General features: G+C 46.8%; 2 protein-coding genes and 1 non-coding gene across 3 annotated transcripts; all 3 read left to right on the forward strand.

The window, feature by feature from the left end:
• Positions 1–5,280: 5,280 nt before the first annotated feature.
• BCL2A1 (BCL2 related protein A1) lies at positions 5,281–13,832 on the forward strand. The gene is made up of 2 exons (XM_004577901.3): positions 5,281–5,929; positions 13,550–13,832. Exons 1-2 carry the CDS (start codon positions 5,510–5,512, stop codon positions 13,658–13,660), a joined length of 531 nt encoding a protein of 176 aa, XP_004577958.2. The 5' UTR covers positions 5,281–5,509; the 3' UTR covers positions 13,661–13,832.
• A 7,094-nt stretch (positions 13,833–20,926) lies between these two features.
• On the forward strand, positions 20,927–21,033 carry LOC118759271 (U6 spliceosomal RNA). Its single transcript, XR_004996075.2, has one exon. It is a non-coding gene; the product is annotated as a U6 spliceosomal RNA (small nuclear RNA).
• A 10,997-nt stretch (positions 21,034–32,030) lies between these two features.
• Positions 32,031–76,829, forward strand: MTHFS (methenyltetrahydrofolate synthetase). The gene is made up of 3 exons (XM_004578299.3): positions 32,031–32,208; positions 35,747–36,008; positions 76,479–76,829. The coding sequence occupies exons 1-3, from the start codon at positions 32,092–32,094 to the stop codon at positions 76,718–76,720; spliced, it is 621 nt and encodes a 206-aa protein (XP_004578356.1). The 5' UTR covers positions 32,031–32,091; the 3' UTR covers positions 76,721–76,829.
• The last annotated feature ends 55,122 nt before the right edge of the window (positions 76,830–131,951 follow it).

Raw genomic sequence — 131,951 nt, forward strand, 5'->3', positions numbered from 1 at the left:
GGACCCTCGACTGTGGCTCCCCAGGATGTACCTCTTGATGCACTCCTAGGTGTCCTGACCAGTGCCATGCTGTCTGGGGACATGCTCCTCACCCCCTAGGCAACAGCCTGCATGTCAGCTCCTTCAGGACAGCCCTCTTTTTCCTTCTAGTCTGAACTCCCCATTTGGTACTGAGGCACTCAGCATCCTGCAGTGGGATTTCCTGTGGCTCAGGTGGACATTGCCTTCATGAAACAGATGCCTCATGTGTGGACCTCTGGAGCCCAGCACGAGGCCTGAACTGTGATGAGTCCTTATGAAGCTGGCCGAGCCGTGCGCTGTCAGGCCTTGGGACTTTGCTCTCTGCTGTGTCCCGAGGCCTGGACTTCTTGCCAAGCGGTACCCTGCAGAGCCTGGTTTCGTTTGTTATCACAGGGTACTTCTGCTTTTTCGATTTGTGAAGCTGTCATTTGCCACCCTATGCAAGGTGCTGGAAAGTCCAGGCCTTCTGCCCAAATGACTTAAAGGTCCTATTCAAATAGGCTTTTCTCTTGTATTTCCCCTAAGATGACATTTAGGAGAAAGAAAAGAAAACTTTGCTCAACACAACTTCACAGGAAGGCTCACGCAGTTTCAATCACAGGGGCAGCCTGACTAAAGTGGGACATTTGCAAAAGGCTTGACCCACATTACTGGCAATGACTCCACTGTGATAGAATCCAATCTACATTTAAAATGGGATCTGAATGTGTGCCAGTCAGAGTTGGGGCTCAATAGCATAGTTTTCCTCAGAGAGCTGCCCATCTGGAGTCCAGCAAAAAGCCACGACACAACTTGGGACCTGCAGCCACTCAGTCACCAGTCCTCACAGCAGCTCAGCCCAGCTGGCTGAGCTAAATCAGGGCGGGGCTGGAGTGGAGTGGACTGGACCTTGAAGATGGAGGAGTTTTGGAGACATGGAAAGGAAAGAGAAGTCTTTTCAGTTAGATGAGAACACATTGCCGGAGATGGGAAACGCCTGGCGGGGTCAGGGCCAACCTCATAGTAGACCCCTAGATTGTAGAGCGTGATCTCCCAATTAGGGAGGCTGAGTCTGAGAATGCAGACAAGGGCAGCAGGAAGCCCTTGGAGGCTCTTGACCTGGTGGTGCATGGAAGGAGTGGTGGAGATCACAGACCCAGAGAGGAGGGAAGGAGACCGTGCTCTGATCACACACCTGGGCACACTGGTGTGCAGAGAGGGCCAGGAAGGACAGGTGAGTGGACTGCAGGTTGTGCTCAGCTACTCCTTGGGATGTGGGGCTGTCTATAACCTTGCCTTCCTCCTACACTTTCCCCCTTTCCTCTCCATCCTGGCCCCACAATTGGCATGCAAGTCTTCCACCCCACTATCCAGGTTTCCTGACTCTTGGCTGCTTGTGCACCACTTGTCACCTTCCTTGGACCACGACTTGCCTTCTCCAGTACCCTCTTAAGTCTTGTTCCCAAACACCCCTGGGGTATTGTGGTGTGTGTGTAATTCTTGCTGGGTTTGTTCATGGGATTCACTGGCGATTAGTTCCTCCGGATAGAAATGAAGTTTCCACTGAGATCCTGGTTACGTGGGACTTCTGGCTTGTCTTGCCCAGAGTAAGGGGGTTGATTAATGGACTACTATTGTGTTTTCTTCTTTATTTTTAAAAGATGTATTTAATTTCTGAACAGCCAAGAGAGAGATCTCCCATCCACTGGCTCACTCCCCAAATGATGTCTGCAGTAGCCAGGACTAGGCTAGACTGAAGCCAGCAGCCTGGAATTACATCCAGTCTCTAATATGAGTAGCACAGACCGAAGTACTTGAGCCATCTTCCACTGGCTTCCCAAGTGTGTTATCCGGGGTGGAGGGAGCTGGATTGGAAGTGGAAACTCCAGGATTTGAACCAGTATTCCGCTATGAGACGCTGGTATTGTAAATAGTAGCTTAACCTACTGTGCCACAACACTGGACCCTTTTAATGTGTGTCATGAGCACCAAGGGTTGACCTCACAGAGCTAAGGGAGATAATGAAAAGGGGGATGTGTAGGTGGCTCCCTTTGGGATTTTTTTTTTGTGTGTGTGTGTGTGTGTGTGTGTTACCATTGAAGATCATTCTTCTTTACAAAGTGGTTGCCACAGCCAGGGCCCTACAACAGAGAAGTAGCTTTTTTTTTTTTTTAAAAGTCTGCAGTTGCTGGAGAGCAACCATGGCTTAGTTCCCCTTGAGCCCCAAGCCCTGCCAAAGCCACCAAAAGCCCAGGAAACTGCAGGTTCCGCCTTTGGAGAAAAGGGAAGCGACCACCCAACTGTCTGTCCTGCTGGTCACGCACTTGTTCTGGAGTTTGCATTCTGCAGTCCCCGTGTCCCCCAGGGTGACTTCAGCACTTTTTCCTCCTCTTTTGCATTGAAACTTAGCCTGGGTCGGCCATAGCTTTCTGTTCCTGCATCACAGCAGCGCACAGTCCCACTGCCTGGGAGGCACTCCAGAGGGATGGCACGGAGCAGAGTCCACTCATCTCCTCCTGAGTCCAGCCTCAATGTCAAGTTCATGAATGAAACTCATGATCCTTGCTAAAGCACCAAGGTTTTTGTTTTCTTGAGATTTACTCTACTTATTTGAAAGGCACAGTTAGAGAAAGAGATCTTCCATGTGCTGGTTCACTCCCCAGATGTTTGCAGTGTCCAGGGCTGGGCCAGGCTGAAGCCAGGAGTTTCATCTGGGTCTCCTTCAGATGGCAGCGGCCCAAACACTTGAACAATTTTCTGCTGTTTTCCCTGGTCATTAGTAGCATGGCAATGGGATGCAGCTATTACAGGCAGCTTAATCTGAAACACCACAACACAGACCCCTGGGTTTTTTGGGGGGAGAGGCTGCAGGAGATGGGGTTGTTTTATATGTGGAAGGGTGGCTTCTGGGATGGGGGTCGTGAAATATCGATATCTATAACCCTGGGGGCTGCGGGCCTAGATTGTAGTGGCACTGGGAAGGGGCCTTCACATCTGCCTGGTGGCTAATACTTGTCTCTGGCCCACACCTCCCTCTACCCCAACCCAGTCCTCTTGACTTTTATAAGAAAGTTTTTTTTTTTTTAAGAGAACTTTGTCTTCTTTGCTCTTACCTTTCCTTGAAAAGCAACTATCTGGAAGCTGCTAGAAATAAACCAAAGTGGCAGCAGGTATTTAGCCTAGTGGTTAAGATGCTGGTTGGGATGCCCACATCTCATGGGGGAAGAGTATGATTCTTGCACACTGGAATCTGATTTGGGGCTGATGTGCACCCTGGAGGGCACTGCTCCTGGCTCAGTGGTTGGGCTTATGCCATTCCCAGGGCAGCCCAAGTGTGAATTCCAGGCTCCTGTGCTTCACCCACCTGCTCAGGGCCCTTGCTGGCATTTGGTGAGTGAACCAGCAGATGGGAAAACTCTTTTCCACTCTCAAATAAGTAAATACACCAGTATATAAACATCAAAAGAAAACAAATGAAAGAGAGCCAGCATATTCATATTGGGAGCCAAGATAAGGAATTACAAAGCCCTACGTAGAACTGGATCCTGGGGGGACTTCCCCAGTGGAAGCCTGGAGGAGCAGCGCCTCCATCGGCATATCAGCCCCAGAGTCCAAAAGGCAGAGGCCACGGAGAGATTTCTAGATGTGAGAGAGGTTTATTGGGGGAAAATCTCTGGGAGACAAAGTGGGAAGGAGGATGGAGAGGAGCCAGCCCGCACCAGGATGGATCTGGTGAGGGAGAGAGAAGGGTGGGTGTCACTGGGTCTCTGTGGGAGGTCAGAGGAGGTGCTTAGGTACTGGTGGGGCAGCCCCTGGTATGCTGGGCTCAGGGCAGTCACAGGGACACTTTGCCTGGCAGCCAGGCCCCCATCACTCACTTCTCCTGCAGGTTGGCAGGTGTGCTCTCTTGGCTGCTGCAATCCTATCTCCCCTCCTCTCTCCCTGGGCCCTCAGCTGAAGAGCTCAGAAATGCAAGTCATAGGGGTGGCTGCTGCAGTGCCAGCTTCCCCCATCAGAGGGCTGAGTTGAGTTCCAGCTCTGCTTCTGATCCAGGTTCCTGCTACTGAACACGCTGGAAGGTAGCATGTGATGGCTCAAGTATTTGGGTCCCTGACACATAGGAGACCTGGACGGAGCTCCTGGCTGTAAGTTTCATCCTGGCCTAGTCAACCCTGGCTTTGGGAAATGAACCAGCAGATGGAAGATTTCTCTCTCTTCCTTTCTCTGCTGCTCTGCCTTCCAGATAAATAAAAATAATGAGTAAATGCATAAGAGATACAAGTTACATGACACTTCCCCCCCCATTTCAGCCATTTATTGATTCATGCAAAAAAAAAAATCAAAGCCCCCTTAACATGTGGATGGATTTTTAAAACAGATTTTTTTTTTTTTATTTCTGCAAGGACCATGGATTGGTCTCTTCTACAAAATTTCTGAGGTCTCCTTTGTGCCTTCCTGTAAGAGAGCCATAGGTGGAAACAGGATTTGGCTTGGGCTGAGCCTATGTCTTCTGACTCAGGATCCAGAGCTCTTTCTGCTCCCATAGTTACTGATTCACACACTGTATGATTTACTTGACTTGAGAATCTTAGTTTTGGCAGGCTTAACAGAGACTTTTTTTTTCTATGCATGAGAAATTCTGATGTGAATGAGACATGAAACCAAGAGGAAATTTTCTTCTCCTGTCTTCTTTCGTCCTCTGTCATTTTCGAAAATGTGCTCCTCACGCCACACTAGAGCTTTGTGCCCCCTCCCCAACCCAGCACTCACTACTCGGCTTTCATATCTCTGTGGCGATTGGTCTCTTTTAGTTTTCCTGTACACGGAACCATTTAATATGTGCCTTTGTCTGGTGACTTGGGCTGATGATTCTGAGGTTCATTCGTGTGGCAGCAGATGTCAGATCTTCACTTCCCTTCCTGGCTCAACAACTCTCCATGGTTTGTTTATACATTCATCTGTTGCTGAATATCTGAGATGTTGCTGACTTGAGGGTGTTGTGAGGGATGCTGGATGTTCATGTCTGAGTGTAAGAATTTGCTTGGGGACTCGCTCGCAGTTCCTTTTGAATATATACCTTATACCTATGAATGGAATTGCTGGGGCTTTTGGTAACTCTTCATTTAGCTTTTTAAGGAACTTGCAAGTCCCCCTGCCCCCCGCCTCCCACCCACACAGGAGTTGTATCCTCCACATTCCCACCAACAACATACAAGTATCTTAATTTCTGCTTATCTTTACAATTACCTTCAAGCCCTACTCACAGGATGAGGAAGTAGCTGTGGTTGAGACATTTTCCACTTTCATATTTAAACTTTTTCACCTACAGCCTACGCAGGCGAAGTGACTAAGAGGAAACAATGGATGCTCTGCTGTGATGCAAAGAGAAATTCCACCAACTTTCACATATTGTCATGTGTCACTGCCCTGTCAGGCTGTCAGTGTTTGCTGCTCGGGGCTCCAGAGGCTTCGTGGCTAGTTGTTGGCACTGCTCGGCCAGCTGGGGGAGATGAGTGACTGCGAGTTTGGATATGTGCACACACTGGCTGAGGACTACCTGCGGTGCGTCCTGAAGATACCACAGCCTGGACTGGGACCAGGCAAGACGTCCAGGGTGCTGCAGAATGTCGCCTTCTCAGTTCAGAAAGAAGTGGAGAAGACTCTGCAGCCGTACCTGGACAGTGTTGATGTTGTGTCTGTAGAGGCTGCCAGGACAATCTTTGACAAAGTGATGGAAAAGGAGTTTGAGGATGGCATCATCAACTGGGGCAGGATTGTGACCATATTCGCTTTCGAAGGGGTCCTCGTCAAGAAGCTTCTACAAAAGCAGATGATTCTGGATGCGGACACTTACAAGCCCATCCCTTATTTTGTGGCTGAGTTCATAACGAAGAACACAGGAGAGTGGATAAAGCAGAATGGAGGCTGGGTATGTGTGATGGAAAGTTTTCTTTGTTGTTGTTTACTGTGATCTTGGCTTTGGGAGCTGCCCTGCTAATAAAACCAGCACTACCATAAACTATCCATCTAAGGGCACTACTTTCTCTGGGTGATGGTTTTAAAATATTTTCATGTTTAAAATAGAAAGAAAAAAAAAACAAAAAACAAAACAAAACCTCCCTGTCTTAATTCCAATGAATCCTAGAACATCTTAGCTGCAAGATATTTGAGTTTCAGTTTTTATTCTTCACAGTATCAGTTGCAGCAGTGAGCCCTGGGGAGGAGCAGGGTATCTTTCTCTTGGTAGTCCTGTGTAGACGCTGTCATCTGGTGCTTAGCTTTTCCTGGGCTGGTCATGACAGTGTAGAACTAGTACAGACATAGCTGGTGTGATGTGCTGTTATAACTGGATATTCCTTCAACCTGCAAAAGACCGGTGCAGAGTTTTACTAGTTCAGTTGTTACAAAATGATTTTAGGAATTCCACTTCGATAACTTCTGGTCTGTTAAGACTCGTTGATAAGTAATGGATTTTATTACTGACAAGAGCCTCTATTTAAGAATTTTCCAGCAAAAATTTATTTTCTAATCAGGGCCTCCAAAGCTGAATCTGTTTAAGGGCCTATACTGGGACTCATTTTGGTAAGAAACCTTTCACAGATAGATATGCATGCTTTCTTTTATGTCTCAGTAGATTTAATATTTAATTACTTATCTTAAAAGATATATATGTGTGTCTATATATATTTCAAAGGCAAAATGTCAGAGAGATGGGTGGAGACAGAAAGAGGTCTTCCAGCTGCCCAAATGCCCTCAACAGCCAGGGCTGGTCAGGCCAAAGCCAAAAAGCCCAGAATTTAAGCTGGTCTCCCACATGGATAGCAGGGACTCAAATATTTGAGCTGTCATCTACTGTCTCAAAGATACAGTAACAGGAAGCCAGATCAGAGGTGGCGGCACTGGGACTTGAACCAGCAATTTGACATGGGATGCAGAGCTGCCAAGTGGCAGCTTGATCCACTGTATTGCAATGCCTGGCCTTAATATTTGTTTCTTAAAAGCACTTACTTTTCCATCTCACCAACCCCTAATCTGGGATTCATCTCTCCTGAGAGACAACTACTGTTAGCAATTATCTTCCAAACTCTGTCTGTCGACTCTATAGAAAGTAGAGTACTTCTTGGCAAAAACAAAAAACATTTTTTTCCGTAAATACAAATAGTACATGTTACTTATTCTGTCATTTTTTTTTCATTCAAGAGTATATAAAATATGAGGGGCATTCAAAAAGATGGTGTTAAAAGTAGCTTAGTTGGTACAAAAATTCTTTGATGTACATGTACATTTTTTGTCATGTGTTGCTCATGAACTGTCTTGGAGACCTGGGTTTTGCCACTTTCTTTGCCTCAGAAGGAACCCACCTGTCACTTCTATTTTCTGCAGACACGTTGGAGTCTACATTTAGTGTTTTTAGAATGCCCCATGCATTCTGTCATCTGCAAGTGCTAGGGATTTTCTGGTCATTTATAACTGATGGACATTTAGGTTATTTCCAGATTTTGTGCTCACAAACAGCACTGTGTTGAAGACCTTTACACAGTCTCTCTTCCCTTGCGTAGAGGTGTGTTATTCTTGGGTGGATGTTTGGTTAATAGAATTATTAGGTCATGGTCCGTGCATTTTATCATCTACAGGATCCTTGCCTTCCAGAGTGTCTTGCTTCCAAGGTTCATTTCCATCAGCAGCTTGTTAGAGCAGCCTATACTTCCCCTTATACCAGCTGATTAACATTAGGTTATACTTCACTGGGGCAGGTGTCCGGCACTGTGAGTAAAGATGCCACTCATGCTGGAGTAGCTGGGTTCAAGTGCTGAATCTGCTCTCTATTCCAGCTTTCTGTCCATGTGCATCCTGGAAAGCACTGGGGTGTGGCTTAAATAGTTGGGCTTGTGCCACCTATGCAGGAGACCTGGACCGAGTTCCTGGCTGCTGGCTTCAGCCTGGCCCAGTTACAGCTATGGTGGGCATTTGAGGAATAAACCAACAGATGAGAGATCTCTGTGCCCTGAGAGAAATATCTGTCTTTCTAACAAGTATGTCAAGTTTAAAAAGATTTAAAATATTTAGTTTCTTTAGTTTTAATTCCTGTTCCCTTGAGTATTAATAAGGTTAAATAGCTTTTCATGTTTCCTGATCATTTGGTGTATTCTTATTTAGGGGTTGCTGTCAGTCCTTTGCCCATTTTCCTGTTTATTTGTTTCTTGGTGATTTGTAGGGAAATTCTGAATATTCTGCAGTTTTATGTATGTGGCAGGTATATTCAAGCCTACACAGTATCTTTTAAAATCACAGGTTTCTTCAGTCATGACAATGTTTAAAAGTTTGATGCAATCATATTGACTCATCTTTGATGCCTTTTCTATTTGGTTCGAGGTCTTTCTGCACAGTAATAAGCTTGACCGCAGTCACTCCCTCTGCTCAGTCACTTTCTTCTTCCTAAACTCTTAACTCAGACCTGGGTGAAGCCTGTGAGATGCTTGGCTCTGCCTTCTCCTGGCTGGAGGTGGGAAGCCCTGCTGAGGGACTGGTGGGAATTTCAGCTGCTCCATACAGGTTTCCAGGGCAGGCAAATGTTCTCTAGCACAGAGGCCCACATAACAGATGAGGGCAAAACCACCAGTTGGAAAGCTCTGTGTGGGCTTGGATTGTGTCCCCAGTGCCTTGGAACACACAGGTGGTGAATGAAAATTATTTAATATTTCAACAATTTTGTAATCGGTGTTGTGAGCTTCTGGTCCTCATAATTATTGAGGAGTATAGTACGGTCTTAGGGAATTTCTAGAAGTGGACTTCTCTTTTGCAGATGCTCTAGGAGTATGTGTGACCAGCCTTCCTAGGAGAACACCTTTTTAAGATGTCATTTCTAAGCCACCTCACTGTGCCATTTCTGGTTCACAGGAGTTGATTGTGTTGATGACAGGTGGTGCTTTTCTGTGAATGCACATGTGCTGGCACAGCAATCTGATAGCTGCTTCTCAAAGTGATGGTGACAGATCTGCAAATGAATGCATTTCCTATGCGTGTGGTGGCAGGGAGATGCACAGTCACACACCTATGATGATAGGGTCAGGAGACCCACAGAGAGCAAGAGTGGAAGCAGTTCTGAGGAAACTCAACAAATCAGAAATCATCTATAATCAGAAATCAATCTATAATTAAATTATAAAAGTGCCAAGAGAATTTATGAAAAACTTTGCATCCATACATGGTATGTGAGTTGAGCACTGGCCTGCCCAGTGGAGATGCTGGTGAGGACGCCCATGTCCCAGATGGAAGTATCTGTCCTGACTCTAGCTCCCTGGTGAGGCAGACCCTGGGAGGTGGCAGACCCTGGTGAGGCAGACCCTGGGAGGTGGCAGACCCTGGTGAGGCAGACCCTGGTGAGGCAGACCCTGGGAGGTGGCAGACCCTGGTGAGGCAGACCCTGGTGAGGCAGACACTGGGAGGTGGCAGACCCTGGTGAGGCAGACCCTGGTGAGGCAAACCCTGGGAGGTGGCAGACCCTGGTGAGGCAGACCCTGGTGAGGCAAACCCTGGTGAGGCAGACCCTGGGAGGTGGCAGACCCTAGGAGGTGGCAGACCCTGGTGAGGAAGACCCTGGTGAGGCAGACCCTGGGGAGGCAGACCCTGGGAGGTGGCAGACCCTGGGAGGTGGCAGATCCTGGTGAGGCAGGCCTGGTGAGGCAGACCCTGGGAGGTGGCAGACCCTGGTGAGGCAGACCCTGGGAGGTGGCAGACCCTGGTGAGGCAGACCCCACCAACCACCTGCAAGAACGGGAATGAGTCCTCAGCTCCTGATTTCAGCCCATTGTTGCAGGCACTGGGGGAGAGAACAAGCAGATGGGAACTCTGCCTCATTGTCTCAAAAAATTGTATATATTTTTAGTTTTCTTAAAGGAAGGTGGCATGTAAACACACAGCATGAGAGCACTCACTCTGAACAAGATGGACCCCCCGAGTTCATTTCCGGGCTCCAGTGTTTGCTATTTGTGTGCTTTGAAGAAGTTACTTAACTTCCCCAGGTCTTGTTTTCTTAACTGTAAACCCTAGAGAGGATGGCAATTTATCTGCTGGAACTAGTATAAGAATCTAACCAGTTAATACAAATAAAGCACCTGGAATAGTTCCATCAAATGAACACACAATGCGGGTTTGTAGTTAAGGTTCCTATTAGTAAATATTGCCTGGTTTCCCCTGAGAGAGTCTCTTTAAATGTATTCTCCATGTTAGAGAATCAACTAGTTAGATATTAATCATCAAAGATGCTGTTTGAATGATGGCATTGCTTATCTCACTCTTTAGTCACTTTCTTGTTTTCATCTCATTCCTTTCTTCTCTCTCTTCCTCCCTTCCATTTACAGCTGTTCCCTCCTTTTTTAACCTTCCTTCATATTTACCATTCTCTCTGTCCCCTCTGCCAATTTGAAGTATGAATAGGATGGGCTCTTGCAAGTTTATGAGAATGAACATTTTACATAAATTTCTCATTGGGGAGCTAGAGGTTTTTTTTGTTTTGTTTTGAATGCCTTTGGCATGCATCGGAAAATGCTGGTGCCTAAAAGCTCTTCTGAAATGTGCTTGAGGTTAAACTCATCACAGACCCAGTGATTGTTCTCTGCTGAGCTAGTTGGGCTTACCTTTCAGCCCCTCCCCGTGCTACTGGAGCAGAAAGAATAGGTGGTCAACTCAGTGCACCACTTACTCCCTCAGGCTTAGCACTTACTGAGCCTGTGGCACAGAAAGCCCTCAACTCATATTTGTGAATGGAGTAATTGAATGAATTAACATTGAGACTGGAGATTTTCAACCCTGGTCTTCTATTCATTAGAGGCATGGCCTTGGCTAAGTCACTGAAATACCTTGATATTCAGATTCCTTCCATAAAGTGTATAGCAAGATGATGAAATATAATAATAATATACATGCATATATAAAAGAAATGAAGACAATAGTAGCACAGTTAGAAGGGTTAAGAGATGTTTCTTTTTTGAAGATTTATGTATTTATTCGAAAGGGAGAGTTACAGAGAGATCTTCTATCCACTGGTTCACTCCTCAGAAGACCACCAATAGCAGGGGCTGGGCCAGGCAGAATGTGGGAGCCTGGAACTCCATCTGCGTTTCCCACATGGGTGCAGGGGCCCAAGCACTTGTGCCATCTTCTGCAACTTTCTCAGGAGCATTAGCAGGGAACTGGAATGGAAGTGCAGCAGCCAGGACTCAAATCAGCACCCAAAAGGGATGCCCATGCTACAGGGCATGTCTTAACCCGCTGTGCCACACTGCTGACCCTGAGAAGGCATTTTTGTAGAAATGTTTTGCAAACTGGAAAATACTGTACAACCATGAGAGTTATATGGGAAATTCTAAGAAGTTTAAATATCTATTTCTTAAAACAATTTAAATCCAAAAAGAAAGCCCCTTTGAAAGTAGGAAAGTACAGTCAGAGTTGGTGTTTTCCCAGCAACTGTCATATTCAAAATTTTCCTTTCTCCTTGCTCGAAGTGATGGTCTAATTAGTTTGAGGTGGCACGTGTGGGTGTAGAGATATGCAGATGATGGGCTACAAGGAGAAGCCTGATTCAAATCAAGAAGAAATGCAGGCCCTGACCCATGTGACAGAGGAAAACACTGGGTCCTCTGAGTCTTGCATAAAAGCTCCCCAAGCTGGAACATCAGCCCTGACCCCTTGCCCTTGTCTATCAGCATGTCCTGTGGGCTACTTTTGACGTACAGTCTGTCCAGTGCCTCAGTACCTCTCCTCTCTCACCTGACTACACCTGTAGCCTTTGACAAGGCTCCCTGCCTCCATCCTTCGTCTGCTATGTATGACCTTTCCTCCAGATAACAGCCAGAGTGATATTTTATTGCATATTTATTTAGTTGTGTAAAAAGTTTTAATTATACTGACTTATTGGAGAGAGAAAAAGTGAGCTTCTATTAGCTTGTTCACTCCCCAGGTGTTCTCAAAAGCTGAGACTGGTCCAGGCAGTGCCAGGAGCTTGGAAATTGATCTGGGTCTCCCACATGGGTGGCAGGGACCCAAGTCCTTGAGCCATCACCTGCTGCCTCCTGGGGTACAGGTTGGCAGGAGACTGGAATTGTGAGTGGAGCTGAGACTGAAACCCAGGTACTCCCATACGGAATGCAGGCATCTCAAGTGGTATCTTAACCATGCACAGTCACCCCCAGAGCGACAGCTTACAAAGCTGGATTAGATCATGTCCTGGCCCAATCAAAGCACTCCAAGATGCCCCTTCTTTCAAACTCCTGACTGCTGTATTCTGGCCTCGACCGAGCTCTCTGATCTGACTTCTGTAAATCAGTCCTATGCTTTCCCAGCCCCAGCCTGTCAGGACAGGCCCGGCACACTCTGCCCTCACGGCCTTTGCACTTGTTACTGGTGCAGCCTTGACAGTCTCTTCTTCCCTTCAGGTCTCCATTCTTGTCCTCAGAGAAATTGTCCTTGATTGCCCCATCTCTCTCGGTCCGAGTAACAGTTTGCACAGCTGGACATCTGCTGATCTGTCTACTGGGTTCTGTGTTTACTAACAGTTGCTGTGATGGGAATGGGAGCTTAGTAAGAGCGGAGACTTTGTGCTTGGCTCATTGCTGTCCCCATTGCTTCAGATGGAACCTGGCTTGCGGTCAATACTCACTAAATGTTTCCTGAATGAGTAAATGAATGGACACTCTTAAGAGAAGGGAAATAGCAGCAGGTTTTTTGCCTATATTGTTAAAGAAAAATCCTGGAGTTGCGCTTTTCTTGGGATTATTGATATGATATATGTGTTTATATATTTTCTGCTGCTGCATCAGAGACCATAGACAGGGTCAACTATCCAGAGAAAAACTCACTTTATGGAGGCTGCAAGTCCAAGGTGAAGGCGAGTTATTCTTCAGAGAGTTTTTTCGTGATGTTATAGTGGTAGGTTCATCATATGATGAGAGGACAAAGAGGAGTGTGTGTGTGGGAGAGAGAGAGAGAGAAAGGGACTTAGCTTCTTTGTTTAATTATTAACCCACCCTCGCACTCACAGCTTCATCTGCTTCTGAGGGCAATGCCCCCATGGCCTGATTATCTCATAAGACCTTTACAAGGGCAGTAAAAGTTCAACAGGAGTGCTGGAGGGGACATGTAGTTCATGGTCATGCGGTGTAGCAGTCTATGCCTTAACTTTCTGAAATCATAGCAGCTAAAGTTAACAAACTGTCACCATTTCCAGCAAGAATCACACCTGAACATACCTATTTCCTACTGCATGCCGGGCAGGATGCTGAATTCAGAAGTACTTCATTGTGCTCTCCTGTGTGGGTGGCATGGACCTAAACACTTGAGCCATCATCTGCTGTCTAATATGGGACACAGGAGCAGGAAGTAGGAATTAGAAGCAGAGCTTGGACTTGAACCCAGGTGCTCTGGATATGGAATGCTGGCGTCTAGGTGGCATTGTCCCAATCACATGATTTTAAATGAAGTTTCTTTGCTTGTTGTTCTGGCGCACTTAGCCTCCACTCATTCTAAAACTGTCAAATTTATTCTTTTCCAGGAGAATGGATTTGCCAAGAAATTTGAACAGCCTAAATCCGGTTGGCTGATTCTTCTGGAAATTACAAGACAAATTGGCGCGATGGTATTACTCTTGAGGAAGTACTGCTGATCTGGGGGGACACCCTGTGCTGTGTCGTCTGCCCGAGCTCTCTGACCCTTGTGAGAGCTCTCGCTGGCATGAAGGCTTCCACTTCTAAACGAACAACTTTAGTGAAGCAACTTCAGTTGCTCTCATTAATGGGACGTTTATCCCCGGTGCAATACATACATACATAATTGTATTTATGCATAAGTTGTTTCTTAGCTTTCTCGATCTGTCCAGAAATTGTGCAAAAAAGTCTAAAGCTTGATACAGGAAGTAAGCACCAAACTACAGGCTGCTAACCGGGAAGGCAGCATCTCCAGGGTGTGGCTACGACCCCACAGTCGTTCAGTGTGTCACTGGGCTTAAGACTGCACAGCAAGGAAGGGCTACTGTAACGCACTCTGTGGGGAGCAGCAGGTCACAGCTCAAGGAGCTGGTTGTCTGCTGTACCCACAGGAGATCCCATATTGAATACTTGACTTCTGGCTTTGCTCTGGCCCAACCTTGGCTGATGGGGCTATCTGGGGAATGAACCAGTTCAGGGGAGCTGTCTTTGTGTTTATCTCACACTCCTTCAAAGAAAATGAGAACAAATAATTTTTAAAAAAAAAATTGTCCAGACGATCTTTTCTCCAAGGCAGTCATAAAACTGGAAAATATTATTTTAACTTCCTTTGACCTTTCTATGTAACAGTCAGACATAAAGAAATTCTCTGACTAGTAGGTTTGACTTCTGACTATGTGGTTTGACTTTAGGCCATAAGACCCCCACATCTCGTTGTGGGTTTAATGAATCTATTTTTTTTAAAATAAAGGCTTTTATGAACCTCAGCTCTGTCTCATGCTACAGGCAAAAATTAAAACAGTTCACAGATCTAAATGCCACAAGTATACAACCTCTAGAAGAAACTACAGAAGCAAATTTTCATAACCTTAGAATAGGGGAAAATTTCTTAAATGGAAGAACATAAAAAGGGGCCAACGTGGTGCAGCAGGTTGAGCTCCCCATAAAGCCTGAACCCACAGTGGAGTGCTGGTTTGAGTCATAACTGCCCAGCCAGCTCTCTGCTCATACACCTGCAAAAGCAGCAACAGAAGATGACACAAGTGCGTACGACTCTGCTACCCATGTGGGAGACCCAGATGGTGTTGCAGGCTCCTGGCTTCAGCCTGGCCCAGCTTATACATTTGGCCATTTGGGGAGTCAGCTAGCAGATGCAAGCTCTCTTCCCATACCCCCTCGAGAGAAAATAAATAAACCTTTTAAGAAAAATAAAAGAACATGAAAAGCCTGAACTAGAAAAAAAAAACTTGGTTATTTATGACTCATCAAAACTGTAAAAGCCAACTCTTGAAACCACACCATTAACAGTTCAATCGGAAGGGGAGGGGTGCAACATTGTGGTACATGGGGTCAAGCCACTTAAACTACTGGCATTGCACTGGAGTACCGCTTTTGGTCTCCCTTGCTTTGTTTCCCATCAAGCTCCCTCCTGATTCACCTGAGAAGGCAGCAGAAGATGGCCCCAATACCAGAGTCCTTGCCAACTACATGGGAGATTCAAATAGGCTCCTGAGCTCCTGACTTCTGCCTGGCCCAGCCCTGGCCGCTGTGGCCATCTGCAGAGTCAATCAGCACCTGGAACACTTGCTTCTCTGTCTCTCTACCTTTCTGATAACTAAAGTCTTAAATAAAAAAAAAAAAAAACCTCAAAGGAAGATCTTAGAATTATACTTCAATATAGCTAGGAAGCCAAAACCAAAAAGCAGTGGCCATAGACACAATGGGAGATAATATATACCACACTAATATGCAGGATTTGGATCCAGAATATCTGCAGTACTCTCCAAATTCAATGACAAGATGACTATTAACCTATTTGTTTATTTATTTATTAGGAAAGTGGTCTTTTTAAAAAAGATTTATTTATTTTTATTGCAAAGTCAGATATATACAGAGGAGGAGAGACAGAGAAGAAGATCTTCCGTCCAATGATTTACTCCCCAAGTACGGCCGGTGCTACGCCAATCCGAAGCCAGGAGCCAGGAACTTTCTCCAGGTTTCCCATGTGGGTGCAGGGTCCCAAGGCATTGGGTTGTCCTCGGCTGCTTTCTCAGGTCACAAGTAGGGAGCTGGATGGGAAGTGAGGCTGCCTGGATTAGAACCAGTGCCCATATGGGATCCTGGTGCATTCAAGGTGAGGACTTTAGCTGCTAAGCCGTGGCGCTTTTAAATGGGTAACAACTTCAACATTAAAGAGCTCTCCAAATGGCCATAGACATGGAAAAGAGGCTCAACCCCAGTCACTATTGTTGGAAAAACGCACATTCCAACCATGAGGAAAGACCACAGCACAGCCTCCAGAAGGGTAATGTGAAGCAGCCCAGTGCTGCAAAGCTCCATGTAAAGTGCATGTGACTCTCTTATTTTATTCACATTTATTTATTTTGAAACAGTTTTACACACACACACACACACACACACACATCATTCATTAGTCCCTGGATTGCTATAATGGCCATTGCTGAGCCAGGCTGAAACTAGGAGCCAGGAGCTTCAGCTGGTCTCCTGTGTGGGTGGCAAGGGTCCAAGAACTTGGGTTATCTTCTGCTCTTTCTCCCAGGTCATTAGCAGGGAGGTGGATTGGAAGTAGAGCCTCTGGAACATGAATTTGTGCCCATTTGGGATGGTGGTGTTGCAGGCTGCAGCTTTACTCAACTACTGTGCCACAACACTGCTCCCGGAACTAGTGATGTGATAAAACTGTGCAATTACTGTAGAGATTTCTTATAAACATACTCCTGTAAGATCTAGAAATTCCACTCCTAGGAACTAACCCAAAAGGAAAGGAGAGCATCTGTTTATACTATTAGTGAGGAGTAACTCCATTATTGGTCCTGAAGAGTGACAAAACCCCGCCATCTTGGAGCTGGCACCATTTTGAATACCTGCTCCCTCTAAGTCTTGTGCTCCTTCCTGCGGCTCAGGTTTGCAAACTTCACAGCCTTTAGGTTCACGTTTGCTTGTCCGCCAACCCGCTGTACCCTCACGCCACCGTACCCGACAGTCCTATCCACCAACCCTTTCTGGCTCGCCCATAGCCCTACCTGCGAATCCCTCATGGCCCCGGGCTCCCAATTCTCGAGCTCTGGTAATAAAAGCAGGTTCCTGTGTGCCCTTTTTGCCTCCACTCGCATCCGCAGTCATCTTCCCGGCTGGATAAGACCTGCGTGACTCGCTGATCTGATGGTTCTGGTTTGTGGCGAGAAACTAAAAAGGGCTAACATCGAAACGAGATAAGGCAAAGGGCTAACACTGATACTGCATTAATAGCCCCACCTGGAAGTGGGTGATTCTATCGGCACATTTTGGATTATCCATATAATGGATAATCCGGTCATGAAAAGAAATGCAATCCCAGTACAAGCAATGGAATGGACACATTTCCCTAACATGAGGTTCAGTGAAAGAAGAGCGTCACAAAACCATATCCAGAATATGATGGCATTGATGTGAACTTGTGCAAAACACAGGCCTATCATAGCGCTCTGATGGCAGGACGCACACCAGTTGCTGCCGTGCTGGGGTTGTGGGGTTGACTTCCCAGGGTAATAAAATGTTCTGTGTCTTTGTGGCTGTCCTTATGCATGCACAGAAATTCGTCAGAACATCTGGAGATGGATGCTTACAATGGTACATTTCACTGTAGAGAAATAGTATCTCAGTGATATTTAGAGAAACATTTTTGTGAAAAATAATGAATGCTCTTTAAAAAAAAATATGAAAGCCAAGCAGAATGCTATTGGTGCTGTGAATAAAACCAGCAAATGCTATGAAGTCATGCCACTCTCAGTGTGAGTTAAACCTCGCTGTCTTCCAGGCCCTCCTTGTGTGGGTTGGGTTCCTGTGTGTCAGCTGCATGCTCCTTGGTGGCTGGCATCTCTTCTCTGGGCTGTCTGCAGGATCTTTTGTGTGTGTCTTGTCCCTTCTTCCTGGACACTCTGCTGCCTCCTTGCTTGGCTACTGCTCACTTGTTCTTTGAATTTCAGTGTGAAGTTCACACAGGAAAGCCTCCTCTGGCTAGAGTGCATTCCACTGTGGTCTGTCAAAGCACTATTAACCCAGTTACAGCATTATAGACATGTGATTTAGAAACCAATGCATCAGAAGCTGAATTTCATGAGGGCAGGAGGTAAGGTTGCTTGGGTTTACAGTTTTATCCCAGAGCTTAGTTCAGAGCCTATGTGAGAGGCCCAAGACATGGAGAACACTGGCCTTGGGTCAGTAACAGTGAAGCCTGGGAGAAGCCATCCATCATATTCTCAGTAATGGCATGGAAGACAGTAAGTGCTTTTGGCTGGCTGATTTTGATGAGCTAAGAACTCTGGCTACGGAAGTTCTATCATCTTTATGACAGCTCTCTGGGTTCCCATTTGACTTTCAGAGAAAGAGGCTTAGCAGCGGTAAGAATCTCACTGCATGTCAGAGTGAGGAGACAGGGACAAAGGTGGCAGGGGACCTCCCAGTGGATTCCAGAACAGGTGCTGGGTCTCCTTTCACTGGGCCTCTTTTGAATGCCACTCCCCTTCTCTGGGAGCTCAGCACTCCACCCCTCTCTCTTCTACCTGGGGGAAAAAATGAGTGTGGCCTTGGGCAGGCAGCTAGGCAGCCTCACTCTCCACCCTTTCGTGTGTGTTGCCCCCTCTCCCCCGACGGAGGATGGCCCCCATGACTGCTAATATTCTGGACCTGTAAACTCTCTGGACCTGTAAGCTCTCTGCAGCAGATGCCAAGCGGCTTGACAGCAAAGTGTTAGGAAATGTTTAGGAAATGTTGCTCCCTGAATTCCTAAAGCCCTGCAGAACGTGGAAGTCCAACAAGCCTTTCTTTATCACGGATAGCTTTGGCTGGTTGTTTCTGCTGAGGATGTTATCAGGATCACAGCATCGGGATGAGCCCTGACTGAAGTGTTTTTCCAGTGTCTATGGGATTCTCAGACTCAGCTGCCTTGCGATAGTGGACAGTGTTTTCAAGACAGCTGACTGAGCCCAGGGCAATGAGTTATTGCTTTAACAGACAGAATCTAATGGCCTCACATGAGCTCCAAACCCATGACCAATGTTCCCTACAGCTGCTTAACATAGAAGGTGGATGGCTCTGCTATCTGAATAACAGAAGCATGAGAACTGAGGGAGGGCTTATTGTCGCAAACACCTGCCACTCATTTATCTTGACAATTTCGTTTCCATTGGCCTTGCTTCCTATTTCATTGAAAACTTCCACGTCTTCTCCCCATTAGACTCTCGAACCTGCTGTGCAGCTGTGCTGGTTTATTTTCCTGTCCTTACTGTGAATCAGTTATTTGAGGACCAACCAACCCCTACATATCCATATCAGATCCTAGTCCTTCCCACCTCTGTAGGAGCAACTCTTCTGCCTCGCACTTCCCCATCATCATTTCCACACTCTGCTGGCTCAGTGCTATTAGCACATCAATGTGCTGTAATTTCTCCTACAAGAAAAATAGACACAACAAAAGAAAACAAACACTCAAACTTTCGGTAACTACATTGCTTTTCCGCTCCCTTTCAGAGAGAAACCTCTGAAAACAACTGTTCACACTTGCTGTCTCTTATTCCTCTCCTCTCATTCTCTTTTGCAAAAAAAAAAATTGAAAAACAGTCACACAGAGAGAGAGAGAGAGAGAGAGAGAATTTCTCCCACTTGCTGGTTAACTCCATAAATACCCAGAATAGCTAAGACAGAAACCAGAAGACATGAACTCCACCAGTTTCCCATCTAAGTAGTAGAAACTCAAGTTCTTAAGCCATTGTTTGCTGCTTCCCAGGCCTAATTGCAGGGAACTGGATCACAAGCCAAGTAAGTAGCTGGGGCACTCAACACAATACTCTGATGTGGGAGGCAGGTGATCTAAATAGTCACTAAGACCCTGGCACTCCAACACCCACCCCTGATTGTCTCTAGAACCCAAAGCACTCAGACTCTCATCCTTGATGCTAGGTTCAGGGTCAGATTCTTAGGCCTCCACTCTCTATCTGTTTCATTTGACACAATGGACAATGCTTTGTCCATAGTTGTACTTGACTTGGGGTCCACCACTGTCTCTTGACTTTGTTAACTTATTGGCCAGTCTGTCTCCTTGGGTGGATCTTTTTCCTCTCCTCGAGCCAAGTCCCCTACCCATGAATGCTCGACTGCTCAGCTCTCTGCATCTCTCCACTCACCCTCCAGTGATCTTTCAGAATTACAACTTTGAATGTCACCCATATGCTACAATTCACAGAGCCTTATTTCCAACCAAGGCTTCCCTACTGAACAGCAGACTCCTATCTCCCGTAGCTGTCCCAATGGATGCTTAGGAAACACATCACACTCATTATGCCCAAATCAAAATACTTGACACCCATCTCCCCCAGACCTATAACCTCGGAGTCCTTTCCCATTTTAGTTAACAGCACCACCAGCCTTCCTTCAGGGTAGAATTCCTTGAGACTCCTTGTCTGTTCTGTTTCTTTCGCTACACACATTCACTTCATCAGGAAATACTACTTCGTTCTACCATCAAAACACATCCAGTGTTCAATGACTTGCTACTATTTTCTAGTTACCACTGCTACTCCGATGTGGGCCTTGGGGAAAAAAAATCTCTGGTACGTAGGGATCCTTCTAACATTCATGGAATTGATAAATTCATTTTGGTGCAGAAAATTTTTGAAATCCACAGAGTTTATGCATAATGCACACTTGCATGAACTTGTTGAAGATCCTTAGGAGATTATATGGTAACCTTCTCTCTGGTTTTCTTGCTTGTTCCTTTGTCCTTCTGTTGTTTCTTCCCAACATACAGTTGGAAGGAGTCTTTAAAATGTGATGTGATTCATATTACTTCTCCATCACAACTCTCCAGGGGTTCAAGTCTGTTCAGTTCTCATAATGGTTTGCACAGTCTTTCACAACCGACCTCCCCTTTGAACAGCTTGACCTCCTCTTTCCCTTGCTTAGTGTCAACACCACTCTCTGTCCCCAATTTCGGAATCATCTTGTGTCACCGAGTCTCGTTTTTTCAGAATCCTTACTTCTGCTTTGGATGATTAGTAAGTGACTCTTGGGGATTAAAAAAAAAATTGGGGTGGGGAAATGAAGATGCCAGTGATTCTCCCATGGAGCCCATAGAGCTCTTGGGGGTATTCAAAGCCCTAATGAACTTCACCCTCTAGTGTTACTTGCACCTGCAGAGATGAGTACTAGTACTTTGAAAAGTAAAATCTGTGCTCGCTTAGGCAGCACATATAGGAAAATTAAAACAATACAGAGAAGATTAGCATGGCCCCTGCACAAGGATGACACGCAAATTCGTGAAGTGTTCCATATTAAAAAAAAAAGTAAAACTCTGTGGAGAACATAGCAGATGGCTGTTGAATGTGTTATTCCAAGGGTTTGGGGTAAAAGAAGACTCTTCCCCAAGAGAATCAAAGCTTCACAGAACTGCTCATGACTATTTTGTTGTGAAAATGTCCAGAGTACAGAGTTGTCCGAAATGGTCATGGATACCCAGTGAAACGCGGATGCAAGCGTCCAGCAGAGGCATCTGAACAACAGGGCATCCCTCCACAGCTCTGGGATGGCTTCTGTCCGTGAGGCACCGGCCTGCCCTGCTTGCCTGTGTGCTGGGTCCTTTGGCTTGCCATTCTGTTGACATCCAGCCAGCGATACAAATCAGAAGCTTGATTTCTAGAAGCAACCTTCATAACTCCTTCTCTTCCATTTCCTTTTCCAACTGAAAGTGGGCCGAATCCTGTAAACTGTACTTCTTAAATATGTGTGAGCTGGATTTGGTGACTCATTTTCAAAGAACAGAATACAGAAAATGAAAATAAAACAACCTGACAATGGAAAAACCTGGCAAATGCTGTTTGTGACCAGTTGATCCATTGTGTTGACAGCACCCCTTGACATCTTGTGATGAAAAGAAAGGGCTTTTAAATACTGTGGTATTGTATTCCAAAACCAGAAACTCCAGAAAATAGGCAAACAGAGTTCAAGGGACACTGTACAAAATACTTGACTAGTGCTCCTCAAAATGGTAGTCATCAACAAGGAAAATCTGACAAGTTATCATTTTTGGGAAAAGCCTTTGAAGACATGACAACTAAACCCTGCATTGGATCCTAGAACAGAAAAAAGACATCAGTCAAAAAATTGGTGAAAGCCCAGAGTTAATAGTAACATGCTAGTTTCTTTTTTTGTTTGTTTTTTGTTTTTTTAGTTTCTACAGTATACCGCTATAAGATGTAGACATTAGTGAAGGGCATACAGGAACTCTCCAAACTGTCTTTGCAACTGTTATGTGGGTTTGAAAGCATTCTGAAATAAAATGTATGAGGAAGCAAACAGACAAACAAAAGCAAGTCCAGGCTATGTGGATCCTGGTTCTTCAGTCTCTTCTGTGTTTTTCCTTTGCTAGCTGGTGTGGGGTCGCCCTGCTGCAAACCTTGCAGTTCCTCTGACATTCCTTTAGGAGGTCTGACATCACACTTGTTTCTTCCTAGAAAACTCTCTGCCACAATTTCCGTGGGAAGTTCTTACTCACCCTTTCCCCCAGTATTTGCTGACTCTGTCTCCGGATTATAGCCAGAAAAGTCACTTCCCAGAGGTGAGGGTGGGGCTTGTGGGGAAGTGGGTGTCATTAGGCAACTTCCTGAATCGTCTAAATGGACAGACTGCTTCAGGCCCGCTGACCAAGTCACAGTTGGCATGTCTTTATTTCTTCCTGAGAGTTGGTGTTTCAGGTAAATGCTGGTCTCCTTGGTGCTTTTCAAAGCTCAGTAGGAATAATAACCATCCAGAGATCATGTTGAAATACTGACTTGGATTCCATAGATTTGGAGGAGTGGCTGATATCCTGAATGGTATTTTGGCACACTAAAACTGGTTTAGGTTTGTAAGTGTAAGAATGAGATCATGGATACCACATGGGAATTCAATGCTTCTTTTACCTTCCATGATAGAAACTCTACCCGTCTTTCCTCTCACTTCCATAGATTGTCCCTGTCCCATGCACTTAACTCTCACAAAGTCTGTTGAAATGAAGTGTAACACAGGCCGATATCATGGCTGGGTGGGTGGGGTGGGGAGTGTCAAGGGATTTTCCCTGATGACACTTTGGCCATTACCATGGCTTGCCAAGTCACTCTACAAACATGTTACAGTTTGATCAAGAAGAGGATAATAGCACTTCCTCTCTTGATCTGAACTCCCATCACCAGTTTGTGATTTTATTTGTTTCATTAAATTCCCTCCTACCTTTTTGGCTCAGATCACAACCTCCAACCACCGACTCAACGCCCAGCCCACCATGACCCTGTGCTGAGTAGGGAGAAGACAGAAGATTGTGAAACATGATCCTGGTAGTGTATTCTACTCAGGGAAGGCAGTGGAGGGTGGGTTATTGCCATCTTGGATTAGATTGCGGCTCCTACAACAGCAGTATGACTTGGGTTAAGACACTTAATGGTTTCCAAACCTGTTTCCTAGCTTCTAATACCACCAATTTCCTGGTTGGTTTTGAGAAACATGGCAATATGTAAAGGATTCAGAATGATCTCTGAATTTGGTAGACTTAATATGTAATACCTGCTATCATTGGTTCTCCTCGCCTGGATGTCAATTCTCCTTTCATCCTGCATTTTTTTTCATCTTATACTCATCAGCCTTATGTATCCCCCTTCACTCCACCCTAAATTCACTTAAACAGTCATGCAATCTGGACCCCTGAATGTTTTGTCAGAGGGGGTTTTACATGGCATCCACTTAGCAAAAACCTGAAATAGTCTTCCTCTGATATTTTGTTCTTTCAAGTTCTTCTTCACAGCTAGGTTTTTCCACCCTTCCTTCCAATGCAAGAGAAATTTGTCTTATAACTGTGCAACCCTTTCGCTCTCTTTAAGTACCTACCCTCCCTTCTGCCCTGGAGATGCAGAGTCCTTTGAGTATCACCTACAGCCCCTTGGGCAGCATATTTGATCACTGTGGCTCAGCAGGGCTCAACTGCTTGAGTCATCACCGGTGCCTCTGGGGATCTGCATCAGCAGGAAGCTGGAATCAGGAGCTGAAGCTCCAGGAATTGAACTTGGGCACTTCAGTGTGGAATATGGGCATCTCAACCAGTAAGCCAAATGGCTGCTCCCAATTTTTCTTTTTGGCCCATGTCCTATGAACTTCTGGAAGTCTCCTCATCTGGAATGACAACACAGAGATGAGCTGAGATGAGCACAGAGGCCTGTGATGGTCAGTGGAAAGGAATGGAGCTGAAAAGGCATCCCAGGCTAAGAGAAGCCTTGCGTCCCAAGTAGTGTTTTACTGAAGGAGGTTTTTTTTCTGTTTGTTTTTTATGAAGACAGTATGGTTAGAAGCTCTCTTAGAGGGCTACAGCTGGGAGAGGTGTGACCTAGCAGCAGGAGAGTGTAATGACTAGGAGATGGATGAATTAGCAGTCTGCTGAATAGAGGGTTTGTAAACATGTTCTTACAATTTATTTATTTTTTTTTAAATTTGAGAGACAGAGAGAGAGAGACAGAGAATCTTTTCCATCCTCTGGTTCACACCCTAAATCCAAAATGGCCAAACCTGATTCAGATCAAAGCCAGGAGCTGGAAATTCCACCTGGTCTCCCATATGGGTGGCAAGGACTCAAGTACTTGCTGCCTGCATGGTGCAAATTAACAGGAAGCTGGATCAGAAGCAGAATGGGATGTGAATCAAACAGTCCAATAGGAAATGTGAGCATCCTGAGCATGGATTTAACTGCTGCACCACATTCTCTCTGCAGTAAATGTTGGTTGACTTACTCGTGGAATTAATTAAAATTTCCAAGATTCTACCCATGATTTCTCTTATTGCATGCTTCTGTCAAATCAATTTTTAAAAAAGATCTACTTGTTTATTTGAAAGGCAGAGTTATAGAGAAATAGGGAAAGGGAGAAGAGGGAGAGGGAGAGAGAGGAAATCTTGCATCTGCTGGTTCACTCTCTAAATGATTACAATGGCTAGGGTTCAGCCAAGGCCAAGCTAGGAGCCAGCCAAGAGCCAGGAGCTTCACCTACGCCTCCCACATGGGTGGTAGGAGCCCAAGCACCTGGACCATCTTCTATTACCTTTTCCTGGGTCATGAACAGAGAGCTGGATTAGAAGTAGAACAGCCAGGACTTGAGCTGGAACCCATACAGGATGCCCTTACTGCAGGTGGCAGCTTAACTTGCTATGTCTATATGCCGACCCTGTAATTTTTTATTGTAATACACTTTTCCCCCTTCCCACATCCCTCATGTACATGAATTTTAAAATGTTGTGCACCAAAAATAAATTTATCCTTCAGCTACATTCTCCATGAATTTTGTAAAGGACCACACCAAACACCATGAGTTCCTGCCAATGCCTACAACCCCAGCACCACAACAGTCATTCCAGGTATCCCTGACTTGATAAATCTATTCATTTGCTCAATTCCAGAACAAAGATACAACAGTTCCATAATTGGTAATACTTGTGTATAAAACAAATACACTAAACTACAAACTACAATTATTTGTATCAAGTTATTTTAGTCTTTAGCCTTCTAACAAGCAAAATTATTGTTTTCTAAAGCTGTGTAAGCAAGTACTCTTCTTCCTCACCCATTTCATTATGCTGATTCCAGACACCTGTAATCCAGCTCAGATGCACTGAATCACCCCTCTGCTTCCTCCAAATGGTGGCAACAGCTAGGGCTGGGCCAGGCCAAAGTCAGCAGCCAGGAACTCATCCAGTTCTCCCACATGGGTGACAGGGATCAAAATCTTAGGGCTATCTTCTGCTACTTTTCCCAGGCAATAAGCAGGGAGCTGGATCGGAAGTAGAGCAACTAGGAGTTAAGCAACTGCCCATATGGCTTAACCCGCTTTGCCAGCATCTCTAGTTCTATTCACCTTGTTCCCACCCATTCTTTGATGTTGCTTTTGGTTTATCTTACTGTATTTTTTTCCCCGAAACTGAGCGTTTACATAATTTTATGCATCACATACTATTTTTTTTATTAATTATTTTGCATTGTGTGACAGTTTCATAGGCTCTGGGAATCCCCCCACCCCTCCACACGCCCCTCCCCCCTGGTGGATTCCTCCACCTTGATGCAGTATTACAGTTCAAATTCAATCAAGATTCTTTCCTTGCAAACGTACACCAAGCATAGAGTCCAGCTACTTATTGTCCAGACGGGTTGAACAGTTTCTTGGGGAGAGCACTTCTGGTCCGAAGTTAGAGCTGGTAGAATATCATCCCAGTCAATTAAGAGTCCCAAGATAACATCAACAGCAATTTGCAACATTATGGAATTGACATGGTTTTGAGTAGCCAGTATGTAAAAAAAAAACAAAGCAAGTTCTTAACCACAACCTATGATTAGCTCATTGACATTTCAATTTTAGTTTATATACAGGACCGGCTGCTATATACCTTAAAATGGCTAAAAGGTACCATTCAGCTGTCTCGTGTCTATTTCATTTTAGTATTTAGCCATTTGTTGTGTTGAAGTATAATTTTGCTGATCTTGGCAGATTTTAGGATAATCTAGACTGGCTTGTAACTCTAACAAGACATTTGTCGACAATTAAGGTGCAGAACATTTTTTTTTGGGGGGGTGTGCGGGAAAATCCCCAACACCATGGTGAGGAGTGACTAATCTTTGTGTCCCACCCAGCGAGGCATGAGCCAATCCATGCCAGCTCTTTCCTGTCAGATTCCAAGCTCTACTTTTTGCAACACATACTATTAAATTTACTGTTCAAAATATACATCTTAGGGGTTTTTAGAAAATTCACAGTATTGTGTAACTATCAGAAACTAACTTTGCAACATTTTCATCATTTCAAAAAGACACCCCGTGTCCTATGCAAACGCTTCCAGTAGTCTGCTTCCTATTTTTTCTTTTCTTTTTTTTTTTTAAGGCAGATCAGAGTTACAGAGAGAAGAGAGAAAAATCTTCAATCCGCTGGTTTACTCTCCAAATGGCTGCAACAGCCAGAACTGAGGTGATTTAAAGCCAGGAGCTTCTTCCAGGTCTCTCAAATGGGTATAGGGGTCCAAGGCTTTGGGCCATCCTTGACTTTTGAGCCACAAGCAGGGAGCTGGATGGGAAATGGAGCAGCCAGGACACAAAAGTGCCCATATGGGATCCTGGCACTTGAAACTTAGCCATTGAGACATACCATGGGACCCTCTGCTTCCTGTTTCTCTGGGTTTGTCACTTCTGGACATTCCGTATAATTGTGGTCTGCCCACATCTGGCTTCCTTCCTATTTGTAAGGTCCATGTATATTACGGTATGTTTCAGATCTCTATGCTTTTTCATGGCTGGCTACCATTCGAGCGGGTGGATCCACCAATCCTTGTTTGTGCATTCATCAGTTAACAGGAATTTGGCCTGTTGTGCTTTTTCGTTATTGTGAACATTTTCTGAACATCCACACGCGTATTTTCGAGTGAACGCATTTTAATTCTCTTTAGGTCCATTTGCAGTAATTGGAGTTCTTAGGTCCTATCTTAATTCCACCTTTAACTTTCTGAGAGGCTTCTAAGCTGCTTCTATAAAGTAGTGGTATCATTTTGTGGCAAAACATGTTATTTCCTTTTTGATGCACCCATCATGATGGGTGTGACATCTCCTCTGTGGTTTTGGTTTGCTTCTCCAATGACTCAGGATGATGCACGTTTTTCATGTACTTATTGGTCATTTATAGCTCTTACATGGAAGATTCAACAAGAGTTTCTGGCTCACTTACATTGGATTGTCTTTTTATTGAATTGCAAAGCTCTTTATATGTTTTCATGGCAGTCTGTTATCAGATATAAGACGTACAAATGTTTTCTCTCCTTCTGTAGTTGTTTGTCATTCTCTTGATAGTGTTTTTGATAAACAGATGTCTCAATTTCGAAGAAATCCAACTTATCTATTTTATTTTTTTTGTTAGTGCGTGTGTTTTGGGTGGGATAACTAAGCAACCACTGCCTAGTTTAAGGTGACAGAGATTTGTGCCTAGGTTTTCTTCTAAGCGTTTGAGCATTTTAGCTCTCATGCTTAAGTCTTTGATCTATCTTGAGTTAAACTGAATGCGGTATTAGGTAGGGTCCCAAATCCTTTTCAGTTGCTCTAGCATCATTTGTTTAAAAATATGATTCTCTCCCTATAGGTATATCGTGGGCATTCATTAAAAAAAAAAAAAACAATATATTGACACTATCACTCAGGGTATCCCTAAGCCTGTACCCCATTGATTTGATTATTGTCATTTTGTACTATCTTAGGAAATTGAAAAGTGTGCATTCTCCAATTATGTTCCTTTTCAACATTGTTTCAGCTATTCTTGGTTCCTTGCATTTTCTTTTTTTTTCTTCCTTCCTTTTTTTTTTTTTTTAAAGATTTATTTATTTGGCCTGGCGGCGTGGCCTAGTGGCTAAAGTTCTTGTCTTGAACACACCAGGATCCCATATGGGCACTGGTTCTAATCCCGGTTGTTCCACTTCCCATCCAGCTCCCTGCTTGTGGCCTGGGAAAGCAGCCGAGGACGGCCCAATGCTTTGGGATCCTGCACCCATGTGGGAGACCTGGAGGAAGTTCCTGGCTCCTGGCTCCGGATTGGCACAGCACCGGCCGTTGCGGTCACTTGGGGAGTGAATCATCAGACGGAAGATCTTCCTCTCTATTTCTCCTCCTCTCTGTATATCTTTGTAATAAAAATAAATAAATCTTAAAAAATATTTATTTATTTATTCATCAGAAAGTCAGATTTTCAGAGGAGAGACAGAGAGAAAGATTTTCCGTCCACTGGTTCACTCCCAGGTGGCTACAATGGCCAGAACTGAGCCATCCAAAGCCAGAGCCAAGAGCTTCTTCCAGGCCTCCCAAGTGGGTATGGGGATCCAAGGCTTTGGGCTGTCCTTTACTGCTTTCCCAGGCCATAACCAGGGAACTGGATGGGAAGTGGAGCAGCTGGGACATGAGCTGGCAGCCATATGGGATCCTGGTGCATGCAAGGCAAAGACTAACCATGAATAATAAATTCATTTTATTTTTGATGATGCTTACATAGTTGAGAGGGATGCATGCCCCTGTGGACCACTGATTAGGGTGGGGAGGGTTGAGGAATGGGGGAAAGTACATGAGACAAGGGCCTCCAATCTCCTTTTTTCTGTTTCAGTATCTGGGGAAAGTGGGGAGAGAAGGGGAGAGGGCTGCTACCAGCATCCCAACCATATCAGAACCTGGGAATGGGGCACAGTCACCCAATGTCATCCCAGGGTCCCCAGTGTGGGGCATGTTCTGGGGATACTGCTTAAATGGTTTCAATAGTTCTGAGATGCTGTTGATTTCTTTGCTTCAAGGTTGAGGAAACCTTCCAACGTGTATTGGCTGACATAGATCACCTTAGAGTCTTGATTTGCCTAATACTTGCTATTAAAGCTTGACTGGGAGAGCTGTCCAATTTGTTGTGCCCTCCATGGTACTAGACGTCCTTCGCAAATCTCAATGGAGTGGTTGTCATGTTTCCTAGGAGCATCTAGGCATGCCATCCACCCCACATACCTCAACAGCCATGGAGACCCAGTTGTGACACATGCACTCTAGTTAGTACATAGATTCTGTGATTTTCCCTATGGTTGGGAAAATCTGAGTCTGAATCCAGGGATCCAGTTGGAGGTTCCCCAAAGAAATCTCACCTGAGGTGACCCCAGAGTTGATTTATGTGTGTGCCAATCAGTGCGAGGTCCAGCTAATTCCATTACCCATACCAGCTTACGCACACTGGTGATTGTAGTCACCTGGTCAGTTCGGTATCTACCCCCATGTCATACTCAATCTAGCCCCATCTCATACTCAAACTAATAGATGCCAAGACCCAGCCTAAGCCTGCCCACCACACACTCAGCCATCACGCATACCAGCTGGAACCATAGCCTAGTCAGAGCGGCCCCAATGATGCCCACCAGACCCACCCCCAGATCTTGTTCCTGTGCTTGCCAGTATTTACAACAGACTGGTCCAGTCTGTCCGTCATCCCATTTGGCTTCTGTACACATCAATGGGTGTTGGAGCCTAGCTCAGCCCCACTGTCCAGCCCAAACTCATGCCAGTGGGTGCCGCTGCCTGTCCAGCCAGGCCTGCCCCCAGCCCTGGTTCTCATGCTCACCAGTGGGAGTTGCAGACCTCTCAGAGGGGAGCCCACAATTTCCCTACTAGGTCCATTCTTGTACTTTCCAGGTGGTTGTACTTTCCAGGTGGTTTTATATTCCAGTCTGACATATTTGCTAGCCGATGTTGTAGCAAAGCCCAACCAGACTTACTCTGGCTCATGCATGCACCAGTGGATATGGTCGTTTAGCCCAGCGTGGCTCTCCCCTAACCCAGTTCATATGCAGGTCAGCAGATTTTGTAGCCCTGCCCAGCTTGGTTTGTCCTTAGTCCCAGCTCTCCCACTTATCAGCCGGAGCAGTGGCCCAGCAGGGAGCCCAGGCAGTTCCCAGGCTTGCCCCCTCCCTCAGGTCTTATGTGTGCTTGTGGGTGCTTCAGCCCAGTCTGGCATGGCTCACCTCACCTTAGCATTCACTAGCGTGTGTTACAGCCGGTTTCAGCCTGGTCTGCCTCCAGTTCCAGGTCATGCTGGTGGGTGCTGTAGCCTAGCCCAGCCTGAACTACCCCCAATCCTGGCACTAATGTGAACTGGCTGATGTTGTGGCCTAACTGGCCTGTCCTGCACCCCCTCCCAGTTCTCACATCTGCCAGTGGGAAGAACACTAAGCAAGAAGAGATGTATTTGCTTACGGATGTGGAGCCCTGAAGTTTTGTCAAATTTCCTACTAGTTATGCTGCTTTCCTTTGTGTGTCTGCGTGGATTCCCTGGGGTTTTTGTAGATACACGATAGTGTCATTCATGAACAGAGGCTGTTCCACTACTTCTCTTCCCCTCAATTTGAAGTCTTTTGGGATTTTTTTTTTCCCCTAATAATCTTGTATTTCAGCTTTCTGAGTTCTTCGCTGCTGCGGTTTGAAGGCTCATGCCCTGCAAAACTCAACTGAACTGTAACCATTATTTTCTGTTTTACAAAGTGAGACCTTCAGGAGACAAGTAGGCTATCAGGGTCTGTCCCTAGTCGTGAATTAATGCTGGCACTGGGGAGTGAGTTCTTTCTGAAAGGCCTTTGCCATATGCCATCTTGGGACTTCCTGGCTCCCACAACCAGGAGCCAACCCATTTCTGTTCCTTATAAACTACCCAGTCTCAGGTTACTATTATAGCAGGCCACAGTGGACTAAGGGCTAGGGCATTTACATCACAGAGAGATTAGCTTGTTGTTTGTAGTAGATTTACTCTCAGAATGTCAGTGGTCTTTATGTATTGTTTTAATACCACCAAATTTGCATTTGGTGGATTTTAATTCATAATGAGAAAACTTTTCTCTACATCATAATGAAAAAGAAATTACAATGCATTTGAAGTTTTTTTAATGCATGGTGTGAGGATCAGATTTATACATATATTTTAATTGCTATCCAGTTGTTCCAGCATCATTTATTAAAGAGTCTGTACTTGTCCCAGTGATCTGAGTTGCTATCTTCAGCACGTATTATATTTCTATATGGGTTTGGGTCTATTTTTGTGCTTCCCTTCTATGCCAAGGGACTCATTTGTGTATTTCTTCAATTTGTTTACATTTCCATATGCTAGTCTGTAATTGCTTAAATGCTTAATACCTTTATCCACTGAAAAATTACCTCAGATTTTCATTGGATTGCTGGCTGGAGATGTCGGGTAAAGCGAACGCAGACCTTCCCTGCTGTCACCATGTTGTTATCCAGCTGCAAGTGAAACCGTCAGGATAAGATGGCAGGATTGTAGGGAACAGGGTAACTGACTGCAGGTCTTAAGTTCTCCAGTGGGGAGCGGGCCTCCTGGCCCACGTGGGCGAGTCACTCGCTGTGTCCAGTTCACCAGCAACGCACCCACGAAGAACGGAAAGGAGAGGAACGTGCGTGGCAGGGAGTCTTTTGCCCTTGAACCAGTAGGGGCCCACTGTCCCACCATAGTGTACATCTTTCAAGCGCCCAGTGTCCCTGGACTGCACACCTGAACGCCTGCGAGGGACCCAGAAGCGTGGCTGGCTGAGTTTCTGGTAGCTTAGTCCCGTAGTTAACGCCCCGGCGGGCGGCAGGCTCCACGTCGCTGGCCCAGCAGGCGCGAGGCGGGTGATCCTGCTGGCCAGGAACCGGGCCGGGGCGCCTTCAGCTGCCGTGAGGACGGGAGGGCGGGGTCGCCATGGGGCCGGGAGGCGGGCCGGGGGCGTGACGACCCTCCCCGAGAGCGGCCAGGTCCGCGGCCACGCGCCCAAGGCGGGACGGGGCGTGATGGCGGCGGCGGCTGTGAGCGGCGCCAAGCGGAGCCTGCGGGCCGAGCTGAAGCAGCGTCTGCGGGGTATAAGCTCCGAGGAGCGACTGCGCCAGTCCCGTGTGCTGACCCAGAAGGTGCGAGCAAGGGAGACGACTCCTCAGCGGACCCAGTGGCCAAAGCCCGGGCGGCCTGGGCTCGCGGATCTGCGCAGGCGCCTGCGGCCTTGCGCGTGCACGTTCGTCCTTCCGTCCCGGGCACGCTTCGCCGGCGCGCGCACACGTCCCTCAGGAAAGCTTCCGGGCGCAATGGCGGGAAGAGGGTGTGAGGGTGGTTGTTGCGGTTCCCTGCCGTACTGGTGGCCGTCTGGTGTCAGCGCTCTCTCTGGGATGAAAGACACCTGAGAAGCCCTTAGTGGGGCTAATGAAGAGAGAGCAGGGTGAGAACAAAGTTCTGGTGGAGATGACAAGGTTTCTCTCTCAGCTAGTGTTAAAACTGAGGACATTCGTGCCCATTTCCTCACTTTTATTTCCAGTTGCCCGTTTCTGACCCACGCCATTATATTAGGTTGTTTTAAGTCTTAAACTGGGACGATAATGAGTTTACTCAGCAATATTTTCAGGCTTGAAGCTCTAGTACACAGTGTTGACAGAATTTTATTGAATAGGTCACTTGAGTGACCGTTGTGGCTGTAGTTGCTGGTGGTGCAAGAACCCATCAGGTCAGTCACAGTGAGCAGAGCTAGATTTACTGAACACACTGTTATGGACTGGTAGGCGGGACAGCCTATTTCTGCTGAAACACAGCCTTCAGTCAGAGCTGTGTGCTTGTAGCCACTATCCTCCTTGGAGTGTTTTTTTCCATGATCCAACAGGTTTTCACAGATGAGTCGTTTGCATTTCTGAATAGGGCCTGGAACCCTTTATTTTGGAATTTTCTCAGTGTCCTAGCGGCAATCCTCCATATGAGATATATAGTATATTCATTGTAGAACCACATTGTATGATTGACCATGCAAGAGAAGGGTATGTAATTTGATGTCACTAAATATATGTGGCTAGTAGAGGAATGTTGTCACATAATATCCATACCAGGTATTTTGATTTTCTGTCACTCTGTAGTTGCTCAAAATCATGCCGTGTTTTAGTTTGTTGTTATTCACAATATATATCTAGTTTAGGTCTGTATTTTTTTCCCCTGGAATTTTTGGTTGCCTTCTTTTTTTTTTCTTGTTTGTTGACTCCACTTCCTTTCAGAGGGCACTCCGATTTCAAGTTTCCTTCTGGTATGGTTGCCTTCTGGCTCATTGTCCACTCAATTAGGTGGGCTTCTTCCTTATCATTAAGTGAGGGCTGTTTCTGGAGTCCAGTGTCTTCCTCTTTCTTGGATTTTTTTCCTTTTTCTTCTTTGGAGTATATCCTCAAACAAACATTCATTGGGCTGGATATACTTTTAAATACTTTAGAAAATATTTTATCTTCATATTTGATAGTTTAAATTTCAGACTTTACCTTGGTCTATTGAGAACAAGATCTCTTTATTAAGTCTTTGTGCTTTTTTCCATGTCTGTCTGAAATTCTTGTTAATTAGATAATAAAAATCCCAAATTGAACTTCCATGTTTCTTACCATTTTTTCTCATTTTGTTTTTTCTTGTACTCTGAGGTGTTCCCCTAGTTTTTTTTTTTTTTAAAGTAGTATTTTCATTGGAAAGGCAGATTTACAGAGAGAAGGAGAGGCAGAAAGATCTTCCATCTGCTGGTCCACTCCCCAAGTGCCTGCATTGGCTGGAGCTGAGCCCATCACAGACAGGAGCCAGGAGCTTCTTTGGGGTTCCCACACTGGTGTAGGATCCCAAAACTTTGGGCTGTTCTCCTTTGCTTTCCCAGGCTACAAGCAGGGAGCTGGATGGGAAATGGAGCAGCCAGGACACTAACCAACACCTACATGGGGTGCTGGTGCTTGAAGAGGGTGGATTAGCCAGTTGAGCCACATCTATGGCAGGCCTTGAGTTTTTCCTGTTTTGCCAATCAAAATTTTAACGTGGTGATTAAGGAACTCTCCAATTGCTTCTCCCAAAGCCGTCTGCTGTTATACAGATGCAAGTATGTTCCTGAGTTTGTCTGAAGAAACTAACTAGAACTTTAATAATAATAAAAAAAAAACTTTGTATTTCTCTAATTATCTCAGTTTCTAACACATTTTCTTGTTTTTTTTTTTTCCCGTCCAATACTTCTATCTTGTGTTTTGGCTTTGCAGATGGAGTTATGACAATTAGTAGGGATTTCCTCTGCCGTTTGTGGTGGCTTTGAGACTCTGAAGGAAGAGTGGATTCTTCCTGGTGAGGAAGAAAGATGACGTCTTTCAGAGTGGTGTGACCTGCTGCTTTCCCATCACCTCTGTCTTACAGCAATTAGTCAAATCCCTCTTTTCTTGGTCTCAGCGCTGTCATGGATTTTCCTTTTTTGGACTTTTTTACTCTCACATAAATGGGATTTGAGGAAGAAAGATCAGTGTGCATGCACAGTCTCGCACTGAATTTTAAACTGATGTTTACTGGCTTCTTATTCAGCTCTTGATTTTCTAGAAAGACATTAGCTTTCTCAAAAGCCCCGGGCCTATGCAGGGTCTGGATTTTGCATTTTCATTGGCTTTGCCTATTTTAGGCAGTTAACAGCCTGGTAACTCTTCAGAAGGCAGGAACTAACACCCTTCCTTAGCACTGGCTTCATGTACTGTATCTGCCTCATGTCTGTTTCCTTTTTATGATGACTTACTTGACCCTCTGCACCTGTTACCTATGTGCCAGTCATAAGTTAGCTTTTCAGCATCTTTTGCATCTCAGCTTGGGGAACGAGCAAGGACATACAAAGAAAGGAAGAAGAAGCAGAGCTGAGGCTGTGTTTTGTGTCTGGGAGGTTCTCGAGGTGGCAAACTGTTCTGGAAAGCTGAGCTCAGCTCCCTTCTGCTGCTGGGGAATGACTGCTGAGTTAGGATCCTTCCATTAGGATCCCCTTACCCTGCTACCGCTGTGGCCATTTTAGCATTCATTTGAACAGAAGTGTTTCAGGACAGAAATGGTAGCGCTAAGAGAGAATTGCAATGGATGTTTTCTGTCCCTGTAAGCTCACAGAATGATTAGGGATGCTATGTTTAGGGCACATGAAACAACTAGCCATTAATTCATGGCAGTACACAATTGTTTAGAGTTTCTCTCAATGTCTTGAAGATCCTGCAGAAGTTAGAGAAGTTAGGGCTTGAGTGGGGCTTCAATGGGTAGGGATTAGGAGTCGAGATACCTGACAATGGAAGGGTTGGAGGTGTGTGTAGGAGCCCAGGTTCAGAGGTGTGATAAAGCAGAACTCCAGGGACGAGTGTCAGATGACAGACGGCTGTTAACCAGGGTCGATGGCAAGTCAAGCCTGGGGAGCAGTTGGTCTCTGTTGGAGCTTTTCAATGTATGTGTGTGCTGGAAAGGGGAAATAAGAGATGGGTTCGGGATTAAAAGTCAGGTTTCAGGTCATGCCATTCTCTGACCTGTTGTAATGCTTTCCATTTGCATTTGGATCAAGAACTTGGAGAAGGCTGAGACTTCAGAAGGGGAACTGTTAAGAGGAGTTGCTGGCTTTTACAGACATCATAGTGGCAAATGCTGTTGCTCTCATTTCCCACCCAGGTGCTTGCCCATAGTCAGTATCAGCAGTCGAAAAGGATCTCCATCTTTCTGAGCATGCCGGATGAAATCGAAACGGAGGAGATCATCAAGGATATTTTCCGGCAAGGCAAAACCTGCTTTATCCCTCGCTACCGATTTCAGAGCAATCACATGGATATGGTGAAACTGGAATCACCAGAAGAAATTTCCTTACTTCCCAAAACATCGTGGAACATCCATCAGCCCAGCGAGAGTGATGCCCGGGAGGAGGCCTTGTCAACGGGTGAGTGTGATGGTGTAAGCGACAGTTTTCAGACTTCTGAGCCACCTGTCATATTAGGGTCAATGGAAGCTGCTTTTCCCATAGGGATGAACTTGTGTTTCTAGTCTGTAACACTCATATGCTCATGCTGGGCAGGTGATTACCTTCTGTAAGCTATGACATATAAACTGTAGCAGTCACATACCAAGGTTTTGCCTTCTCCTAGATTCCTGCCCTAATCTTGGGGGGTTGAATGATATATTCTCCCCCTCACCTCAGTAATGTTACCATTTCTCATGGTTTGCTTTGGGTTCTAATGAGTGCATAACTGTTAATGCTAATGAACCGTTACACCTGCAGTTTGGGTCTGGCAGTACCTTCTAGACATCTCTTCTTAAATGTCTCATGATGTCTCAAATGCAACATGCTCCCTTCCACTCTGACTGCCATGTCCTGCTCCATGTGAAGCACCACCAGCTGTCCAACTGACCAGGCCAGAAGTCTCCAGGCCCTCCTGAACTCCTCCCTCCTCCCAGGTCCTACACGTACCGGGGGCCAAGTCCTAAAGCCTGTGTTCACAAACCCTGATGGACTGTGTACTGCATTTGCCCACTTACCTGCAGCCCCATCGCGCTGCTGCAGTCTAGGTTGTCATGCTGTCCTCATCACCACTCTTCCTGGCCACGTCTTGCCTTCTCCCTTCCTCTCAGTCTGTTGTCTGCAAGGGGGTTGAGCAGGAGTCCTAAAACATGATTGTAACCCTTTGTGCTCCTGCTTCAAGCCTCACAGTGACTCCTTCTTGCCCTTGGTGAAATGCACACTTTTTAGCAAGGCATTTCGTCATCTTCATTGTTCATGTCCTTCTTGCTTCATGGTCAGAGGTTCCACCAATTCGAATGTCTCCCAGGTTCCCAATCCTACTCTGCCTTCTCTACAACTGCATCTTTTTTTATGCTGCTTTCTGGCCAACAGTCCACTGAAAGAGTTTTTCATTATCAAGTCATCAAAGAGTTCAAGGCGGACAAGCTCAGAGGGTCCCCTTTGTAATATGGTGTCTCAGGGCCATCTTAGAGCTAAGTGACCAAGACTTACGTGGTTGTAAGGAAGCCCCAGAAGGACTTGGTGCGGCCGTCTGCCAATTTCAGGCGCTTCACACGTGGCAGAATGATGACAGCAAGTCAGGGTGATGGAATGGAAGGGGACAGCATCAAGGGCTCAAAGCCATAGAGGGATCGTGTACTTGGCTCCTCAGACTTTCTCTCCACAAGTTACTAAGCCAGCCTGGGCTTTTGTAGGTGCCTGGACACCGAAAGTACATTCTCATCTACCTCTGTAGTGCGTGTATCATTAGAGCAGGTGGGTGCAAGCCTTGTACAGCTCTGTCACTTCTTCAAGGGGAAGGACTGCAAGCATTTTCAGACCATGAGAGGATGGGCTGTCTCTGGAGGTTCTTTCCCTTGTAGATAAGGAAAGGAGACAGGTGTAGGCTCTGAGTGGCTCAGATTACGATTGTAGGGCCCGAGAGTCATTCCTGATTGCAGCTGTAGTGCTTGCATCCGCTCTGTAAACTGTCTGCTTAGTGAAATTCTGCGCCATCTCCTCCAGAAGCCGGTATCACTCTGGTAACAAGCCCATTGCCTTTAGCACACTCGGTCCCTTGGCATTGTCCTGAGACTGAGCCAAAGGTGTCTGCATGGCACGGTCACGTGTGTGTTCTGCGTCCATTCAAGCATAGTGGTGGGAAGAGTAAGGAAGAACCAGGGTTTTTGTTCTTGACTCCCTGATTGGGAAACCATTGAGCCAAGTCCTGTGTGTACGGTTTGTGTCAAGCACATTTACTGAGCTACTCAATAAGTGGCCACTGTGACAAATTTTAAGCAAGGAGGATGCGATGATTTATTATATGATAAAGTCACTGTAGGGGAAGAGTCAACGTTGTGATTGTTGCCAGCAGACATTTCCCGAGCTTCATGTCAGATACTGTTTAGGTCTAGAAGAGTAAGGTTCTGGACTTCGAAGGATTCACATTTAGCCGGGGAGACAAAAAACAAATATAAATAAACTAAGTGGGGCTATAGTTATAGTGCAGCAGGTTAAAGCTCTGCTTTTGATGTTGGCATCGCACGCCGGAGTACTGCTCCACTTCTGATTCCGCTTCCAAAGCAGTAAGAGATGACCCAAGTGCCAAGACCCTGGTGGGAGATGAAGTTCTGGGTTCCTGGCTTTGGCCTGCCTCAGCCCTGTTGTTGCAGGCATTTCAGGAGTGCACTGGTAATGAAAGCTCTCTCTGCCTGTCACTGTCACTCAGACTGTAACAGGTGTCAGAGGTAAGTGTCGGATGAGAGATACTGAATATTAAGAACAGCTGGTTCTGGATCTGGAGAAAACCTGCCTATGGTTGGTTGGTTGGTGTTTTTGCTCCTTTGTAGCTTTTCTCTGCTTGTGGTGTGAGGGGCTTTTTCTGCTGTGTATTTGCCTCTGCAGATACTTGCAGCCTGAGTTGCCAGGACCCAGGGCATGCGAGCTGTGGTGAGGGTTGCAGCGGTCTGTCGCGGTTTGTAGATGTATCGGTGGTGTTATCTCCCAGCATCGCGTGCACCTTTTCTTGCATCAGCAGTTTCATATGCGATCACTTTAGTGTGAAAGCATAAATCTCCCTTCGTGGTGTTTGAGATCAGCTGATCAGAGCTCAGTGTGTCCTCGGTGTAGCCTTTGTAGGCCATTTATCTTTCTAGTATGTTCACATTATCACAGCTTGGGAAGGCATGAGCTTTGATGTCTTTGGTTGAGCGATTAGCTCTTGTGGAGCATTCTGTGATGTGTACAGCAAGATAAACAGCTTGGTAAATGATACAGAGGGGCTGTCAATTGAATTTTTTCTCAAAGTGAGGACTGCTTGGGTAATTGGGTTAACCAGGGATCTTAGCACTGCTAAGTGTATGATCTAACTCAACCTGGCTAAGCAAAGATGCAAATTTGTTGGCTCATAGAAGGAATTTAAAGATTCCCCTGCCCCCCTCTCCCTTTTTAACATCAGGTGGGAAGTGGGAGAGAGAGCTTCCATTTGCTGATTAAGTCCCCAAATGCTCACAATAGCTGGGACTGGGACAGGCAGAAGCCAGGAGCCGGGAAGTCCATCTTGGTGGCTCTCCCATGTGGGTGGCAGGAACTCACAGACTTGTGGCCATCACCTGCTGTCTCATCACCTGATTGGAGGTAGAGGCAGGACTGCATTCCAGGCACTTAACCCACTGGCCACCTTGTTGCTGGCCAATTTTAGGTGTGACTGACTCAGTGTCATGGAAGCTGGTCTATCTCTGCCATTGGACTGTGCTGCCACCTATGTTGGCTTCCTTTTCTGATGCCAAATGGTTGCCATGGCAGCTCTGGGTTGTACAGTGTCCTGAGTGTTAGTGGCCTCACAGAACAGAGCACATATGGTCTACAACAGTCCCACTACAGTCCTGATCCTGGCCCTCAGTGCCCCCACGGACCATCCTGAAATCAGTCAGTATAGGTGGGAACACCACTGGCTGGCATATGCGTGGGTCTCACCTGCCCAACCCCTGACCAATGGAGGCCTTACTGTGACCATGAAGAAAGGTAGGGTTGGAGGGATTGCATGGGAACAGATACTAAATGGTTAAAAATCACCCCCTCTGTGGTCAGTCATTTCTGGAATTCTATAGACTATGACAAGTCCTTTGTGGTCATAACTTTGTTGGAATTGATTTTTTTTAAATTTATGTATCTAGAGGCTTTTTGGGAATTCACATCTTGGGTGGGTGTTGGAGATGTAAATGATAGTCATGAATACTTTCTGGTCTTCCCCCAGAACATTTTGGAGTAATTGGCTGGTATAGCGTCAGGCACAGGTAGGGGACACAGCTCTTATAGATGTTCACAGTCTTGCTTTTAAGGGGGTTGAAACTGGTTCTCTTTCATTCATGTTAAGTTGACCTCATTTCTTGCTCTCCTAGGGGTTAGACGTGCCTCCCAGAAGGCATAAACCAGGCACGCGTTCATCAAGGCAAAACTGACTGGGCTGTGATGTTGCTCAGGACTAGTTCTTCACTTGATTCAGAAAGTGTCCACTGAGTGCATGGTCTGTGTGAGGTGCATGGAGGACACAGCAGGGAGCGGGGTGACCCTGTGTCCTTGTCGCTGTGTGATCCACTGGCCTGTTGTCCTCACAGGCAGGCTTGTCCTGACCTAGCTCTGGGTTCTCTCTGCTATTTTTTTTTGTTTCATTTTTCAGAAATTTATTTTTGATGATGTTTACATAATTGAGAAGGATACACACCCATGTGAACCACTGATATGAATGGGAATAGGGGACAGTAGATAAGACAATTGCTTCCAGTTTTTTTTGGTTAATTCCTGTATCTGTGAGAATGGAGGAGAAAAGGGGATAGGGCTGCTCCCAGCAGCCCCATTGCATCAGTACGCAGGGATGGGGAATGGCCACTTGATGTCATCCCAGGGTCCCCATTGTGGAGCATGTTCTGGGATACTGCTTAATTGGTTTTGATAGTTCTGACATGCTGTTGGTTTCATTGCTCCAAGGTTGAGGAAATCCTTCCAGGTTCCATTGGCTGACATAGTCCACCTTAGAATTTCCCCTCGCCTGGATACTTGCTGTCAAAGCTTGGCTGGGAGCGTTGTCCAATTTGTTCTGCCCTCCATTCTCTGCTATGGTATTAGATGTCCTCTGCAGGTCTCAATGAACTGCCGTATCCCCCATGTGCATCTGGGCATGCCGTCTGCTGCACAGGCTTCGGCACTGAGGAGACTCATTCTGACACATACACTCCACAGTCAGACCACAGATCCTGTGATTTTGCCAGTAGATGGAGTTTTGAGTCCAGTGGTCCAGTTGAGGGGGACCCCAAATAAACCTCACCTGAGGTGACCCCAGAGCTACCTCCTATGTGTGCCAGCCAGTGTGGGGTCTGGCTATGTCAGTCACCCATATCAGCCGACACACACACTGGTGGTTGCAGTTGGCCGGTCATGAATTTTTAGATTTCTGCTGCTTCTGTGGAACGCCTTGGAGTCCCATTGCCCCCCAATTTCAACATTTCCAAATTCATTCTTACTATTACCATTCTCTGTGTTTTTCCTGTTTCTTTGAGTAGCCCATTTGTGAATGTAGAATTATCCTCATCTCTCTCCCACCCGGCCTATTATCAAGTGCTATCTGATTGTTTTGGTGATGTTTTTTTTATCACCGTCTCTTTCTAATGCCAGTTTTGGGACAACCCTTTGTGTATGATTTTTGATTCTTTATAGCTGTTCTGTTGGAATGAATTTCACATCAGTTTCCTGTCCATATTAATCGACTTACAATACATTTTGGTACAGGTCACCTACCCGGTTCAAAACTTTGTCTGCATGCTGAATAGATGCATGTACTTGAGCAGAAAATGACTCTGGCTGGCTGATTGTTGCCCTAAGAAGGAATGCTGGACACAGTCCAAACATGCAGGCATCTCCTGGGCTTTGCTGGTCTTCCTTCCTCAGTATCTTCTCCCTGCTCTTCGGTCCAGCTCTTCTTCAGCTGCTCTGGTCTGCTGGGCCAGAGCGATGGAAAACACAGATCAATCAACCTGTGTTTGAATTCTAGTTTTGCTTTTTTTTCAACTGTATTTCTTTGGGACGGTCGCCAATGTGCTTTGAATTTCTGTCTCCTCACTTGTGAGGTAACTTTAAAAGTTTGTGGAAAATTGGAATTAATGGCTAAGTTTATTTTAGTGCCCAAACACTCTGAAACTCATGCATAGGGTTTTTTTTTTTTTTTGTAATATGCATTTTACCTAAACTGAAGACCCTTTGTATATTGGAATTTGCTGTTTAATAAAACACTGTAGCTTTTTTTTTTTTTTATGAAGATTTATTTATTTACTTGAAAGATGAAATTTGAGAGAGGAAAAAAATATTTCTTCACTGGTTCCTTTTCCAAATGGTAGCAGTGGCCAAGCTAAAGCCAGGTGCCAGGAACTTCATGTGGGTTTCCCATGTGGGTATGTGGGCTCAAGCACTTGGGCCATCTCCCATTGCTTTCCCAGGTGCACCAGGAATGAAGCAGCTGGGACTCCAGCTGGCACCCAATGGGAACTGGCACCTCAGGCGGCAGCTTAACCCTCTGCACCATAGCACTGACTTCTCTTGTGGCTTTTTAGTTTGGTGTTTGTGAGTGAAGGCTGACATCAACCAGAGGCTGACTGGGCTGTCAGAAGGAATAATCCTGGACTTGTCTCCTGCCAGCACTGGTTTTTGGTAAGCTGTAGAGGTAAGATAACCATGGGTTGCTGAAGCTGTCTACCTGCTAAGTTGGAAGCTGTGACTTGGTTACAGTGCAGGTCAGGAATCCAGGGCACTGGGTCCCTAGAAAAGAACAGCAAGAAACAGGGCTGCAGCTTCCGTATGTCAGGGTGACCTGTTCCCACCTTGGCTCTTGCTGCTTTCTGCACAGGTGCATAGTGGAAAGCAGTGGTGCACTGAGGTAGCAGCTGGGCCCTGGATGGAATGAAGATGCTGACCCTGTTCTTTCTCCTGTTGTGTGTCCTTCCAGAGAAGTACTGGAGGAGCACATAGACGGAAAGCCTGTTGTGTTTCTTGAGTTGGAGGGCCAGGTTAGATCTGTGCCAACTGCTGCCTCCATCCAGCACTCTCCATGTATTCTGAGTCCATCAGCTCTTCTCTTCCATGACAACATGCCTAAGACAAGGTGTACATTGGCTCACAGTTTTGGAGAGTCACAGTCTGAGATCTGGTGGTCACATTGGTTTGATATCTGTCTGGTGAGGCCAGAGGATGGCAGTGGTGGAGTGTGTGTGGAGAAGGGATGGCAAGCCAGGAATGGCTGAGAGTGACTGAGCCCAACTCAGCTTTCATACTCAACGTTGTCACCAGAACCGCCCTTCAAGGACACTCCCCAGTGACACAAGGTGCTCCCTCTTACCCTACTACCTTAACACCATAATAGGATGCAGCCCACACTCCGTTAGTGCCATTGGCCCTTGGCTTTGGGACTTTGTGGTTGTGCCTATGTATGGGAGCCATTTGCTGATCAGACCATAGCACAATCTGTGGATATTTTCTGTAACATTCTGTGGAGACTATAACATTACCACAGTTGACAATCAGTATGCCCATGAAGATCTTTTGTTTGTTTCCGTTTTACTAAACCACAGAATATGTGTCATTACTCTGCATGGTTTTGTATGATTTATAGCAGTCACCTCATATTCTTACTGGAAGTGGTGTTTCTAAACCTTTAATATGTATTTCAGAAATCTGCCTCACAAATTTTATTTGAACTTTCAAAGTAAATGATCATGAGGAAACATAAACCCAAAGTGATTGTAATTTTTTCAAAGTATTTATTTGTTTGAAAGGCAGAATTACAGAGAGAATGGAACAGACAGAGAGAGCTTCCATCTACTGAATGGATGCATTGCACAGGACAGGGGTATGCTGACACCAGGAGCAAGGAGCTTCTACCACATCTCCTGTTGTGGGTCCAGGGGCCCAAGCACTCGGGCTGTCTTCCTCTGCTTTCCCAGGAGCATTAAGAGGGAGCTGGGTAGCAAGTGGAGCAGCCTGGACTTGTACCAGCGTCCATATGGGATGCCAGCATCGAAGGTAGCAGCTTTAGATGCTATGCCACAACACCTGCCCCAGTGATTGGAACTTTAGGGTCATGTCAGTGATGGAGTTCTGCATGACCTCCCTCTCTGGACGTTGGGAGTGCTGCCTGTAGACCTGGGAAGTATGGAAGGCAGAACAGACCCCTTCAATCCTCACATTGTCTTCCTGGTTTTCAGGTGGGGAGCTGCAGTGTTGGGAGGTCAGGTGATGTCTGTCTGCAAGGACACACTGGCTGTTAATGGTGATGCAAGGTCCCGCAGTTCTCGGGTTCCACTCCAGTGCTCTTGGAAGTGCTGTTTCTTTTCTCAACAGCTCATGCATTAGGGTTGCTTCATCACCTCACGGCAGTTTGTGTTAGAACCATCGTTCACGGAGCAACGACCATTGGTAAATGTGCTCCTGGAAGCATTTGTCAGATTTTCCCAAGGAAGACCTTGTACCGAGTCTTATATCTCTTAAAGTACACTGGTCCTGAAATTAAGCTTTTTCCCTTTCTTTTTTCTAAACAATAGATCATTAACAATGATTGTACACATTGATGAAGTCAAGCTTTTCTCAATTATTTTGTGTTTGAGAAAATACGCAAGAACAAAAACTTTGACTTTCATTTACAGTAAGACCTTCCATGTGAATGATAACTGTACCCGTGATAGGTTTCCTTGGAAGTGTTCCAGAATTGTCTATTTTATTTATTTATTTATTTATATTTTTTGCAGCAGCTACTTTAGAATATATGCTGTTTTCAGAGAGTGGTAATTTACTTCTGGTTAACTCCCAGCCCATTAAGATTAAAAGGTGCTTCCTTAGGGGTTATGGCCTAGTATTCTTGCCAAGGCGGTTAGCCTGTTAAATGTTCCACTCCAGCATAATGAATCATTGAGTGTATCATGGAACACTTAAGTATCTTTGAAAAGCATTAACCCAGGTGACTGAAAACTCACTTCATGTAGAACTTCAGGTTTTAAGCTGCTTTTCCAATTTGATTTTTATTTCATGACTTTTAATTAAGACATTAAAATGCCTTACTAGGTTTATGGACTCGTATGCTTCCGTATGCATTCAATTTAGAGAAGAGGCAGAGTTTTAAAGGGCAGTTTGAATCAGAAAACAAAGCAAGTTCCTTCTTAGCTGGCCCTTACATCTCAAAGTTGGGTGGCAAAAACTTGCATGAGTTTCTGTGCTGTGAGAGAATGTGGGTTTTCTCCCCTCCCCCCCCCCCTCAGTGAGTTCTCCCTTACCCTCTGTGGTTCTGTTGCTCAGCGACAGTGTTGCTGCCTGTCTCAGCCTCTCTTTCCACAAGAGTTCATGCAACAATCCTGTAGCAGGCCTGGGGATTTTCTAACCCCCAGACTGGAGATGGCCTCCATCTTGTCCATCTGTTGTATGGGCAAGAGCTAAGATCTAGTTCTTTGACTACCTGTATCAGTGAAAATGTCTCTTTAAGACTCCTCATAATGGATCACATTTTTGGAAGGTCACAGACCTCTGCCAAAGCTGTGAGCTGGTACTCAATGCAGGTATCCAGTGGAACCAGTCGCTGGAGCTGTCACAGTGCTTCCCAGGGCATTCACTCGCAGAATGTCAGGTGGGGTCAGGTGTCCAAGCTGGGCACTCGAATGTGGGATGGGAATGTCTTACCTGGCTTCTTAGGCGCAAAGTCAAATGCTTGTCCATTCTTGATTTTCAAGTTATGTTTAAATTATTATTTTTTCTTGAAAAAAAATTTAAGAATTATTTGAAAGCAGAGTGACACAGAGAGACAGAAAAAGACAGAAAAGAGATGGTCTCTCCACTAATTTACTCCCCAAAGGGCCATAACAAATGGGGCTGGACTAGGTCAAAATCAGGAGTCCAGAACTCCACCCAGGTCTCTCACATGCGTGGAAGGGGCCATCTCCCACGGCCTTGTCAGGAGCATTAGCAAAGAACTAGCGGAGCAGCTGGGATTTGCATTGGTGCTCTATGTGGAGTGTGCTGATGTTGGTGATGTTGCCACAAAGCTGACTCCTTGAAAATACCTATTTGAGAGACAGAGAAGGACATTCAGAGAGAAGTGGAAAGTGGAAGAGCTAGAGCTTCTACTCGCTGGCTGTTTAGTGTGTTCTCAAATGTTTACATCTCTAATTTTATCACAGTCTGCTTCTGATTAGGCATCCACTCACTTCCAGTAGAATAAAGCCACTGTGTTCCTCCTACATGGTGCCACATTGTTTCTTCTGTTTCTGTCATGTAATATGCCCAGGTAGTCTAACAATATAGCATTACTTAAAAAAAATATCATTTTGGGGGGGGGGGTGTAAAGATTTACTTCTTTTTATTAGAAAGGTAGATTTACAGAGAGAAGGCGATACAGAGAGAAGGATCTTCCATCCGCTGGTTCACTCCCTAAGTGGCTGCAATGGCCAGAGCTGAGCTGATCTGAAGCCAGGAGCCAGGAGCTGCTTTTGGGCCTCCGACGTGAGCACAGGTTCTCAAGGACTTGGGCCGTCCTCTACAGCTTTTCTAGGCTGGGGCATGATTCAGTGCACATTTGGAATACCAGGATTTACAGGGTGAAGATTTAGCCATGAAAAGAATAGAGAGAAGGAAAAAGACTCTTTGCCTGCATTCATAGTTAGCCTTCCTAGTGCTTTCTGTTTTTCCTGCGACTTTTGCCTTTCCATCGGATGTTACTACCTTTCAGCCTTAAGGGATTTGCTTGGGCAGGGTTTTTTGTTTTTGTTTTTTGTCCCCCCCTCCCCCCAAGAGGTTTATCAATTTTTTCTTTGTCTGGAAATGTGTTTTGTTTTGCCTCTATTTTTGAGTTTTGTTCAATATCAAATCAGTTGATACTTTCTCCCCTTTCAACCTTTTCAGCTCGTTCCTGCCATTTTGTTCTCGACAGCGGTTCAGCCATGATGTGTGCAGATGTATCTTGCTTTGCTTTTGGTCCTGGATGAGAAGTATTGGGCCTCCTGATTTTTGATTCAGACATGAGTGTTTGGCATGAAGTATGAGACATTCTCAGTGATTATGTTTTCAAGCGTCTGCTACTTTATACCACAGTAAAGGTGTGCTTTTATACACAAGAATAAAAATCATACTTTCCAATTGCAGGATATCATCTTAGTAGTCCTTCTCCTGTCTCCCCCTCTTTCCCTTTCTCTTCCTCCTCCTGTTGTAAAAACAACCTCCTTGTTGATACCATCCATTTAGTAAGGCAACATTTCATGCTTTCTTCTAATTTTCCAGCCATAATTCTCTTTCATTTCTTTAAGACCTTTTATACTTTCTTTTGATTTTTTAGTCATGATTTTCTTTAGTTTCTTTAAAACCTTTTTTTAAGCAGCTTGTTTTAAAATCTTTATCGAGTCCACTGTCTAAGCTTCCTTTGGGACAAGTTCTATCAACTTAGGTTTTAACTTTTCCCCTCCTTTTACGTGGGCCTATTTTGATTACCTTGTGCTGCCATCACAAACTACTACACATTGAGCGATTTTTACAAAGAACAGAGTGACTTCTCATAGTTCTGGAGGCTGGGAGTCCAGCACATGCTGCCATGGGGACCTGGTCGCAGCTTCCAAGATGGCTCATTGAACGCCATGTCCTCTGGAGAGGAGATCCATGTCTTCACATGGCGCAAGGCTGGAAGGTGCAGGGTGATGCCTTCCCCAGCCTTTCTTGGGGACCCCTCATCTCATCCGTGAGCAGAGCTCTCCTGACTCAATCTTCTAAAGTTGCTGTACTTCATCTGAATACCAAGCACTCTTGCCCAGGAGGTGGGGAGAGGGTTGGATTTCAGCATGAATTCTGGAGAGGACAAAACAAAATGAAACAAAACAAAAACCAAAAAACCAGAAACCCCCCAGCAACATCCAGGCAATAGTTTCTTATTTCTTTGTATGTCTTATTACAGTCTGTGTATGACAGTAGAAAACTAAATGCTCTTTTTTGTTAATATTCATTTTATTTTTATTGGAAAGTCAGATATACAGAGAAAAGGAGAGAGAGACAGAGAGGAACATCTTCTCTCCGTTGATTCACTCTCCAAGTGACTGCAATGACTGGAGCTGTGCCAATCTGAAGCCAGGACCCTGGAAGCTCTTCTGGGTGTCCCACACAGGTGCATGGTCCCAAGGCTTTGGGCCATCCTTGATTGCTGTCCCAGGCCACAGGCAAGGAGTTCAAAGGGAAGTGGGGGCTGCCGGGATTAGAATTATTAGGATTAGAACCTGGTACATGCAAGGTGAGGACTTTAGCTGCTAGGCTACAGTGCCAGGCCCAAGACTAGACACTCTAAATAATATGATATAGTGACTAAGTAATATAATATAGAACAGAAATGAGATTCCCTTTTCCCATTAGAACCATTGTGGTGTTGTCATCTGTTCATACGGTAGTTTTCTTGGGTCAGTTCTGTAAAGTCTTTGCTCTTCTGTACCAGAAGCCATGGACGTTTGTGCTTCTTTAGGTTGGTTTTGGGTAGCCATCAATAGAGGACTCACCTTAAGTGGACCTGAAGCAATCTGTGTGTGTTTGGGGAGGTCAACCTTCATGGAAGGAAATTTACAACACTGCCTTAACTTTGGCTTGGTGCTTTCACTGATCCTCAAGGCGAGTGCAAGGTGAGCAGTTAGGGACTCTTCTGGGAGCCAGCCCTGCACAGATTCCTGGAATATGTTAGTTATACAAAGTCTCCTCTGGTTTTTCTGCTTTGAAGTGTGTTGGCTGGTTCTTATCAAGTCTAATGGGAGTTGTTGCCTCGGGCAGCCATGATATTAAATAATCACCATTGATTGTTTTTAACAAATGCCCTACCAATAGTGGTATTTGCACAGAAAGCACTTTGAGTCTGGGAACATCTGACATTGCAGCTTTTCGGGAAAGTGCCAGCACATGACTCAGGAGCAGCTCCCCCCGAGCGCAGCTTTGGTAGAGACCCAGGTGGGCTCTGGGCTGCAGGGGATGGTCGGAACGACCCTAATGGTCTCAGCTACCTGAGTGGTGAGGTCACAGATTTCCAAGGTCATGTGGTACTGGAGAGAGGAAGATGGGGGTGGACAAATTAAAATGACGCAAAGTTTGCTGTTCTCACAAAGAGTAAACAGAGTGCTGCAAGACTTTGGTTGGTTTCCAGGGTTTTGAAAAAGCACTTTTGATAACGTCCCCAGTGTTGGTGTTGTTTTCCTGAAGGAGCAGATATTCAGTGTTTCAGCCTCCATTCTGGAGGTGATTCCAAGCCATTGATTTGAACACTGTTTCTTTGCTGTTGCTTATTTTGTTCTGTTCATTTTCTTGAAAGGTAGACAAAAAGAGACCTTCACTTCCCAAAGGCCCAGAGCTGTGCCCTGCTGCCTGCCAGGGTGCACAGCAGCAAGCAGCTGGATCAGAAGCAGAGCCAGGACTCAAGCCGCATCACTGTGTGATGGGGTGCAGGTGTCCCGAGTGGCATCCTAACCATTGCTCCAAGTAGATGCTGCTGTCCCAGATTCCAGCCCTCACCTCTTCCACCTGTGTATGACCTGCAGAGGTCATCTGGGCTTTAGCACCCTTGGGGTGTCTTAGAGCTCTTCCCATCTGGCTCCCCTGCAGTACCTGTAGTTTTCAACCAGACAGGCATACTGGAAGAACTCAGTCCTACCTACCTCCGAATCTCTGATTGAAATCCACATGTTAAGCTCCTGATTGCTTTTCTTTGATACCTAACCTGAGATTACCCCCTCAGTCAGTAAAGCTGTAGTTTTTCCTGTTGAATTTGCCAAAGCCCCACCCTCAAATTGCGCCTGCCCTTGTTGGCAGCATGGTCAGTGGTTCTCCCGTCCACCCTGTGCTGGCTAAGTTGCCTTCCCTGAGGACCGAGCTGGGGGCGAGCTGGGAGCCCTATCAAGGCCTGAGGACCCGAGATTTCTGCCATTCCCGCCTCTCCATGGTAACTTTCCAACTCCCTGAAAGTGTTTGTTTTTGGACAACGTGATTTTGTGTAGAGACTCACGTGTTGCCTCATGACAGGGGTCTGTTCTGAGAGATGTGCACTAGGTGGTTCGTGGCTGTGTGAATGTCAGGGAGGGCACTTCATCAGGCCTGGAGAGTGCAGGCCCACCACCTGGCAAGGCTTCTCAGGGCCGTCAAGAGACCTGAGAGACCAGACATAGGAGGCTGCTGCTGGCAGCTGTCTTACAGTTAACTTCAGCTGGCTCCTCACCTCCAAGCACCGGCATCCCGTAAGGGTGCCCATTTGTGTTCTGACTGCCCCACCTTCCATCCAGCTCCCTGCTTGTGGCCTGGAAAATCAGTTGAGGACAGCCCAAGATCTTGGCACCCTGCACCCACGTAGGAGACCCCAAAGAAGCTCCTTGCTCCTAGCTTCGGATGGGTTCAGCTCCAGCCATTGCAGGTACTTGGGAGAGTGAATTGGCAGATGAAAGATCTTTCTGTCTTTTCTTCTCTCTGTAAATCTGCCTTTCCAATAAAATTAATAATAATAAAAAAGTGTAATATGGTAAATTCACAAATGACTAGCATAGTCACTGGTAATTGTGATCAAGTATCAGGCAGTGCAATTATCAGATGTCTTGTGCTTTTATAGGACTGGCAGTATGGCAGATTTGTTTACAAGTAACATGAGCATGGCCACGAGAGTACTGTGTTGTTCTGCAGTGACATCGCTTGGTGAGAGGAGTGTTCTGGCTCCGCTATCAGCTTTCGGGACCACTGTTGTGTAGGATGTCTGTTGTTGAGCAACATGTTGTTAGGTGGTGCAGGGCTGTGTATGAATTTTTTTTTCAGGGCAGATCTGATTTTGTACCATCAAAACTAGAAGGAAGGTTCAAGAGAGGCACCTTGTGACTTTGTGTGGTGTGGCGTGTGGGAGAGAGCTACATAAGAGAATGCTGGTCATCACACATATTGATAGAGTGCTTACTTGCTGCCAAGGGCTGCGCTAAGTCATTTTTCTGCATTGCCTTGCTTAATTTTCTTTCTGCCCTGCAGAGGCATAGGTGCTATTAATTCCCTACTCCGCTTTGCAGATCAGAAAAAGAAAAAAAAAAAGACTTGCCTGGAGTACTTTATGTAGGGTTACTCAACTCAGGAGTGGCTGAAAGCGACAGTCTTGGCCCTGGGAACTGTATTGTGTTTTCTGTACTTCATCTGGGGACTCCAGGACCTCATGGTCAGTGGGGGGCAGGGACACTGAAGCGAAGCTGGGAGATGAAAGCACAAGGACCCAGAAGCCCCCTCCTGTCTCTGTGGCTGCTTTTCACTCTTGTTGGCTGCAGGTCTGCCGTGCACATGTCAGTGCTGGCTGCACACTGCTGGGCTCCTCAAAGAGAGAAGGCAGGGCCTCCGTGGACATGGAGCAGTGCCGCTTGCTTCCTCAGGTGACCTTGCCCTGATGCCACCCCCACAGTCCCTGAGCCCTCTGCCGTGTCACCTGCTGATGTGGTAGCAGCAGACACAGGAAATGGAGTCTCTCCCTTGTTGTGCCCTTGATGTGGCGTGTGAACAAGAGGTATACAGAAGCTCTGCCAGTTTAGACTTACTTTTACTGCACTGTTACGCTTCTCTTTAGGACTCATGGGATGTGTGTGTGTGTGTGCTTCTAAGATTTATTTATTTATTTGAAAGGTAAAGAAAGGGAGGAAGGGAGGGGGAGAGAGAAGGAGGGAGGGAAGGAAGGAGGGAGCGAGAGAGAGAGAGAAAGAGAGAGAGAGAAAGAAAGAAAGAAAGAGAGAGAGAGAGAGAAAAAGAAAGAGAGAAATAGATCCAGGGCTGGGCCAAGCTGAAGGCAGGAGCCAGAAGCTTCATCTGGGTCTCCCACATGGGTGCAGGGGCTCGGATGCTTGGGCCATCCTCTGCTGCTTTCTTAAACATTAGCAGCCAAGTCCATCACCCATATGGGCTGCCAGTGTTACAGGTGACAATTCAATGTACTATGCTGCAATGCCAGTCCTGTGTGTGCTCAGGTAGCATGAAATAAACTAGTTGTAATTTTAAAATTTTAATTGCTTTTCTTCCTATATCTCCTTTTTGAAAAAAATTTTTTATTTGAAAGATTTATAGAGAGGAGAGACAGAAAGATATTCTATCCGTTGGTTCACTGCCCAAGTGTCTGCAACGGCCAGAGCTGAGCTGATCTGAAGCCAGGAGCCTCTTCTGAGTCTCCCACACGGGTGCAGGGTCCCAAGGCTTAGGGCCCTCTTCAACTGCTTTTCCAGGCTACAGGCAGGGAGCTGAAAGGGAAGTGGAGCAGCTGGGATATGAACCAGCACCTGTGTGGGATGCTGGGCCTGCAAGGTGAGGGTGAGGGCTTCAGCCACTAGGCTATCACGCAGGCACTCTTTTTTTTTTTTTTTTTTTTACTATTAATTTTCTAAATCAAGCATTTCAGACTGGCACTTCAAACATCTCACAGTTTCCTCAAACTTAAAGGTACTATTTTTGGGTTTTATGTTTCTTACATTTCTTTAAGTGTGGCCTTAAATACTGCTTTTCTGAGAACATTTGTATTTAATTATCACATGACAAATGATAATTACAAAATGACTGATTAATTACAAAAGGGATAATGAAAGGGCAAGTGGAAATTGCATACCAGAGGGATTTAACATTTTTACTCCTCTGATTTTGAGGTTTTTTTTTTTTTTAATTATTTTTTAATTTACTGAAGAGGCAGAGAGAGACAGAGAGCGAGAGTCAGAAGAACTGGGAACTTCTGCCTGTTGGTTTCTTCCCCCACATGCCCACCGTGGCCAGGAGTGGGCTGGACGAAAGCCAGGAGCTGGGGACCTCAACCTGGGTCTGCCGTGGGGGTGTCAGGGATGCAACTCTGACCCGCCACTGCTGCTTTCTAGTTTGTGGCGCTGATAGGAAGCTGGAATCACCAGCAGAGCTGGGAATCGAACCCTGCCCTGATGTCTTGACTAGGAGGCCAAGTGCTTACCCCAAGGTGGTTGGTTTTTTTGATTGTTTTTCTTCTGACTTTTTTTCTTTGACCTTAGTCAAGTTGTTAGTTATCATCAAGCATGGGTATATTCTTGCAGAAAAGTTAGAGTTATGTTATTAAAAATTCCTTTTAATAGGCAAGCAATGCGGCCTGGTTGCCAGGTTTAAAATTCATCGAAGGGTTTATGAGCTTGTCCTGCTGACTTGTTCTCTTCCGACTTCCTGCTGAGGTCAGCTGCACCAAAGGGCTGGGAATGTTGACCAGGGGAGCCCTGCTGTCAGGGTTGCTAAGGGTGACCGGGAGGGAGGCCTGGGGCAGACACTGATTCTTTTACATGTGGGTGAGGGCAGGGAGACCTGAGACTGTGCAGGAGCACACAGCGATGGTCCCTCCTCCTGTCTCTCCTCCATGCTGTTCCTCTCTGTTCCCTCCAGCTGCCTCCTTCCTCCCCCTCTCCTTTCCTCCACGTCAGCCCCTTTCCCTTGCCTTGCTTATCTTTCCCTAGTACGTTTTGTTAGCTGAAGATTTCTTTCTTTGTTGACTATTACCTTCCTGCTTTCCTGTGATTTATTTTTACCAGACTGTCTTATTTTCATTCTTTCCTGTTTATTTTATTTATTTATTTATTTATTTATTTATTTATTTATTTATTTATTTATTTTGGCCACCAAGGAGTGTATGTGCTGGAATGGGGGCTGTGTTCTATCTAGGATCCTGTTTATTTTTTAAAGTCTGTTATTTTCTTCTTTTTTTTAGATTTATTTATTTTATTACAAAGTCAGATATACAGAGAGCAGGAAAGACAGAGGGGAAGATCTTTCATCCAATGTTTCATTCTCGGAGTGAGCACAATGGCCGGTGCTGCACCAATCCAAAGCCGGGAACCAGGAGCCTCTTCTGGGTCTCCCACGAGGGTGCAGGGTCCCAAGGCATTGGGCCGTCCTCGACTACTTTCCCAGGCCACAAGCAGGGAGCTGGATGGGAAGTGGGGCTGCCGGGATTAGAACCGGCATCCATATGGGATCCCAGGGCACCCAAGGCGAGGACCTTAGCCGCTAGGCCACGGCTGCCGGGCCCAAAGTCTGTTATTTTCATCTACTTGGGAGAGAGAGAGAGGTCTTCCATCTACTGCTTTGTGCTCCCCTGAAACAGCCAGTGCTTGGTCAGGCTGAAGCCAGGAGCCAGGAACTCCCTCTGGTCCACTTCCCAGCATGTGTTTGAAGCTACATCTGAAGCAGAGTAGTTAGGGTTCAAACCAGCTCTGTGATATGGGACGCATGCATCCGGAGCAGCCATTTAATCCATTGCATCATATTGCCTCTTTTTCTATTTATTAAAAACATTTACATTTGTTACTTTTGGCATAAATGTTCTTAGTTCCATTAGTCTTCTATTTCATAACGGTGGTGTTGGAAGCTTAATTAGCTCAAGAGATATTTAACATAGTTAGGGATTTTTAAAATGTGGAGTCAGTGCTGTGGTGCATCAGGGTAATCTGCATTGTGGTGCTGACATCCTGTATGGGCGCCAGTTCATGTCCTGGCTCTTCTATTTTCCATCCAGCTCCTTGCTTGTAGTTTGGGAAAGCAGTGGAGGACGGGCCAAACTTTGGGACCTTGCACCTGTGTGGGAGACTTGGAAGAAGTTCCTGGCTTCAGATCAGCTCAGCTCTGGACATTATAGCTACTTGAGGAATAAACCAGCAGATGAAAGACGCTCTTTCTCTGTGTCTCCTTCTCTCTCTTTAAAATCTGCCTTTCAAATAAAAATAAATAAATCTTTATAAAAAATATTTCTACAATTTTTTTTATCACCATCTGATTTTGTCATACTGGAGTAAGGATCTTGGCAATGTATTGTATCATTTTCTGATGTTTTAAAACTTGTTTGTACCTTAATACATTTTGTTATTGCAGCTCAGTTAAGGATTGGGCTATAAGAAACAATCCTGGGGGCCAGGCGCCGTGGCCTAGCGGCTAAAGTCCTTGCCTTGAATGCCCCGGGATCCCATATGGGCGCCGGTTCTAATCCCGGCAGCTCCACTTCCCATCCAGCTCCCTGCTTGTGGCCTGGGAAAGTAGTCGAGGACGGCCCAAAGCCTTGGGACCCTGCACCTGCGTGGGAGACCCGGAAGAGGTTCCTGGTTCCCAGCTTTGGATTGGTGCGCACCGGCCCGTTGCGGCTCACTTGGGGAGTGAACCATCGGATGGAAGATCTTCCTCTCTGTCTCTCCTCTGTATATCTGATTTTGTAATAAAAATAAAATTTAAAAAAAAAAAAAAAGAAACAATCCTGGGAAATAGGGGCTTCAGTAAGAAAGGGGGTGACTTATCCTGAGTTTTGATGACAGATGGTTGCCAACCCCAGCCTCTGCCTCAAAGATATCTCGAGAGCCGTGTCTTCAGTTTTCCTGACCTTGCCCTCCTGGTCGCTGCAGGTGCAGCCCTCATGTGCTGGCATAGAAGAAGTAGAATGAAGCTGGTGGCAGTGACTGGGTGCCTTCTGGAAGGAGTGTCCCTGAAGAAGCTTCTGTCTGTGGTTTGAGCTGTGGCAATCCCTTTTCATGAGGGCTAAGGCCAACCACAGCGTTGTTAATGAAGGAAGCACAAAGCGTGGGCACAGAGGCTAGCACTAGCTCCATTTTGCCATTCAGTGTTGCTGACTTTGTCTAGGGGACAGTGGATGCAATAGGGGTCCAGCCTGATGTATTTATTCTGAGGCTTATCAATTAGGTCACCTACTCACTCCTGAGTATATGTGTTTGCGGGCCCTATAAACGTTCGGGAAGGTGCTGTGCTCTCTCACTGTCATTAAGGTTTTAAATATCTTTAATAGCTGACTTTTTTTGTTGTATGTTCCAACTTTTTCAACACAGAAAACCCTTGACTATGTATTTGTGAATGTCTTTACGGTCATAAGCCAATCCTCTTTTTCATTGAAAGTCTCTGTGCTTGAATTTTACCTTTATTATTGATTTTATTCCATTTCCTTTTTTTTTTTTTAAATAATTTTTTGCTGTTTTTATTTGGATCTATCCTGAACTTTCTCCTTATTTCAGTCTTTGGGTGCCTGTCATTTTCTATGAGATATAACTTATAAATATCCCAGGACCAGTGTTTAAAAGTTTTATTTGTTTGGAGGCACAGCTACAGGGAGGGAGAGGAGAGAGAGAGAGCAAGCAATTGCAATCTTCTGTACATTGGCGTCCTCCCCAGATGCTTACAGCATCCAGGACTGAACCATGCTTAAGCTGTGAGTCAGCAGTTCCAACCTTGGCCCCTCTGTTGCTGATAGGATTGCGTGTCTTGGACCATCATCTGCTGCCTTCCAGGGTATGCATTCGTGGAAAACTGGATTGGAAGCAGGGGCAGGACTGGATCCCAGACTCTGTGATAAGGAATTTGGGCATCAAAATGGTGGCTTCATCGATGGTGCCACCACATCCCCCGTTACATTGCTTTTTTGTATTTCATACTTCCTTGGGAGTCTGTGTTAGAGGAGCTCAGCATCATTGGTGGTGATAACTGCTGTGTTTGTCCTTCTTTCTGTTACGTTTGCTATCTTATTGTGGGCAACAACTTTTGGGGGTTGTTTCATTTTGTTTGTATCATTTTCCTCCTCTTGTACTTGATAAGCATGCATTTTGTTTCTGCCATTGGTTACATTAAAATATTGGTTGACTCATACCCTCTCTAGCATTACAATGTAGTATCTATTGCCCTTGGCTCCTGAGAAAGATGAAAAAGGGGCTGTGTCTGTTCATCTTAGTTATGGAGAAAAGTGGGATTTAAAATGGATGACTACATGTTGTTGAGGGAATCATTCTCTTGGTATTGGATTCTTTTCTTACTAAGTTAGTGAACAGCAGTCACTTAAACTTAACCTTAAAATTCCTTGGTTCATAATTCACTGTTTCTGCTTTTATACCATGCCTCCATCATTCCTGATTTATGTTTTTTAAATTAATTTCTTAGATGGAATATTCCTTTGTATATTTTCTTTAGTGTAGTCTCTGCATGTTTTATTTCTAGAATGCTTTAAAAAATTTACTTCTTTTTATTATTATCATTTTATGGTACAGTTCCATAGTCCCTGAGATTTGCCGTATCCCCTCACTGAGTTCGCCTATATTATTACTATCGCATAGTTCTTCACAAACAGTTGTATGTCCATCATTGTGGGCATGGACAATGGCAGAGAGTCCAGCAAGGATACTTTTGTTTTTAAGGCTGTATCTGTGTATACATCATTGAATTATTAATTGGAATAGAGTTCTTGGGTTACAGTATCCCTCACTACCTCCCAAATAAAACATTTACTACCAGTGCCAGGTAGTAACTGTTTTAGGTTTTCGGGGCCATAGGGTCCCTGACACAGCAGCTTAGCTATGCTGTGCCGTATGAAGGGAACCTGAACAAAGGTTGACTGTGGTGTTCTGACAACACTTGATTTACTAAGGCAGGCAACATGCTGGGTTTAACTGTGGGAAGGGCTGTCTTTGGCTGACCCTGGTTCTGTGCAAGCGGCCCGCTATCTTATGCAGTTGGCAGGGCAGATGGTAAGTCTTGTGTCATTTTTGTCTTTCTTCCTGCCTTGCTCCTTTCCTGCCTCCTTCCCTCCCCCCTCTCTCTCTTTCCTTTTCTTTCCTGTCCTTTCCCTCTCTCCCTCCCTCCCTCCCTTTCTTCCTTCCTTCCTTCTTTTCTTTCTTTCTTCCTGTCTGCCTTTTCTTTTTTCCTACTTGGTTTCTTGTAGGAATTGTATTGTTTTTGAATCATGCACATTGCACACTCACTGCGTTCATGAGTTCATTCCCAGTTTCCTGTCACTGCAGCACCGGGGACAGGTCGTCAGGTGTTTGGTCATCTTTGTAGGTGTGTGCTTTCTCCTGGCCCTGTATTTTTTCCTCCTTTATGCCCATCAATTTGAATTCTGATAGAATTTCCTTATCTTGCCTCTTTTGTTGACTTGGGTTTTTCTTCTGTTTTGTTACTCTCTTGTCATCAGTAAAATTTTTTAATTGGCTAAATCTTTAAAAAAAAATCTGCAAGCAACTGTTGCACAGACCCCAGATTACCCCTTTTTAATGATTGTTATCCAGGTTTATAGATGTAGCGTATTTGCAAATCTCATTTGTACAAATTTTGTCCTGCAGTGTGTCTATCCTAAAAGGAAATATTTGCACTGATTCTTCAAACTGGTGATTCCATGCGTTGTGATTGTAGGAAATATACAATTTAATTTTTAAACAAAGATTTATTTATTGTTATTGGAGAGTCAGATATACATAGAGGATGAGAGAAGAGAGGAAGAAGATCTTCCGTCCATTGATTCACTCCCCAAGCAGCCTCAGCGGCTGAAGCTGAGCTGATCTGAAGTCAGGAGCCAGGAGCCAAAAGCCTCTCCTGGGTCTCCCATGTGGATGCAGGGTCCTTGACTGCTTTCCCAGGCCACAACCAGGGAGCTGGATGGGAAAGTGGAGCAGTCAGAATACAAACCAGTGCCCACATGGGATCCCCGGCATGCAAGGCAAAGACTTTAGCCACTAGGCTACTGTGCCTGGCCCGGAAATATAGAATTTAATTTTTAAAGTAATAATTAAATATTGCCACATAGTGAGGACCCTTGCAGAATGGCTTGCTCTTGAATAAGTACAGTGGCTGAAAGACTGTTTACCAAAAGCCTGATTTCCTCCCCTTTCTGGATTTTACGAGTCCTGGTGGCCTAAATAAGTATCTCCCTTTATCACTTGGGACCCAGTGAGTCCCACAGCTCAAGCTATAAGCTTTACCAGATAAACTAGCAGCACTCACCATTCTGTCTTTTTTTTTTTTTTTTTCTGCAGTGGCTGCATTTCTTTTTTACTTCACCTACTGTATTAGGGTTTTTCAGTTTTCCAGAGAAACAGAAGCAACAGGTTGTCTATACGTGTGTGTGCATTTGCCACTCCTAGGTCTGCGTCTGTATCTGCCTGTTGATATAAAAGGAATTTTCCTAGGCTAAAATGGCTCTCATGACTGGAGGCACGGAGGGTGGCAGGTACTGAGTGCGGCCCAGGCTGTGCCGAAGGTGTCTGTTGTACTCTTGTGCAGGAGATGAGGTGAGAGGTTTCAGCTCAGGCAGTTCAAACATTGCTGTACCTTTTGTTCTTGTCAGGCCAGGCTGAAGCCACGAGTTTCATCCTGAGCTTGCATGTGGGGTGGCAAGGGCCCCAGTCCTTGGGCTGTCTACCACTGCTGTCCCAGGGGCATTAGCAGGGAGCCAGATAAGAAGAGGAACAGCTGGGACTTGAACCTGAGCTTAGATGGCGTGCATGGCAGCTTTGCAGATGGTGGTTTAACCCCAAGATGTGGGCATCTTAACGCATGTCTTAACTGCTGGGCCAAATGCCTGCCCCTCACAAATAAGCTTTGATCTGTACTCCCCTGGACTCAAGCTGACACATACAATTAACTATCACACCGCGAATTCCTCTCCCTGCCCTAAGCTTTTCACAGTACAAGTGAGCATATTTCACTTTGAATCTAAGAAGATTACTGTCTGTGAAGAGAGAATCTGCTCTGCACACGAACCCAGTAAGCATCATAACTTTCTTTTTTTTTTTTAAAGATCTATTTATTTTTATTGCAAAGTCAGATATACAGAGAGGAGGAGAGATAGCGAGGAAGATCTTCCATCCGATGATTCACTCCCCAAGTGAGCCGCAACGGCCGGTGCTGCACCGATCCTGAGCCAGGAACCTGGAACCTCCTCCAGGTCTCCCGCATGGGTGCAGGGTCCCAAGGCTTTGGGCCGTCCTCGACTGCTTTCCCAGGCCACAAGCAGGGAGCTGGATGGGAAGTGGAGCTGCCGGGATTAGAACCGGTGCCCATATGGGATCCCGGCGTGTTCAAGACAAGGACTTTAGCTGCTAGGCCATGGCGCCGGGCCCCATAACTTTCTTTTTAAGATTGCAGAAAATTGACCTGTGCATCAAATACCATATTGAAATAGCAATGAAAAGTTAATAGTAACAACTATTCCATATTTTGTTCATTTGCCCAGTCTCCTTTGTTTGCTGTTTTTAAAGTGAGGTGAGATGTGACAACCAGGTTATTTTCATTGTCTCCCAGTGCTGTGCCATGAACCCCCAATCTTTAGAGAATATCCAGACCATACTCAGATCAGAAATCAGAAAGAACCAGAACCGATCGAGCATTTTTTCTGGCCGAGGAGACGTTGGTAAAGATGAATAAAATATTTTAAAAATTGGCTTTGTTAAACTGCCACATGTAGCGCCAGTGTCTCCTCTGTGAATGCCTGCCTTCAGCGCCGGCTGCTGCAGTTGGGATCCAGCTGCCTAATACTGTGTCTGGGAAAGCAGCAGCAGGTGGCCTGAGTCCTTGGGTCCCTGCCCCCCACTTGGGAGACTCAGGTGGCACTCCGGGCTCCTGGCCTTGGCCTGGCCCAGTCCTGCTTGTTGTGGCCATTTGAGGAGTGAACCAGTGGCTAGAAGATCTCTCTCTCTCCCTTTTTCGTTTCCTCTCTGTAACTCTATCTTTCAAATGAATAAACAAATGTATATTTAAAAAAATGGCTTTGCAGGAGGTCTCCAAAGCCCTGGGAGGGTTGAGCTTTGCTGCTGCTGCTTTTTAAAAAAAATATATATTTATTATTTTTCATGATACAATTTGAGCTTTGCTTCTTGTGTGCTGGCTGCAAAGAGGCCATTGTTATATGTGTAACCCCTGTGGGTATCGGATTCCTGATACTCCATTCTAAAAAATAGTGGAATATTTGTATATAACCTGGGTACATCCTACTGTATACTATAAATCATTTAATACTGTGTAAATAGTAGAGTTGTTTAGGGAATAGGGAAAAAAAATCCTTCGCTTTCCACATGAATGCATTTTCTCTGTGAGGCTGCTTGTGTCCGGAGGTGCAGAGGCCTGGCTGTGCGTGCCTGCCCTTTTTGGCCAAGAGCTAGGCTGGAGTTCGATGAGGTTTTCTGCCAGCTGCTCCTGAGGCAGCCGTTTCTGTCACTTGTGCTTCGTCATCAGCCTCCCTTCCACCTAAATTATGTCCTGCAGAAGCAGCTCCTCGTTCCTGGATGGGAAAGTGACTCCCTTCCCTGGCTTCTTCTAGTAATAGTTATCTCCCCCAAGTTTATCTCCCGCTCTTCATTTCACCAGGAAAGTAGAAAGCCACATGCATGTGCTGAGGCCCTTTGCTCGAGTTTTAAGATTGTTTCCCCCCTTAAAGTTAGTTTTACGAGTTCAGGTACGTTTAGTTTGTGTATGTCTTACGGGTCAAGGTTTTGGTGAGTAGTGGGAGTTGTATTACTGATAACATTTTGGGTTTATCTGCAAAAGATTGCTAGAGATTTTCTTCTGTTATAAACCTCTGCTTCCAAACAAACAGAGCACACAGCAGTACAATATTTGGAATTTTGCCTGGAGTTAATCATTAAGTTTTTCAGGCACTTTTTTTTTTTAGCTTTAATAAACTATAAATGACAGCTGTAGGAGCACCCTCTATTTCTTCTGCCTAAGGGCAAAATGATACCAGAATTAGCAAATGGAAACCAGGATCCGAGCCCTGTGACCAGTTATATACCCTCTGTAAATGTTTCTAGAATGCTTAATTCACTTATTGGTGCAAAATATTTTGCATGCCACAGTGTGCCCGCTTGGGGGGCTTGGGTTGGCATCAGCTGGACATGGCTTGTCAGAGTGAAGTTTCTTACATTGTGCTGAAGGAAGAGCACGTGTGCATTGCGTAGAGGACTCTGAGAGCTCAGCCTCTGGTCCTCTAATCCCACCTTGCACAGGGAGTGAGGCCATGGTCTCCCAGGGAACCTTCAGCACCAAGGCAGCGACATGGATAAATCGTTGGTAGTTACTCTGTGACTGTCTGCTAAGTACTAAGCATTATGCCAACTGCTTTTACATATGTAACCTCATTATTCATCATGACAGCATTGTGTTATCCCAGCTCTCAGAGATGGCATTATTTATGGACACGTCGCAGCCCAGAGATAGGGCCTCAGCGTCCCCGCCAGCTCTGCTTTGCCCAAGGGCATGGGGTGGGACATGGCGTGCCCTGAGTGAGGTGAGAGGATAACATGGGCTCAGCCTAGCGGTGAGAGAGATTTAGGTGCGTATGGCAGAGAAAACTTAACGATCAGTGGTGTGCTTGGAAAGAAGTCTGGAGACGTGTGTTGAGGAAGTGGCTGTTACAGAGGGCCCCAGTAGGTCTTCCCTCACCTGCCACACGGCCTGAAGTTTCATCTCTCAACACTGGATTCCACACAGTGAAAGAAGAGAGAAAGTGATGGGGGACAAAGAGCAGCCCTTATCTTGTAAATTCTGTGGGCCAAACTTGGGACAAGGCCACCCGTAGCTGCCAAGGAGGTTGAGAAATATTATTCTGAAGTGGAATCTGTGGCCTCCTGATCTGTTACGAAGCAGGAAAGGGCATGGGGCTCAGATGGGCACCCAACAGCCTCCACCCACCACACTTCACTCAAGATTGGCTGTGATTTGCTGGAAGGTCTTGGACTGAGCCCAAGTTGGAAGCCCACATTTGAAGGGTATTGGGTGTCCTGCACAGGAATCATACTCTGGAATTCCTGGGAAATTCTAGAGAACACTCATCAGGGGAGGGAATGACCAGTTCTGTGTCTGCGGAGAGCTCTTGTTATGAGCAACAAGGAGCACAGGCTGGGCAACTTGGAGACCAGAGAGACTAGGGTGGGGCCTGGGTTGGGAATCGAGTGGGGTAGAATGGATAAGAGTTGATGAGTGCCTGAACAAGACAGTGGCCATGGGCACGGAGATGGGGCCAGCCCTGGCACCTGCAGGAGAGTCCCCAGGCCTCAGGGACCCTCGAGGCTGTTGAGGGACTGTCTTGGCTTAGCCTCCTGGAGTGGTGGTAGCTTTGAATACAGGAGGGAGAGCAGGCTTCATGGAAGTTTGGGTTGGGGATTAGAGAATGAAGCCCCTTTGAGATGGATCTGGGGCCCCCTGGAGGGGCTCATAGGTGGAGAACTGGGCGGTCACACCGTGATGGTGGGGTGAACCCGAAGACTGCAGGCTGGGAGCTTGGGACCCAGAGGATGAGGCCACCACCAGTGGGGGACAGACCAGGATTAACTTCCCTTTCTAGGTGAGATTTTTCTAGCTCAAATGTTTTTAAAGTTAGTTTCTAGTTTAGTGTTTAAAAGTTGAAAGAAGTTGTATGTTTGGAAAGGTACATTTGGTAAAGGTAAAAGGAAAACAAAATCGCATCTTTAAGTATTTGTAGAGCTTACGAGTGTGTTAAAACTAAGAAACTTTAGATACCAGAAGTTCTTTGGTAACTGTGGAGAGGCTCGGATAAAATGATTGAGGGACAGTGGCGTCAGGAATGGGGTCTGGAGCAAGACTCTTTCAGTAGGGAATGGGAAATTTGGAAATTCAACAGCTCTCTGCTGCTTACGCATCAAGCGGCTTCTGCTAGCAGTGGTGATTAACTGTGTAGCTCTGGCCTCTTGGTGCTAAACCATAAGTAAGAGCAGATGTGACTAGTTGTCCTAGGTAAAACTTAACTCACACGTGTCCCCTTTGTCACTTTAACAAATGAAACAATGAAACAATGCAGAGGGCGCGGCTGATTTGCTTTTCCGTGTTGAGAATGTGGCACTTCCAAGCTCGCACAGATACCATGCATCAACTGTTAACTCCGCAGGGGCAGACAGTGCCTAGGCAGATTACTGAAAACTCAGTGGGGAAGTCCGGTGTCCGGCAATGGAAAGCGGGCCGCATTCAGGTGATCAAAACAACGTCCCGCCAGAGCCCTGCTCGGCGGGGAGTTCCTTCGCGGCCTTGCCTGCAAGGGAAGCAATGTTTCTCACACCTTCCTGTTTTTCTACATCCATCACACGGACCCCGGCACCTTACCCAGGCCTCTTCGAGATCTCAGTTGGAATTGTGTCAGATCTTGTAGGTAAGTTAGGGAAGCGGAAGTGACAGTAGGCGCTCTGCTTCAGGGATGTGGCATCAGGACCGTTCTGGCCGTTGGTCTGGTAATTCCCACACACTTCTGGCCCAGTGTCTTCATAGGAGTCTTGCTCATCTGCTTGTCGTGAGTGGAATTTTTTCCATTGTGTTTTCAGGTTAGTTTTTATGTTTTACAGGAAAGCACAGGGGTGTAAGATCCAGTTTCCAAATGGAAACAAAACTCTCTGAGGCAGTCCTGATGTTGCTTTCTTCAAAATCTTCTTACGTTTGATAAAATAAAACATCAGTCAATTTAATTGCTGATACAATTAAGAAACAGGCCTTTTGGTGGCAGTTTTCCAGCAGGCATCTTCTTAGCTGGGGTGGAGTCATCCTCTCAGCCGCCAGCAGGTGTCAGTGTTTCCCAGATGTCTCAGCGGCTGGCAGCATTAACTGCCGCCCCCCTTTTGAGGGGGTCCTTGTTTCTGAACTCTTGGAGAGGATTTGGGGATGCCCAGCAGGCTATTCATTCTGCAGATAAGGAGCCCGGCCTGGGGGGAAAGGACTTGTCCAAGGCCGCAGGGACCAAGAGGAGAGCTCTGCAGAGCAGCTGCTCCTGTTTCCTTCAAAACGGCCCTTTCTCCAAGGGCGTCACACCACTGAGGTTTTGGGGAACAGAATGTGTGTAGTCTGAGGCAGAGGTGACATTTTGGAGGAAGGGATGCAGATGCTGTCTGGTCTGGGAAGGGAGGCATGTATTTTATTAAGATTTCTTCCCCCTCAAAGACACTACATCCTTGGGTTGTGGTAAGAGGTGAAGCCACATGACAACAGGTGGCTTGTGTTACCCGAAGGTTGGATCACTGGGTGTGACCTTCCTGACTGTAGTGCTTGCTGTATGCATCAGCGTCTGTGTTTGCGTTTCTAAAAGCTTGTGGAAAAATGGAATTAAAAGATAGGTGTGCTTTGGGGCAGAGTGGTTTGGTGTCTGTGCCTGCACAGGCTTTGCTCAGTGTGCATTTTCCAGGAACGTTTGGAATACCTCCCCCGTGACTCGCGGCCTGTCACAGCACAGCCTCGCTGGTTATCTGTTGGAGAGAATTACTGTCAGTCAATTCCGGCTGAGGCAGAAAATACCGTCAAGGAATCTACGACCTTTTGCAATCAGTAGATCCAGTACCAGAGAAATGCTTTAGTGTTACATTGTGACAAGTAGACAAATCAGGGCAAAAAACATCAGTGGAGCCTGAAGAGGAAGCTGAGAGTTTCACAAAGGTAACAAGTGGACGAGATGCCGTAGCCTTTTATGATTGTTTGAAAGGCAGTGTGACAGAGACACACAGAGATCAACTGTGTCCTGATTGACTCCCCAAATGGCTGCAACAGCTGGGGTTGGGCTAGGCTGAAGCCAGGAGCCCAGAACTCTGAAGTCTTTCACATGTCCATCAGGGGTTCAAGTTCTTCGGCCGTCATCCACTGCCTTCCTCGGCAGGTTAACAGGGAACTAAATCAGGAACTGAGCAGGCAGGACTTGAACCAACGCTCCAGTGTGGAGTTCTGGCATAGCAAGTAGTATCTTAAGCTGCTGTGCCACAACAGCAACCCTGCTGCACCCTTCCTTTAGTCAGCTATCTGCATCCTGACAAAATCTGCTGGAGGGGGCCTGGTGTGGTAGCCTAGCGGCTAAAGTCCTCACCTTGCAAACACTGGGATTCCATGTGGGTGTTGGTTCTAATTCCTGCAGCCCCCCTTCCCATCTAGCTCCCTGCTTGTGGCCTGGGAAAGCAGTCGAGGATGGCCCAAAGCCTTGGGACCCTGTACCCTGTGGGAGACCCGGAAGAAGCTCCTGGCTCCTGGCTTTGGATCAGCACAACTCCAGCCATAGCAGTCACTTGGAGAGTGAATCAGTGGATGGAAGATCTTCTAAAAAACTAAAAAAATAAAAACCTGCTGGAGGAAGAGGTTGGGGAAGATGGAGGCCTCAGAGGGCCTGGGATAAGTACCTGACACAGCGCCGGACCAGTGTTGGCGAGAGCCAGGTGGGCTGGTGTGAAAGTGAAGGAGAGACTGACTCAGGGTGGGGCGTGCGTGGGGACTGGCAGGTGCACCCGAGGGGCTCTACGTGAGCTCAATCAAAAGAAGGGAGGAGTAGGGGTACACTGAGGATGTTTTGTTCTAGACTTTCCGGGTTGGAGATTCAGACCCGAGGTCTTTTCCTATAGAGCTTTTTAAAAAAGATTTATTTATTTTTATTGGAAAGGCAGATTTAAAGAGAGGAGGAGAGATAAGGAGAGGTAAGATAAGGAGAGAGGAAGAAATGGTCATTATGGTGAAGTCTGGCTGTTAAACTGAAGACCTATGTCCAGCTTCCCCAGCAGTATAAGCTATCCTAAGAGACACAGAGCGAACAACCTGGGCACACTTACAAAGCTGTAGACATTCACCTTTCCCTGGCTTCTCTGCCCACATTCCATTACTGCCAGGCCTCACCTCTCCTGGAACTCTTGAAAGTACACAAACTAGAAATACAAAGCATTGCAATCTTTACTGTCCCACCCAAGCCATAAATAGAGGGTGAGGAACACAGACCTACAGGGGCCATGCTCACGGGCTACCTGTCCTTGGAGTCTGTGGGAAGTCAGAGAGCAAGCAGGTACTGGGCAGGCCAAGAGTCAGAGTGCCAGAGTAATGGAGGCACATGACCAAGAGAACGAGCCCTCCTTATCATGGGCCTTTATAGGCACTTGCGAGGGGAGTGGTTATACAGCAATGCAATACTGCCCTCTCAGGTTCCAGGTGATGATAGGTGAGCCTCACAGGTGAGCAGAAAGGATTATTTGAGTGGGGAAGGTGTGGCTTACAAGCTCATGACCTTGAACTAGTTGCCTATAAGACCACAAGAATTTGATTAGCAGACATTGTACACTTTTTCTTTTTTAAGATTGATTCAGTTAGTTGGAGGAAGAGAGATAGAAAGAATGAGATCCATCTTCCATCTTCTGGCTCACCTCCCCAGTGACTGTAACTACCAGGGCTGGGCTAGGCTGAAGCCAGGAGCCTTGGAGCTGCATCTGGGTCTCCCATGTGGGTGGCAGGGACCCAAGTTATTTGGGCCATCATCCATTGCTTTTCCAGATGCATCGGCAGGGACCTGGATCAGAAGTGGAGCAACTGGGATTTTTTTTTTTTAAAGATTTATTTTTATTACAAAGTCAGATATACAGAGAGGAGGAGAGACAGAGAGGAAGATCTTCCGTCTGAAGATTCACTCCCCAAGTGAGCCTCAACAGGTCGGTGCACGCCAATCCGAAGCCGAGAACCTGGAACCTCTTCCCGGGTCTCCCACACGGGTGCAGGGTCCCAAAGCATTGGGCCGTCCTCGACTGCTTTCCCAGGCCACAAGCAGGGAGCTGGATGGGAAGTGGAGCTGCCGGGATTAGAACCGGTGCCCATATGGGATCCCGGGGCGTTTAAGGCGAGGACTTTAGCCACTGGGCCATGCCACCGGGCTCATGGAAATTCATCTTTTTCTAAAGGAAAGTAGCTTTGTTTAGATAACAAAGATAGGGCATAAAGAAGAAATTAAGTAAGAAAGAAATTAAGTAAGCCCACATTCCCAGTAACCGTTGATAATACCTGTGTTTCCATCTCTGCCAGACTCTGGTGGGCAGTGGCAGAGATGGCCTACTTTGTGTCTCTGTCAGGGTGAGGCAGTGAGCTGGTGCGTCCATCCCTCCAGCCCTCGTGCAATGTCCAGCCGCCGTCATAGTTCTTCAGGAACCATAACATCCCCTTGCTCCCTGGGTGGGCCAGGCTCCTCGGCAGTTAGGAACACAGGGAGCACTCCCTCCCTGCTTCTTCCTGAGCCCTGACAGTCCCCTGATTAAAAGTCTCCTCCTTCTTAGTCTCAGTGCTGTGGCTGCCCCGCACTGCGGCTCCGATCTGGCTGGCTGACTCCAGCACCAATGACGGACATGTAGACTGCCCTTGGCTGCTCTGAGCTGCCACTTTGCTGGGGTCCCAACCTCCGAGCTCACACCCTGGGCCTACATGCACCAGCTCTGTGATGGAGGGCACGTCACGTCGTCTGTCTGAACCTCACAGGACCGTGGGTAAGGTGAAGAGAGGTGGAGGTAGTAGAGAGCTTAGCCCCAGATCTGGCACTTAGCCGGAAGCACCGGAAGTGATGCAGGTTTGTAGACAGGTGCTCCTGACAGGAGCGTTTGTGCAGCAAAGTGTCTTGTCTGTCCCACCTGTCCCCAGGCCCCAGAGCTCAGAGTCATCTTTCCACGAGAGCACACCATGTGTATTAGCTTCTTTAGGAAAATGAGAATGCAGCTGGCAGAGGAGATAGAAGATCTGTCACTTTAATTTGGATTTTTCTCTGGTAAGTTTGTAGAAATATTACTCTAGCTTTTCAAATGCTAAAAATACATAAATGATAATATAATCAAGTCACTTTTTTATTTCTTACGATTAATGTTAGTGTCTTAACATTTTTATCTGACCATGTCTCCTTATCTTCCCTTAAACAACTCTATATGATTTTGCAATGAATAATTAAGCAAGCCATTAAGTTGGTTTAAAAAGCGCCTTGGGGCCAGCACCGTGATGTGGCAGGCTAGACTCGTGCCTGCAATGCCGAAGTCAGATGTTCCTGCAACCTGCTGCTTCCTTCCTCTGAAGGTCAAACATACACACCGGTTTTTGGAGCAAACCACTAGGTACTTGTTCATAGAGTTGAGTAACACTTTGAACTCATAATTCAATCAGGCTTTATCTTTTTTAAAGAGAGTATTTTATTTACTTTTAAACCAAAGGCAGAGAGACAGAGCTTTCCTATCCACTGATGAACTCCCCAGTGCCCACAGTAGTCAGGGCTGGGCAAGGCTGAAGCCAGGGACCCGGAGCTCCACCTGCATCTCCCACGTGGGTGATAGGGACCCAAGTCCCGGAACCGTCGTCTGCTGCATCCCAGGGTGCGTATCAGCAGGGAGCTGTGGGTCTTACCTACGAGGCCCACAGAGGTTGCCTTGTGTTCTGAATACTCCATTAGATGATCAACAGAAACATATCCCTCTGCCCCCCATGAAAATATTTCATGTATTTGAAAGGCAGAGTTAGAAAGAGAGCACGAACAAGCTCATTTAGTTTCCAGTTGGCTACAGAGAGAGAGAGAGTGAGGAAGTTCTCTGTTCATTGATTTATTCGCCAGTTGGTTGCAGTGGTATGGGCGATACCAGGCTGAAGGCAGGAGCCAGATCTACATCTAGGTCTTCCATGTGGCTGCAGGTGCCCAAGCACTTAGCTTAGCTTCCATTTCTTTCCCAGGCACAGCAGCAAGGAGCTGACCCGAAGTGCAGCAGCCAGGACTCGAACTAGCACTCATATAAGGTGCTGTCATTGCAGGTGGTGGCTTACTGAGCTACGTCACAACCCCAGCCCTGAAGGCTGTCTCACATGGTGGTGGATACATGTCCCTTGTGTTCTTGTGACAAATGTAGTCCCAGTTTTCTGATGTGAACGTTTGTACCTGTGTTTAAGAGACAGGATTTCAGAATAGCAATGTGGTAATGGTCATGTGACCGTCCTGTCAGGCAAAGTGACCTAACCATGTTGTGACCACACAGAGTAGAAGGGAAAGGTGCATTTATGATGGAATTTTTAAAACTCGCAGCCTGGGCAGGGTGGCTGAGATGACTGCGTTAGCTGCATTATGGATTCGCAGGGAAGTACGTATTTTAGGAGCCAAATTTGTGTACAGGATCAGGAGTTGAGCATATCTTGTTGCTACGGTCACACCAGTGGTTTTGTTTATTGCCGAGAGGGCCCTGTACTGTCTTGCCACGAAGAGTGATGGAGGGGGGTTGTACTTCAATCTGTCTGTCCAGAGGCAACCGAATGAGCTTGAAGCCTGTGTATTTACTTGTGAATGTTCAGTCCGAAGAGCGATCATGAATGATTGGAGCTGGGTTATATCGGAGGCATCCTGCCTGTCCAAGTCTGCGAAGCACCTTGGCCTCTCCATCATCAGCCACCAGACCTACCGAGCAGGCTGGTGGCAGCTGACAAAGCTGATGTTTAGGACCTGTAGCTTAGAGACCCTTTCTGTGGCCGTGTGCTTGTTCACCGCAGCTTTGGGGCGGGGGCGGCCATTGGCCCTGGTGTCGCACAGCCGAGCTGGGGGAATGCTGGGATGCAGGCCTCAGCAGCCTGGCCAGGGCCCAGTGCAGTTACGCTCTCACGGCCTTTGTTGAACAGCAGCTGGGGTGGCCCGGGATGTTGTCTTCCTCCCCCCGCTAAGACAGCAAGCCCCAGTTTCTCCCAGGAGCCGGATGACCATCAGTTTCTGGAGCTGGGCAGTGGGGTTGTCCTCCCCCACCCACTCCTCAGCCTCACCAGGCTGAGGGCACTGAGCAGCTTTGGCTGTGTTCCTCCATTGTTCTGCCAGACCGGCTTTGCTAAGATCTGGGTATGTCTCACGGGGTAGTCTGAATGGCTAACTACCAGGAAACTGAACAGAGTCAGGGGCCAATCACATTCTTTATTGTCATTTTATTATATTATGATTTACATAAAAAGAAATTTGATTTCTGTTGTTTGTTTTCAACTGCTTGAAAGGCAGAGCAAGAGTGAGAGAGAGAAATCTTGCATTTGCTGGTTTATTTCTCAGATGCCTGCAACAGGCCTGGGCCAGGCCAAGGCCAGGAATGTGGAGCTCGGTCCAGGTTTCCACGGGAGCCAGCACCCGCTGCTGGTCAGGGCAGCATTTGCAGGACGTGGGACTGAAAGCCTGATGAAAAGGACTTGAGGTGTCTCTCTGGTGTGGGATGTGCTTGTCCGGCGTGAGCGGCAGCTTAACCCCGCTCTCATTCTTGGTTTCCTGGCAACTGCAGTGAGCTCAGCAAGCCTCTGTTCCCAGAGGGAGTTCTTGATGGGTCCCAGGTGTTCTCACAGGGTAGTGGAAGAGCTGGTGGGCCCGCAGCCCATGGTGTGAAAGCAGAGTGGGTTTGCATGCTGGCTGAGGGGAATTTAAATGTCTCGGAGGTTGTGATGAGTTCAAGTTCCCAATCCAGGGGGAGCCAGCGCAAGGGCTTTGTCCTAGCAGAACACTAGACAACATACTGGCTGCCCCAAGCACACATCACATAACATTGTCTGCTGCTTACCCTTTCTGCTTTGTGGATCACTGACCCATCAGCCACCATGGGTCACTCCATAAGCAGAATAACCTGCCGTCTCTCCCAGTCCAACTTCCGGGCGGTGTCTGGGGTGGGCCAGTATTACGTGCAAGCCTGCTGAGACCTCAGGCTCCTGCAGGGCAACAGACACCACATCAACTTGTCTTTTCATTCCATTTCCCATAATCTTGTCCAAATACCCATGCACACATCCTGTGAGCAAGGGCCGGCAGAGTGAAGCCTGCCACCTGGCCCTGTCGGTTTGTGTAAATACTCAGCTCATTTGTTTAGATACCAGCTGAGTCTGCTTCTAAGCACGCGACAGTGAAGTCCTTGTAGCACAGCCCTCTGGCCGGCCAAGCCCAGGCTCTCTCTTCTCTGGCTTTTGTTGGTAGCACTTGCTAACTTGCGTTGTGTAACCTCATACTCTGCCGGTCTGGTTTCCTTGTTGCTGCTGCTTCTGCTTTTCTTCTTTTTTTCTACATGCTCCTCAATCCTTAGAGAACACAGAACTGCAAATTCTAGGATGAGACTAGGATGTGATTATAAAAGTTCTTATTAAAAATCATGTAAGGGGCTGGTGTAATGTGTAGCAAGCTAATCCTCCACCTGTAGTGCTGACATCCCATATGTGTGTGGGTTTGTGTCCCGCCTTCTCCACTTCTGATTCATTTCCCTGTTTATGGCCTGGGAAAGCAGTAGAGGGTGGCCCAAGTCATTGGGACCCTGTGCTCCTGGGAGACCCAGAAGAAGCTTGTGGCTTCTGGCTTTGGATTGGCTCAGCTCTGGCTATTACAGCCATTTGGGGAGTGAACCAGCAGGTGAAAGATATCTTCCTCTCTTTGTCTCTTTCTCAGTGTGACTGTCAAGCAAAAATAATAATAATTAAAAAATCACTTGAAGGGAGAGGATGCTTAGGCCAGCGGGAAAGATGTCTGACCTCCATGTCGCAGTAGCTAGGATTGGCTCCTGGCTCCAGCTGCCTGGCTGGTGCACGCCCCGGGAGGCAGAAGTGACGCCTGAGGAGCCGGGCTCCTGCCACCCACTGGGGAAGCCTGGCTTCAGGTTCCAGTTCCTGACTCCCTACTCTGACTAGCCCAGTCCTGGCTGAACCAGTGGACGGGAACTCTGTTTCTCAAATTAATGAAACAATAAAAATAAATGAAACAGCATAGTGAAAGCTTAAAGAGATTCCCCTTGTTTTCGTTTAATGTCTGGAATTTGTGTAAAAAGGAAGAAAACTGTTCCAATCAGTGTGATGATTGCAGGCAGGAACCGTGCTGAGGCATTGATAAGCCTTATACACTGTGTTGTGACTGGGTTGGTTTTGCAGCTGAAGAAACCGAAGCATAGCTTGCCCTGAGGAGCGTGGGGTTCAGACTCTGCTTGGGGTAGCTGTGTCCAGTACTGCAGTGCCTTAGGCTCAGGTTCTTGCTCTGCTTCTGAGCTGGCTTCCTGCTAACGTGTGCCTTGGGAGGCAGCAGGCAGTGGCTGACATGCCTGTAATCCATTTGAATTGCATCCCAAGCTCCTGGCCTAGCCTCAGCTGTTTGCCGGCATGTGGTGAAGTGAACTGGTGGTTGGGAGATGTCTTTCTCTGTCGTTGTCTTTGCCTTTCAAATAAAGTGAAATTAAATAAAAATGAATGGGGCCTCTTTTTGAGGCCCAGAACCCAACCTCTGAGCTCCACACCATACCGCCTCCAGAGGGCGCTGCTGTTCCATCACCAGCACCCAAGACAGGACAAGGTATTGGTGAGCAAACAGCATGTGTGTGTGTGCACGCACGCATGTGCACTGAGCCTTCCCAAGGTTAGTTAGGCTTGCCACTTTCAGGTGTGAGATGGTGTGAGAAAGTAGCAGTGTCTGGAGAAAAACTCTCAGCAGACATTTTTCTGCAGAATAAATCTTGTGACTTCCAGAGGATTCTTAGCATGTACCAGGTTGCAAATCCCAGTGCAGCTGGCGCTGTTGGATTCTGCTGCCCGCAGGTCCCGTGGAGCATAGCAGTAAGCAAAATTAGAACGGTGGCCCTTTTTGTTCCTTTGCTGATGTCACCATGCTTGATTAATGAGCTTGTGGCGATTGGCAAACAGAGCCATGCCACAACTATATAAGGAATGATGTGGCCCAGGGTTTCTCTCCTGATCCCACTACTGAGAGTTTTTTTTAAAAGCTTTATTTATTTTACTTGAAAGTCAGAGTTACAGAGAGGGAGTGGCGAGACCAAAAGAGATCTTCCATACGCTGGTACTGGACCTGTCTGCAGCTGTGATCCGGGAGCTTCCTCCAGGTTTCATATGTCGGTGCAGGGGCCCAAGGACTTGAGCCATCCTCTGCTGCTTTACCAGGCACATTGTAGGGAGCTGGATCCAAAGGGGAGCAACCGGGACTTGAACCTGCTCTCACATGGGATGTCAGTGCCGCAGTCAGAAGCATAGCATGCTGCACCACCGAGCCAGCTAGGATCTATCTTGTTAGTGACCATGGCATGGGGAGCGACCAGTCCATGCAGTACAGGCCTGTTTCACTTGGTTTCCCACTTGGGTTCACCGGGAAAACAGCAGCAGGAGCTCCGAGCTTGACTGATGGGTGTTGCGGTTACAGTCCTATTGGGCAGAGTGTCCAGTTACAAGAGGCTGTTTCAGGGCCTCCCGTTGCCCAAGAATGCAAATGCCACCGTGTGTCTTGCACAGCAGCGTAGAACTAGCAGCCGTACAAGGTTGTGCTTTCCTCTACCTTATCCCTTACTGTCTCCTCTTTGATTATGTACCTGGAATTTTTCTTTAAAGACTTACTTATTCTTATTGGAAAGGCAGATTTACGGAGAGGAGGAGAGGCAAAGATCTTTCACTGCTGTTTCACTCCCACAAGTGGCCACAGCTGCTGGAGCTGAGCTGGTCAGGAGCTAGGAGCCTCTTCTGTCTCCCAAAGCCTTACTCTGCCTATCTTTGTCTTTTGATTTTAGTTGTTACTGTGGTCAAGTGCACCCAGTCAGATCTGCATCTTTGAGACTTTGAGATGTGCAGTGAGGTGTCAAGTTCAGGTGCAGTGTTGGTGGGCGGATCCTCCAGAGTCCTTGGGCACACCTGAAGCAGCAGCTCTACTCCTCCTCCAGCTGTGTCTCGCCTCCTGTCTCTGCAGGGAATCCCACCCTGGGCTCCTCACCTAGCCAGAGTCACAGCATTCATCCTCTTGTGTCTGGCTTCTTTCGCTTAGCATAGTATCCTCAGTTGCTGCATATGGTAGACTTTGCTGCTGCTGCTTTTTTTTTTTTTAATTATTACTTTTATTGAAAAGGCAGATCAGATTTACAGAAAGGAGAGACAGAAAAAGATCTTCCATCCATTGATTCACTCCCCAAATGGCCACAGTGGCTGGAGCTGAGCCTGTCCAAAGCCAGGAGCCAGGAACCAGGAGCCTCTCCCATGTGGGTACAGGGTTCCAAGGCTTTGGGCCATCCTCTACTGCTTTCCCAGGCCACAAGCAGGGAGCTGGAAGGGAAGTGGAGCTGCTGGGACATGAACCAGCATCTACATGGGATCCTGGCATTTGCAAGTGAGGATTTAGCTGTTGAGCCATCATGCCAGGCTCAGACTTTGCTTCTTCTTTCTGCTCGAGTGGTACTCCCTGTGTGTAGGTCCTTTCATCTCTTTGTGCTGTTGGCCATCCTTTACTGTGTCCCCCTCTTCCTCACTGTGAAGGAATAAGGAGATAGATGCTGCCCTGATCATGGAAATGCAGACATCTGCTTGGGACCTTAAATCTTACGTGGGAGTTCTGGGTTCTGCTATGGGTCTGTTTTCAGTTTCCTCAGGGAGCTGTACACTGTGGTTATGACACTCAGCCATCCCAATGGTGGGGAATAGGGGAAACCCCAAATCCACAGCTTCTGCTGCTTCTCAGTCTAATTCTTGGACCCCAGCTGCCACAAGTGCTGCTGCCTGCATTCCCTGCATGGGTGCACACTGCTGCCTCACTTTGCGCTGGGTATTTGGTGTGTGTTGCAGAGCCATCTCTGGTGGAGCAGGGGTTGTGTGTTTGCTCAGGGTGTTGTGTGGCACCTCCCCATGCTATAGGAGAGGCAGGGGTCCCAGGAGAGACATGCGAGGGAGAGGCAGAGCTGAACTTCAAGGCCGAGGCTGTGTTGGCATCAGAAAGGAGCATGCCCAAGTGCTCTGTCCATCTGACAAGGATGATGAGCTGGACGGGGCAGAGGCCAGTGCCCAGGGCCCAGTGCCCAGTGCAATCCGGGATTGGCTTACATGGGAAGGTCATGACTGATGTTGGAGCATGCTGGATTTTGGTAGGCAGGGTTGACAGGGGTGTGTGTGTGTGTGCGCGTGCATGTGTGCGTGTGTGTAGTGTTGGAGCTGAGTTTACCCCGTCGTCCTGCAGGGAATCAGCAGCTGCTGACAGGGCGAGCAGCCTCATTGGCAGTCTCCACTTCTCCACTTCACTCCTGACACCCTGTTCCAGAGAACTCTCCACTTCCGATCATGGTGGCTCTTGCCAGCAGTGCTCTGAGCATGGTTATTCCATGGCTAAGCTGCTGGTCATCTGGCATCCACCAGGATGACCTGGAGGAGGCCACAGGGCAGGCCACAGAGTCACACACATGACACAGCTCTTATGCTCAGTGCCCAGGCTGAAGGACGTGCCCTGACCTCCTAAGACCCAAGGTGGGAGGTCCTCCACCTCATGGCCTTCTCTGCCCTCTTCTGGGGTTCCCTGTACACCAACCACTATGGTTGGGTTTTCAAAAAATCTTGGGGAGGTCAGAGGCTATGTGAGCCTGGGAGGTGGCCCTCCTGCTGGGCAGGCAGAGCTGCCTGGCCCCTGCCAGCTCACTGACTTAGAGGACAGCTCTCTCCTTTCTGCTCCTTTGGATTTGTCTCCTGCTCCTCCTGCTGTCTTCAGCCTGGGACACTGGTGCCAAATATGTCGAGTACGGAATCGCCTGGGTGCTGGAGCAGAGTTCTGAGGCCTTGTCTGTAGGCTTCTGAGTGTCTTGGCGTGGCTGAGGTCTGGGAATGTGGCATTCTCACACAAATGAGCCAGATGTCCTTCTTGGTCCAGCTCCATGCTCTGTGGGTTCCCGCTAGAGGTCATAGATGAGGCTATTTCAGGGAGTGAGTTGGGGGAGGGTGGAATTTGGCTCAGAAGTTAAGATGATGTGTGGGATGAGCACCCACATCCTCTGTCGGAGTGCCTGGGTTGGAGTCCTGGTTCCACTTCTGATTGCAGCCTCCTGCCAGTGTGCACCCTGGGAGGCAGCAGGTGATGACTAAGTACTTGGGTCCCTGCCACCTCCACAGGAGGCCTGGTCGGAGGTTGGAGTTCTTGGCTGCTCCTAGCTTCAGCTGGGCCAAAACTCAACTGTTGTTTAGGGAATGACTGGTGAATAGGAGATCTCACTCGCTCCCTGCCTTTCAAGTAAACTAATTCACCAGTACATAATCTGAAAGTTCAAAGAAGAATAAAAGGTAAGTATTTTGGTGCAAAAGAGAATTTGGAAATGTCTGCATAGTTTTTTCCTCAATGCCACCTTTCCCATGAACTCTCTGAAGACTTCTCTGTGTATAGATGTCAAAATCTTTGGGCACCAAACTAAGCAGACTTATTTATTTAAGTCATCTCTTAATTCCATTTTTTTCCTCCATGAACTTTTGAAGTATCTGGTGTTACTTTGGAAATTCGAGAAAGACCCAATAATATCAGTAAGAGACAGAGCTCTCCCCCTGGCCCCTTCTGACATGTGTCCATCTTTTCCACAGGGGGCCTTGACCTCATCTTCATGCCGGGCCTTGGGTTCGACAAGCACGGCCACCGGCTGGGCAGGGGCAAGGGCTACTACGACACCTACTTGCAGCGCTGCCTGCAGCAGCAGGGCGGGAAGCCCTACACCATTGCCCTGGCTTTCCGAGAGCAGATCTGCCCACAGGTGCCAGTGGACAACAGCGACGTGAGCGTGGATGAGGTCCTCTATGAGGACTCTGCAGCCTCCCTGGAACCTTGACCACGCGGCTGCATCTCCTGTGCTGTGGTAGATCAGAGTGAGTCACGCGTAGCTGCCCCTTGTCCCACAGTAGCTGAAATCATAGTCACGTGGATGCAGACAACGTGGCTATTCACAGGCTATTCACATTCAAAACTCGGACGTGTGGGGCAGGCACTGGCCCCAGTGCTTAGGACACAGGTGAAAGTGTGTCTGCGTCTCTTGTCAGTGCCTGGATTCCATACCCACATCTGGCATCCCCACATCCAGCTCCTGATGATGCAGGTCCTGGGAGAGTGGGTTCAAGGTCATGGGTTCTGCTACTCTTTTGGGAGATCTGTGATGAGTTTCTGGCTCCTCACTCTAGCCCTGGGCCAGCTGTGGCTGTTACAGGTATTTGAGGAGTGAATTAGCCAATGGGAAATAACTTCCACCCTCTTTCTCTATCTTTTTCTCTGACTCTGTGGCTCAAAAATAAATACATAAATAAATAGGTGGGCTTTGTTTTTAACAAATACCACAGGTGTGAAATACGTACCCATCAGGTGTTGATGTGGTAGGGTGAACTTCCCATGTTGCAGTTTAAGTATTAGTGAGGAACTGCTGCAGCTCTTGAGAGAGGGGGTGAGCTCCGAGGGGCTTAGGGGGCGTGCGCTGTGGAGAGAGGGGTGAGCTCCGAGGGGCTGAGGGGGCGTGCGCTGTGGAGAGAGGGGTGAGCTCCGAGGGGCCGAGGGGGCATGTGCTATGGTTCACAGCTTCTGTCATGGGCCCAGCCAGTTTCCAGCCCAGGGTATAGCAGTCACTGATGCACAAGTTGGTGTTGGCCTTGAGTAGGGAGCATGATTGCCCACCGACCTGGCTTAGAGCAACTGGCTCTGGAGTTCACCTGCGACACTTTGCAGCTTTTGGTGGCACACGGACGGTAGCCTCATGTGGTTTCAGTACTTACCTTCACTGGGTCCCTTCAGCAGCACTGCTGTTCCCCGTGCCAGCCCCTTCGGAGTCTGAGCTCTGCTCTCATCCAAGCTAGGAACTTGTTCCTGGTGCCTTGTGAGACTTGCTGCGGGGGATGCTGGCAGATAGCCTCGCAGCCAGGGAGTGGCCATTCAGTCGGGGATGGATGTGGTCATCAACAGAAGTGGGAGTCGTTCCCAGAATGCCCCCGTCCTCATCCGGGGGTCTCGCCTCTGAAGCCTCTCTCTCGGCTCTCCCTTCCTCCCCTTCATCCTGTCGCTCCACTGACCTGCCTCTCATCTGTGACCCTGGCTTCCCTGGTTTCCTGCTTACACTGCGGTCACAGTGATCTTGAAAGACACAAGTGTGGCTGTGAAAGGGCCCTGGTTGGAACCCTGGGTGCAATCTATGAGCTGGTGCAAGGTGGTGGAGATGGGCCTGTCTGTGCAGCCACCTCTTCTGGGCCATGTTCCTCACTCCCATGCCTTGTCTTCCCAGAACAGTTCAGTTCATGCCACCTACCTCCCTGTTTAACAGCTTTGGATGCTTATCTCTTGCTCAAACTGAGGTCTGAATCCTTAGCTTACTTCTAAGGCACCTGTAAGCCTGGCTGAAACCTCCCTTCCTCTCTTAGTTGCTCTCTTTTTAAGCTGATACACAAACACCCCCCCACACACACACACCACACACACAGTGCGCGCGCACACACACACCCCCACATACCACACACAGTACACACAGACACCCCCCACACCACACACACAGTGCATACACACACACCCCACACACACCACACACACAGTGCGTGCGCACCCCCCCACATACCACACACACAGTACACACAGACACCCCCCACACCACACACACAGTGCACACACCCCACACCACACACACAATGCACACACACACACCCCACACACACCACACACACAATGCACACACACACCTCACACACCACACACACACAGAAAGGAGTTAGTATGTTTTTATGTTTTTAGTTATATGTAGGATAGTTGAGTGTCATACCAGTTGTGTCCCTTCACACATAGTGGCATACTTGCCTTTTTTTTTTTAATTTTGTTTTATGACACAGTTTCATAGACTCTGGGATTTCCCCAACCCCTTCCCATGCCCTCCCCCCATGGTGGATTCCTCCACATTGTTGCAGTAGTACAGTTCATATCCAGTCATGCTTCCTTCATCGAGCATGTACCATGCATAGAGTTCAGCCTCTTATTGTCCAGATAAATTCAACAGTTTCCTTGGGAGACCATCCCTGGTCTGAAAGTAGAGCTGGCAGGATATCATCCCTTCCAATGAAAAGCCACAACGTAACATCAACAGCAATTTACAACATCATGGAGTTAATTGACATGGTATTAAGTGACTAACATATTAGAAAATGTAAGTTCTTTTTTTTTTATACTTGCCTTTTAAAAAACTGTCAGAGAATGAAGAAAGAACAAGCTCAGTGATGTTCAGAATTTCCTCCAGTGTTAACCCCCTGAAGGATGAGCTAGTCTGGGTTGGGGTTCAAGTGTCGACAATTTAAGCTTTCTCCTATTGGCTGGCAAATCTGACAGATAAACTGCACACTCCACTTGTGCTACTGAACAAGACTCGTAACTATTGCTACTGTTTTTGTTTTAAACAAAATATGTGGAATCCCGTTGCAACTGAAAGTCCTGGAGCCTACCTGCTTGTTTGTGTATCAGTGACTGGAGGATGAGAAGTTCCTTGTAAACACTCAAAGATTTGGTGGGCTTTGTAAAAGAAAATGCATTTCAGTCGCATCCCAAACTATAATGGCAGATTTAGAATTAGCTGTGATTAAGGCCTCTAAAAGTGAATTTCAAAGTGTTGCCAATTAGGCTTGATTTTTTTCCACTTAGCCTGATGTGTTTGGCAGAAAATCCAGATGAGTAGATTGGCCAAATGATTCAGCGGGGATGGAAACTTCAGTTTAAAAATACATTATTTGGAGTGGATGTTTGGCGCAACAGCTAAGATGCCACTGGGGCCACCTACATCCCACGTCACAGTGTTCTTCCACCTCCAAAACAGCTTCTTGCACATGTGTGCCTTGGGAGGTGACAGCTTCCGGAGTTGGGTCCCCGCAGCCTACGTGGGAGACCTCAAATCCTGGGCTCTTGGCTTTGGGCTAGCGTAGCTCTGGCTGTTGTGAGCATTTTGGGCGTGAACCACCAGATAAAGGATCTTTTACCTGTCTGTCATCTTTTTCTGCCCTTACATGAAGATGAAGGTAATTTTTTTTTAAGTTCCTTATTTGGGCCCAGTGTGATGACTTAGTTAGCTAATCCTCTGCTCCAAGCACCAGGATCCCATATCAACACCAGTTCATGTCCCGGCTGCTCCACTTCCCATCCAACTTTCTGCTTGTGGCCTGGGAAGGCAGCAGAGGATGGCCCCAAAACCTTGGGACCCTGCACCTGTGTGGGAGACGCAGAAGCTCCTGGCTCCTGGCTTTGGATCAGCTTGGCTCCAACCATTGTGGTCACTTGGGGAGTGAACCAATGAAGGAAGATCTTTGTCTCTCTGTAAATCTAATCTGCTGTTCCAATAAAAATAAATAAATTCTTTTTTTTTAAAAAAAGTCCCTTATTTGTCTGCATTGGCATTCCTTCTGGCTGATGAAATTCCAGGGGCTTTTGATAAATTAAAGCTGCATTTGCTTGAAGAAGACAGCGAAGTTCCTGGCCGGCTCGAGCACATTGCCAGGTAAGATAAGAAGACACAGCAGTGTTGATGTCTGGGTGTCAGGATTGCTTTTGCCAGAGCTGTGGTCCATATGTGAGTGCATAGAGTGGATTTTCACATGCCCAGAAAAACTTTCTACGGAATGCTCATGTTTGTGTGTATCAAATCCTTCAGTAACTTAAAAAAAAAACATGAATATGAGTACATGCTCGTTGAGGAGAGTGAGGCTCTAATAGGAGAAAGAAAGCAGCTACTTCTTTTGACCCAAGGCTTCAAAATGCAGCAGCCAGGCACAGAAGTCAACAAGATGTGGATTGCTTCCAAACAATTGCCCGTAATCTGTTTCTGTACATTCTTGTAAATGTTGAATTTTTAAAAACTTCCTTTGTTTGTTCATTTGGAACTTAAAAAAAGATTTGATTTATTTGAAAGGCAAAATATACAGAGAGAAGGAGAGACAGAGAGATCTTCCATCTGCTGATTCACCACCACCACCACCACCCCTGCAAATGGCTGCAGTGGCTGGAACTTGGTTGGTCTGAAAGAGGAGCCAGGAGCTTCATGTAGCTCTCTCTCTCATGTGGGTGGAGTTTCCCAAGCACTTGGGTCATCTGCTGTTGCTTTCCCAAAGCCATTAGCTGGGAGCTGGATCAGAAGTGGAGCAGCTGGGACTTGAACCAGTGTGAGAAGCTGGCATTTGCAAGCAGTGGCTTAATATGCTACACAACAATGCCAGACCATATTTTCTACTACTTAAAATTGCCAGCAAAGGCCAGCTTGGTGGTGAATTGAGTTAAGCTGTCACCTGTGAAGCTGGCATCCTGTGTGAGCTCTGGTTAGAGCTGTTCTGCTTCTGATCCAGCTCCCTGCTGGTGTGCCTGGCAAAGCAGCAGAGGATGGCCCAAGTATGTAGGAACCTCTGATAGAGTTCTGGGCTACTGGCTTCAGACTGGAAGAGCCCTGGCTGTTGCTGCCACTTGTATAGTGAACCAGTAGATAGAAAAATCTCTCTAACTTTTTCGAATAAATAAATATTTTAAAAATTAGCAGCATTTTTAAATTTTACAATCTGATATCTGATGTGCTGGAAGTATAAATTGTGCAGAAACATTCAGGGTTCTAGTTCGTTTCATTTGGCTTTTGCATATTTGACTCTGCAAAGGTGCATGATCAAAGCGATGACACTGTAGGTAAGGAAGGACTGAGTATGTGTGTGTATAGCACCGCAGCTTCCTCAGTGTGTGAAAAGACGTCTCGCTGTCCACCTGCCTCTACGAAAGACAAACCTTCTCCAGATCCTGCCTCTTTGGTGATGCTACCTCTGAGATTTTGATCTTTAGGAATTTTAGAATTAGGGACATGGATCTTGGGGAATTTCGGCATTTGATTTCAAGGCATTTGGGATTGTGTCTTGGGATTACAGGGCAAACCCGTGGTTCTCTAGGTGCTAACATCTGGGAAGGACCAGAGCCTGCTTCTGGCTTCAGGGATGACCCTTAATTCATCCTAGAAAGTGCAATCAGGAAATAATTCTATTCTTCCCATATCTGTTGGAGCTCCCTTTTCCTTTCAGGAACGTATTTTTGGAAAGATTTTACTGTATTTGATCACCATTCAGATCTAAAAACCAGTTCCATTTCCAGTGATCAAAGAGTTCATCTTAATCTTGAAGCAGAATTTCGCCCTCTTGGGGGAGGCGTTGCACACAGCAGTGGAGACCCCCATTGCATACCCTGGGCTTGGTACCTGCTTCTGACTCTGCCTGCCAGTGTACATCCTGGGAGGCAGCAGTGTTGCCTCAGGCAGCTGGGTCTCTGCCACCTGCACGAGGCACCTGGGTTCTAGCTTTGGTCTAGTCCATGCTCGTCTGTCGCAGGCATAAAGGAAGTGAAGCCGTGGAGGAGAGATCTCTCTCTCAAGTAAATGAATGAAGGTTTAACGTTTTGCTGTTTGCATCCTGTTTGCCACCTCCAGTTCCAGCCTCCTGGTAGGGAGGGGTTTTTGTGGAATGTTTCACTTTCCACGCTCCATTTACTTTCTTCAGACCCGGAGGTCCTGACAGTTAAAGCCGAGGGCATCAAGGGTCCCCTCTGGGTTCCCAGTACATCCCTATTTGTGGAGAGCTGCTTTGTGGTTGAGGGTGGGGCTTCTACACCCCTCACCAGCCTTGGCTCAGCTCCCCACGTTCAGAAGCACACCAGGGAGCTCTCCTGGCCTCAGCTGACAGCTCTCATGACCAAGGTCCTCTGAGTATTGAGTATTAATGTGCACATTGAGTATTAATTTGCACCTGAGGCATATACCTGGTTAACAAGCATTTGTTACCTGGAAGGGTTTGCTGCTCCCGGATAACTCATGCATTGCTAAGCTACTCTGGCCCAGCCCATGACTTTCAGATGCCCGTTGCTTCTCTGGAAGCCAGGGGTCACGTGTCAGGTTCTCCCAGAACTCCTGCTGGCCCCATGCCTCCAGCCTGTGCTTACACAAGGCTGGCATCTGCTTCTGCCAGGAGTGAATGCTGCTTTTGGCAAATACTTGTCTGACCTGTCCTTGGCTTGAAGTAGTGGCAGGGACTAGGGAAGGGAAGGACCGTGGTACACAGCATCCCGTGCAGCTACAGATCCCTGAATGCAAATCACCTGTTCAGTCATCCGTCTGTCCCATACAGCCTGTGCACAGGTGCCAATGGTGGCAAGGTGAAGGACTAGCTGTCAGTAAATCCTGCTGACAGGATGCCTCTTGTGCTGCACTTCCATTCTCTCAGAGCCCCATTTTTCTCTAGGTATTGCTATAGTAAACTGCCCTATTCAGGCCATGATAGAGAGCGCCTCTCCTTACGTGTACAACTGTCCACCATGGAATGTTCTGGTACAAGTGCAGATCTAGGATCTTACCGAGTTTCCTTATATTTTAAAGTCTCATTTCACTGCCCAGTGCCTTGCTCCTCATTTGTAGTGCCTGGGAAGGGGTAGGGGCCTGTCAGGTGTCTTATTGAACCCCCACAAGGGGCTTGCCTGGATCCTGGGGCTGCCCGCTCATTCTAGATCTCATGGCTGGAGTTCTCTCTAGTACTCAGTTCCACCAAAGGCTTCTGTGGTGGATCTGATCTGGAAGGCAGGGCTGTCTTGCTGAGGAGCTGTGCCTCTGTGTCCCCTTCCAGCCTTGTGCCTGCTGGCCAGGTTGGGGTGTCTTCCTCTCACAGCTGAAGATGCTGCTGGGGAGGTCTGAGCAGCCCTTCCACCTGGGAACCCTAGGCCGCCTGAGTGTGGGCAGCTGCTTTCACCCACCCACCCTGGTAAGGTCCATAGAAACCAGCTCCTTCAAACCCATCAGGATTTCTCCAGCAGCCCAGGATACCCCTTTGGGTGCATCCACAAAGCAGCAAGACTTCACCAGCATCCAGGGTGCTGCTCTGTTCTGCTGGACGCTCATGAGCTCCACACCTGACCTGTCTGACTTCCTGCCAAGCGATCTTGTCATTTTTGCTTTTCAGTCTCTGGATTTCCAACCATTCTTGTTCTCTCTTTGCCTTCCTCTTCCTTCTGCTCTCTACCCTAAGCAGAGGTCTTTCTGGCTAGCGAGGGTCTTTGTCATGTGATCATGAGACCTATCCCCATCCCACCCCCACCAGGTGTTATTTTGCAAAAAGCAGCTCACACCAGGAGTATTGTAGACCGGGGTGGTTGGTGGCACTGGCTTTAGCAGAGGTTCAGGGAATCATTACAGGTGCTTCCCATCTGTGGTCCTAGCATGCACTCTGGGCATGACCTGGAGCTGACCTCAGCCACGCCTGGTTAGGCCTCATCAGTTGGCTCAGTTGTAATTTGACGAGAACAGAGCTAGGTGTGAAGATGTGTGGCTTGCCCACCTCTACACGAGAGTTAACGATGGATCGTCTCAAACACTGTTGCAGGTTGTGGTCCCGAACTGACCACAAGGCATTGTCCAATGGGTCTTGCTGTGGTTTGCCTGGGGTATGGCTTCCCTAAACTCATGCCACACCCAAGATGGTGGCAACTCAATTTAAACATGGTGCTTAGGAGGTGGGCCTGGTAAGTGGGGCCTAAATCAGAGAAGCATGCTGCTAGGAGACAGAGCCGACAGGAAGGTGGTTGGAAAAGCAGTGAGATGTGGCCATGTCTCCTGCTTCCTGCATCTGCACTCTTTGTCTGCCATCCCCCCAGCCTCACTGGACATGGGACCGATAAATCCGGCCTGATCTTGCATTGTGAACCTCCCAAAGCATGAGCAGAAATAGACCTGCTTCCTTCTGTTAGGTGTTATGTCTTGGGGATGAAAAGCTGACCCGCTGCTCCAGGGCTCTAGCAAAAGGGAACTTCCCCCTTCCCAGGGCTTTGCCCAGACACCGTGATCCTCTATCTCCATTAGTAAATAATGCAAGTAATTTTAATCATCAGTCAATTTAAAACTTTTTAAGGATTTATTTTTTAATGGAAAGGCAGTTTTACAGAGAGAATAAGAGACAGAGGAAGGTCATCCATCCATTTGTTCACTCCCCAGAGATGACCCAATCTGAAGCCAGGAGCCTGTTCCATGTCTTCTGCCACATGAGTGCAGGGTCCCAAGGCTTTGGGTCAACTCCACTGCTTTCCCAGACCAGGAGCTAGATGGGAAGTGGGCAGCTAGGACATGAACTAGCGCGCATATGGGATCCTGGCACTTGGAAGGGGGAGGATTAACTGATTGAGCTGTTTTCATTGTGCCAGACTTCAGTCAATAAATTACAACTGGATTTTATTTGTAACTTTGGTTGTTTTGAGGATTTTCCTTTCTTTTTTTTTTAAATTTTTGGTATCTGTATGTGTGTTTAGCAGTTCTTCTACCTGTGCCTGGATGTGGTTCTCATTGTCTTTGCAGTTGTTCTTTGTGGGGTGCAGCTTCTTTGCTCGCGCACACCCTGGGCTGAACTTGTGATATCTCAAGCAGGTGGCTCTCTGCCACCCACATGGGAGACTGTCTCCTGGCTGTTGTGGGCATGTAGGGAATAACAACAGATGATTTTTCTCTATCTCTGTAGTTCCCTTTTCCAATAAATAAATACATTTTAAAATGAACTATTGGTAGCTGTCTGGTACTTTCAAATACAGGGTTTTTTAAAAAAAAAAATTGTTTTGTTTTGCATTTCTGCTTGTTCTTGTTAGTGGGGTTGATCTCAATAAATTCACTTGTCATTGGTGCCAGCATGTAGCTTAGCATGTTAAGCTGCCACTTGCAATGCTGCCATCCAACGTCAGAGCATCGGTTCCAGTCTTGGCTGCTCTGTTTCCAATGAGCTTTCTATTATTTAATACACCTGAGCAAAGCAAGGAAAGATGGCCCAAGTGCCTAGGCCCTTGTCACTCACTTGGGAAACCTGTGAGTTCTTCAGTCCTGGTCCAGCTCTGTCAGTTATGAACATTTGGCAAGTAAACCAGTGGATGGGAGATCTCGTTACCTGCCTCTGCATCTCTGTGTGACTTTCTCAGATAAATAAAATGACAATAAACAATACATGGATATCCTTGATATTGGCTTTTTCTTCCCCTCAAACAATTTTCATCCAAGGCACACTGGTCATAGTCAATTCCTTGATCCGTCATAGGAACCGCAGGAGGTTCCAATGGAAAGCAGCTGACTTCCTCCTCTGCACTAGACCCCATGCACGGGCAGCTTCCGGAGACGCCTCTGGCCAGACCAGGCCTCCTGCTTCTCCCTGGCTTTTGAGGAACACATCCTGCTTTGGAGCACTGCTCCCCCAAGTCAGCAACAACAGAAAACCAACTGGGCAGTAAATAGCCCAGTGGAAAGTGTCAGCAGGAAGTTCTTTAGAGACACAAGAAGCCACAAAGCAAGAACATGAGAAACACTGAATTTCACATTTCATGGAGGAAGTACGGATCCAGGCCACTTGAGGGGCAGTCCTGGCTGCGATGCAGAACAGGCGGGCATGCCTACACTGCCCTGAAGATGTGGGTGTACAGCAACGTGGGGGGGGGGAAGTTGGCAAAATGCCAAGGAAGCCTGCGACCTGTTTATGACCTTTGACCCTATGCCATCACCATCAGGAATCGATCCCAAAAGAAATGGCAGAGCTATGGGAGTTGCAGTTATATGCACGAGAGCTCAGTGTGAGGGTCTTAATAGTGAGAACTGTATGTTCACCGATGTAACACAGCCAGCTGTACCGGTGTACTCAGCTTCATGGGTACCGGTTGAGTCCTGTGGCACCACTGCACATAGTATGGGCAGTTGCAGTGCAGCGAGTTAAACTGCCATTTGGTGCCTACATCCTGTCTGAGAGTGCGCAGCATTGAGTGCCTCATCTTCTGCTCCAGCTCCCTGCTAGTGCACAGCCTGGGAGGCAGCAGGTGGTGGATCAAGTCCTTGGGTCCCTACTGCTCACCTGGGAAACCCAGATGGAGTTCCTGGCTTCTGATTTCTGCTTGGCCCAGCCCCGGGCTGTTCTGGGTATTTGGGGAATGAACTCTTTTTCTCTTGTCATCTTTCCCTGCCTTTCAAATCAAGTTAATAAATAAACTAAAAATTATTGACAAGGGCTCACTGCAGTAGCCTAGTGGCTAAAGTCCTCGCCTTGCATGTTTCAGGATCCCATATGGGCACCAGTTCATATCCCACTGCTCCACTTCCCCTCCATTTCCCTGCTTGTGGCCTGGGAAAGCAGTCAAGGGAGACCCAGAGGAAGGAGTTTCTGGCTCTTGGCTTTGGGTCAGCTCAGCTCCAGCCATTGTGGCCACTTGGGAAGTGAATCAACAGATGGAAGATGTTTCTGTCTCTCTTCTGTGTATATCTGACTTTCCAGCAAAAAATAAATAAATCTTTATAAAACATTGCAAATGTTTGAAGAGGAAACACATATAAGCCCTCAGGTTTTTCTCTAAGAAAAGGAATGACATAGTGATATTAATTGTATTTGGGGGGATAGAATATATCCCAACATGGTAACAGCTGCCCTTGTCTTAGTGTGGGAAGGAAGCCAGAGCATGTGTGGCCTGGGTGTGGGGCACTGCCTGCACTCCTTCCTGAGTTTTCTCTGGGCCTCTGGGTCTCTTGGTGGGCCACCGTGGTTCTGTGATAGGCAGTGCCCCACCTGTAAAACACAAGGCCCGGGACAACATGCAGCATCTTCAACATGTTGCCATCCCCCCCCACCTTTTTTTTAAGATTGGCTTATTGGAAAGGCAGATTTACAGAGAAGGAAAGACAGTGAGAGAGAGAGATCGTCCATCTGCTTGTGCACTCCCCAAATGGCCACAATGGTCAGAGCTGAACTGATCCAAAGCCAGGAGCCAGGAGCCAGGAGCCTCAAGCCTCTTCTAGGTCTTCCATGTGGATCAGGGTCCCAAAGACTTAAGCCATCCTTTAAGCTTTCCAGGGCCACAAGTGAGAAGCTGGATGTGAAGTGGAACATCCTGGACATGAACTGGCTGCTAGTAGGTGGAAGATTCACCGGTTGAGTCATAGCACTGTCCTTTGCCATCCCTTGTCTAAGCTGTTACTTTGTTTTATCCTCACAGTTGTACCTTGGAGGGTGGTACCTTGCGTGCGCTTGGCTGTTTGAATGTCTGCTGATAGTTGAGGAACTCCCCTAGCTTTTTTTAAAATTGGGATTCAGAGCAAAGCTGCCCAAGCACACCTGGTGGGCAAGGGTTCTTGGAAACAGAAGGGCCTGGCAGAGAGGCTACGTGAAAGCTTGCTGGGGCTGCAATCTTAAAAAAAAAAAAAGGCCATAAGGTGTGGCCTGGGGTCAGTTAACTGTTGGAGGATGGGGAGGTTGGGAGCAGGTTGCATGCGAGGACTGAGGCCGCCCTGAGGATTGAGAGAGTCAGAGAGCAGTGCCTGAGAAAGCTGCTCAAGATAAGCCAAGGGCCATGGCCATGGCGGTGCTTTCTTGGGGCCCCTGCTCAAGATTCTCAGCGTCAAATGGACATGAGAGCTTGTCTTCTTCAAGAAAAGACTGGGAGCTGGCCCAGCAGGGCTGAGCTGGGATAAGGAGATGTTTTCTTTAAGGTTTATGTATTTATTCGGAAGGTAGAGTTACAGAGGGAGAGAAGGAAAGACAGAAACACACACACACATACACACACACACACACACACACACACACACACGTCTTTCATCTGCTGGTTTACTTCCCAAGTGTTGACAATGACAGAAACTGGGCCAGTCCAGAGCCAGGAGCCTCGAACTGCATCCCCAGTGCTTACAGGGCCCAAACCCTTGGACCATCTCCTGCTGCTTTCCCAGATCCATTAGCAGGGAGCCAGATTGAGAGTGGAGCACTCAGAACATGAACTGATTAGTACCTGAATAGGATGCCAACATCATGGGCAGTCGCTTTACCCACTGTGCCAGGACACCAGCCCCCATGAAGTTATTATTAAGGTTGAGAATTAGCGTGGCAGGCATTACCGGAGAGCTCAGAAACAAGGATTTGGCCCAGGCTGAGTTGTGTACAATTTGCAAGCCTGCACTTATGCAAAAGAGGCAGCCGTGGACGACAATGTGTGATGGATGCCCCAACCTCGGAGTAACCTGGAAAAATGCACTCACTTAAGGAGAAATCGAGCCGTTTACTTCGTGCTCGGAACAGGTCGAAGTCTCATCTTTAAAACGGATGGCCTTACCTCCATACTCCCCAGGTGATCATCTTAGCCCTGGCTGACGAGGTCTGTCTTCTCCATAAATTGTCTTCTTTAACACAAGAGCGCAGTTCATCTGCCCTCGGAGCTGGTTGTATTTATTTATTTATTTATTGGGCCCTGAGCTGAACTCCTGGGCTTACGGAAAAGCCCGGCATGAATCTGCAGATCACTTCTTTTTTTTTTTCTCCTTTCCTAATCACAATTCTTTTAATTACTGCATGCACCCAATTTTATTATCCAATTATGGGTAAGATTAAAGTTCACCGAAGTACGTGTTTTATTGTGAGCTCCTTTCATTTCCAAAAGATCAGTGGAACATTAAAGAACAAACGATACAGTTGGCTGCAGCTTATACCATTTGATGTATCATCTATCTTCCATAAACAGCAAAACCGACTCTGATATTTTCCCCCGGCATAATAGGGCCATGTACACCGCGTACTGTAGATCTTTTCATTTCAGCCTTGAAAAAAAAATGCAATACATCCCCGGTGGGAACCATAATTTCACCGAACGTCTCATGCTGAAGGCTCCAGAGCGCCCAGCCGATTGGTTACAGCAGATGGATGTGAGCCCACTGTTTCATGAAATTGCTTTTGAATATTCGCAGACCTGACCTTTTCCCCCATCTCATCCAGCCTCCCACCCGAATGCATTTAACTCCTTACACACACACACACACACACACACACACCCCACACACGGTGGAAAAATGCTTGGGCCTGGCCCAAGCATCGCACCCCTTAACAGGAAAACTTGCTGATGTGCCTGTCCTACCATTGGAGGAAGGTGAACCACTTGGAGACCAGTGGTGGCCAGCATAGCCGGGTTCTTGCATCCAGCAGCTGGCGGGACCAGGATGACTGTACAAGTGTGAGTCAGCCCCAGAGCCTTCACTGCTTCCACACCCTGGGAGCTTGCTGTCAACACCTCTGTGTGGCTTGTCCTCTCCTCCCTTCTGCTCCAGTTATCCGAACCCAGGCTCCTTGCATTCTAATGAGAGGCCCAAGGCTGGCTTCATGCCGGTCCCTCTCCCACTGCCACTTTATTTATGTTGAAACATTCATGTGTTTTTATTTATTTATTTATTTATTTATTTATTTATTTATTTATTTATTATTGCAAGGTCCCAAGGCTTTGGGCCATCCTTGACTGCTTTCCTAGGCCACAAGTAGGGAGCTGGATGGGAAGCAGGGCTGCCAGGATTAGAACTGGTACCCATATGGTATACCAGTGCATGCAAGATGAGGACTTCAGCTGTTACGCTACCATGCCGGGCCCCTCACGTGTTTACTTTAAAGTCAGAGTTATGCAGAGGGAGGCAGGGGGCGGGCTAGGGGAGAGAGATCCATCTTCCGTCTCTGGTCACTCTTCAAGGTGATTGCAATGGCCATTGCTGGGCCAGACCAGAGCCAGGAGCTTCATCCAGGTCTGCCACATAGGCATAGGGTTCCAAGCTCTTCGGCCACCCTTTGCTGCTCTTCCCAGGCTATCAGCAGGGAGCTGGATTGGAAGTGAAGCAGCTGGGTTGGGAACTAGCAGATGGGATTCTGGTGTCGCAGGCAGTGGCCATACCCTCTGTGCTACAACACTGGCCCCTTCCCCTGCTACTTTCAGTATTGCTCGTATTCAGTGGATACCAAGAATATTCCCAAATGTTTGTGGAAAATATGTATTAGGAGACATCTATTCATGGATTTCAGAATTTTTACAACTCCATAAACTTTTGATTCTTGTTTCCACGGCCTTTTGGGGGCGTTGGTCTGGGTTCAGTTAGAGAAGCTGAAACCCAGAGAGGTACTACACACAGATGTCTTGTTTTGCTCCTGGGTATTTTGGGAGAATCTAATCTCCATTTGCCTCTGGTGTTAGAGCCTGCAGTGTGCAGGCTGGATGGTTGTGAAGGGGAGGTTGAGGAGAGGCAGATGAGAGCAAGAACATGCTGGAACCACACATCCAGCAGGGACAGGACCCACGTCACCTCCTTGGTCTCTGACCTCAGCGGGGTCAGTGTTTTGCAAGGGCCAGGGCCTGCATCCTGCAGCTGACCATTCCCACCTGGCCCAGGAGTTAGAGCGCTGAAGCAAGACTCAGCAAGGAGATGAAGTCGTTGCTGTCCAGGGGGTGGAAAAGCATGTGCACCAAGGCTTATCTTCTAAGCTCTCCAGAGCTTTCATACTATGGGCTCCCTGCATACTCGCCCCTGTAGAGAAAGGGACTCTAGGAAATGTAATTCAGCTTACCCATGAAGTTACTGTGGCTAACTTCTGTCAATCTGAGTCACTTTCAGCTAGTTTTACTGTCTGCCTACCATGATTGCACCAGCTCACATCCAGCTGTAGACAAGAGCTCCCACTCCACAAGGAGTTCTAAAAGTCTTTTTGCTGTCCTGAATTAACATGCATCTTTCTCTCAGGTCCAGCATGGTAGCCTAGTAGCTTAAGTCCTCACCTTGCATGCACCAGGATCCCATATAAACACCGGTTCATGTCCCAGTGGCTCTGCTTCCCATCCAGTTCCCTGCTTGTGGTCTGGGAAAGCAGTTGAGGATGACCCAAAGCCTTGGGACCCTGCTCCTGTGTGGGAGACCTGGAGGAGGCTCCTGACTCCTGGCTTCGGATTGGCTCAGCTCTGGCCATTGCAGCCACTTGGGTTGTGAATCAATGGATGGAAAATCTTCTCTCTCTGTATATCTGACTTTCCAATAAAAAATGCATGTTTCTTTTAGATAACTCACAACCCTTAAATTTACATACTGAGACAAAAGGTCAACAGCTACTAGCCCATCTTTTGGAGTTGGTGAGAAGCAAAAGCCAATATATGGGACCCCGCGCAATGGCTTGATTGACTAATCTTACCTCTGCAAGCTGTGAGATCTCATATGGGTGCCAGTTCATGTCCTGGCTGTTCCAATTCCCATCCTGCTGCCAGCTTGGGGCCTGGGAAAGCAGACCAAAGCCTTCGGACGCTGCAGCTGCGTGGGAGACTAGGCAAAAGCTGCTGGCTCCTGGATCAATACAGCTCAAGTCGTTGTGGCCACTTGAGGAATAAACCAGTGGAAGGAAGATCTTTTTCTCTGTCTCTCCTTCTCTCTGTAGATTTGCCTTTTCAATAAAAATAAATACATCTTTAAAAAAATAAAGAACCAACATAGTTTAATGCAAATACTTCTATCCAAAGGAAAACTAAACAATCATAAACGTTATAACCATCATTTCTGCAGCTGGTCCAGTGGTCATCATTGGAATGTACTCCAGCCTCCCTTTACTACTCCAACCACCCCAAGTGTGAGATTGCAGCAAAGATTAGAAAATTTTTACAAGCATCAGAGTAACATGTACGGTGTTGCGGCCCAAAGCCTCTGTGTCAGGCACTCAACTGGGCACTCTTGTAGTACTATACAACTTTTATTTGCACAACTGGGTGGAGGGCCGGATGTGGCAATCACTCACCTGAACCCTGACAATCCTGCCTGCACTGAGTTGTTCCAATTTTCCATGAACTTGGGTCACAGGACATGGGAGTGTTGAGAGTTGTCTCAGAGGATTTCCTGCATCATGGACATAGTCTTCTTGACCGTGTCTCTTCCTCCGTAGCCAGGGCCAGTCATCTGACTGGTATAGAACTCCTGTAACCTGTGACTTGATGGCGAGAGGAGCTCTGAGTGACCAGGCAGTAATGTCAGATTCCAGGTCATGGAAGTCACTGCAGTGTCCCTGCTGTAGGCATTCATTCAAGACCCCAGGTGAGCCAGAAGCTCAATACCTGCTGGTGGATAACCAAGGGAAACGAGCAGATGAATCACTTTGCCCTGCAGTGAAAGCTTCCAGCCCCCAGTGGAACAAGAGAAATTTTTGGCAATATTCATGTGTTGATTTCAGCAACAAAGACTTAGGGAGCACCTGCTGTGTGCCATGCCCTGGCTGGCCAAGACAGAGATCGATGCTCCCTTCCTGGAATTTGCGATCTGGCTGGGGAGATGCAGGTTCCAAGGTCAGCAGTGGGACACAGTGACACAGGTATTGCTGCTATGGGGGAAGCGCAGGGCCCTGGGAGCCAGTCCAAGGCAATGACCTTCAGGGTGAGACCTGCAGGCTGGGAAGGAGGTACTCATGCTGAGATGAGCGCAGGGAGCACCTGGGCAAGGCTCTGGTTTGTTCCAGCCCAGTTTGGCTGAAGAGCAGGGAGCCGTAGGGAGGCTGGCATGAAGCTGGAGAGAGTCAGAGGATGGGCTACCAAGGTTGCCGGACCAAATCATCTGGATGTTGTTGAAGGTGCGTTGGGTGACCAGCAGTAGCTTGCTGTTTGTTGCTCGGTTGTAGGAGGGCGGGGGAGAATATGGGGAGGCTGGGCAGGAGGTGAGCCACCGAGGCAGCTGGGATCAGGTGGTGCCCAGATGATGGATTGAGTGGATGCTGCAAGTGCTTTTGGAAGCAGCCTAGACAGGGTGGGGGAAGGGCTTGGCTGTAGAGGGAACTGGAAAGGGAGGAATCTGGGGCTAGATTCCCAGGTTTCAGAAAGGTGGGGGCTTTGGCTGTGTCTGTGCATGAACAAAACTGATGGGAAAAAGAATGAAACTAACAGTTTTGATAAAATGTTCCCAACATGAAGTTTGCCATAGTAGCCACTGAGAATGAGCTGTTCGGGGGGTACTGTGTACACCCACAGTGTTCCGCGCTCTCCAGCATCCACCTTCTGACCTGTTGAATTTCCACATTGAAACTCCAACTCTGAACCATCCAGAACTGTTCACAGATGTGACTATACGGTGTACCTCCCATATGCAAAATCCTATGGGATTCGTCCCTGTGTTGCTTAGCATAGCGTCTGCGAGATTGGTCCACCTTGCAATGAGGCTCAGCAAGCCATCTCTCCTCAAGGCTGGCCGACATCCTGTGTTCAGAGACTGCATTTAATGTATCAAGTCGTCTGCTGATGAACGGCTGAGTTGCTCCCATCTGTTCGCTCTTGGAAGTTCACCCACTTTAAGTGTTTGAGTCCTTGCTTGCAACTCCTCTTGGACACATGAAGGGGCTGCAAAAAGTTCATGGAAAGAGAATGAAACGATAAGTCTGTTTGGTGCAGAAAAACGTTTTTGAAATCTACGCATCATTTTCTTCTTGCTAGACGATTTCCATGAAAACCATTTGTATATATAATGTCTAAAGTTTTTTTAGAATCTATTCATTTGAAATGTAAAGTGAGGGAGAGAGACGGAATCTTGTATCTGTCAATTCATTTTCCAAATGTCCACCACCACTCAAGAGGGTAGGATAAAGCTGATGTCAGGAACCAGGAACTCCATGCAGTTCTGCCATGTGGGTGCTATGATACACAACTACTTGGGATACCACCTGCTGCGCCCCAGGGCGCACACCAGCAGGAAGCTGGACTTGCAAGCAGAGCCAGGACTCGAACCCTATGCATCCCAAAGTGGGATGTGGACCTCTCAAGTGTTGCTTTAACCCATTGTGCCACAATGACTGCCCCAATTTTAAAATAAGCTTAATTTTTACTTCCATTTTCCACAAATTGTTTGGATTAGCTTTATATACCCAGAAGTGGAACTGTGGATCCATATGTGATTGCACTTAAGAACTTTTAAAAAACATATTTGTTTTTTTTTTTATTACAAAGTCAGATATACAGAGAGGAGGAGAGACAGAGAGGAAGATCTTCCGTCTGATGATTCACTCCCCAAGTGACTGCAATGGCCGGTGCTGCACCGATCCAGAGCCAGGAGCCAGGAACCTCTTCCAGGTCTCCCACGCGGGTACAGGATCCCAAAGCATTGGGCCGTCCTCGACTGCTTTCCCAGGCCACAAGCAGGGAGCTGGATGGGAAGTGGGGCTGCTGGGATTAGAGCCGGCACCCATATGGGATCCTGGAGCGTTCAAGGCGAGGACTTTAGCCACTAGGCCATGGCGCCGGGCCCCATAACTTATGAACTTTTTATAAGCTGTCATATTGTTTCTCACAGCAACTGCACAGGACTTTTTAACAATGCACAAAGATTCCAGTTTATTTGCATCACACCAACAATAATTATTTTTGTTTTTAATAAGAATCATCTTAACGGGTCTGAAGTGATTTCACTGTTGTTTTGATTTGCATAAAAAGAAAACTTTAGTTTTGAGATGGTAGCCTGGAGGTTTTTATTTTTTAAGATTTCTTTATTTATTAGAAAGTCAGAGTTGCAGACACACACATATCCTCTTCCATCATGTGATTCATTGTCCAGATGGTCACAATGGCCAGAGCTGGAACAGTCCAGAGCCAGGAGTCAGAAGTCAGGAGCCTCATCCAGGTTTCCCACATGAGTGGCAGGGGTTCAAGTACTTCTGTTGCTTTCCCAGGCCATCAGCAGGGATCTGGATTGGAAGTAGAACAGCCAGGATACAAACCGCCACCCATATGGGATGACACTGTTGTAGGCAACGGCTTCACCTATCACATGACAATGTTTGCTCCAGGCGTGAAATTCTTACACCACAGTGCAGGTGTCTGGATGTCCATTCAGAGGAGAGCTAGGGTGAGAGGAAACTTGGAGCCAGTGGCACCTGGGTGAGTGTTATAGCATGAGCATCTTACTGTTAACCCAAGTTCCTGTCCCTACTAAGAATTCGAAGCAGAAATAGGGTGGCCCAAGTGAGTGTCAGATGTGTTTCAGAGAGGGAGAATGAATAGACTTTCATGTGCTGAGTGTGGGCCATACCACGCAGAGACCCCGACATGCGTGGGTCAGAGAGCTGCGTCCAGCTGAGAGCATAGGAGGGGGCCGGAGAAAGGCCCGTAAGCATTAAGGGCTGTTCCTATGTGCATCAGTCCTTTTGATGTGTGGCACAAACAGGGTGGAGTGGAGTGTGCCCAGGGCTTTCTGGGAGTTTCATGTCTTCCTCCTCTCCCACCTCCCTTTGGAGCTTAACTTCCAGGTGGCCATCCTGGCATCCTCTTTCCTGGTCCCAGATGAGACGCAGGTGCATCATGGGAGAAGTGAATGGACTGGATTGATGGGTGAATGGAAGAGTTACAATACAAGGCTGGAGTCAGAAATCTTTTGGCTCACTTATTCCTACCTGGCCTTCCTGCCTGGTTCCCCCATTTTAACTACAGCCATAGTGCTAGAGCACCTCACTGAGGGACTGGGTCCTATGGATGCTACCAACTGAAATGGAGGATGGGGGAGGGAGAAATGGTCATTGCCTGGGGCTGGGCGGGAGGTGGTGTGGGAAGGCAGGAGAGCCACACAGCATGGCTCAGGGAGGAAGGATGGTGTGCTTACCTGCATGACCAGGGCAAGGAGGTTGAGCGAACTTAGGCACATAAGGCAGTTGAAGAGCCCGGAGTCCTGGCAGGTGCACTGTGGGCCTGGAACTATAATGTGAGGGATTTGCTGCAGTTGCTAAGAAGCTGTGTTAGTGGGCTCTGTACCCCCAAGCTGCAAAGGGACTCATAATCCTCCCTTGTTTCCATGGAGGGAGGACAGCATGGCTATAAAGCTGGTGTATCGCAGGCCTTGCAGGTGGTAGGGCAGCCTGGGCTAAGTGAAATCTTGGGGTCTGAAAGAGGGACACTCAGTGCACATCAGCATGCCTTCATCGACCCCTGGTGTCTGGAAATGATGTCACTGAGAACTGCCTGCATCACAGGAACTCACCCAGTAGCAGCTTGAGCATACAGGAATTCTGTTTTCACAGGTGACGGGACTTTCCAGTGGAAAATTCAAAAGCGGTGCAGGGGCAGGAACGGGGATTAAGCTGCTGTTTGTGTTGCCTGCAGCCCAGACTGGAGTGCCTGAGTTTGAGGCACAAGAGCCACTGTTCATTCCTGTTTCCTGCTAATGTGCACTATGAGAGACAGCAGGTGATGGCTCATATAGGGGACCCAGATTGAATTCTGAGCTCCTGGCTTCAGCCTGTCCCAGTCCTGGCTGCTTATGGATATTTGAGGAGCAAACCAGTAGATGGGAGATCTCCCCATCTTTGTCTCTGTGCAAATAAAAATTATTGAACAGTGGTAACTGCTTAATGGAGAAACCAAGAGTCTAGGTCTCTTTATTCTCTGACAAGTGAATTTTATCCTTGTGGTTGCAAAATAATTGCTCTTCTTCCAGCTGTCACTTGCATGTTCCAAGCAGAAACAAGTTAGAAAGCAAAGGCACAGGTCTAGCCAGCTGAGTCCGTTTGGATTTTTCTCTGAGTTCTCCCACAGTGGACTTCTGTCTGCGTTTCTTTGGCTGGACCTGTTTGCCTGGTCACCTCTGTCTAGCCACACTGGAATTTGAAAGGTATTTTTAATGGGAAGAGAATATTGAAAGGGGAGAATGGGTATTGGCTCAGCCACTAGGGAATGTCTGCAACTAGGCAGAGGTGATGAATGGGGGTTGGAGAGAGGGAGAGGAAGAGCCTGAGAAAGGAAGATCAAGGCCACGGCCACTCATGGGTCCCTGAGCAGTGCTCATTACTGAACCACAGTGTCGCGCCAGGAGTCCCCAGAGATGCCTGGACTATTTTCACCTTGTTCTAAATGGATCTTTCCCAACTCAGCAAATACCCAGAATGCTTTCCTCTCATTTGCACCCTCATTTCAATCTCTTTCTTTACAAACACCTGGACTCCTGAGGCCATCCCGTTTCCCTTTATTTATAAATAATCCTATTTAGCTGCTTAAAAGTTTTTAAGAGAGGATTAATTAAAAAGTACACAATTACCCCAAGACAATATACATTCTAACTTGGGTGTCCCAGGGGAGGGGTCTCCGTCCTGGAGACCAGTCATGACCAAAAAGCCATTGGAACTCAGCCGCTTGAATTCTTGATGAGACGGGGGATGTCCAAGTCTCTTCCATCTTTAATTACACAGCCTGGAAGCGATGAGGCCACCGGAGGCTGAGATGGGAGATGGCAGGGACGGAAGATGGCAGGGGTGGGAGATGGCAGGGTGGGAAGGTGGAGGGATTGTTTAAGTAGCTGAGAGATTGGGAATTGCTGACTTCAGGACTGTTCTGTATGGGGCTGTAGCTGGGGCAGTTCAAGAGCATGGGCTCCAGAAGAACGAAGGGGGCTTGGAGAAGGAGCCCCAAGAATGAATCCTCTTCCTTCCTGTTAGAATTCCTATAGAAACCCTGCTTGGACCTGTGACAAGCTGATGTCCCTGGAGTGAGCAGGATGACTGGGCACTGGAGTCCTTTGAACTGCACACTCCATAGGAGGATGCTGGTGTCACCTGCTGGGCTAGGGAAGAGGGGTCATGATCTTAAAGTTAACAGAGGGAAAGGCCTCTGCTTGATCCTAGAGGGATGCTTGAGTCATCTGGAATCTTCCCAAGAAGCGGGCTGTGGCCTGGCCTGGCTGCTGACCAAGGTTCCTTCTTACCTATGACCCTGGATGCTCCTCTTCTGTTGGCTGCAAAACTCATCTTTGGGAGTGTGTCACGACTTCCTGATGGGCTGCCCATGACCCCTGGGGTCCCATCCCTGCCTGCTGATGTTGCAGAACAAGCCCTTAAACTGGAGTTGCTGTAGTATCCCCAAACCCGTGTGCCCCCACTGTGTGGAAAGCAATCATGGACCTTGGGACAATGGGAGGAGAAGATGTTTATTGCAAAGCACAGAGCAAGAATCCACCAGCAGTTGCTGAATTCTTGGCGTCCTCAAGGGTTTATTGAAACCAAGCTCTGTGTTCAGCTTATGTCCAGGTTCTTGATTGGTCAGGGGTGCTTGTGACCTTGGTTTGGTTGGTGATGCCGTGTTCTTTAGGGAATTTGGGGCAGGGGACTTCTGTTGCTCAAGTCATCTTCTGTCCCAGACCTGGAATGTCTCTGTCCAAGACTAGAGGTCCCCTGACTAACCCCCTCCTGACAGTAGTGACCATAATAAGGTTTTGCCTCCCAGAGAAGCTAAATGACTTCTTGAGTCTGGGGATTAATTAGAACCTTATAGAGCCAGCAGTGCCACTCTGTTAGTTAAGTGAATTCTTTTGTTTTTCAAGATTGATTTATTTTTACTTGAAAGGCAGATTGACAGAGAGAAGGAAAGAAAGAGGAAGAGGAGAGAAATAGAGACCTTCCATCCTCTGGTTGACTTTCCAAATGGCCACTATGGCCTGAGCTGAGTTGATCCCAAGCCAGGAGCTTCTTCTGGGTCTCCCACATGGATGCAGGGTCCCAAGGCTTTGGCCCATCCTCTGCTGCTTTCTCAGGTACATTAGCAGAGTGCAGTGCAGTCAGATTCACACAGGGCTGGCAGATCTCCACGGTGTCTATCTTCGTTTGTACCTATGGAATACAGATCATGGTATCTGGCTTTTGTCCACCTCCTATAGGTGCTGAGTTCAGGGAGCTCTCATTACCCTGTTGTCAACAGGTCCCCTCCAGCCAGGGGCGCTGGAATGCAGGGAGGGTTCCCTTCTGGGGAGGGAGAGAGGAGGGAAGAGAGACCACATGTCAGACAGCATGGATCTGTGTCTCCTGGCTCGGGCAAGAGGCAGGACCAGGAAGCCCAAGCCAGTACCAGCGTCTACACTGCTCTGCTGGCTCTTTGCCTCGTGTGCTGCTGTTTAAATCTTCTTTGTTTGAAACCCTACATGCTGGATTGCTGAACATCAGCTCAGACCGGGGCTTCAGGTCTCAGCTTGCAGTTTAGTAGTACAGCAGGAAATGCTCAAGGAGAGGGCAATCTGGAGCCAAACCGCTAAGGCTGCTGGTGGTGAAAGAATTCACAGCTAGACACTGCTCCAGGACCTCCAGGGCACATGCTAAGGGCAGAACGGTGCAAGATAGGGGGAGGTGAGTGTGTTGATTGGTGCTCATTGCTTTCAGTAAAATGGCTCAGGCACATCCAGGTGAGGACAACCGTACACAGCCTCGTCAGGGGAGGAGGCTTCTTTGGGTTCATGGTTTTGGAGGTTCACAGTTCAAGACTGAACAGCCCGTTTTCTTCTGCCCCTGATGATGTTGTTCTTGTCATGGGAAGTGCAGAGCACCATGTAACAAGAGGCAGGAAGCACACATGTCACTCTCTGCCCATTTACAGATGTGTCTGTGTCCAATGTGGCTCTGGAAAAGCTTGCAAGGGTTTAATCTCTACCTTGAAGACCCAACTTGGAGTCAGCATGGTACAGGTAGTCACTGCTTGTGACACTGGCATTCTACATGGGAGAACCAGTTGGGGTCCCGGCTGCTCCACTTTCAGCCCATCTCTCTGCTCATGTGACTGGGGAAGCAGTGGAGGATGGCCCCAGTGCTGAACTGCAACCCACGTGTGAGATCTGGTTGGAGTACCCAGCTTCTAACTTGGCCACTGCACCCAAATGGGGAGTGAACCAGTGGATGGAGGATCTCTCTCTTTCCATCTATTCTTCTTTCCATCTATTCTTCTTTCCATCTATTCCTCTTTTATTGTCATTCTGCCTTTCAAATACATAAATCATAAAAAATGCCAACCCAATTAAATCACCTTTCAGACACACCACCAGCTAACAGCATAATTAGATGAAAATTCCACTCCCTTAGTACCATGAACATAAGGCTTTGGGGAATAACCTCTTACCAAATGGCTGTTTGGGGAACATTCAGCACCTGTACTGATACCCAGTTCATAGCAGGTGGCCTTATAAAGATGGCCAGGGTTTTGAAGTCAGCAAAATGAAATGTCAGATGCTCTGCACACATACAGGTACATTAATGTGTACAATGCACACGCACACACACATGCAAACACCCATGCACACACATATAGAAACACACATGTGCAGACACTGAAACATGCACACACATACACACACATACACACAAACACAACACAGTGCACATAGTACACACTTGTGTGTACATGTACAGATGTGAAAATGTCCCTGCACACAAACACGCACGGTTCCCCACACTAACACAAGCACTTTGTGTCAGTCCAGACCATCAGATGTTGGAAAGGAAGCTGAAATGATTTACTTGGAAAGGGAAGATCATTTGCATGCTTTGAGCTTTACCTGTAATTTTTTAATGTCCCGAAAAACTGAAAACAGTGTCTTTTATGGGCAAATTAAATTTTACTTGTTTGCTTTTTAAAAGAGTTGTTAAGTCCAATGTTGGATTAAAGCAGATGTCTTAGGAGATCAGATCCATCACTTGCTTCATTACAAAGTGGAGGCGTCAGGAGACACGGTGGCCCATGCCCCACGGTCCCGGCATGCACTGGGTGTGTTTTCCTAATATCAGGACAGACATCTGGTGATAGACTACATAAAATGTATCATTTTCATTTCATAGCCCATGTTCCTTGTGTTTCTGTGAGATGCTTTTCGGAAAGGAAGTGGGCTCTGGTGTCTAGTGTGTGACCTTAAGGCAAGGTCTTTTTCCTTCTAGGAGCAGGTACCTGGTTTAGGATGCTAGGAACAAGTCAGCATTCAGCACATAGATAGGTCACATTCCCAGGGGGACATCATTCAGGCATCTAGAGTCCTCACTTGGTGGAGTGAGGGTGACAATGTTCTCTGCTGCCTGGGATTGCTGAAAATGTGGCACTGTTCTCACCTGAACATGGGCTGTTGTCATTCACACATGTCAACCTAAGGGTGCCTTCATGGGCACGGCTCCATGCTCATTCACCTGGACCATGTCCGTGTGTGTGCACACCTCTCTGTCTCTGTCTCTCTCTGTCTCTCTCTTTTAGAAGTTTGCTGAAATTTCCAAACAAAACACTCGTTTTTGGTGATTGTTTGCATTGGGATTGTATGGCCCATGGTGAGGTTGATTTAAAGATGAATGACCCTACCATCCAGTCCACCCAATATAGGCCCAACTCTGTCCTTGGGTGGCTTCTGGCTGGTCCTCAGATCTCCTTGGTTTGGAGCCCAGCCTGGGTCACCTTAATGCCCCCAGTAGGGTCAGGACAGCCTCTGCAGATGTCATCAGGAGCCACGCTGGCAGGCAAAGAGCTGCTCCTACTTCCTTAAGCCACCTGCCACCTGGATACCACTGCCCAAGGAAGCTGAATCTGAACTGCTCTGGCCAGGTCTAGGCCTGCAATCCTTTCTCCACACCACCCTCAGTCAATGCCAGCCTCACTCCCAGGCCTGGCACTAGCATCAACTTCTCCAGGTAGGTGTTCTGGGGCTCCCATTCCCCATCTCCTCTGAACCTGTTTATTTGGACTTGTCTGGTTGGAATCTACTACCATGAATTGTCAATATCTGAGCTTGTGCGGGAGACTGGATGGGCTCAGGGTACAGCTGGTTGCCTAGAGCTGCTCCAGATCTCCTGTCCCCCACCCCCAACCCAAGCTGGTTCACATCACAGCACTTTGCTGGTGCTGGTAACACTTTAGAGCAAGGACAGGCATCCGGCCTTGTAGTAAAGATGCCAGTTTGGTGCTTATATTCCATCCTGGGAGTAACTGGTTCCCAGACCTGGCTCTAGCTCCTGATTCTGGTTTCCTGATATTATGCATTCTGAAAGCAGCCAGTGATGGCTCATGTAGTTGGGTCCCTACTTACCATGTGGGAGATTCTCTTGCATTTCTGGCTCTCTGCTCCAGCCTGGCCTCACCGCAGCCACGTGAGCAACTGGGGAGGGAACCAGCAGATGGGAGCTGTTGTCTGTGTCTTTGTGTCTCTATAAATCTCAAATAAAAATGGAATCCTAAGATTGATGGTCTTTCCTCTAGACTGCTTGATTTTGAGTCCTCCCTCCTGCTCCTGCCTCATATCCTCTCACCTTCCCTTCTGCCAGGCTCTGACCTCAGTCACATGTACACGAAGCTCAGCACCTTTCATTTGGAGAAGTCTTCCCTGATGTCCCCTGAACCCTGCTCAGCCACTGTTCAGCTTGGACCACCCCGCCCCCATCCTTCCTGGGCACTGCCATTGGGAACTGCCCAGGTGGTTTTGTGGTGGCTGAGGTTGGGCATCCCCAGCAGCATGGAGTGTGGGCCTACTCTGCGTTGGCCATGGCTCTGTCTACAACATTTATTTCAGTTAACTGGATGACCTCCAGTTCTATTCCCATTGTTACATATAACAAGATTTCCTCCTTTGATACCTTCGTAGTATCCCATTGTCTTTAGCTGCTCACCAGTGAAGCCCAGCTTGTTTCTGTTTGTTGGTTGAACACGGGGATGCCAAGATCTCTTGGACAGATGGGTTTTATTTGCCTTGGATGTACCCAGGAGTAGGACTGCTGGATCCAACTGCCAGTCTGTTTGCAGTGTTTTGAGGACTCTGCACGCTGATTTCCACCTTTTCACCAACAGTCAGGACACATTGTCTCTCATTCACATCCTCTCCAACACTGTGATCTTTTGTTTTGATTTGCAATTCCCTCATGATTTGCGGAGTGAGGCATCTTTTTATGTACCTGTGGACCCTTTGTAGTTCTTCCTTTGAGAAATGTCTGTTTAGAGCTACTGCTCGTGTTTTAACTGGATTGTTAACGCTCTGTTTTGCTGTTGAGTTTCATATTTATTCTGGAGTAACATTCTGAGGACTCTATACTCACTCTGCTGATGGAGTCCTTTGTTCTTTGGTTTGGTGAAATCCCATTGTCACTGATTACTTTTGTTTGGTATGACTTTGGAGCCTGATAAAAGAAAAAAAAATCCTTGCTCGTTCCAATCCATTCCAATGTGAGTGCCTCTGTATTTTCTTCTATTGGTTTCAAAGTTTCAGGTCTTATATTTATGGCTTTTTTTTTTTAGAGAATCATTTTTTAGTTGAAATAGAAGGAAAGAGAAAGAAAGAGAGGAAGAGAGAGAGAGAAAGAGAGAGAGAGAGAGAAGCTTTCTTTCATTGGTTACTCCCCAGATGCTCATAACAGCTGGGGCTGGGCCAGGCTGAAGCCAAGAACCCTAAACTCCAGCTGAGTATCTCATGAGAGTGTCAGGAACCCAGGTATATTCTCCAGTGCCTTAGCAGGGAGCTGGCAGCAGAGCTATAGTAACTTCATCCTGAACTCTGACATGGGATGCAGGTGGCAGATTAACATGCTGTGTCACAATTCTGGTCCCTTTTGTTCAATTAGAGTTTTTTGTGTGGTAAGAGACAGGGGCAAGGAAAATCTAATCTTGTCTACATTTGGATGCCCAATTATCCTGGCCCCATGTATTGACAAAGACTCTTCTTTTTCCAGTGCAATTTCTTAGCACCTTTGACAGTTGGCAATACATGTGTTGGTTTTCTTCTGAGGTCTCTCTTCTGTTCCACACGATGTATGTCTGTTTAGGGCAGTACCATGCTCTTTTCATTGCTGTAGTTTTGAAATCAGATAACACATTGTGTCTGGCTTTGTTCTTTTCACTCTTTTTGGCTGTCTGAGGTCTTTTGTGGTTCCATTATTAATTTTAGTAGGTTTTTTTTTTAAGATCTGTTGTGAAAACTGTCATTGGTACCTTGATAGGGATTGCACTGATTCTAAATCACTTCGGGTAGTAAGGACATTTTAATGATAAGGGTTGTCCAGTCTGTGAAGATGGGCTGTCTTTCCATGTCTTTGTGGTCTCCAGGTTGTGTGTGTGTGTGTGTGTGTGTGTGTGTTTGTATGATCATTGTTCTATAGTTTTCATTATAGAAAACTTTCACTTCATTGACTAAATTTATTCCTGGGCATCTGATGTTTTCGTAGCTATTGGAAATAGAATTGCTTTCATGATTTCATCTCCAGATAATTTTTTTTGTAGGTGTGTAATGATGCTACTGAATGTTGGCCAGTGGTTTTTATTTATATTGTTGAATCGGTTTATTCATTCTAATAGCTTTTCTGGCGGAGTCTTCAGGGGAGCGTTTCTGTGTGTAAGATCATGTCAACTGCAGTCACAATTTGCCTTCCCCTTTTCTGGATTGGATGCCATTTGTTTCTTTTTCTTGCTTTATTGCCCTGGCTGAGCAGATAAGCTCATCTTCATCATACAGAGGAAGGGAGCTACATCAGAGAGGGTCAGCAGTTTGCCTGATGTTGAGCAGCTGGCCTGTGGATGCCCTACTCTTCCCAGGGCTCTTTCCTTCCCATCACCATGCGCCAAGGTGTGCAACACCAATGGCAAGACCGAGCCTGCTGCAATGACCATATTGTCAATGCCCCAGAGGTTCACTCAGACCCACAGTGCCAGTGTATGTACCTGACAGAAAAGGTTTTCCCAAGTTCATGGAAAAAAACTGTGTTACAAAGAAGTTATTCATGGATTTTGAATTTTTTGGTGGGGAGAGGGAGACCTCGAAATTTTATCTTTGAATTCTACTTTTGCAGTGAAGCTTTGGAAGCACATGCATGACTTAGAAGCAATTGCAGTTTCCTACTTAAAACATACAGTGTGTACAGTGTGTTTTTCTCGTGAATTACACACCTGAGTTAGGGAAGCTAGGAGGGAGGAGGTTCCTCATGCTGCATGGCTGAGCCACCTGCATCCGGATGATTCACCTGAACCAGTGCAGAAGGATTGAGAGCTTGTGAACTAAGAAGGGCCCTGGAACTAGCTGCCCAGAGCTACAAGGGACTTTGGAATTGTCACAGATTGTCAAGCGGAGAAGATAGAGTTTTTTTGTTGTTGTTGTTTGATTTTTTTTAAGATCCCATGGTAGAACTAACAGGCTCTTCTGCTTCATGATTTTGTGTGTTGTGTTTCAAACACTTGAATGATCCTCTTGGATGAAACTCCCAGTATTGAACAGGAGTGCAGCGCCTTGGCCAGTCATTATGCTGTGGGCCAGCTCCGTGCAACACTCTCTCCAGCAGTGCCATTGTTCTTGGCCTGTAGAATGTGGGAAGAGGAGGCCCAGCACGGTAGCCTAGCAGCTAGAGTCCTCGCCTTGCACGTGCTGGGATCCCATATGGGTGCCAGTTCTAATCCCAGTGGCCCCGCTTCCCATCCAGCTCCCTGAAGGTGGCCTGGGAAAGCAGTCAGGGACGGCCTAAAGCCTTGGGACCCTGCACTTGTATGGGAGACCTGAAAGAGGCTCCTGGATCCTGGCTTTGGATCGGCTCAGCTCCGGCCGTTGCGGCCGCTTGGGTCATGAATAAATGGATGGAAGATCTTCCTCTCCATTTCTATTCCTCTCTGTATATCTGACTTTCCAATAAAAATTTAAAAAAATATTTAAATATTAAAAAAAAAACAATGTGGGAAGAGAGTGGTATTCTCTGTGGAGCTGTCACATGGCCAGGGACTAAGGAGAGGGAGTCATGGTTCAGGGGCCCTTGGGTGTCTACTGGATTCTGGGACTTTCATATCCCTTCTTCGCTGCAAGCAGCCCAAGGCATCAGAATGTCACAGTCCAAGCAAGGGTGGCTCTGGGATGACCTCATCTAATCAAACTTCTTACTGTTCACTCAGTGGAGTCATCACAGAGATTTGAACTTCAAATTGTGAGATCTGTAAGAAGAATAAATGTTGTGACTATTTTGCCAGGGAGATTTCAGTGTCTGGACTCAGTAGAGAGTGATGAGTTTCACCCATGAATGGATGTTGTGGAAGTTGAGGGAGTGGGTGGAATATGCGTGGACTGACACCAGGAAGGCAGCAGGCTGGAAACCCATGAGAAGGGTGGAGGTCATCCAACTGCAGTATCACAAGATGCTACGATGTCATGTTTTCTAGGCGGTTTGTACCTCTTGAGTTTCTTCCCCTCAAAAGTTGTCTTAGAGCTCTTTTGGTTTTAAATGACAGAAATCAGTGCAACATTATTAAGGTCAAGGGAAATATTTTGTAAGTTTAAGCAGGTGTTTTTCTGCCGTTTTCAGAAGGCTGGCAGAAGACTAGCTCCTGTATTTTGGGTGTGTGATGTATCCTTTGCTGCAGGAGAGAACAGAGAGTTAGTTTTATTGAGATCACTCACATGCAACCAAGTTTATCAAATTGTCAACGATGAATTAATGAGGTCATGTGACCACTACCACATACCTTATGCAAAACATTTCCATCATGCTGCATTCACCTTTAAGCTGTCAGTTCCTTCTACTTGGTTTATGATGTCATGGGTCAGATTCCTATCACCATTTGGCTTTGGTTTAAAGAACACATGTTCTACAGTGTCTTTTATGATTGACTTTTTCACCTAGCATGGTGCTTTTGAGATCCACTCATGCTCTTGATGGTATCAATAGTGTTTTTTTTTTTTTTTTTTCTGGAGTGTACATTCTGGCCCAGTAGTTCAGATGTCAGTTAGAACACTCACATCCTTCATCAACACACCAAGGTTTGATGTGGACTCTGGCTCCTGACTCCAGCTTCCTGCTGGTGTGGATGCTAGGAGGTGATGTGGATGACCCAGGTCGCTGGGGTCCTGCCTCCTGTTGTGGGGACCTGTGTTAATTTCTGGCCCAGCCCCCTCAACACTTGTGGGCCTTTGGAGAATGAGGCAGAAAAGGGACCTGGCTCCCTGTGTCTGTCTCTCTGTCTCACAGCCTCTTAAAAGCATAAAGCCTTCCTTGTTGTTGCTGGGCAGCATTCTATGTAATAGGCACACCACAGTGTCGTTTTCTATTGACCAGTTGATAGATATTCAAACTGTGTCTCATTCTGAGAATTATTTCACTGGAAAGTAACTAGAAGTAATTATTTCACTGGGAAGTAATTTATAAGGAATTGCCAGTCTTTCCCCAAGTGGGCATGCCGTTTTGTGTTCCCACCAGCAAGGTATCAGAGCTAACTGTTTCATGTTTGCTGATGCTTGGTAGTCCCAGCCTTTAATTTTATCTGTTCTTGTGAGAACATAGGGCCATGTCAATGTGGTCTTAATTTACATATGCTTAGTCACTGAAGACGTTAAACATATTTTTATATACTTACTTGCCGCTTATGTGTCTTCTTTGGTGAGGTGACTATTAACACTGATTGTTTACTTTAAAAAATAAAGTTGTTTTGGATAAAAGAATTCCTAAAATTATTTGTTTGTTTATTTATTTGAAAGGTAGAGTGACAGAGAGAGAGAGAGAGCTTGTCTATCCATTGGTTCTCTCCCCAGATGGCCACAACACCAGGGGTAAGCCAGGCTGAATCATGAGCCTAGAACTCCACCTGGGTCTCTCAGGGTGTCAGAGGTCCAAACGCTTGGGCTGTCTTCTGTTTGTTTCTCAGGTGCAGGAGCAAGGAGCTAGATCAGAAGCAGGGCAACTAGGCCTCGAACTGGTGCTCATAGGAGATCCTGCTGTTGCCAGTGCAGGCTAAACCCACCATGAAAGGACACTGCCTGTTAATAGTAGCTTTTACCAGGAAACTTTACATTGTTTACATTATTTTTGAAGTCTTAAAAATTGTAATGTGAATTAGTTTCACATTTACAGAACAGTTGCAAAAATTTCAAGATACACTTCTAAGATAGCCATGTGTATACTCCCAAATGTTAATATTTTATTGTATTTTCTGTTTCTTTCTCCATGGCCTCCCAACCTTATAATTCTCTTGTTTTCAAAGCATCATTTTCTTAGTAGGTCAGCTCTCTCTGACCCTCTCTGTTTGAGCATCACTTAATTCCACCTAGCAGCACTGTGGCCCAATTTCAAAGCCTGGGAGAGATTTAATTGGCTCAGGTTGGGTTGGGCATCTTCCCCCACCCATGCAATCAACAGTGACCCTATGGTGGGGTCCTTTGAGAATAAATCTTGGGTGAAATTTCCAAGAGTGAATAAAGAAAAGGGGGGAGAAACACTGAGAATCTCTTCGAAGGAGCATTTAACAATTTGAAAAATAATAAAAACATAATAATCCTGAATGAGTATTTTTCCATATAGTTGCTTTACACTGCCAGGTGCTTTTCCATACCCATGTGCTTATTTCCTTGCTCATCCTGGTGCTCGACTTTGAGGACTAGCTAAGGTCAAATACTTTCCACTAAAAAAGAAAAAATCAGTGTCTATTCTTAGTAGCTGCACCTCCCTCTTGGCCAAAGCATGTGACTTGCCCTCTTTTTAATTGCTAGTGACTCAAACACACCTGGATATCTGGGGTTGGAGGTGGCTTCAGTGCAGCTGGGGCTAAGTGTTACCTTTCTCTATCACTTCCCCAGGCTTTCTGCGTGCCACAGAGTGGAATTCCTGTTCTAGCCGTTGTCTTAGGGACACCTGAGTACAAAGGTCCCATGATGCTCTGAGTTCTCTCACTTTAGCGCTCTCTCATTTCCTTTCCACCCACCCCATCATCTGTGCCAGGCTTTCTTTACATGACTGGCATAGTGGCTGGCAGCCTCTGAGCGTCAAAGCGGGGATTGGCATACCAGTGGCGTCTGCAAGGTGTTTATGTCCTAATGCAAGGACTGTGAATGTGTTACTTTGAGGAGCAAAAGGGAATAAGTTAAGGATCTGCAGATGGGAGAGACTATCCAGGTGGGCCCAATAGATCATAAAAGGCCTTACAAGAGGAATATGGGAAGGCCAAAGGCAAAAGAAGGGACCAGGACAAGGGTGCAGAAGCTGGAAGGATGTGCCTTAAGCATGGAGCAAAGGGCCGGGGGTGGGGGGGCCTACCTGCGTGGCCTGTAGGAACTAGGAAAGTCCAAAGAGTGGATTCCACAGGAGCAGCTGCAGAGAGATCGTGACTGCTGATACCTTGAGCTTTGCTGCTCTTACCCACGTTGGATTCCAGGCATGCGAGAGTATGAATTCATGGGGTCTCAAGGCACCAGGTGGATGCAGTTCATTCCAGCAGTCACCAGAAACTAACACATAATCTCAGTACTGATGACTGAATGTTCCAGAAGTCCTGTGATTTCTCTAAAATGGCCCATACACCCTCCACCTATTCCTTGAGCCGAATACACAGGGTGGAGGACAAATAGAATGAATGATCACCTGCAACTCAGAGGTCAGAGAAGGAACTGGTGAGAGGGTCGTGGGGAGTCCGTTTCTCCATGGAGAGACCAGCTGGACAGACAACAAGAAAGAGGATCTGTCGTCCACCCTGGTACTGCCATGCCAGTCAGCCTTTGCCCCAGACAACCATTGAAAATCAGCACTGTGCTTTGTGGACAGCAGTGCTTAGGAGGATGCAAGGAGAACTCTGAGATTTATCGCTTCAGGTTTGCAAAGCTATTTTTACAAGAAGAAAAAATGTGTAATTTCTGGAGGGCATATTTGAATGGAGCAAAATCTCATTTGCATATGTAAAATCTGCTATTTTTGTTGTAAACGTTGTGCTTTGTAGCCGAAAGAAAGTTCTGAGTTTATATTCAGAGTCTGTCACATGCCAGCCTGGGGACCTCTGTGAATTTCAGTTTCCTCATCTGTAAAATGGAGATAATAATACCTTCCTGTGAGCTGTTGAAAGGATTGAAAAAAAATAAGATGATTTATGTAAAACCCCGCACTAAGTATGTAGAGCTTAGCGCAGTTGTCCAATAAAGAATTGCTATATTTGTCCTGCTTTCTCCACATCATGAGATGAAATTGGTCCATGAAAGATTGAACTAGGTTTGGAGTTTGGACGGAAAGGCTTCATATTTTAGTACATGCATTAGTTTGAGTAGAGTGGCTAAAAAACATTTTTTTTGAAGCGTATGCTTGTATGTATATAGGAGAGTACTTCAAAAAATGTGTAGGAAAACAGAAGCAAAAGATAAGTTTGGCGGTGAACCTTTGACCTGGTGGTTAGGAGGCTTGTGTGCTGCATTGGAGTACCCGAATTCCATTGCTGATTCCGGCTTCTAACTCCAGCTTCACGCCGATGCAGACCCTCGGAGGTGCCAGTGATGGCACAAGTTATTACGAGTTCCTAATGTCTGTGTAGGAAGCCTAGCTGGGATCACAGACTCCCAATTAGGTCCCAGCCCAGCCCAGCCTTGGCCATTTGTGGGCATTGGGGAGTGAATTAACAGACTGGAACTTTGTTTCTCTCTCCCAAATAAATAACTTTTGAAGATAAGTCCTTGCCCAGTTCTTTTTTATAATATACATTTTCCATGACTTTTTTAATGATCCCTTCAAATGCATGAGATGATTTTTTTTTTGCATCCAAAATAAACTTACCTTCGAATTTCGTTTTTCTAAAAACATTTTGGAGTACATTAGTATTTTTGAAAGCTAAGAATTCTACTATTTTTCTTTTTTCTCCTTTTCTGTGCTAGCTCCATCCCCTGCTGGAGTTATTATTATCACTATCTTTCCGAGGTTTATAATTATTTGAAAGGCAGAGTGACAGACAGAGGGAGATACAAAGTTCTTCAGTCCAGTGGCTCACTCCTCAGATGACAACTGTGAAGGCTCGGCCAGGCCAAAGCCAAGATTCAGAAGCTTCTTTAAGTCTCTCATCTGGGTGTTGGGGCCCAAGCACTTGGACCATCTTCCACTGCTTTCCCAGGTGCATTAGCAGGGAGCTCGATGGAAAGCGGAGCAGATGGGACTCAGACCAAAGCCCATATGGGATGCTGATGCTGCAGGTGGCACCTTGGGCCAGGATGACATGTGAAGAGTTGTAGGATGAGGGTGGGCACCTCTTCCTTACATATCTGGAACAGGGCTAATTCTTGTTCTGTGGAGACAGTTTTCCTTGTGAACATGAGTCTCCTTGCCTCCCTGTTGTTTTCCTTGGAGAACATTTTGTTGAAGCAAGCGAGTCTTCTGAATTCGCTAGAGAGTGGGGTCACTGATCTTTTTTTGCCTCTGCAGTGTTGTGCATGCTGCCCTGGTGGATTCATTCTCCTTGCATTGTGACACGCTTTGTCCTCCAGGGCAGGTGTTTGTCCTGCTGCGGCATGAGCAGTTACAGCTCTGATAGCTCAACAAGAGGTCTATTGTCCCCGGAAAAGGAGGGACTGGAGTCTAGCTGGCCACAAGGTTTTCTTCAGTTTGTAGAATGGGAAGGGGAGACCAAGAGTCGGTGTCTGCTGGTCGTCTTCAAAGAACTGAATTGGACATTTTAGGGATAGGAACTCAGGCGGTCGCCAGACTCCTGTTTATACTGCAAGTGACTTCTGGAATCAGAGACCTTGTAGACTATCATGTGCAGCACTCCCTCTATATCCCGTGACAAATCCCTGCATGGTAGCCCTGGTCCTCTGATTCAACACATCCAGTGACAGGATCTCCCTGCTCCTGTGACACTTGGTGTCACCTCTGAACGACTCTTGTTGATGCTTCCATCAAGCTAGAGAGCAGAGACCTATCCCCTCTGGTTTGTTCCCCAAATGCCCACCATAGCCAGGGCCAGGTGGGGCCGCCACTGGGAGGCAGGAACTCTAGCCAGGTCCCCCACTATGAGCAGCAGGAACTTGGCGAGCTGCAGGCATCAGCGCTGCTTCTCGGGTCTGCATCAGGAGAAAGTGGGAGTGGGGAGCTGCAGGTGGGAGGTAGGCTTCAGACCCAGTGGGCTAAACGCCCATTTCCCAAACAGCTCTCTCCAATCCTTCTGCTCTGAGTGAAGGATTGTGGAATGGAAAGGGGGCTGGGAACCTTCCAGATGGCTATGCAATCTAAGAGAAACTCAGCAAAGCCCCTGGAAGAATTTTTCTTCTTCTTTTTAAAGTTTCTAACAGGTTCAGTACAGTACATAGATATAGTTCTAAGAATGTAATATTTCTCTTTTCTCTTTCTTCCTCTGCCTCTCCCTTTCCCCCTTCTCATTGCTTGTCCTTAATTGAAATTGCAGTCAGGGGCTTGGTCCACTGGAAGAATTCTTGAGCCCTGGAACCGGCCACTAGAGCAGGTTCCTTGTCTAGGAGTTGGCCCATGGGCAGTGTGTTCTTTCGGTTACTCCCCTCTGCATCTGAGGCAATCACCAGCCTCACAGCTGGAAAAGGAAAAGTTGGCCTTGTGTTTCCTGAAAAATGCATTGGTGACCTCAGAGAACTTGAGGTCAGGGTTGCCTATGCCCTGGCCCACCTGGAGAGTCAGTCATTGCCTCCTTTGTACTTTCCTCATGAGGAGGGCAGTCTGCTCATTGTGGACAGGCGTTATATTGGGTGGTAAGGGTGATGTCCTTGCTCACTTAAACTAGCCAAGAATGCTGCAAATGGGCATAGTCCATGTCGATTCCAAGGATTTTCCCATCAGTCATCTGACTTGATCTTCACCAGATCACGTGGGCTGGTAATTCAGGGGTTCCCATCTTACAACTTCTCTCACAGATAAAGCAGCCAAGACATAAAACCAAAGGCACTCATCAAAGTCACATGGCCACTAAGTGGGACAATTAGGGCTAAAATTCAGGTGTCTCATACCAGGGTCTGGAAGATCTGTTACATTATGTCATGGTGGCAGAGTGCTCCGGAGATCTGTTACAGCATGTCACGGTGGCAGTGTTTGGGAATAAGAGAGACCACTTGGCCCTCTAGCTGTTTCTCTGTGTCTGGTGGAATTTGTGAAGGATGCCCTCTGCCTCATGATTTTTATTTTTTTTGGTGACCTCTGATTCTAGTGGATTGTGCATTCATGATAGCTTAGTAGAACAAAAGGCCACTTAAGTAAATAGACATTAGTTATTTATTAGTTTCTATTATTTATTAATTTACTCATACATGATTATTTATTTATTAAGAAGAATACAGAGAGATCAAGAGTGAGGGCAGAGAAAGAAAAAGGGGCGGGGATGGAGAAAGAGTACTCCCATCTGCTGGTTTGCTCCCCAAATGCCCACAATAGCCCCAACTAGGGGCTGAAGCTGAGAACCTGGAAACCAATCTTGGGCTGCCACATGAGCGACGAGATCCAATTGATTGAACCATCACCTGCTGCCTTCTGAGTCTGCATTAACTGGAACCAGGAATGGAGCTGGGATACACAGCCAGGCACTTCCATATAGGCTGTGGGTGTTGCAACTGCAGATGCAAAGGCTAGGCCATCTGCCTGCCACACTCTACCTTTGAAACAGTGACACAGAGACAATGCAAGCCCAGCAGCCTGAGAAATAGGCTGTTTGTGTGGACAGATCCATGCTCCATCCATAGCCCCTCTCCGTCATCACCTTACTGCATGTTTTACATCCCAGAGCTTAGCTTGGGCCTCCTCCTCTTTCTCCTAGTGGGTTTTCATACATCTGTTACAGATGAACTGTCTGTCTTCATGTATGGGGTCAGCTTTTCTGATGCTGGTGGCATGCAGTAGGGAGTGGGAAGGGTCTGAAGAGACAGAGTTCAAGATTTGAATCGGGCTCCAGGGCATAATGTCAAAGTCAAGAAGCTTGTGGTCTTCCTCCCAGAGGAGAGAGGCTCCTTCACTCCTGTCTCAGGGGATAGAAAACCTGCCATTCCCACAGGATTGGTCCACAAAGAAAAAAGTCAGTCATGTTCATCACATCTGCCCAAGTGCCAGGAAACTGAAGAGACATTGTGTAGCCAGGAAGTAGAACCAAGTGATCCTAGTCTCTATATTAACATGATGCTACTTCTCCCTCTCATACGACAGCACTCAAGACATCATGGAAGTAAGCCATCTTCTTCCATTCACTTCCTCCCCTGCTCTAGGGTTTCTCTGTTCCCCAGGGCCACACATGAACCTGTAGGAAGCAGTGTGTTCTGAGTTTTCCCTAATGCCACATGAGGGGTACACAGAGCATAGGGCTGGTCACCAAGGGACTGGGCTACAAAGATTGCACCTAGTCCCTGGCTAAGACTGGAGTTCACCTACGCACGCCTGTGCAGAATCAGCCTCAAATGGAAGTTCATCTGGAGGACAAAAGCAATTCTTATAAAGCCAAGTTAGTCCTTTGTTAAGATGCAAATGTGGGAAGGTTTTCTGATGCAACTGGGGATGTTGGCTGTGAACTCACAGAACACGCAAATGTGCCCATGGAATCAGAGGGAGGCGCCTCGTATCACATTAAGGGATGCTGGTGTAATTTCCATATGTTAATCTGGCCTATGTGTATGTATTGCTTGTTCATTATCACTGAACTACAATCAGCAGGCAATTTTTTTCCTTTCAAAAGAAGTCCCACAGCTGAGCGAACATGTGGCTTTGCCAGGCTTTTCATGAAAATGATTGCCAAAGGAATGGAAAAGCACTTTGCTACACATAAGTGAGCTCAGGAAGTGTACTCTCTCTCTCTCTCTCTTTCTGTGTGAGGGGGTGGGGTAGAGAGAGATGGATAGAGGGATCACATTCAGAGAATGAGCTGGTTCTTACCTGTGCCCAGCCTCAGAACAATGAATGCAGTCATCAGAGTTTCTGGTCCTAAGAATATTCGGAGTGAAATTTTGGCCACCAGCTTCAGGTCTGTTGACCATCAATGTGAGAAGCCTGTGAAGTGAGAGGGTGCAGACACACCGGTTTGCCTCATGCGTTATTAGAGTGCTTTACCGACTTCCGGCCTACTGTTGGCCTCACAGAACAAACAACATAATGATCCTGGTTCCATGAAGCACATTTTTACCCTCATGTCCCCACATCAACACCCCTCATGGAAACCAAATGAATGAAAAACAAGAGCTCAGGGCCAATTCTGGTCAAAATTCCAGTTGCTATTTTTGCAGCAATTGATAAATTCGAAGAACTCAGAATAGTTACCTCCCCATTTTTTTTTCTATTGGAGAACTCTATTTTAAAATGAATTACAAAAGGGCCTGCATGGTGGCCCTTCAGGCTAATCCTGTATCCTGTGGAACAGGCATACCTCATGGACATTGGTTTGTGTGCTTGTTGCTGTACTTCCAATTTGCCTCCCTGCTTATGACCTGAAAAAGCAGCAGAGGATGGTCCAAAGCCTTGAAACTCTGCACCTTCATGGGAGACTTGGAATATATGCCTGGCTTCAGACAGGCTCAGCTCCAGGCATTGCAGATATGGAGAAATGAACCAGCAGATGGAAGACCTATCTCTTTTTTTCTCTCCTTCTCTCTGTAAATCTGATTTTCCACTAAAAAATAAATCATAAAAAAGGAAACATACCACAAAGTTGTAATAATTAAGACAGCATGGGTTAGCATAAGAGTAAACATATAAACCAATGATTTGGAATAGAGAATCCAGGAATGAACCCTTGTGTTTATGGTTATCAATTTTGGACATGGATGCTGAGACAATTAAATGTGGGAAGAATACAGATTTTGACAAACTGTACTGGATAATGACATCCATGTGAAACAGTAAAGTCAGGCTCCTGACTCATCATATGTGAAAACGGTAACAGAACACAGATCCAAGAAATAAATTTACAAAACTGTTAGAGAAAAACCTTAGATTAAATATTTATGCTCTTGGGTTAGGAATTGGTTTCTTAAAAGTCAAGGCAGAGGGTGAAAGAAAAAAAAAGCGTACATTAGATTATATAAAAGTGAAAAATGTGGGGTTTCCAGAGGATGCATGAAGTGAAGGGATGTATCAAGTGTCTGAATGTTGGCAGAGTAGACAATGGCCCCAAGTAAGAAAAGGAGCAGGCAGTACCCTTGGGCAGGAGAACAGATAGTGTGCTGGGGAAGAGCCGAGCAGGCAGTGGCTGAGGAGAGGAGGAGACAATGAACTCGGGCTGAGGAGGAGCAGGTAGTTTCCCAGGCAGAGGAAAAGGAACAGGCAGTGCCCCTGGGCAGAGGAGGAGAATCAGGCAATGCCCCCGGGAAGAGGAGGAGGAGCAGGCAGTGCCCCTGGGCAGAGGAGAAGCAGACAGGTCACCAGGTAGAGGAGGAGGAGCAGGCAATGTACCCTCGTGCAACTAAAGAGGTGCTTACAAGCATTCATGAGTATGGGCACAATTGGAACTTCCTTACACACTGGTGGTGCTGGGAAGTGCTGTGGCCACTTTGATAAACAGCTCGGTAGTTCCCCAAAATGTCTAACAGAGTGACTGTGTGATCCAGAAAATAAGAGGTGAAAACATACATCCACTCAAAAATGTGGACATCAGTATACACAACCAAATATGTCAAATCGTAAATTGACAACATTGAAAACAACCCCAAATATCTATCGACCAATAAATGAACACACCAAATGGAGCCTATCCACACAATGGACTATTACTCAGCCATGAAAAGGAGATCAAGTCTCACACATGCTACAACAAGCATAAACGTCAAACAGCACCTACAGCGCCAACAGACACGGGTGGCCTGGTATGCTCTGAGTCTGTGTCACCTTCCTGTAAATATGGTTAACATCGCAAAGCATATCATTTAAGCCAATCATTTACATTAAGTTGAGTGATATCTCAAAGTTGTTTAGAAAAAGCAAAAGGTAACATCTCCTGGCATTTCTGGCCCCTGTTGTGTTTCCCTGAGAATTAGTGCCACAAGCAGAATCAAGCTCCTTTAATAGAAGTTTACATAATTCTAACGCTGTGATGGAAATGTCTCCTCCCTCTGACTTGGTCTGAGGAGACGTTGTTATTCACAGGACCACAGGCAGGGCCTGAAGTGCAGGTGCTAGGTGCCATCATCAGATACTAGTCTCCCTGCCTCCCTTCTGTAGCTTAGAGTTTCCTTGCCTTGCTTTCAGCACTGCGTAGTTGCTAAAATTACCTCACTGTATTGAGCGAATGGTGCAGCTGGCACAGTAAGATTCCTAATCACTAGCCCTATGAGTATATGTCTATTTGTTTGAAAGACAAGAGAGGGAGGAGAGAGAGAGAGAGAGAGAGAGAGAGAGAGAGAGAGAGAGAGAGAGACATATCAGGAGTCAGGAGCTCTGGGTTTTCTACATGAGTGGCAGGGACAAAAACACTTGAGCCATCATCCACTGCCCACCCAGATACATTAGCAGAGTTCAGAAGCAAAGCAGCTGGGACCTAAACCTGTACCATGATATAGGATGCTGGTGTCAGAATCAATGGTTTAACCCACAATGCCACAGTACTGGCCCTCCTACCCGGCTCTGTTCACTGGATACAAGAAGTCATTCATCTCCTCTATAAATGACATTTTCATATTCAATCTGGTTTTGACGAATTTCTTTCCTAGGAACTTGGCATCCCAACAAAAACTAAGTACTGCTCATGCATAGCGCCAAGACTGTTTGCCACCATCAAAGCTCTCCAAAGGGCACAGTATCGCTGAGGGTCAGAAATGCTACAGCATAAGCAGGAACTGGGGCACCAGCTGACCGCTCAGCTGTTAGTCCTAACTTCAGCCTGTTCAACCTCCACCCCCAATCTCCCTGGAGCCCAGGAATTCAGTGACAGCTGCCCAGCTCCTCACTCTGGGCTTGGCAGGAAGTACCTACTCCCTCCCTTCACTCTGATGTCAGTGACTGGCTTTCTGCATGTAGGGTAGGGGGCTATGCTTGGGGGTTGTTCTGTATCAGACCACACTGTAGGGACTTGCATGACCGGCTGCTCTGGGGATAGAAAGATCGAGAACATACTGAAGAGCAGGTGTTAATAGGAAGATGTGTTTTCTGAGTGGTCAGGTTTAGAGATGGAACTCCAGAAACTTGATCCCCACATGGTCCTCATTCTTCCACTGAGGTGGTCTGGCTTCCTAAGGATATCCTTATGTCTACGGCAGCCCAGATGGATTCAGTAAGACTGAAAGACCCACAACCTATTTGGGGGCAGATACCCATGGAAAGGGAAATGGGTAAATGCTTCAAAGACTATCCACATATTTTAAGGTGCACCTGCTCATTACGATGTCCTAATGATAAATGAAACTTCTGCTTTTTAAGATTTACTTATCTTTATTGGAAGGGCAGATCTACAGAGAGAAAGATCTTCCACCTGCTGGTTCACTCTCCAAGTGACCACAATGATCAAAGCTGAGCCCATCCAAAGCCAGAGCATCTTCTGAGTCTCCCAAGTGGGCTCAGGCTCCTAAGGCTTTAGGCCATCCTTGACTGCTTTCTCAGACACAAGCAAGGAGCTGGATGGGAAGTAGGGCAGTCAGGACATGAACCGGGACCCATGGGATCATTGCGCATGCAAGGTGAGAACTTCAGCTACGGAATACCGCACTGGGCCTGATAAACGAAATTTGAGGGGTAAGAGGAAGCTCAACAGATGAGAAAACAAGGTAATACATTCATTTTTTAAAAGATTTATTTATTTTTATTGGAAAGGCAGATACACAGAGAGGAGAGACACAGAGGAAGATCTTCTATCCGATGGTTCACTCCCCAAGTGAGCGGCGCAACGGCTGGAGCAGAGCCAGTCAGAAGCCAGGAGCCTCTTACATGTCTCCCATGTGGGTACAGGGTCCCAAATCTTTGGGCCATCCTTGACTGCATTCCCAGGCCACAGGCAGGGAGCTGGGTGCAAAGTGGGGCCGCCGGGATTAGAACCGGCATCCATATGGGATCCTGGCGCATTCAAGGCGAGGACTTTAACTGCTACACTATTGCACCGGGTCCGGTACATCCATTTTGAACAAAAGAAAAGAATGTAAGGGCTGGTACATGCTGTACCCAACCCCTCTGAGCCCTCCTTCCAGCTCCCAGGACTCAAGTTTATTATTTGGCTGGTTCCACCCCACTCAACACTTGGTTCTGCATGGATTCCATTACATGCTTGCCTTTATACAGAGCCCTGGGAAGAGCTGGCATTTCTCACCTTTGTGTTTCTCTGCCTCAGAGTCTCAGCCCTGTGCTTCCCTCCAGCAAGGTGCTTAGTAGGCCATTAACTCCTTGGTGATAGGCCGTGAATGGTGATGTTGCATGTAATAGTCTTGCCTCCTCAAGAAGATCAAAGACAGCCGATCATCAGAAAGACAGCACGGGTGTGTGATATCATCATTTACTGGGTGCGTATCAGCTGAGATGTATGAAAACGTTCATGCATTTTAAAAATAGGCTCATCAACTTGGTAGTCTTTTTTTTTTTTTTTTTTAATCATTTGACTTTGTGCTAATCGTGCTCTATTACCTGAGAGAGTGTCAGAGGTCTCAGATCGGGGGACGGGTGGGAGGCAGGATGTTAGAGAAGTTAATGGGCACTCTGACTAACTGGAAGATAGGATAGACATGGAGAAGGAGGCTGGGAAGCTTGGGACTAACTGGACCAATCAGAGACTCCTGACATGGCAGTACTTGTAGAAGAGACACAGGTGTCACCTCTGGATGTCACCAGGCACCTACTCCTTTGATCTGGTTGCTGTTTTGAGCAATATTCAGTCAAGGTCTGATATTGACTTCAACATCACACATCCTTCAGGGACCCAGGGAATCCAGAAGCTTTTTTTTTTTTTCCTTTTGCAGGCGACAGGTCAGCCCAAGGTTCATGGGATCCTCAGTCTCACAAATAGAAGTCTCAGTCAGTGGCCTGTTCTCCCTCTGCAGGGAGCGGTCCAGTGGGTGATCAGAATGGGCTTCAGGGGCATGCCCTGGCTGCGGCCCGAGGAGTACACTAGGAGCCTCTGGCTGGCTTCATCCATCTTCTGGGTAGAATTCGAGCCTTCAACGGGTGAATTCAGATGCAAAGGAGGACTTCAGGACAAAAGAAAAAATGATAAATAGGCTCATTTCACTTATCCAATTTCTTTTAACTTTTTCATCTAATTTCAAATTTTTTCACGGACGATGCACATTTTATTAATAAATCACGATTTTAGAAATGACAGAAAATGGATTTTAACGAAGGGTTCTTGGCCCGCATTTGCAATCTGCCCTGGAACGCAGTAGCAGCTGCTCAGACCTCCGTAGGCGCTGAGCCTCGGGAGGTGGCACCCATGTGTCACTTGTCTCTGTCTTCTCTGCTCCTCCAGGTTTTCTCCAGGCATCCATCATGATGTTGTTCCTAACACCCAAAATTAGGAAGCCAAGAGCACAGGAATTACTGTTGCTTCAACTAGCAACTGATTGGCCTTGGGTAGCTCAGCCAAGCTTCCAAACCTGTTCTGATTGTTAGATGGCAGCGTATTATGGGTATGGTAGGCCTTTACATCAATAAGGGGTGACCAGCATTGGAACTAGAATGAGGCATGTGATCTTGTGCTCACACAACTCTACCAATGAGCATGTCACCACATGTTATGCCCTGGGCCCCTGACTGGCCTCCCCCAGTCCTGATTTTGTGTATTGTACAAACTGGGAATGAACGAACTTCCCTCAAGGAGATCTTACAGAAGAGAGGCAAATAAGGCCACATATCCATGGTTCAAGCTGAAGCAACAAAGCCCTTCAGTGCTAACTTGGGACCCATAATATTGGAGTTCAGAGCAAGAAGGGGCCTTCCTTTTCTCCTACAGGAAATGATTTTCTGAAGCAGGTGAAATCTGATTGACAACTTTGTTGGTTTGCTAGAAGGAGGCAGCTGAATAACATCAGTAGGGGCAAAAATCATGAGCACAAGAGCATGTTGACGATTTAACCTTGAAATTAACCCTGAGTCACTTGGCAAATGAGAAGTGTGGTTGCTGAGTGGTTTTTAATGTGCCTTCGTGATGGTTCCTGTAGAGTGGCATGGGAGCATCAGAAAAATCCATTGCTTCTGACACACAAACACTGAGTCCCTACCCTACAATCCCATGGACCCCCGTGGAGATGCTGATGGGGCTGATTACAGTGACTCCTTTGGGTGGGAACGGGGTATGTTTGGGGATGCATTTTACACATGATTGGTTCATTAATAATATCTTCTCACTATAAAGATAATTGACTTCTGCATAGCCTTACCGCTGGTTTGTTAACTTCTCAGATAATGATAAATTCCTATGTGTCCATGACAGTTGTTAACAAGCTCATAGAAGAGGGAATTTTAAAATGTGCTTATTTTCATGCAAAATAACTTTGAAATCCATGCATTTGAAGAGGTCTGAAGAAAGGATGGTGGGAGGGAGGGAGAGAGGGGGTAAGATGGAGGGAAGAAGGAAGCAAATAGCATTATAGTCTTAAAATTGTATCTACTAGCCATATTAAATCTGCTAAAAACTAATCAAAAAGTAAAAAAAAAAAGTTTATGAAAAAGACATTGTGAGAAAACTATGCACAGATTTCAAATCTGAATTAAACTTATCTTTTAATTCTATTTCTCCACAAATGTTTTGGAATAGCTCCGTATGCAATTTCAAAAAGAGATAATGTTGGGTTATTAATTTGGTTCTATAACTACATAATAAATGCTGGACAGCTTTCCAAATCAACACACAAAGATCTGTCTGCTCTTCTTTTCAAGGCTCCACCAAACAAATGTTTCATTATTTAGTGGTCAGATAATCACCCTCTCTATTGCCCTTTGATGGTCAGTTTACTGGTCCTCTCTACAGCTAGTTCTGTAATGAGCATACTTGAAAATCTCCCATTAAATATAAGGACCATAGATTCACAGGGTCAGCCCCTGGAAGTGGAAGTGGCATCTCTGTCTTATGGAGAAATGAGTTTGTCTTACTCAAGTTATTAGGTGGGCATGGAAAACCTGGCTGTGAAAAATGGCTGGGGAGACAGTGAGGTTAGGGGTGGTGAAAAGATGAACCCAGAGACTACCTGCAAGAAACCCCTGTGGATGCACTTCTGGGCATTGTTTTGGGGGTACTAAGACCTATGTCCTCTTTGTGACAGAGCAGAAGCAATGCACTTCTACCGGGGAAGGAAGGAGGAGTTACAACAATAATACCTTTACAGAGCAGCAGGGTAGAGATAACACATTTTTATCGATCTGATTAAGATGAACAATTTCCGAGAGGACCATTGTGTTGTCTGGATATTCCCCCATTGCTTAGTCCTCACTTTGGCTGAGAAACTGGGAGCAAACAGCAGATGAACTGGAGGCTGCTGCCACCACAGGGACTTAAAATGTCTGAAGATGATGATGTGACGTTGCTGCACAACTTTTTTCTCTGTCATGTTTGAATATTTTAGTACTGAATTATAGCTTTACTTAAAAATATTTATTTATTGGAAATGTAGAGCAAAAGAGACAGAAAGCAAAAGACACAGAGGAAGAGATCTTCCATCAACTAGCTCACACCTCAGATGGCCACAATGCCCAGAGCTGGGTGAGGCTGAGGTTGAGAGCCAAGAGCTCCAGCTGGGTTTCCCAGATGGGTGGCAGGGGCCATCATCTGCTGCTGCCCAGGGAGCTTATCATGGGGCTGAATTTCAGAGTAGCCAGAACGTGAACTGGTGCTCTGAGGCAGGATGGTGGTGGTGCAAGGTGCAAATCCCGAAATTATAGCACATTGACGCCAACATCACAACACTGTTCTTCATTTTCACCTTACCTTTGCATTTTAAAAAGTTTTGATTGCATCTTCATGAAAAAGCAGAGAGCTGTGTTTATTTTATCTTCCAGTCAAATACACGAATGGGGTTTGGTGATGGGTGGATTTTAGCTGTTTGGTTGTTTCATGTTGTGTTCCCCTATAAACACATCCAGTCCTGTGTCCTCTGCTTTAGTTTCCAGTGTCAAAGCCCAGTGCAAACCTGAGGCTTATTCTGGAGGACACCGGGGTAGCTGGAGGAAGGGAAAATGGAACCAGAAGTTGGGGCAGCAGAGTGAATATGCGTCAAAGCCGATGACCAGAAACTTGGCGTAGAGTCGAGAGGAGCCAGTGAAGGCCATTTCATTAAACAATCTTTTAATTAGCACAGGAAATGACTGTGCAATTATGCTATCCTCACACTTTTTAAAATAGTTTCAGTATGCATCAAGCAGGAGGTACCATTTTAACTATTTCTGAAGTGTGCCATTTGGTGACATGTAATACATTCACAGCATCACACAGTCACCAGCATTTTCTACCTCTGGAACTCTTCTTGTCCTACACTGAAACCCCATCCACAATCAGTAGTGACACCCCATTGCCCACCGCTCAAGGCTCTGGTCACCCACCCTCTGACTATTCCAGGAACTTAGGTGTGAGTGGAACCATGCAGGATTTCCCTTCTGTGTTTGCGACATTCTGCTCAGCGTCATATCCATGAGGTGTGGCAGCCTGTGTCAGAACTTCCTCTTTCAGATTGAGTAATAGTCCATTGTACGCAGACACCCTGTTTTGTTGATCCACCCTCCTGGGAGCTGACATCTGCCCATTCCCATGTTTCCTACATATGACTACATGACCAGGGTTGCTCTGAACATAGATGTGCAAGAATCTGTTTGAAACTCTTTTTGGTACTCAAAAGCAAATTTGCTGGACCCTACACTCTCATGCTGCTGGAGTTACTGGACTTTCCCAGCTTCTGGCCCTTTGAGATGGATGCCCGGGTCATCCATCACATCACTATGTCTCTGTCCACCTCTAGCTCCAGTCTTTCATTGTAGATTTGACCTTAGAAGCAGCTCTCTCTTTGCCCACTTCCTCTTGATCCTCATCCTAGCTGTCATGGTTTTTTAAAATATATTTATTTATTTGAAAGTCAGAGTTACAGAGGGAAAAGGAGAGAGGAAGAGGGATCTTAGATCGCTGGTTGATTGCCCATGTGGCCACAATGGTCAGACCTGAGTCAGGCTGAAGCCAAGGAGCCAAGAGCTTCTTACTCATCTTCTCAGGTGGTTGTAGAGGTCATCCTCCACTGTTTTCCCAGGAGCATTAGCAGAGAGCTGGATGGGAATTGGAGCAGGCAGGACTTGAACCTTAATTCTTATGAAAAACTGCATTCGAGGTGCTATGCCACAATGCTGGCTTCATGCTTCTTTCTTTCTTTCTTCTTTTTTCTTGTGCCTTCTCAATCCATACCTTTTTTTGGCCTTTGGTCTTTAACGATTCTTACTTGAAAGATAAAGGAAGAATGAAGGAAAGAAAGAAGAGAGAGAGATTTGATATAGAGCTGAAATGCTGGTTCACCCCCCACATATTTGTAACAGCCAGGACTGGGCCAGACTGAAGTCAGGAGCTTGGAACTCTATCCAGATCACTCACCGGAGTGGGAGGGGCTTAAATGCTTAGGCCATCTTCCATGTGTTTTCCAGGTTCATTGGCAGGGAGCTGGATTGCAAGTGGTGTCCTGGTGGAGAGTGGGGGCGAAACATATCTCACCAGGATTCCAGAGCCGGTGTCAGCCCTTAACCTTGACAAAGAGAAAGGGCCCCTTTGCAGACCTGGACTCTAGACCAGTGGCACTCCATCAAAGGCAGTGCTGACTGCTAGGTGGCATTGGGCAGTGTTTGGGTACATGTTTTGTCAATGCAGCATGGCAGAGGGTGCCACTGGTAGCTGGTGAGTAGAGGCAAGGCCAGAGGTGTTGTTACAAAGCCTGGCATGCAGGGGCAACTTTCACAGGCTGACAGCTCAGTGATACCATGGTTGAGGAACCTGCTGGAGGCTTTGGTGTGTGTTCACATGAGTGTGTGTGTGTGTAGTGTGTTCAAGACAGACGTCTGCCTCATTGGGTTCTTAGGGTTTGGCTGTGAGTTACAAGTGAGTGTGCAGTACCAACAAACATTGACCTAACAATCAGACACATGAGATTTATGACAGGATACAACCCTTTCAGGTAAACAGGGATGCTTTCTGAGTTGAAAACAAAGCCACAGGCACCGCCATGCTGGAGCTTCAGAGCAAGTCCACACAGAAACACCAAACCCAGGCTGTCGTCTGACCAAGTCCCTCACCCATCTCCTGTTTGCTTGGGGAATTCTTTGGGTTAAGAGGATATCTGGACTATCATGTGTGCAGTTATTTTTCTAATAGTGTGGGGCAAATTTCGGCTGTAAAGCAAGGAAGCTTCATTATTCTCAAGCCACTGTGTTCATCTCTAGGTAAGGCATATCAGAAATTTCAGGGTTCACCCTGAGTGAGCATGATTTGCCAGCATTCTCGGGGATGCTGTCCCAGCAGGTGCGTCACACTCCAGCAGAATACCAGGACTCTTGATGCCACAGAGCTACCTTTCTGTGCTCTGCTGTGCTCAGGTCTGGGCTGGTAGAACATGTGTCTGTTTCTGCCACATTCACATTGGCCTTCTCCTTCCCAAGTCAGGCCAGGTCTGAGTGAGGATGCAGAGGTCAGCTGTGGCGAGGGTAGCCACAACTTTGGCATGTGACCCTGAGTGCCCACTCAGCCAAGGGACAGGTTCCCCAAATTCACTCTTGCCTTTTGCACACACAAATGTCTAGACACAGGGGATCCTTGAACAAGTTAGTTGAAAAAGGGCACTAAAAGAGATGTTATGTTGATGCAAAAAATAAATAAAATTCAGGGGCCCACACTGTGGTACAATGCGGGCTTCCTGTATGAGTACTGGCTCGAGTCCCAGCTGTTCCACGTCTGATCCAGCTCCCTGCCAATGCTACTGGGAAAGCTCTACAAGATTATTTGAGTGCTTGAGACCTGCCACCTACATGGGAGACTAAGCTGGAGTTCCAGGCTCCTAGCTTCAGCCCTGCCCAGCACTGGCTGTGAAGTCATCTGGGGAGTGAACCAGAAGATTTAAGATCTGTCTCTTTCTCTACATCTCCATCTTTTAAATAAGTGAAAACATCTAAAAATGAAAATTCATCTGCAGTTTTTTCTTAATGCACATTTTTATTTTTGAAGACCCCTTGCGTTATTTCAGAAGTTTTTTTTTTTGGTACCAAAATGAACATCTCTTAATTCCATTGTCCTTCAATTTGATATATTTATTTATTTAACTTACTTAAAAGGCAAAGGGTCACAAAGAAGCAGGAGGACCTCTTCTGCCTGCTGGGCTCATTTCCCAGTTGCCCACAGCAAGTCAACCTGGGATCCAGAAGTTCAATCCAGGCCTCCCGGGGCAGGGACTCAGGGCCAGGGGCCTACTCCTACTGCCTCCAAGGGTGTGCATTAGCAGGAAGCTGGAGCCAGGTGTGGGAGCTGGAGCTCTAACCAAAAGCTCCTATTTCTGAGAATTTTTGAAGCACTGTGTGTGTGTGAGCACATGTAGATTACCACGCGACATGTAGGTCTTGCAGTACCTGCTGATCCATAAGACCGCCTAAAATGTCTCAGTTGTGTTCCTTTTGCTTTGCTACCTTAAGCATTTGCTGATCCAGTGCCTGGGCTTCTTGGTGGCCTGCTCTTTTCTGCCCTTAAAGACCAGGACCACTGCCTCTGTTAATGTGATTGGTCCGTTCTCCCATGGATGCTGCCATGTTTCTCTCTTAACCCTATGGCAACCATCCTCCAAACCAGGAAAGGAGACAAAAACCGTGACCTTTCAAGCCTGACCGAGTGCAGAGTAGGCCTTCAGGGAGCATAGTCAGTTCTTGGGATTCACCTTCCAGCTTCCTTGGAGCTTTCAGGAGCCTTCGGTGGAGAGTCTCCTGGAGTGGAAGATCTGTTTCTCCCTCTTTCAAACAAACAAACAAACAAACAAACAAATCTTTAACATTGTAGCTTCTGTTAAGCTTCCACTGGCTAGACTGCTTCAGGTGTTGCCTTTCCTAATTTTACATTCTTTTTTATTAATTTTTAAATAAAGGTTAATTTTTTTTTAACAGATAGAAGGGTGACACAGAAAGATCTTCCATCTGCTGGTTCACTCCTCAAATGGCCACAATGGCTGGAGCTGAACCAATCCAAATCCAGGAGCCAGGAACCTCCTCCCAGTCGCCCATGTGGGTGCAGGGTCCCAAGGCTTTGGACCATAATTTGCTGACCACAACCAAAGATCTGGATGGGAAGTAGAAAAGCTGGGACATGAACTGCGCCCATATGGGATCCTGGTACTTATAGGTGGAAGATTAGCCAGTTGAGTCACCACACTGATCTTTGCTTGTCCTAATTTTCTAGAACACTCCCTATCTAGAATCAGAAAGGCAACCAGAAGGAAAGGCTTCTTATGAATCCTCCAAGAAGTCCTGGTGTTTCTTTGGCTTCTATTTTCACTCCTGTGAAGTAGTTGTAGATATCTTTCCCTTTACGTCACTTCCAAAGCCCAGTTGTATGACTTATGTAGAAGAAGGGCCAGTGGTCCCACAGGTGCTGCCAAAGGGTCACTGACATTTGGGGGGACCAGGCAGGCCCGGTGGCATAGCACTGGTTGGGACACCCATGCTGAAGTGCTAATTCAAGTCCTGGCTACTCTATTTCTGATTAAGCTTCCTGCTAGTGCACCTGGGAGGCGGTGGATAACAGCTCAAATGCTTAAGTTCCTGCCAACCCCGTGGATGGAGCTCCTGGCTCCTGGCTCTGCCCTTGATCAGCTCCAGTTGCAGGAATTTGGGAAATCTCTCTCCCCCTACCCCCCTTTCTGTTTGTCTATCACTCCACAGTTCAAATAAATCTTAAAAATAAAAAATATGAGGGTACTCCAAAAGTTTGTGAAAAATGAAATTGAACAACACATTTCTTTTGGTGCATAACATCATTGTAATCCATGCATAGGTTTTGTTTCCTCCCCTCAATACTCATTTCCATGAACTTTCAGAAATCTCGTTGCATGACATGCCCAGTATGGCATGGCCACCTGCTAGCCTTGGCAGCTCTTGGCCATGAACTGTGCGAGAGAGGCCATGACAGTGTGAGCTACTGAACATGAGCTATGAGCTCCCCCACCACTAGTATGAAAATTTTCTAGGTGATCAGATGAGTAACAGAAATGGAGCACAAATGTTTGCTTCTCTGCCCATTCAGATGCTTCACGTTTTGCTTTTCATACTTTAAAAGCAACGTTTTATTGTCAGATTGCTTCAGGGTCAACTAAATCAGCTCCATGCAGCATCACCATGAAGATCCACAGATACAGCTAAGATTGGGGAAAGATTCTCTTTGAAAAAAGAACGGCCAAGTACACCTGCATAAGTCATGTAAAAAAACAAACCCAACAGTTTTTTTTGTGTTTGCCTTCACAACCAAACTACACCTTGACAAGAAGCAGAAGATGAATTCACAACCAATGGCAAGAAAAATGGTACAATGCAGGAGGAAGATGTGGCATTGGATAGAACTGATCTCAGTGTCCCTGCCGTGTGCTTCTCATCACTGCTCCAGTAAACACGAATAGCGATTCCCAGTGCCTGCTATGGAAACAGCCATGCCCATGACTCAATTTTCCTTCACCCGACTTCTCTTAATACACACTCATTGGAGCAGAAATCTGGTTTCCCAGAATTCTTGACAGCTTGTTGATTTTTCACCCAAAAGCACCTGTTTGCGTGATGACATCTAATGGGCTCAACCCAGCCAGCCTCTGCAGTCAGAGCCTTTATGATGACCTCTCCTCAGCTCTCTGCCAGTGCACAGAAGCTTCATTCCTCTCATTTCTGGGGCGTTTCTTGTTTTCCCTTCTCCATGGCATCTAACTGTGGGAACAGGAGGTTGCTTCTCAGGCCAGAAACCAAAACACAAGTCAGACGCTGGTGGTCCCGTTGCCTGAGAGCTGGGCTGCTGTTGGGTGACACAGGTGAGAGTGTGTGGCTGGAGGAGAGTAGAAGAAGCTGCCAGCAGGGAAGTCCTTCACTTCCTTGGGTGACCCCGGTGATTGGTATTTATGGACAGCGAATTGTGACCTGTGTGTGGCAGTGATATTTCAACCAATCACTGCACCTGCTATCTTCTGATACGACAGCAGTGAAACTGCCAGGACTCGAACTAGTTCTCATGTGGGATGTTGGTGCTACAGGGATAATAGACAGGTGAGGGTGTGGTTCACCAGCTGTGAAGGGTCCTGGGAGCTGTCAGCTTCGTCCTGCATTGCTGAGAGGAGAGAGCAGGCCTCCCTTCTAAGTGTGGTTTCCAACAGAAACTGCAGGTTAGAATAGCAGCAAGGATTCTATTCCAGTTCTGGGAATTTTAAACTCTAGGCTGTGTCCACATTTGAAGACTTCTGGGAGTGAGGGTAGAGGGAGGGCAGGAACTAGCCTGTGTTGCACACGGAGCCCGGGGAAGACAAGCGGGTGGGCAGGACAAGGCCTGGCTTGGAGTTGGGAGATGGGTATGCTGGCTGGGCGGGACAGCAGAATGCCAGAACCTACCATAGAACCTGGCACTCCCAGGCCTAAGCTGGGACTGCATTCTTTGTGTATCAGGACTTCTGGCCACCACCTACAAGGTTTCAAGATCAAGCTTAGCCTGGGTGGGCATAGCAGAATCAAGGAACAAGTAAGAAACTTCCCAGCCAAATTGTGTGAAGCCTGGGAGGTGGTGGTGACGGCTCAACAAGTTCAGTTCCTCCACCCACAGGCAAGGCTTGGATTGAGTTCCCTAACTGTTGCCAACATCTGGAGAGTGAGCCAACAGTTCTCTCTTTCCCAAATAGAAGAAACTTTAAAAATATAGGTAGAAAATGTCTATCATAAAGAGACCACTACATCAACGTCAACTTTTTGTTTTTTTGCACCCAAATCAACTTTTTATATTCCATTTTTTCTCAAACCGTTTAAAGTTCTTTATTACAAGCGAGTTTATCTGTGTGCTTGAAGAGGGAAGCTGGGCCAGTCATCATGAAAATAATGGGTAGGTAACAACAACACACTTCAAGGCAACCAACTGTACCAAGGGGCCTGGGGACAGAGGAGGTGACGCCCGGGCTGCGTCTCATAGGACGGTGCACAGAGAAATCCCGAGGGAGGTTTTCACGCAGGGAGAAGAACGGGAGTGCCTGGGCAGGTTTTCCCCAAAGTGGACAAGCTTTCCAAAGCAGCGGGTTAGAGTGCCGGTGTCCCCATTAGGCACGCTTTTTGATTTTTGCTAAAAGAAATCTTCCAGAGCTTGAACAAGTCCAGCAGGCCTCTGTATTGAGTTTCCAGTGAAGCCGTGTGAACTAGAAATTTTCCTACCAAAGAGATGCTTGCAACCCCAAAAAGGCAAACATGTGAACATTGTCTTGATTTCTGAAGTGTGTTGTGGAACGTGATGTTTAGTGAGCCCAGCCAATATGTTTCTGACTCTTTCCTATTTATATGGCTGTGGTGTTATGGGAGAGAAGTTGGTTAGGATCAGTGTATGAGATGTGTTCTCTTATCAACATCAAAATTATGACAGATCCACCTTTCCTCTTTACTGAGCACGATGATGCCGTGAAAGTCAATTTTGATGAAATAACTGACAAATGTAGACATTTTGCACTGAATACAATCAGTAATGTTCTCTTTCATTACGGAACCAACCCATCCACATAGGTGTCAACTTTTCCTTTCAAAGTGTATTCATCAATTACTTTTAAACATATTTTCATTTCAATGTCTATTGTTCTTTTCTTTAATGGGAATGAGGATCTGTTTCCATTTCAATACCAAGTATTCCCTCTGACATTTAACTGTTAGCATTATTTGTTTCATTTCACGTTAGCTCCAGAAAAGGCTTCCATCTCACAGAGGATGGAAGTGTTAACGCAGTGATGTAGTCCGCAGAGCGAATACCACACAGAGCAGAAGACCACAAGTTCAAGGGCCCTTCAGCTGCTGGCCTCCACACCGAGCAAGGAGGCTCCTGGTGATTTCCTTCTAGAAGCAGAGGTCACTGTGCATGGAAAATGTCAGGGCACCGTTTCCTGGTTGGAAGCCACCTGTGCAGTGGGCTTGCTGCCCTTCTGTATTCCAAGGAGACGGAGAGGGACAGGGAAGAGAGAGAACGGGAGGGGAGTTCGCAGGTGGCGAGGAGGTGTCAGTTCCTGGTGGGTAACTGCTCCATGGGGGCAGCTGGCCTGGGGCTGCAACCCAGCTCCCTGCACAAGAGGGCAGTCTCGGGGGCAGGGCGGGGGAGTGCGGAACCCCAGCAGCAGTAGGAAGCTTTGGGAGATAGGACAGGCGGGACAGAAGCTGGGAAGGGCCAGAAAGGGTGTAGCTCAGAGTTGATCTCCCCCTTTGGGCAACTGTGAGGTGGGGGAAATTCACTCCCGCCCCCTGCCTTGTGGGTCACCACCTGTGTGACTGCTGTCTGGTGAGTGTGTGCCGGGAGGCAGGTATGGGCTGTCAATGTGTCTACCTTTGACCCATGGGATGTAAGCTGGGAGGAAAGATGGATGTGAGAATAACCATAAACATAATATGAGTAGTTCTGGTATATGACTCTTGAAAGGCTTTTTAAAAATCCAGTACTTTTTTAAAAAAATTAAAAGTTTCTTCTATTTTAAACATTTATTTTTATTGGAAAGGCAGATTTCCAGAGAGAAGGATACACAAAGATCTTCCATCCACTGGTTCACTTCCCAAATGGTCTGGAGGGCTAGAGCTGAGCAGACTTGAAACCAGGAGCTGGGAGCTTCCTCTGGATCCCCCCTGTGGGTGCAGGGACCCAAGGACCTGGGC

This window comes from Ochotona princeps, chromosome 6 (genome assembly GCF_030435755.1).
Source record: "Ochotona princeps isolate mOchPri1 chromosome 6, mOchPri1.hap1, whole genome shotgun sequence".
NCBI lineage: Eukaryota > Metazoa > Chordata > Mammalia > Lagomorpha > Ochotonidae > Ochotona > Ochotona princeps.

Bases quoted from the DNA above. Each gene is read 5' to 3' on its own strand.
- BCL2A1 (XM_004577901.3), top strand. From the start codon at position 5,510: ATGAGTGACTGCGAGTTTGGATATGTGCACACACTGGCTGAGGACTAC. The intron at 5,930-13,549 runs GTATGTGTGATG...ATTCTTTTCCAG, and splicing joins TAAAGCAGAATGGAGGCTGG to GAGAATGGATTTGCCAAGAA.
- MTHFS (XM_004578299.3), top strand. From the start codon at position 32,092: ATGGCGGCGGCGGCTGTGAGCGGCGCCAAGCGGAGCCTGCGGGCCGAG. The intron at 32,209-35,746 runs GTGCGAGCAAGG...TTTCCCACCCAG, and splicing joins CCCGTGTGCTGACCCAGAAG to GTGCTTGCCCATAGTCAGTA. The intron at 36,009-76,478 runs GTGAGTGTGATG...TCTTTTCCACAG, and splicing joins GGAGGAGGCCTTGTCAACGG to GGGGCCTTGACCTCATCTTC.